The 141915-nt window shown below is 46.1% G+C and overlaps 3 protein-coding genes, 5 non-coding genes and 2 pseudogenes across 12 annotated transcripts; 8 read left to right on the top strand and 2 right to left on the bottom strand.

Annotated features, from left to right (window-relative positions):
- Window positions 1-6541: 6541 nt before the first annotated feature.
- LOC148120633 (golgin subfamily B member 1-like) lies at window positions 6542-28169 on the top strand (annotated as a pseudogene).
- Window positions 27877-32270, bottom strand: LOC148120632 (U3 small nucleolar RNA-associated protein 18 homolog pseudogene; annotated as a pseudogene).
- Window positions 32271-42729: 10459 nt separating this feature from the next.
- On the top strand, window positions 42730-47655 carry Nop56 (NOP56 ribonucleoprotein). The gene is made up of 12 exons (XM_048459544.3): window positions 42730-42857; window positions 43020-43109; window positions 43444-43558; window positions 43908-44069; window positions 44246-44444; window positions 44776-44963; window positions 45047-45198; window positions 45370-45470; window positions 45818-45966; window positions 46184-46305; window positions 46485-46619; window positions 47221-47655. The coding sequence occupies exons 1-12, from the start codon at window positions 42855-42857 to the stop codon at window positions 47569-47571; spliced, it is 1767 nt and encodes a 588-aa protein (XP_048315501.2). The 5' UTR covers window positions 42730-42854; the 3' UTR covers window positions 47572-47655.
- LOC125416939 (small nucleolar RNA SNORD110) lies at window positions 43728-43795 on the top strand. Its single transcript, XR_007237016.2, has one exon. It is a non-coding gene; the product is annotated as a small nucleolar RNA SNORD110 (small nucleolar RNA).
- Window positions 44570-44702, top strand: LOC125416935 (small nucleolar RNA SNORA51). Its single transcript, XR_007237013.1, has one exon. It is a non-coding gene; the product is annotated as a small nucleolar RNA SNORA51 (small nucleolar RNA).
- LOC125416937 (small nucleolar RNA SNORD86) lies at window positions 45533-45618 on the top strand. The gene has a single exon (XR_007237014.1). It is a non-coding gene; the product is annotated as a small nucleolar RNA SNORD86 (small nucleolar RNA).
- Window positions 46033-46102, top strand: LOC125416934 (small nucleolar RNA SNORD56). The gene has a single exon (XR_007237012.1). It is a non-coding gene; the product is annotated as a small nucleolar RNA SNORD56 (small nucleolar RNA).
- On the top strand, window positions 46348-46417 carry LOC125416932 (small nucleolar RNA SNORD57). The gene has a single exon (XR_007237011.1). It is a non-coding gene; the product is annotated as a small nucleolar RNA SNORD57 (small nucleolar RNA).
- On the bottom strand, window positions 47654-52521 carry Idh3b (isocitrate dehydrogenase (NAD(+)) 3 non-catalytic subunit beta). Of its 2 annotated transcripts, none has more exons than XM_048459545.3 (12): window positions 52441-52521; window positions 52223-52303; window positions 51993-52091; window positions 51762-51882; window positions 50139-50199; window positions 49935-50067; window positions 49692-49825; window positions 49499-49601; window positions 49273-49419; window positions 48774-48868; window positions 48599-48659; window positions 47654-48074 (listed from the first exon to the last, which is right to left on the bottom strand). In XM_048459545.3, exons 1-12 carry the CDS (start codon window positions 52474-52476, stop codon window positions 47988-47990), a joined length of 1158 nt encoding a protein of 385 aa, XP_048315502.1. In that variant the 5' UTR covers window positions 52477-52521; the 3' UTR covers window positions 47654-47987. The 2 variants fall into 2 exon arrangements, with proteins under 2 accessions (XP_048315502.1, XP_048315503.1); XM_048459546.3 differs by having other exon boundaries at window positions 47654-47779.
- A 16596-nt stretch (window positions 52522-69117) lies between these two features.
- Ebf4 (EBF transcription factor 4) lies at window positions 69118-141310 on the top strand. 4 transcript variants are annotated; one of them, XM_087911201.1, is made up of 18 exons: window positions 69123-69531; window positions 69988-70109; window positions 80949-81105; window positions 81410-81473; window positions 81608-81663; window positions 83200-83273; window positions 85238-85306; window positions 129628-129709; window positions 130419-130536; window positions 130621-130754; window positions 130854-130980; window positions 132356-132444; window positions 132569-132634; window positions 132730-132901; window positions 132987-133172; window positions 136086-136283; window positions 140228-140303; window positions 140505-141310. In XM_087911201.1, the coding sequence occupies exons 1-17, from the start codon at window positions 69226-69228 to the stop codon at window positions 140296-140298; spliced, it is 2091 nt and encodes a 696-aa protein (XP_087767327.1). In that variant the 5' UTR covers window positions 69123-69225; the 3' UTR covers window positions 140299-140303; window positions 140505-141310. The 4 variants fall into 4 exon arrangements, 3 of the variants coding, with proteins under 3 accessions (XP_087767328.1, XP_087767326.1, XP_087767327.1); XR_015739074.1 differs by having other exon boundaries at window positions 69118-69531; window positions 130419-130754; window positions 136202-136283; XM_087911200.1 differs by having other exon boundaries at window positions 69120-69531; window positions 130419-130754.
- The last annotated feature ends 605 nt before the right edge of the window (window positions 141311-141915 follow it).

Below are 141915 nucleotides of genomic sequence, written 5' to 3'. Positions count from 1 at the left end.
TGGGAAGATGAGGAGGGAGAGTTGATCCAGGAGTCAGAGGGATTCGCAGGAAAAGGAATCTGGAAGGGAGTTCTGGAGGAAAAAACCTGGGGTTGGCTGGGTGGGGATGTGTTTGTCGCTGGGTCGCAGGAATGCAAACAGGAAGGTGAGCCCCTGGGAACTGGAGGAAGTATTTTGCAGGTTTATTCAAAGCGCTGCAGTTGCTCTGTGGAGAGAGGACCGTTTTAAGGGTGGGATAGATATTTAGAATCATGGATAATAAAGTCGTTCACTTTGGGAGATAGTTGGAATTCTCCAAGCACACAAAGGATGGCTTTCCAGATTTGAGCACGGTGACAGCGGAAGAGTTTCTAAAAGTGTAGAGTCCTTCCCAGAACATGAGTTAATAAGGTTTGGATAATCGGAATGGCTGTAAAGGGTCACGTTCCGGAAATGTTCTGTTAGAAAAAGTGAGACGGTTTGGAATAGGTGGGGGGCGGGGGGGAGAATGGAAAATAGCTCAAAAGTTTCAGGAGCTGAAAAGTATACCCAAATGGTAGAACTCTTGCATCCAAGAGGCCCCGGTTTGAAGCAATGTGTATTCATAACACTGCTTTTACTTCCTTGATCCTGGAAAGACTGTTTGATGCTTCCTTCTTAGCTCCAGTTACATTTGACTACGCTGTTCCTGAATGATTTTAATTGCATATGCTATAGGTAAAACACTTTGAGCCTATCTTTGAGCCTATTTCTCCTAAGTATATTTATAATATGTTTATTGAGTGTATCTTATGTTTATTGTAGATAGTGTGAATACCTCTGTAAATATGCCACATATGTTTATAAAAATATAAAATGCAAATTAAGAGAATTAAAAAATATGGCTCAACTCAACAGAATTTGAAGATCACATACAAGAGGCTTCCTTGGTTTCTCAAGATGATTATCTGAATTTCTGAGGATTCCCACGCTTTTGGGGTGTGGACTTTTCATTCTACTGTAATATGGCCAGCCCGTCCTAAAAATAATGATCTTTAGAAGGTTTCCTTTTGAACTTTCTCACTGGCTTTTAAAGTTCACCTCTCTTTCCCTGCTGCCCCCACCCATTTGGATTAAAGAGATGTTGATACTACCCTTGTTTATAAAATATCATTAACTTTTCTTGGTTACCTATTAGGAATAAGTTATCTGTGAGACTTCTGATTATTACATACCATCTGTTAGTAACAACCCTGTGGAACGCAGACTGGGCTGCCTAAGACCCTCTCCCCCTTTAAGGGCTGGGAATCAAACCCAGAGTCGAATGCTTGCTAGGCAACTCCTCTGTTGCTAAGGTACACCTTCCCCTCCTCCCATAATAGTCCTTCTCATTTTAGTTGTTTTAGGGTCAGCTATATGCACTTTTGGTCAAAGGAAATTCAAAACCAAAGGGTGTAATAGTGTAAAGCCCAGTTCTACCTTCCTACCTCTCACCTTTCCCCACTCCAGAAATCAGCAAAGCAAATAATTTGCTCCTAAGAGACATTCTGATGCTAAGGCTCATATGTAATACATACTTCGCCTCAAGTGAGTCGTGATACATCTTTTTGCCACTTAATATTATACAGCATCTCTGATCTTAATGTCTGAAACATGAAGGGCTCAAAACTAAAGCTTGGTGAGTCTTCCTATGCTAACAGTAGGGAATTCATTGCGGTAAAACTTCACCTCATGCACAAATGGTTAAAAACACTGTATAAAATTGCCTTCAGTCTCTCTGTGTTAAATATATATGGACTATAAATCATTTTGTGTTTAAACTTAGGTCCTGCTCCCAAGATGGCTCTTTATATGTGTACAAATATCCCAGAGTCCAAAATATTTCAAAATACGAAGAATTTTAATACAGCACTTCAATCTATATAAAAACCATTTTCAGTAAACACGAGCTTTGAACACACCACCCTACTCTTCCAGGCAACTATACAGCATTCCCGTGGAGAAATACAGAAAGTACAGTTAGCAGTCCTCCCTGGAGGACACGTAGATTGTTCCCAGTCACGAGCAACGAAACACTCTTTGTGTCTGTGTGCTCTCACGTCTGTGTGAGCCTAGATGTGGAAAAATAATAAACTATTTAAGAGCTCACGCCTGAGTCACCTGTTTGACTTATGGACTTACTACTCAAAGAAATAGGGTTGCTACATCGCTATTAACATGGTGCTTTCACCTGCATCCCTGTTTTCATCCTGGATGAAGAATGCAAGGTGAGAGCATTACTCGGGAAACTGGATGCTTTTGTGTGTCTCCACCAACCAAGAAGTTTGGAGAGTTGTGTTACCAGACAAGATACTTAAGTTCCCTGTGTCTTGGTTTACTCATTTGCATTTCTTTCTATTTCTCTTGCAGAGATACTGAGCCGATTTTCAGAAATAGCCAATGTTCTTTTGCTTGAACTATCTGGCTATTATGCTGATCAGGACATGAAAGCTCTCTTAGAAGCTGTGAGTAACTTTGTCCAATCCAGAGTAACAAGACCTCCATTGTGTGTTCTTCTGAGGAGAGCACCTTAAGCTAGAGGGAGGTGAGCAGCCTCCCTCATGCAAAGTAGAAGCGATGTTTAAGAAAACCACTGCCACTCTGTAAATGATCCTGTGCTAAGGACTGTTAGTCCGAGAGCTGTGGGGACAGGAACCAAGTGTGGATGAGCCGGGAAAGATGGGTCTCTGTTGTCTGCTTAGACGATTTAGTATCAAACTGTCTTAAGAAGTTACTGTTAACATCTTCCTCCTCCCCTTCCTCCTCCCTCTCCTCACCTTCCTCCTCCTTAGGAACATAGCTCTTGTTCCATGGGAAAAGTGTAAAGAGTAAATGGGACTGGAACACTATTTTTGTTTGAAAATCTCTGTTTATTTTCTTAAATTTGTCTGCCTTTCTTGTAGTTTGCATTATATTTTCCAACCCTTAAGGATTCAAAAGATGTCCGCTAACTTTTTCAAAGACAAGTGGCAAGCCAAATAGTTGAGGACTTTTGTTTTGTTTTAATTTTCAAATAACTTATTTTAATTTAATTTATTTTGTTTGAGACAGGGTCTCGTGTATGCCAGGCTGGTCTCCAACTTGCTCTGTAGCTAGCCAAAGATGACCTTGGACTCCTGATCTCTCAGCCTCTACCTTCTGAGTGTTGGGTCCTAACCACTCTTGGGTACCTCTGTAGAGAACAGGAACCGTCAGGTATTGGGGGTGTGTGCAGATTACCCTGATGCTGCTGTGCCACTGTGGCTCACAGCGGTTGTAAGTCAGCCTCGACTCCCCCTGCTCCCTGTATTATATTATCACAAAGCCAGCCTCGACTCCCCCTGCTCCCTGTATTATATTATCACAAGTGTTCCTTCTGAGGGGAATTTTTCAAGTTCTGAGCCACAGCCCTTGAGAGCACTTGTTACCTCCCAGTGTCCTGCTTAGCCTTGCCTTTCAGGGACATTGCTTTGCTTGTCTGCCCTGGGGATGTGGCTCAGTAGAAGAGCGCCTATGCAGTGTGTATGAGGCCCCTAGTCCTTTGTACTGCAGGGGCACGAGAAGGAGGGGACTAGAATAGGGTTGTTTAACATCTCAAAGTTGGTTTTAAAAGCAAGTAATTTCTTTGTTTGAATTCTTTTCCTCCTCTATGGTTCCTATGGCAACTCTCTTCCCCTGGCTGTGGTGGCAGGCACTAACCTCTGCCTTTTCATGTTAATTCTTTCAGACTTCCCTTGAGTCATGTTGATAGATTTTTTTATTTATCCATTTTATACTCTGCATTTCACTCTAGCTTACTACTTAGCCCTCAGGCCTTAAACGTGCCAGCATCTTATACATCATTTCCTTTCCGTGTTCAATAAATGATATCCAGCAGTCCCAGTCCACTCCAGCTGTCAGTCACAGCAGCCCTGTAACCATGGTGTGCCATGGTGTGCTTCGCGCTGCGTGCATGTGTGCATGTGTGTGGCAGGGGGCATAGACGGACAGCAGCAGACAGAGAAGGGTATCAGAGACAAGAAGAAGGTGTGTCAGATCCCTTGAAGCTGGAGTAGCAGGTGTTTGTGGGCTCTAGGATCCAAAACCTAGTCGCCGTGGTTGTAGAACAAGCGTTCTTAAACTCAGCTATCTTCCCAGCCCAAAATTTATCCTTTGTGTTAATTTTTTTTCTTGATTCTGTTGTTGTTGTTTGATTTTGTTGTGGTGGTTGATTGGTTTTATTGTTCTTTGTTTGTTTGTTTGATACAGGGTCTTTCTATGTAGTTCTGACTGTTCTGGGACTCTAAACCAGGATGGCTTCTAAGAGAGATTCTCCTGCTCTCGCTCCTGAGTGTTTCCATCGCTTTAATGAAGCTGTAATTAAATGTCTCTAAAAGGCAAATAGTGTAAAAGATAAAATATATATTAATTATAACTCTTAAGTGACTTCAATCTATTGCAATTTTCAGCGTTATAAGAATTCTACAAAAGAAGAGATGAAAGAGAGAAAACGTGAACTCCAGGTGAAGGAGAAATTAATTAGCCATTTGCAAGCCCAGCTTCACAGGGCACAATCAGAACAAGCCGTGAAGGTAGGAGCGAGTCACCTCGTTATTATTAGCTTAAGAAATCATTACCAGCCAATGGATATCCATGGCAAATGCCTCTTTCTAGACAATCAGTAGTGATCTCCTGTCAGTCGGTCCCTCCCTGCCTGCCCCTCCCTCTCTCCCTTATTTCCACGTCTACTCATTTACTAGAGTTTGCGTGTGTGTGTGTGTGTGTGTGTGTGTGTGTGTGTGTGTGTGTGTGGAGGAGAGGCGTTCTCGGTTGGTATTTGCACATACTCAGTGTATTCTTTCATATATGAATCATGTGTTTTCAGAAACTCGTAAATTACATGATTCATAGCATTCAGTCAGCTCCGATGCTTTCATTTTTTTCCTTGCAGGTTTCTGTTAACCTTTATTTTTGGTTGTGTATTATTTTTTTTTACCAATTTTGATTAATATTTTTTAGATTTATCTTTTTTCTTTAACTCGAGGCATTCTGTTTTGTGTTTGGCTTTCTCTTCTGAAATGAGTTTTCTTTTATATCAATTTCATGAATTTTATTACTTTTTTAAACTTCTCTAATTCTAATTTTCCTTTCATGTTCTGTTCATTTTTCTTAAACAGTATAACTCTGAAATAAGTTATGTCTTTCAGCATATTGTTCTGCTCCTTATTCTTCATGATTTTTGTTGTTTTTTGGGTAAGGTCTCACAATCTAGCCCAGTTTTACCTTGAACTTGTGGCAGTCCTCCTATCTCAGCCTCTTGAGTGCTGGAATTATAGGCATGAGCCACCATGCCTGACTTTTGAATGATATTATGTAATTGTTCACTCATTTTTTTGTGTGAATGTTTTTGCTTACATGTATGTATATGCACTACATACCCCAGAGGTCAGACGAGGACATCAGATCCCCTGGAATTGAAGTTACCGATAGCGTGGGCGCTGGGACCGAACCTGGGTCTTTTCACAAGAGCAGCAAGTGCTAGTTGCCACCGAACCTTGCTAAGCCTCTATCTATACAGATCGCATATGGGAATCTTTCCTGTGGATGACCTGCATTTACCCATCATCAAAGAATAGGAAGTGTTGCTTCTTTTCTAATTCTGGCTGCCATCTATTCCTACAAATACTTCTTGGTTACCTTGGATTTTTTTTTCCCTATTCCACAGGATCATCAGATGTAGCTCTATTGCTGTCTTTTTTATTATTATTATTTTACAGTCTCTAATGTCAAGAAAATCCTAATTTTCATGGTTTGCCCTTAACTTGTTTAGTCCAAGCTTTCTAGGATAGCTTCCTACATTTTGTTACTGTTGTCCATGTTTTTCTGCTCACTGTCTAATTGGTCTGTCTCTTTGCTATGTTAGCTTTCAAAGAAATCGAAAAACATATTGCTATTGCTTCTGTCTTCTTCTGAAAAGTTTTGACAATTCAATGATACTTTATAATTAGCAAATGATTTTTTTTGCATTAAAGTGGAAATTAGAAGGAAATATGGTAGGTATTCAAGGTAAATGAGAAAGTCAAAAAGAACTAAGAATGCCAATCCCATTGCTTAAGGAAATATTTTCCCCCTTCAGTTGGATAAGAGTCGGCAGAGATGGAGGAGTTTGTCCCTGATGAAGCAACAGCTTCAAGAAAAGGAAGAAGTCATTAGCACTTTACGACTCAGCTCAGCCAGACACAGGTAGAGCAAGCTGCACAGGTAGGATGATGGTGCCTCCATTAGGATAAAACCCATGGGGTCCAGAATGGTGCAGGTGGCAAGTCAATCCCAGCAGTCATTTGAAAAGCTTGGTGGATGAAAGTATGGTAGCTCGGGTATTAAAGCCAAGCTAGGAAAGTGTGGTGGAAGAAGCTAGAAGTATGGTAAGTGGTTTATATCTTAGTAGGAAACACCAGAACTCCTCAAAAAAATGCCACTTACGTTGGTGAACTTGTCATAGCTTTATGATGACTGTTTTTATTCCTTAGGTCCAGGTACTCGATTTTAATAGCACACAGAGATTCTGTATCTCAGGAACGGGCTCATGGCTGAACTCAAAGGTAATGGATAGATAAAACAGGAGAAATCAAATTATTATCTCCATTCTTTTCTGATTAAGATCTTGTTAGAAAGATATATCTTAACCTTAAAGTTACTTAATGAACATAGACTAAAGAAGTGGAGAGGGTATGAGGCTCCTTGCTAATGACTCTAGTATGCAGCGTTCTTCTTCATGGTCATTCTGAAGCCAGAGCCAGCCTGTTTGCGCCGGCACCCTCAACTCTGTTTTTCTCAGTTTCCCATAGTTATCCTTCGAGGATGCTTTTGTATCATGCCACATTTTCATTTCTGGAGGTCTTTGCACATAACACGCAGCTGATCTTAGCCATCAGACATATTGATAACAGAGGTGTCTTCCATGTAGGCATGGCTGATGGTTGGGCACAGAGTTATATACCCAGAAATTGATAATCTTATCCTATTAGCTTCTGTTGGAGTTTTTATGCTTCATATATAGTGTAGGAGAGGAAAATGTTACACATTTTTTATTCTTTTAATTTACTTAAAACAAAGGCAATGAAGACATATGAATATGGTAACAGGTCCATTGTGGAACAAGCCACTCCAAACAAAATACCAAAGGCCAAGTGTGGTAACACAAGCCACTGCCCTAGCATGCAGGAGACTGAGGTGTACAGATCATGGGTTTAACACCAGTGTTGGCTGCATGGCAAGTTCCAGGCTAGCCCTGGATACACAGGGAGAGCTATCCCAAAAAATAAAATTGATAAAGGTAATCTCAGCTTTAAAGTATTTAGTGAACATGGTAGTTATAGAAACTTATACAGACAAAAAAGATGGGATTTAAACAGAACCCTGAGAGCTAGGAAACACTCTAGAGAAAACATGTTCTTGTTGGGGAGACAGAGAGGAACCCTGAGAGCTAGGTAACACTCTAGAGAAAACATGTTCTTGTTGGGGAGACAGAGAGGAACCCTGAGAGCTAGGTAACACTCTAGAGAAAACATGTTCTTGTTGGGGAGACAGAGAGGAACCCTGAGAGCTAGGTAACACTCTAGAGAAAACATGTTCTTGTTGGGGAGACAGAGAGGAACCCTGAGAGCTAGGAAACACTCTAGACAAGCCACATTCTTATGGGGAAGACAGAGAAGATCCCTGAGAGCTAGGTAACACTCTAGACAAGCCACGTTCTTGTGGGGGAAGACAGAGAAGATCCCCGAGAGCTAGGAAACACTCTAGACAAGCCACGTTCTTGTGGGGGAGACAGAGAGGAACCCTGAGAGCTAGGAAACACTCTAGACAAGCCACGTTCTTGTGGGGAAGAGCTGGGAAAGACAGAGAAGAATGCATTAAAGAGAACAGCCTGCAGGAATGACAGCTGGACTTGGCTTTCTGGGGAGGTGGTGCCCCTGAAAACACAAACAGATAACCATACAAGATAAAATAAACTTGTATTTCCATTTGTAGAGCATTTTGAATAATATTCAAGGCTTGAACTGATAATTTTCAGGAGTGAGGTTCCAGGACCATTTTTGAGCATGAGTCTGATACTGAAGGAGTTAACAGAAATTTAACTTCACTTGTATGTTTAATTTTCTAATCTTTTCAGAATTAAAAAGTATCTTCTCCCATATTTATAACATTTTTAGTATCTGTGAAGAATCTTTTTTTAAATTAAAGTGATATATGAGTTGATTTGGAGTTTGATAGTAGCTTTCTCTCTTGTCTAGAAGTTACTGCTGGGCCTCTTGCTCTTCTGACATTCTCACCCTTGCCCCTCAGAGCTGAGGTTTAGAGAAGCGCTGTCCGTCAGTGCTGTGTGCCCATCTTTGGAGGTCAGGCTGAAAGACTTGTCTGTGAGCTACTCTGGAGCGTACCTGGTCTGGTTTCTCTGGCTGTGTCTTCAGTTGAGTTCCATGCAGCAGGTGGTCCGGGAGAAAGACGCCCACTTTGAAACCCAGGTCCGTCTCCATGAAGATGAGCTGCTTCCGTTAGTGACCCAGGCAGATGTGCAGACAGAGATGCAGCAGGTGTGCTGCTCACCCTCCGTGGAATGACTCTCGCTTTGGTAGACGTTTAATCGAGACCTCACAGCCCTTCCCCGCTGTGCTCCACACATCCTCCATGCATTCCTTGGCTTCTTATTGGTGTCCTGTCTTTCATTGCACATCAGTTTTTGTCTTGTCCACTTTCCTTTTCTCCTTATCTCATCAGGTCGGAACTTCTTGGGGACTCATGTGGGAGTCAGCAATGGGCTGGTTTCTTTTTCATTTGTGGATTTACTGCGACCATTCATGCTCTACCCCTGATCCAAAACTTCAAATAGATGAAGTTTTTTTTAAAAAAACTTTTTAAAAAAGTTTTTAAAAAACTTTAAAAAAAAAGAGGTTAAAAAATTATTTGGAAGGCATATTCTTTTATTAAATCAGTATTTTTTAAGGTGCATTGAAAACTGACTTCATTGTATTTGAGCTTACCCTGTACTAACTCACATTGTGTGTACTTAGAATATAGAACCCTGTAAGGAAAGGCATTTTAGGGACACTTTGATTGATCTGTGTTTGTATATGTGTGTTCATGTATGTGCAAGTACATGTTTATGCACACAGGTATGCATGCACACATGCACATGTGTGTTGTGGCCAGAGGACAACTTTGGATGTCATTCCTTCCTCTGGAGCCATTCGCCTTGATACTTTCGCCCTCAGGGGTGGGGCCTCTCATTGGCCTAGGTCACCACTTAGGCTAGGCTAGCTGGCTGGCCAAGAAGCCTCCGGAATCCTGTTTCTACCACCTCAGTCTGGGATTCACCTGGCCTGGCTTTTTCTTATGTGGATTCTGGAGATTGAACCCAAGTCCTCACGAGTACTTTGCCAATTGTGCCAGTCTTTCCAGCCGCTCATTTCTTTGTTCTTGAGTGCAAACCTGTTCCAAGCTCTCAGCAGTCTTTCAGAATGTACTACTAAGTGGAATTTCAGAGTGTACTACTTTGAAAACTAGACTATAAATTGTATATATTGATTGATTGATTCAATAGGTATTTTTCAAGTGCCTGCCCTGTGATTGAAAACAGAAGAGAAATGGTTTTGCCTATAAAGATTGCTCTCTTTTGTAGGTAAGATATGTTTGCTCCCTCTGCTACTTAGGGACAGGACAGGAACTATGTAATTCTGAACGTGAGTATGTGTCATTTTACCTTAAGTATATTAGGCTCTGTGATTCAAGGCCTTGCTTGCATTTGGGTTTGGTTATCACGCTCTGGAGAAGGCATTTTGGATAGTCTCTTCCGGCTGGATGGGCCATGGCGTGTGGTGTCCTACTTAGCCGTTTTCTTCCACACTCGAAAGCGTAGCCTTACAGGTGCACATGGCACTTTGGAAGGTAGGCAAATAATTGTAGTTATTTATCTGTAATTTCTTTCCAGAAATTGAGGGTGACGCAAAAGAAACCTGAGGATCATGAAGAAGCCTTGTTGGGCCGTGCTCAGGCTGTAGACTTGCTGCAGCAGGAGCTGAATCTGGCCGAATAGAGAAACCAGGTACTGTCTGTGGTCCCAACTCCCTACCGGGGAGGGCTGGTTTCTACTTTAGGTTGTTGGGCAGCAGGCATAAAAACATTGAAGCGGCCAGAGGATTGGTGTCATCTGTTCATTCTTTTCGGCAAACGCTCAGTGCTCCCCTGGTGGTGACAGGGTGGTAAAGGTGGTAAAGCAGGCGTGCTCCCTCCCCGGGCTTTCATTTTCTGTCTTTAGTGCACTTTTCCTTCGTGGCTGTAGGCTAGAGTCTTTCTGCAGTTTCCTCTTTGCCTCTGGCGAATTTCTTTCTCGTCCCTCCCCCCTCTTGTTTGTCTTGAGTGGTTCTTTTGCTTCCTGCATGATCTCTGCTTGGTTTTCCTTGGTCAGCTTCCTTCTGGGTTGAAGTAATCGGATAAGGCCATAATTCTTCCTTTGTCTTGCTGTACTGTGTGGACCCACGCTGCCGATCTGGGCTTCTTCCCTGCCTTTGGTCTCTCTGTGCCCTTGTCCTCTGGTCATATCCAGTCTACTTGACTGGAATCCTGAGAGGGTTGAAAGCAGCTTCCCCACAAGAAGTAGCGAGGGAGTGATGCTAACACACATAACTGAGGAGCCTTCCGACTCCAGTACCTTAGATCTGTATCCTGGGTGAACCATTGCTCCTGTTTCACATTCGTTTTCCCAGCGTGGGATCAGCTTTGTTTTTTCCTAAGATTTGTTCAGGTTTAGGGTACACAAGTCAGCCTAAACAAACTTACAAGTCTATTAGGGAAACCATAATACTTCCAGTAAATACATTAACAATAAACAAGTGTGTTTGCCAAATGGCTGGATAGCCGGTATATTCCTTTCTCCTTCTCCAGCTGTCTCTGTGGAAAACTAGATTATAATCACCCCAAGGCTCTTAGTGAGTATAAGTGTCAGAACAAAGGGAGTCTGGATCTTAATGGACCAGGCTGGTACACAACTGCAGTGAGGGTGTTCATCCACCTCTGTTGTGAGATGATGCCCTCCTACACTGACAGAGCTGTTAAGACAAGGTCCCTGGACACTACTGTGAGCCATGAGAAAGTGTTTACTGAGACCTTTCCCAGCTGGTCGCATAGGCAGGAGCTGTGCTATACTCTAGATTGTATCGTAACACTGTATTGTCCGTATCTGCTTCAGTAACTACCCTTCGGTCTGCCTCTGTCCACCAGATCATCTTAATGTTTTATGTATTCCCAAATGTTTCAGAACTAAATATTTGTTAGTAGCTGAGGTACACTAGTTGAACAATCCTTTTTCTCTTGAGATAAAATTTATAAAGCATTAAATGTATAAATCACAAGTATAACGTGAGAATGTTATACCATTTCTGTTGCCCAGATTAAGGCCCAGCTGAAAGAAATGGAGGTTGAGAAAGAAGTGCTGAGAATGAAAATTAGTTCTACAGCAAGTGAGCTGATCCAAAAATCAGAAGTATTTCTGTTACAAGAACAGACACGTAAATAGGGTTTAGAAATCCAGAAGTCGAAGGCAGCCTCTTGTGAAGCCGAGGCCCACGCGGAAAGCCTGCAGCAGGAATTGGAAAGCAGCCAACTCAGACTTGCTGGCCTGGAACATCTGCAAGCATTGCAGCCTGAACTAGATGAACTGCAAAAGCACCTGCAGCAGAAGGAAGAAGAGGTCAGCTACCTGTCTGGACAGCTTAGTGAGAGAGAACAGACCCTCATCAAAGTCCAGGCAGAGATGATGGAGCAGGAGCATTCAATCAGGGCCCTGCACACACAGCTAGAAATGCAGGCTAAGGAGCACGAGGAGAGGCTGAAGCAGGTACAGGTGGAATTTTGTGAGCTGAAGCAGAGGTCAGAAGAGGGCTAAGGCAAAGCAGCAGATACGGAAGACACTGCAGGCGGCTCTCATCTCCCGAAAGAATCTGCAAGAGGAATTGTCTTCAGCTACAGATGCTGTGGCACACCTGACCAAGTCTCTCGCAGATGTGAAAAGCCTGGCTTCTGTTCAAAATAAAGAGAAAGATGCAGTCCTGGGAAAGTTAGCCCTTCTTCAAGAAGAAAGAGACAACCTTTCTTCATGGACAAGTCTTTACTGGAAAACCAGAGCCTCCGTGCCTCTTGTGAAAGCCTGAAGCTAGCTGTGGAGGAACTTACCGAAGAAAAGGAAAAACTGATGCAGGAACTTGAATCTCTGAGGTGCTCTAACATTGCAGAGAGCGCCGAATGGCAAGAGAAGCACAGGGAGCTGCAGAAGGAGTATGATGTTCTTCTGCAGTCCTACGAGAACACGAGCAGCGAAGTGGAGAGGATCCAGCACGTGGTGGCAGGCGTGAGGCAAGAGAAGCAAGAACTGCACGGGAAGTTACGGAGCACAGAGATGGACAAAGGGGAGATGGAAAAGCAGCTGCAGGATGCGGAAGAGAAAATGGAAGAGATGAAAGAAAAGATGAGAATGTTTGCTAAATCTAAACAACAGAAGATCCTCGAGCTGGAGGAAGAAAATGACCAGCTTAGAGCAGAGGCTCAGCCTCTAGGAGGAGCCCAGGAAAGCATGGATGCTCTTCTTTCTTCGAATCCCAGCTTGAGGAAGAACTGGAAAGGATAAAATTAGAGTATAGAACCCTTTCTAAGGAGTTTGCGGCTTTGATGGCAGAGAAAAACCTTCTGAGTGAAGATCTGAAGCTTCAAGCAGAAGAGAGTATACTGAAACTGTCGAGGCCACTGAGAAATTCCATGAACAAAAGGATGCCATCACTGAAGAAGAAACACAAGCTCTGGCAGGCAAATTGCAAGAGCAAGATATTCAGAGTGTGAGCGTTAAACTTGAAGGTTCGGACGGTCTTCTTTCAGCAAACAGCACCAAGCCCAGCACTAGTGAGACTCTCGGCTCCCACGATGGCATCAGTAACCACCTCCAGCAGCTTGAGCAACTCAGGGAAAGAATCACTGAGTTGGAGATGGAGAAACAGAGTGACAGTGAGCCAGACACTAGAAAATGAGAAAAATGCCCTCCTGAGTCAAATATCGGCAAAGGATGACGAACTAAAACTACGTGAGGAAGAAGTTACCAAGACAAACACCTTAAACCAGCAGATTCAACAAGAACTTTCCCGAGTTTCCAAGCTGAAGAGATGGCAGAAGAAGAAAAAGACCGAGAGCTCAGCTTGCAGCCTTTACTAAGAGCGCGTCGTCCCTCCAGGATGACCGTGGCAGGGTGATCGAGGAAGCCAAGAAATGGGAACTCAAGTTTGCTGATGCCATTCAAACCAAAGAAGAGATCAGAGTAAAAGAGGAGAACTGCATGGCTCTAAAGGATCAGCTGCAGCAAGTGACCACCTGTGCAGAAGAATTGAAGATCAGGATCGCCAAGTGAGCATACGCCTTTTTTCCCTCCAGAGATAATTGTGAAGGCAAAGTCTTTAAGCTGTTTTTATTTCATTAGAATTACAGAAGCAATTTATGTTTTAAATTCCCTTAGAATGTATATCCTCTTTCCCTTCTGACATTTTTGTCAATTTTGTGATTTGTTGTAATTTGTATTAACATAAAATCATTAATATAAAACCACTGATATATCCCCTCTCTCCATATCTCTGTTGAGATGACCTAAGTTTCTCTTCATTTTTATATCTGGATTCTTGACAACCTGCCGACTGTCGAGATTTGCACCAGCTTACTCCCAAAGGATTGCTCTGCTGTCCTAAGTGGTCTGGTCCTCTCCACCACAGTTGGCATCAGCTCCGCTCTGTATGCCAGTTAGAAATACCATCCTCACACTCTTAAAGATCGCCTTTCGAGTTCGGGAACTGACAGTGCCCCGCCCTCAGGACTCCTCCCCTTTTGTTTCCTCACTGCTGCTTTTGCCAGGCTTGCAGCTGTACAGAAGCCCACCACTGACTTGTCTGGAGCAAGGCAGAACAAAACAGTGGGGCTGGGGCTGAGTTCCTTCTCAGTGTCTCAAACTGATCGTAGTTTCATGATTCAAATCTCTGCCACGTAGCTGTATGCTATTTTTCTGTGTGGGGGATCATGTTAACATACGTGTATAGCTGCAGAGAACTAAGATCTCTATTAAAACCTTCAATAATGAATGTTGACTGATTTGTAGATCAGTTAGCTGTATGTCATATAGTTAGCTCTCTCCTCCTCTTTCTCCCTCCTTCTCTCCCCCAACCCCTTCTCATGGACTTGACCATGACAAGGAAATCTGGGACAGACAGAGCTCCAACATCAACAGGAAGTTTGTGATACCCTGCAGGGGGAAAACAAAGAGCTTATGTCCCAATTAGAAGAGACTCGGCAACTGTATCACAATTCTATGAATGAATTAGCTAAATTGGAGTCATAACTTAAGAGTCTCAAAGACCAGTCAACTGACTTAAATGAATCGTTAGAAAAATGTAAAGAAAATAAGGAAAATTTGGAAGGAATTATAAAACAGCAAAAAGCTGATATTCAGAATTGGAAATTCAATTACGAATAATTCGAGACTGATGCAGGACAAAATCAGTGTGAACGAGCAGCAGGTTTCTGGCAAGGAGGAGGCTGCAGCAGCAACACAATAAAGAGATCCAAACACTAGAAAATCTCTTGTCCCAGAAGGAAGAGGAGAATGTCGCCTTAGAAGAGGAAAACAAGAAGGCTGTTGAGAAAACCAGTCAGCTCATGGAAACACTGGGAAGCATCAAGAAAGAGAGCCTTGAGCAGAAGGCGCAGCTGCAGTCCTTTGTGAAGTCCATGTCCTCGCCCCAGGGTGACCGAGACCACATCCTGAGTGACTCCCAGCGGCTGGAAGAGCGACATCTCTCTCTAATCGTTGAAAAAGACCAGCTCATCCAAGAAGCTGCTGCTGAGAATAATAAATTCGAGGGCTGAGAAATCATATGGATGACCTCAGTTCCGAGAATGCCAAACTGGATGCCGAACTGATCCAGTACAGGCAAGACCTGAACGAAGTGATACCCATAAAGGACTGTCAGCAAAAGCGACTCCTTGAGGCTCAGCTGCAGCAAACTAAGGAGCTGGAGCTGGAAAACGAACGTGCAAAACTAGAGGAGAAGCTGAAGGGGTCGGAAGAAGCTAGGCAAAGCCTACAACGGTCCTCAGATGCCCTCCAAGGGGAAAAACGAGGCTTGTCTACAGAGCTTGAGAGTCTGAAGAGACAGGTGGCAGCCTTGCAGGAAGAAGGAACCCTAGGCGCCTTTCCCCTGGCCACCACTGCGAGCTTGAAAAAAGTCATGTCTTCACTCCAGAATGACAGAGATCGACTAGTAAGTGTGTATTTCAGATCTGTGTTTGAGAAGTTTGGAGCCGTTCTTAAAATTGATTTTTATTCCCATAGAAAAGGATGACTGTTCTTCTTTGTAGCATCTGTGTGTAAAAATCACCATCGTTGCTGCACATGCCCCAGATGGTTTTGGTTTTAAGAGAAACCGACACACTGTCGCTGTTTTCAAACTTGGCTTTTCTTTGCACAGACTCTGCATTGGTTGTATAGGTGCAAGCAGATTTGTACTGCCTGTACATGGTTCCAGAACTGCAGGCAGGTTCCCTGGAAGGAAGCACCGGGCCGCTCGGTATCTGTTCACGGTGGCAGCTGAGCCCTTGGCCATCTGCTAGGTCAGAGGAGTAAGAACCTACCTTGTCTTAGAAGTGTTGTTCAAAGCTAAAGGGATTTCTTAAATAAGTGTTGCTAGGCATGAAAGCAACAATGCCTGTAACTGCGGCACTCAGGAGACCGGTGTGAGTTCAAGGCAAGGCCGGGCTGTGTAGTGAGACTCTCAAAATCACTTATTTAAAATCACTATTCAATTAATGATTGTTTGCAAATGAACTATTGTCCATTTCTTCCTTCCTTCCTTCTTCCTATCTTTCCTTTCTATTACTGGAATTGATCCCAAGGCAAACTGAATTTGCATATCCTTTACCACTGAGCTATATCCCTAACTCAGGTTTACTGTTATCTTTTTATTATTGTCATTTATTATGCTAAACTACCCATGTTGATGTTGGAACTCAGGATCCTCCTTCCTCAGCTGCCTAAGTAGATATGACTGCAGATACACAACGCCATGCCTGTTCTGTTCTGTTTCTTCTGACTTTTAATTAATTTTTTCCAGAAGTGGAGAAAGGAGGTTGGAGAGGTAGCCTGTCTTGTACCTGAGTCTGATTCACAGACCCCTTATTAAAAGGCCATACATGGTGGACTTTGAGGCTTCCTGGCCAGCCAGCCGAGCCTGTGCAGACAAGCGCCAGGCCAGTGAGGGACTTTCTCAAAAACAAACAAACAAACAAGGAAGTGCTTGCTACCCAAGCATATGTTTGGATGCTCAGCACACACCATAAAAAAAGCCAAGTGTAGTCAACCTATCTGTGATCCCGTGCTTCAGAGAGAGAGGCAGGTCCCTAAAGCCCACTGGTCAGCGAGCCAAGCCACATTGGTGACCTCCAGGTTCAGTGAAGAAGTAACAGACTCTGCCTCAAATATAAAGTGAAGAGAAACAGAAGAAAGCACCTGATGCCAGTCTTTGGTCTGCATGTGCCTGGACCACCTGCTCCACTGCTCCCCAACCCTCCTAATGATGCATCTCTTTAATACAGCTCCCCAGCTCCTCATGTTGTGGTGACCCCCAACCATAAAATTATTTCACTGCTATTTTATAGCTGTAATTTGCTAAAGTTATGAATCATAATGTAAATATCTGATATGCAGGATATTCGACATGTGACCCTCAGTTGAAAACTGATGTCCTACAACATGTATACACACTCACTTGAACATACACACAATTGGAGGGAAAGCTGGATGGCACCAGAGGAATAGACCCAAAGTTGTCCCCTGGCCCCCAGGCTGACACAGGCCCTTATACACATATGCCTGCACCCACATGAATATGCATGTGCTTATACATGTTTATGCCTGAAAGCAGAAGCGTATGCCATGCTGGGATTCACTCTGTTCTAAGTCAGAATCCTTGTCCTGGGTGGTTCCAGCCGATTCCAAGTCAGCTCTGCTTCATCTGGGGACCGTGCACCCTGAGTTTATGCATTGGAAACCCTGGGCACTGTCTTGTTCTTTCGGCCTTACTTGCACACTTTCTGTCCCCTGAATATTAATGAGACAAGTCTCTTAAGAAGCCATTCCTCTGCTTCTGTAACGTGCAGTGATAGTGTTTCTTGAAGCTGTCACTCTGGTTTTTTATCACCTAACCAGCAAGGTATTTTATTCTGTTCTGAATATGCCTCAAATGTCCATCCTCTCACCTTCCACACCCACGAGAAGCTTCTTTACCTTCAGCAGCTCTGACAACAGTGCATCCATCACGTAACCTCTCCAGTAGACGATAAACGTGCTTGTGTCCAAGTCATTCTCAAACTCTTCCATTCGTATAAGTGCCGGCTCGGGAAACTTTAAAAGGTACACGATTGTCTGGAAGAAGCTTAGGGTCCCTCCCTTGACCGGCCACTCAAGACCTGATGATTTGTCCTCATTTTTTCAGCCCTTTACTTGATCTTTAGCCTGCAGGCCATCAGACCCAGCTCTTCAGCACACAGTGATGGCCGCGAGGACCTTCTACCCACATCACCATCTTGTTGGCGAGAATGTATTCTTTGTTGCTTCCTTTTGGGGGCCACGCCAGATCTCAGATTCTCCTGCCACACTTCCCAGTTGCTTGCTTCTGTTTTGCCTTCTTATTTCCAAAGTGCTTTTCATCCCGTTTGTCTCGCGTTGCCTGCACACAAGTACCCATGCCATGAGGCCTCTCACCAGCTCTCGGCGTTATCTTTTGACCCCATTTGATAATTTTGTTTTCTCACCTTGTTGTTGGTGTTCTTTGTTCTTGTTGTTGTTAGTTATTTTGTCTGCATATGTGTCTGTGTACCACATGCATACCTGGTGGTCTTGGATGTCCTCAGACTGTGGTTAACAATTGTTACCATCATGTGGGTGCTAGAATTGAACCCAGCCGAGTTCCTCTGAAAGAACAGACAGTACTCTTAACCACTGAGCCATCTCTCCAGCCCTGCTTCTTAATTTGAAAGAAATTTTTTTTTCTCATTTTTTGTGTATTTTTTTTTCTTGTTTCATGGGTAAATTTTCTAACTTCCCTTTCCAAGGATGGTGGTGTTTTGCTTTGTTGTTGTTTAATTCATCTGAGTGTATGACATGTGCAGGTGCCTGGGGAGGCCAGGAGAGGGCGCTGGAATTGCAGGCAATTTTGAAATGCCCACCATGGGAATTGAACTAGGGTCCTCTGGAAGAGCAGTGAGGGCTCTTAACTGCTGAACTTGCTCTCCATTCACTGTCTTGTGATTGAGACGGGGTCTTATTATATAGCTGAAGCTTGCCTAGAGGGTTCAGTGTGGTCCAGGCTGCTCACAAATTCACATCTTCCTGCACCAGTCTCGCAAAGGCCAGGGTTACAGGTGTGTGCCTCCACACCTGACTGGCTGCTTCTTTTGGTGAGTTTCTCTTGGCAATTCTTTATTGTTGCTATGACGTTCTGGTTGCCAGCATTCTCGCCTGTCTCTCAGCCTGTGTCTCTCATTCCCCTGCTAATGTGTCATCTGCTTCTCGGTCTCAAGGGTGGGCTGCTTTTGTCCTTTGTTGTCTCCCGCTCTTGTGTTTGGTGCTTTCTAATCTAAACAGCTACTGGTACGACAGCATTAACGTTTGTGAGTGGTGAAAGGTGTGGTTGAAGGCTGTTGTCTTCCCCAGGTGTCCTGACGTCATTTCTGGATCAAGCTCTTAGTGGGTATTGGGAAAGAGTTTTAAAATAGATCGCAGTTTTGCTAAAGGCGAGTCCATCCTAATATTCAGAAACCTTGTGTGTGAGACACATTGTTTACTTATTTAATTCTCATGTTTGTATGAGGAAAATTGCTGAATTATCTTCATTTAATAGGTGAGGGAAACAAAGACTTAGATTAACTCTCATCCAAGAAACAGGGTATCCAATTCTAGAGTCAAAGTGTCCTTAACCATAGGGTGTGCACCTTCTTTATAATAGTGGGCATCGGCTCAGCTTGAGTTAAGGCTGGAGTCCAGCTGGGATGTGGCTTGGTGGTAGAGCACTTGCCTGTGTGCCTGAGTCCTGCCCGAGAAGTGAGAAACAAGGACAAGATAAACAAGTAAACAGCAGCAACAAAGAAAATGGCTGGTGTTCATGTATGAATACAGGAGCTCATGGCGGGCACATGTGTAAGCGGGAAGCCACTCTTTACATTCCCCGGCCATAATAACCTGTAGGTCCTTTAAGTCTGTCTCAGGTCAAAGTCGGAGCTTCGGACCTTAGAGGTGGGGCTATGGGGTGGAAGTGGAAGAGATGGTTAGGCAGCTCCTTGGCTGTCTGTGGACTGTGGGAAGGTGCTCACGGTCTGGTGCCTGTGTGGTAAGAGCGACTGGTCAGTAAGGAATGGGAAGTCACCCTGTGCTCCCTCTGGTTAAAGCAGAATGAACTGAAGACCCTGCAGCAGGTACTTACTGAGGAATCAGGAGGTCACTGAGCTACGGCCACTGAAGGCTCAGCTCCAGGAGTATCGAGAGCAGACAAGATCCGTGCAGATGATGGAGGAGGAACTTAGGCGGGAAAGCCTGGCCTGGCAACATGAGCTACATCAGCTCAGGTAAAACTATTTCTGCATCTGCATTTTGACCCTTTATTATCATTGTCTTTCAACATTTTATTTTGAAATAGTTGCTGCTTTATAGAATACTGTGGAAGCAGTGAGAGAGCATGTATGTACACTTCATTTAGTTTCCTCCAGAGAAAGCATCCTATGTGACATGATACATGTCACACCCAGCTGCTTTTATGCATAACAAAAAAATAGCTGGTGTTCATGAGAAGCTCCACTCTTTACCAAATTCAGGAAAATAAGGAAATAAAATAACAACTAATGCTTATCATTTGATATTTAACATGTGCCAGGCTTTGTATTTGATGAATGATGTGTGGTGTCTCATTTAATCTTACAATAGTCCTAAGGAATAACTAGCTTATTCCTAGTTTATTGAAGGAACTTGGCAAGACTGACATTTGCTCAGTTCTCATACCTAATATATGCAATAATGTGTTGTTGTATACACTGACTACATGGTCTCGCCATCCACATTCCGTACATACTGTTGTACACACCGACTCCTGCCGTTCTGGACATCACTCTGCATTCATTCTGGTGAGTTTTCCTGCCAATTTTGAATTGCATTTCCCATTTGGAAACCTAGCTCTTTGTTCAGGATCCAAATCGAATGGTGACTTTTCTATGAAGGTCCTCCAGTCCTGCCAATACGAGTTCCTCCTCCAGTCCAGTCACAGCCTGCTCTCACCACCTTACTGGGTGCTTCCACTTGTAAAATAAATTTTACTCTGATATGTATTAGTTTTGCTACATAGATAACATTGCATAAGAATGTTTGGAATATGGGATTTTTCTTCTTTGCACCAAGAGTATTTGAGCCATTTTTTTCATGCCGTAGACTGGAAAAGAACACCTGGGAACTTCGTGAGAAGCAGATGAAGGAGCAGTACATTATGGCCATCGCAGACAAAGATCAGCAGCTCAGGCATCTGCAGAGTCTTCTGAGGTCTTCCTCCCAAACCCAGATTCTCTCCGCACAGTACCAGAGACAGGTGAGGAGATCCATGTAGTTTGCTCAGGGGGCCACAATCCACAACAGCATCCTCCTCCTATAACCAACTGCCCGTCGGCAACTATAAGGCAAGACTCCTCTGACTTCTTCTACAGTGGGCATGAGTTCTTCTAGGGGGAGGAGCTGAGTATGAACAGTCTTAGGAGACAATGCCAGGGATGTTTGTTTCCTGGCAGGCATCCCCAGAAACAACAGTCTCCATCGATGGGTCACAAAACCTTGTTTATGAGACACAATTTCTCAGGGCTCAGCTTAGTAACAGCTTAAAGGAAATTCACCAGAAGGAATTAAGAATTGAGCAGTTGAACAGCAAGGAACTTGTTTTGTGCTAGACTGAAATTCAGTTTCTTTTTTTCTCCTCCTGGAGGTAAGATTCAGCACAGGCACCAGCTCCAGCAGAACTTAGAAGTTATAAGAGCAAGTGTTTATTCCAGAGCAGAGGACACGGGCCACGTTCCCCTCGCCCTTGGCCGGTCTTTGAGAGAGACTTGGGGAAAATCCATGCAGAAACTTCACCCCATCTTATCACGTGTTGTAATGTTTCAGCATCTCCACGAGTCACTGTCTTCCTGCTGCTCTGACCGGTCCAGGTGTTCTCAATGGCTCCTCCCAGTCCTGCCCTCTTCAGAGAAACCTAGATAGGTAGTGTCTGCCAAACTTAAACGTCATTCATGAGGTTAGTGGTTAGTGAGTCCAGGGGTCTGTGAGAAGAGTTGTGAACGCCCTCGGATATCTGCAAAGTGTGGGGTCGGTGCGTGCATCTTCTCACAGGAAGTCACGGAACACGGGCTGTTGAGGCTGCTGGGGTGGGGGGAGTGCTCACCTCGCAATCCGATGACTTCCGTTTCATCTCTGGATCCCACAGTGGAAAGATGGAATCAGCTCCTAAGCGCTCTTCTCTGTTCTCTACATGTATGCTGTAGAATGAACATGTATTACACACATGCACACACACACACACACACACAAATACTAATAACATTGTGATTCAAAATCATAAAAATCAGGAGACAGTTTTCCCAGCTGAGGAGAAAAGCCCACTTGCTCAAGATTGCAGTCATTCTAAAGTCAGTGGTCATGTGTGTGACTCATGTGTTTACCACACATAGAAGGTACTCATTAGATGATAAATTCAACCATCACTAGAATGTCAGAGACTCCGTTCGCTTTGGATCCAAATGAACTGATGAACTAAATGGCTTAGTTTTGTTTGGTGGGGAGGGGTCTCCTCTCACCTACCTATTACAGAAGTTCTGACCTTTGTAGCTCTGTGGCTGTGAAGACCCAGTGACTCCTCCTGGTCACACCTCAGCTCTTGTTCCTCTCTAAATGCTGGTCCGGGGCTCTGCTGAGGTTTCTCCTCCTATGACAGCATTTTAAACAGAAACAGCTGTTTATAGATGATGAAGTAAATTATTTTGGTAGATGATAACAGCTGAAAATTTTAAATGTTTTATCGAAGTAAAATGTAATTGGTTGTCTTTTACTCTTTTTATGCTTAGCTCTTTTGGGGGCCCACCATCCAGCTCCCAAATAAATACGCACATGGAGGCTTATTATTACTTATAAAAGCCCAACCTTATCTTGACTTGTTTCTATCCAGCTTTTCTTTAACTGAAATTATTCTGACTACCTTTGCCTCTGGACTTTTTCCTGTTCTTACTTCTGTCTACCTTACATTCACTCTTACTCCGTGTCTTGCTGTGTAGCTGGGGGGCATGGCCTCTGCCGTCCTCCTCTCCTTATTCTCTCTTGCTCCTCCCTCCAGATTTCTCCTTCTATGTATTCTCTCTGCCTGCCAGCCCTGCCTGTCCTTTCTTCTGCCTTGCTATTGGCCATTCAGCTCTTTATTAGACCATCAGGTGTTTTAGACAGGCCAAGAATCACAGTTTCCCGGAGTTAAACAAATGCAACATAAACAAAAGTCACACACCTTAAAGTAATATTCTACAACAGTTAACACATAAAGGTAACAGATCATTGACACAGCAGGCTACATGTTCACAAAGAGATGTGTAACAAGCAGTCAAGATAGAGTACCAGGATGTCCCACACCCCCACAAGTTCGTCATTCCTCTTCCAATCACAGGTACCTACCTTAGAACTAAGTGGAGCCGTTTGCAGTATGAACATATTGCTGTAGGCCACTGTCACTCTAGATAAGAAATAGTTCTCTTTAGAATCTGACTATGAGAAAGGCACCTCCCTAGCCTTGCTCATCCACTAGTTAACAAGTAATTGTCATTTGCCTGTTGAGAATCTGGCCATATGGAAGGCACCGAGGACACACATAAAACCTCAAGTCTTGTGAGCTTAGTCTCACTCCCCATAGGTCCCAGCTTCTCACCTGAGTGAGACAAAACTGAGGGGCCGTCACACGTGTTTCTTTCTAACCCTGTCTGCCCTCGCTCCTTTGCTGAATGCTAAGGTGTTCTACACAGTTCTGCTGGCTTAGCTAAATGTCTCTGTGCAGTGTAGGAATGTGTTAGAAACCTTAAAACATGACTAATGGTATAGTGTTAGTCTAGCCTTAGAGGACTGAATTCAGTTAGCCTGTGAGTGGAGGGAGAACCTGAGGAGCCTAAGTAGTCTGTGCGCTGCACCCTCTGTAGTGGCAGCTCCACAGCAGCGGCTCCCGTGAGCAGTGGGTGCTCCAGTGAGACTCCATGGACACTGGGAGGGCCGTGCCCCTGGGTCCTAGGCCTGCTCCTAACCCCAGAAACCTAGACAGAATGCAGACACCCAAGACGGGTTACGAGTGGCTGGTGAGTGATCGACTATTTGTCTTTGTAGTTCATAAGCCTTCGCTTCCAGCAAGTTTATGGGTCTGCCCTCTGTTTCTAGATTTACTAGGGACAAAATGAGAAGATAATTTTAAATACTGGGGAGATTTGTTTTGCTTGTGTTTACTTGTGTTTGGTGTGCCCTGGGCTGTTCATTCTAGCTAGGAACGCTTTTCCTGTGGTGGGAGAGCATGGTGTTAGTCCTCATCCTGGAGTTCCTATTGTACTCGGCCTGCCACCCTCAAATAAGCTTAGCTTCCCCAAAATTCACACCCTTTTCTTCAGTAACAGCCTTTCCTAGAGGAAAGGTTGGAGTACTGTTTCCACTCGATGAGCATCTAGGCTCCCACTTCTGCTTCTCAAGTACACATAGACACATTTGACTTCTGTCTGCTCTCTTGGAAAAATGTCCACCCAGTAATACTATTACACACATTTTTAAGTGTGGACTTGCGCTCTGCCTATACTGAGTTCTAGGACTTGTTATTCATCAGTAATTTAAGCATGGACACAACCTTACATTCCTCAGCCCTCTGCTTAAATTCCTGGAATAGCCTGTCCTACTGGAATTTTTGTTAGGGGTTCTCTTTAATCGTTGTTCAGTTCATAGACCTTGGAACCAGTAAAAATAAACCAGTTTCCTGCTATTCTTCCAGAATTAGTTTCCTTTCGTGGCTGAAACACTTAGGTATTTTTCCCTTTGAAGAAGCAGACCGCGGAGGGGGGTGCTGGAGAGAAGGCTCAGAGGTTAAGAGCACTGACTGCTCTTCCGGAGGTCCTGAGTTCAATTCCCAGCAACCACATGGTGGCTCACAACCATCTGTAATGAGATCTGGTGCCCTCTTCTGGCCTGCAGGGACACATGGAGGCTGAACACTGTGTACCTAATAAATAAATAAATCTTTAAAAAAAAAAAAAAAGAAGAAGCAGAAGCAGAAGACGAAGACCGCGGTAGGACTCTAAGGTAGGTCCGGCAAGTTCAGGCCCGGTGCCTCAGGCCAGCTCAGCGATGCCAGCCAGAGTCTCTGCGAGAGCCAGCACCACTCCAGCGACCTCTTCAAGCACTGTGCTGTCCTGGAGAAGCAGGTGCAGGAGCTGCAGGCAGTAAGGCAGTGGCGGGAAGTGCTCAGAGTGATAGCTAGGGGCTGACGCTTCCCTACACAGTGGAAGGCTCTCAGTTTGCACGCACATGGTGTCTGAAGAGCTTCCATCACAGCTGCTCCACTGTTGTTTTTTTCTAGGGGCCACCAAATGTAGCTATTCCAGGAGCACCCCAGGAGATGAATCCAAAGAGATAGAGGAATCCGGAGACCACAGGGGAGCCACAGCCAAGGTACAGGAGCAGGATTCACCCTCCATCATACACTGTGTGCAAAGAAATTGGGGGTAGACAAGAGAGGGTGATGCTTGAATATGACAAAATATATTATCTACGTGTGTGAAAACATCGTAATGAAGCCTATTGTTGTGTGTGACCAGTGTATGCTATTTTAAGGAAATTGGGTTGTAATCTTGGTGGAGTAGAGGTCACCATATGCTCTTAGTGTGTGCTAATCTGACTACCGTCAAAGAGTGATGTAAAGATTGAATGCAACAGCTCCTAACAGATGTTGTGCAAGAAGTGCACCGTGCTTGTAACACAAGTGCACACACGCAGCCCTACAGATGCTGGAATTGCAGCTGCACTGATGGGCTCGCATCTCCCCATGGGTATTTTCTGCTTTAATTGTTCTGCAGCTGGACTTCTATGTTAGTTTAGCTTTCCCGTTTGGGGAAATGCCTCCAGCCTTGTGACGATGTATTCGAGATTGTGCCCTACGTCCAGTGATGCCCTTTGCCTGCCTTTTCCCCTCCAGATCGGCTGAAGCCCAGCAGCAGCTCTGCAGCATGAACCAAGTGAGTGAGTTAAAGAAGCTGCTGAAAGAAGAGCGAGAGAGAGCAAAGACTGGCCATTGAGATCGCACTCTCCTTGGCCGAGGAGCAGATCAGAAGGTAAGGTGTGGGGGGAGCTTTCTGCTCACTTCTTCCCTGACCTTGCTCCTGGCATCTGCGACCAGGCTCAGGGTGAGTTAAGATCTTCATCTCCCCTTGATTTGACGCGGTCCTAGTGCAACTTGAGAGTCATCACCAAGAAGCAGGGTACTTGTGGGGTTTCGGAAACCTGTGCTTTCCAGGGCAGTAGCTCGTAGGGGTTAGAAATATGTTTCCCATCCATGTTACACAAGGAAGCTTATATATGGTGTCTTACTTCATCCCAGCAGTAATTATGTGAGGTCCATGTTGGGTTCTTGTGTGTGTGCCATGTTGGGGGCAGGGGGCAAGGTCAGAGGACAATGTTAGGTGTCTTGTTGTATCCCTTTCTAACATAGTCCCCTGAGAGAGAGTCTCTCTGCCAGTGACCAGCGGGTCGTTAGCCATTCTCCTGCCTCTGTCTTCTCCCTAGCCCTGGGGATCGCAGGTGTACACACGCAGGCCAGCTCTCACATGGCTGCCGGGGGTGGGACTGCAGATTCTCATGCTTGCAAAGCAAGCGCTCTTCCCCACTGAGCCATCTCCACGACCCCAGTGTCAGAGTCTTTAGAGGGCCAAATAAACGCATTCTCATCACCTGTCTGATTTCCAGATTTTGTTTGTTTTTGAGACAAGGTCTTTCTGAGTAGCTCTGGCTGGCCTGAAACTTGCTTTGTAGACCAGGCTGACCTTGAAGTCACAGAAATCCACCTGCCTCTGCCTCCCAAGTGCTGTGATTAAAAGTGTATGTCACCGCACCTAGCTAGGTCAATTGAAATTTTAAAGATTGTAACCTAAGGGAAAATAGAAGACCACTTAAGAAGGAGTGTGGCTTGATTTATTGGCAAATGCACTACCTAACCCTGAACTTCTCTTTGCCAGTCACCGGCTTTTGCCCAGCTAGGAGGGCATGGATGTGTGTGATATTGTGAGCACTCTACTCCAAGTGTGATTGGAAGGACACAACTGTCTCCTGCTCATTACTTATTCCACATCAAGAAAACAAGAAATCACTGTGTGTGAGAAGGTAGTGTGGCCACAAGCGTTCTGTTGCTGGGATCCCCTTTACGTGGAAAGAAACACAGCAGGTGCCTTATTTTATGTGTAAGGGCAAGTCCCTGTGTCTGCCGCCTCTTCCCTCAGAATAAATGGCACTGGGGGTGTTTCTGCCTTCTTGCAATGCCTTCCCCAGGAAGCAGGTCGTAGTTGAGATTTCCTTCTTTCCCATCCAGCATATATACAGCTTTTTTCCTCAACACCGTCTAGGTAGCCTTGAGGGTAGGCTCTATGGGAACACAGTGCAGCTTGTGTAGTGGCCTTGCAGAGACTTTCAGACCTATTTGTTCATGGCCGTTTCTCTGCCACTTATGAGAAACCTGGTCCGTGGGGAGGCTTGGGACCACTTGAGACAGCTTAGTCAGGATGACTCTGGAGCCAGTGTCTGGACCACAGTAACCTAAGGTTAGCCCCTCCCCACTTTCCTTCTGACTGAGAGCAGAATGGAGGCCAGGTATTGGTGATGCACACCTTTAATCCCAGCACCTGGGAGACAGAGACAGGTGGATCTCTGTGAGTTCGAGGCCAGCCTGGTCTACTGAGCAAGTTCTAGGACAGACTTCTAGGTACATAGAGAAACCCTGTCTCAAAAAACAAAACAACAACAATAACAACAACAAAAAAATACGGCCCACCTCAACCAGGTTCAGATTAAGGTATTTCCTCTCCGCTGAGGAAAAGAGCTGCCCACAGAGAAGTGTTCATTTGATGGAGATTCCCTGTGTCGGGAAGAAACATGAAGAGGAAAGGGGCTTCACATGCTCCCCGCTCCAATTAAAACGTCTGTCCTGTAGGCAAATGTGTGACGAGACACGCCTTGCCCTGTTGTTCACAGAGGTCATTGAGTAATGGCAGCTTCTCCTTAAATGGAGAATTTCCAAAATTAAGTAATGAGCACATCAGCAGAAATCAGAGCAGAAAGCTGCAGTGGCTGCAGTGGCTGCAGAAGTTGCAGTGGCTGCAGCTCAGCCTCATGCTAAGAGTCCAACAGAATTTCTTGAGTTCTTTGCCTATTATAAATTGAAAAAAAAATGCCGAGTGTGATGGTGCAGGCCTATAATCCCAGCCTTGGGAAGTAGAGCCAGGAGAATCGTAAGTTCAAATCCAGTCTGGGCTACATAGTAAGCCCCGTTCTCAAAAACAAACAAAAAACTAGGGTGGTGTGGAGAAGGAAGGGGAAAGAAATGAGTTGAGTTTCTGAATGAAATGTGGTACAGAGGGGGGGAACATGAGGCATAAAGACAAACGGGCACTGGGTTCTAGTTCTGTTGACTGTTAGTCGTGCTTCCATGGGTGAGACACGAACCAGCTGCCCAGCCGAAGCACCTAAGCCAGCATCCTGACTGAATAGGCAGTTCCTTTACTACTGTGTGGGCCTGGCCTATGGGAGAAATCTTTGCTGCCAGTCCCCTAGGCCACCTTCCCAGGATGGCTGGGAAGATTCTCATGCAGGGGACATGTGTTGTATCTTTCTCTCAACACAGGCTGGAGCAGAGTCAACGGGATCCGGTCCGGACTCCTACCACTGGTGCCTGTGGCTCTCAGGAGACGTCAGTGTGGATAGACATCTCGGCCAGCAGCTGCCCAAGGGTAAGAGGGAAGGACGCAGGGAGAGCTCTGCAGTGGGAATGGGCTGAGGTACGGAGATGGGCAGTGTTATTGGTGTTCAGCCACTGAGGAAACTTTCTCCCGGGCTGCCCCTCTGCTGTGAGGATGGGATCAGTTGACTGAGATGCAGAATTACTGGTGAAGAGAAAGAGCCTTCAGGTGGAGCTGACTTCCTTGTTTTATTGTTGTTGTTTTGTTTGTTTCAGACCCCGAGTGGCGCTGGATGGAAGCGGGTTCTGCGTTCACCCTGCCATTCCCAGTCCCGAGAGCCACTACTGGCAACCATATACTTCCTGACGGTTCATGTCCTCCTCATCCTGTGTTTCACAGGTCATATATAAAGCTCTCCTTCAACCACAGCTCTCAGAACTTGTCATTCCTTCATCTCTAATGTCAGAATTGTTTTTAGAACAGCCTTCCCACCTCCAACCCTTCCGTATCTCCTTGGAAAGTTCCCATTACAACAGAGGTGGCTGTGAGGACAGGTTAGAAGGCAAGGCCTGGTGCATCCTGTTTTCTGGATGTCCCTCCATTGGGGTGGTGGATCCTGAAGCCACTCGGGAGCCGGAGCATCACAACTTCTAGCCTCAAGAACCCTGAGCTATGGCTCGTGGTTGTGAGTTATTCTGTCTTCAATGCCATTGTCACCCGGCTCTGCGAACAGGGCTCAGGCAATGGGAAGAGAAGACAAAACACCTGATCCAGACCTGAGAGCGGTGGTCACGAGTGATACCACTGTGCCCGTGTCCCCCATTGCTAGCCGCCGGCTTTTTCATTGCCGACATCATGTCTTCCCTTCTGTGCTCATCACCTGAAGAGAAAGGACTGATGGGCTCACCAATCAGCTCTATGTTCTATAGTGATTCCATTTTAGTCACAACCTCCCAAGGACTTTCCTGAACTATTGTAAAATAATGTGTTATTTTCGGAATGAAGATTTGTGTGAGGCTGTCTGTCGGCACAGTTGTTACGTACCTGTGTCTGCACTCTGGAGAGTGGAGGAGGGATGGTTCCCGGAACAATAAAGTCCTGAAAATCCTTCCTTCTCACTGACCAGCCTCAGAAGACTGTGAGCATCCTTCTAGCCTCAACTGCTTGAGCCAAAGGAGACAAGGTGGGGGGAAGAAATCCATCCCGAGACTGAGTTAAAGGAGCAGAGTTGCCGGCGTGAAGTCCCCGAAGCCTTGTGTATTGTTCTGAGAGCGTACTGGAAAATGTTAGGCACTTGCCTATAACTCCAGCACTCAGAAGGCTGAGACAGGAGATCATAAGTCCGGGGTCAGTCTTGTTCGTATAGTTAAGTTCAAGACAGCCTGTGCTACATAGCGAGACTCTGTCTCGGGAGAAAACAGCACAACAGCAAAGTCTGTTTCCTAGGACACGCAGTGCAGGAGTTTCGTAGCTCATGCAGGTCAGGTGGGTATAATTACGTTTTTGTATGAAGGTGCTGCTTGGAAAAAGCTGGCTGGCTATTTCATTGTATAGTGGATTTCGAGCCCGATCCCTTTGGTTTCAAACCTATTCCTGCATGTTACACTCCACTCAAGCGACGGATGTGGGATATCTGTAAAGGGGAAATGAGTTTTCTCAGTGTCATCTCTAAAGTCCTATGGTTTCTCCAGAGAACTGCATTGCCATATGATGTGTTCTAATGTCTGCTCTGATACTTCTAATTCTGCTGTTGGGTTAGAATTCCAGGTTAGCTAGAAGATTTCCCCTGTCTACATTATCTCTACTTTAAAACAGCCTTAACAGAACAAATAAAATGTCCCAAGTCTAGCATCCATTCGGAAGTGACCTTAGAAGCTTTCTGTTCTTCTGTAGAAACGCTCTGTTCTCCTGCAGAAACTCTCTGTTCTTCTGTAGAAACTCTCTGTTCTTCTGTAGAAACACTCTGTTCTCCTGCAGAAACTCTCTGTTCTTCTGTAGAAACTCTCTGTTCTCCTGCAGAAACGCTCTGTTCTACTGTAGAAATGCTCTCTTCAATCCAAGACTAGAGAAACCAGTCTGGGACCCTTTCTGAGTTTATTATCTCTAGGGCAATCAGGTCACAATTCCACAGCCCACCAAGGTCAGAAGAGCCTGAGTCAGATTCCATAACAAATTCTTAGGATTATCTTGGGACTTCTTTGCAGCCTCTTTGTCACTGAGGGCCCCAGGCTGCCAGAGGAGTCCCTCTAGGGAATTTTTTTGTAAAGCAGCCACAGTAAAGGCCTCCAAACTCTCAGTGGCCTTCCCCTCAGAAAGGGTCTGTTTCATTGGCCCAAACAAGTCACCTGAGCATGTCTGACTTGAGGATAGAAGGGAGGGGCCACAGATCTTTTTTCTTCCTTTCAAATAAAATTTATATATTAAGACATTGCTACTAACTTTAAGCATGGATCCCACAAGTCATTATCCATATATCATCACACACTGGGAAATTTCTGGGAAGATGGACTGAGGTGGGTTCAACTGGATTTCAGAAAAACATCTTTTGAAATCTGAGTAATGGGGCAACCTGTACAACATGGCCTTGCCTCGCTCATTCTCCAAGGCAAAGTATCCACCTCTGGGAGAAAAATCCATGGTTTGAACATGAGAAATAGCACTCCTTTTAAAAACCGGAAAGTTAGAAAATGCTGTACAGGAAGGAAGATGAACCAATCTGACAGCTTCTTTCATTTTTCTTGAAGTTTTCTGTAGTGGGGTTGAAGGTCAAGGAAGTGATTCCCATGACCTGGTTTATTATGGCCTTTATTGGCTTTGGGTTGGTTTGTTGAAGGCAAGACTCTTGACTATGTTTTCCACTCCACTCTCAGAGCCACAAGCCACATACAGCCCACTCTGATGCAGCAATGATAATCCATTGAAACTGCCTTCATCAAGGAATCTGTTAACGCACTTCCTCGAATTCACATCCCACACATAAACTCTCCATTCCCAGGAGTACATACCCTCTTACTATCAGAAGAGAATGTGGATGCTGCCATTCTCCCATTGATCTTCATGCTACCGATTAATTCTTTAGTCTTTATTGACAGCAAATGGGAAAACCCAGCAGTGCCGCTTCTGAGCAGGAATTGGAGAGACTTCAGATCGCTTCACTATTCTCTCTTTCAAACCTCTCACTTGATGTACAGGAACTAACTTTCCAGCTAGCATATCATTGACATAAAGGACTTTGCTGTGCACACTTGTGGCTAAAAGCTCCTCTCCATTAGCACTGAAACAAGCCTTAAAGATTGGAAACTTTCCCAAATAGATGCTCTGGATTTTCGGGTTTGTTTTGCCATCTCCCTGACATAGTAAGATAGCATTGTCTACTCCAGAGAGCATCACCACCTGTGCGCCAGGATGGAGCCTCACTGATGAGATCTGAGCGGTGGTAGTCCGTTCAGCACTGGCAGGACGGCAGTTCTTCATCTTCAGAATTCCTCCAGGAAGAGAAGTGGATGCGGATATGAAATTCCCAGCCCTTTGCAACAAATCATCTTCATCCTCTTTACTTTCCTCATCTGCAGATTTTCTCCGCTTGTGCCCAATCAGGTACTCCTCCCGTGGCATGCAGGAATAGCTCTCTAAGTCTCTTTTGAAGCTTTTGAGAGTTTACTTTCGCTGGTATTTTTCATTATATCTCTCCGAAACCAATTGTTCATCATGTCAACTATTTCCTCATCTTCATATCTTCATCCACCCAAACTGGCTTCTTCTGAGGAGGAAGATTATCTTTGCTTCATCTTCCTCTTCAGAGTCATCCGAGCTTCCTTGTCGTTGACCCCGCGAGCTCCACAGCCGCCGCAGCAGTAGCAACAGCGCAACCTCGTAGTCCTTGATGTCCCCTAAGACCAGCTGTTCTTCCTTGAGCACCAGGAGGTTCCGCTGCCAAAGCTGGCTCCGCCGCCGCCGCCGCCACCACCACCACCAAGGCGGCGGGGACCGCACTAGGGGCTGCCCTCTGCTGCCAGGCCTGCGGTGCCCGTTGGGAGGAACCGGCGGCTTTGGGGGAGCGTGCCACAGCTCCTGGATCTGGCTTGCCTCCCACGCTTCTTACTGGCTCTCCGCTCCGATTTCTTCAGGCTCCAGCGTTCTAGCCTCATCCCCAGGTTTGAGGAGAAATGCAGTCGTTGACCAGGAGCACCATTGCGCATGTCAGGGCCACAGAGCTTAACAGCATGGAGTATGTCAGAGTTCACAGCTCCTGCTTCTTGGAGAAATTCATGTGAAGTCAGACTTCTATCAGTGAGCCCAGGCTCCACACAGTTTCCCAACAAGCTAGGAAATTTTCTCCCTCCTCTCTCAGGAGTTATCCTTTTGACATTCTGTGTGAGCCTCATTGTAAGTGCTATAGGGAATGAAGAGGTGTTTTTAAGGCTTACCCTTCAAGATTCGCATACAGATCAATCTCCCAGTAAGCCTCTCTTGATTGCTCCAGCCCACATCAAATGTTGTTTTTGTTTTCCTCCCTCAGATCAGACCTTTACAACAGTGTTGTAGCCCAGGCTACACCTGAGTGCTGGGGTCACAGATGTTTGCTACCACACCCCCCTGGCTTGGTCTGAATTCTTTTACTATCGTAGATGCAACTGTCCTAGGCAGGACACAGAGTGGTCCTACAGCATTCCTGTAGTCTTACAGTGTCTTAACTGTTAGGGATGTGGCTCGGCGGTCATTGGTCATTTTTATAACGATCCCACGACCTGAAAAAACTTTTCAAAATACTAGACACAGAAACACTTTACCCTTTAAGTACCTAAAGCTTAAGGAACTGACTCAGACTTCAGGAAGTGGCTGTGAGGACAGTGTGGCAGAAAATGACAGAAAACCTGAAAACAGCTGAAGCCGCTGCTCAGTTTCTTGCCCTGAAGCGGCAGCAGCTGGTGGGGGCACCAGGTATGGATTTGAAGAGCTGGAGCCAGGAGCTCAAACAAGCAGTGGTAAAAGTGGGTACTCAGAGCTCCGGGAGACTTGGGGAGCATAGAAAAGTGTGGAAGAGAAATCCACATAGCACTTTGTTCTTGTTGAGGGAAGAACTTGCTAATTGGAGCTGAACTTTGAAGGCCATCAGGTCTGCCAGCAGTGGTTGACAATGAGCATGGGAAGACAGGAACAAGGAAATGGCCTGCACTCAGGGACGTGATTGGTTGGCCACCTAGGACTGCGGGCCCAGCTGAGTATGCCCTGGCTTTTATTGATGATCTACACATCCCACTCTAAGGGCAGGCTGGCCCTGGGCACTAAGCTAAAGGAGTCCCACAGAAGATGAAGACTTTGGTATGGTCTATCAGGGACACAAAATTCACATGGGGAATGTAAGGGGACAGGAATTAACCCAAGTGAACACTGGTGCTGAGCCAAGTACTCCCAAAAGACTACAATACTATTTTGTTTCAATTTGTACTGTATTGAAGTTCAAAAATTTAAAAAAGCAGAGCAATTTTTATGATAAAATTGTTCCTGTTAATTGAAAATATAATTTGAGGGGGCTGGAGAGATGGCTCAGAGGTTAAGAGTACTGACTGCTTTTCCAGAGGCCCTGAGTTCAATTCCCAGCAACCACATGGTGGCTCACAACCATCTGTAATGAGATCTGATGCCCTCTTCTGGTGTGCAGGAAAACATGTTGTATATAACCAATAAATAAACCTTTTTTAAAAAAAAAAAGAAAATATAATTTGATGGAACACAAACACAAAAATATCAAAATGAACATGTTTTCTCCCCTGCTTAAAACTGTAGCAGCTACCTAGTTATTTTGGAACACTATTGTGTGTAAAATGATTGACTTTATAGTTCCCAGAGGATATTAAAAAGCTAGGCTAAGGTTTAGTCATCATACTTGGCTATTTACTATTAACATGATGTACTAAAAATAGAGCCCTTTGAGAAGACGACTAGACATTATGTATAAATGTAACATCGATAGGCTAATGAAGGTGATTGAATCTGCTGGTGGGAATGCAAGCTGGAACAACCCCTTTAGATGTCAGTGTGGCGATTTCTCAGAAAATTAGAAAACAACCTTCCTCAAGACCCAGTAATACCACTTTTGGGTATATATCCAAAGAATGCTCGATCGTACTACAAGAACATGTGCTCAACTATATTCATGGCAGCTTTGTTTGTTATAGCCAGAACCTGGAAACAACCTAAATGCCTCTTGATTGAAGAATCGATAAGGAAAATGTGGTGCATTTACACAATGGAGTACTACTCAGCAGAAAAAAAAGACAGCTTGAATTTGGCAGGAAAATGGATGGAGCTAGAAAACATTATTTTGAGTGAGGTAACCCAGACACAGAAAGACAATTATCACATGTACTCATTCATAGGTGGTTTTTTTTTAAGGTTTATTTATTATGTATACAACATTCCTTCCATGTATGCTTGCATACCAGAAGAGGGCACCAGATCTCATTATAGATGACTGTGAGCCACCATGTGGTTGCTGGGAATTGAACTCAAGACCTCTGGAAGAGCAGTCAGTGCTCTTAACCTCTGAGCTATCTCTCCAGCCTCCTCATAGGTGGTTTTTAAACATAAAGAAAGCCAGCCTACAAACCACAATCCCAGAGAACTTAGACAACAATGTGGACATTAAGAGAGACTTGCATAGATCTAATCTACATGGGAAGTAGAAAGTAGAAGTCAAGATCTCCTGAGTAAATTGGGAGCATGGGGACCTTGGGGAAGGATTGAAGGGAGAAGAGGAGATGCAGGGAGGGGAGCAGGAAAAAATGTAGAGCTCTACAAATATCAATAAAATAAAAAAAGAATATATATGTCTATATATGTTTATATAAATAATGTTTGAGTTTTCCACAATGAATTTTCTTTCAGTAATCTTTGAAGTTTCCAGGAAGAAGAGGGGCCCCACAACAACTCCACCTGGTTGATATGACATCATGATGCTGATAGTGCTACTATAAGGCCTGTTTTGGGTACCAGCTGCTCAAGATGGTTCCTACTTGGTTAGCTGAAATGGTGCACTTTTTTTTACAATGTTCTGGCCAGACCTCCAAATAGGAACCTCAGAAAAACCCTACCAAATGCTCAGAGACTATTTGCAATTTATCAGACAGTAATCTTGGAACTTAGCCATTATTTTACTTTCACAGGATCCCAAAGAAAAAAACATCACCCCCATGACAGCTGGAAGTAATTCTAGAAGACGATGTCCCATTTCCCAACAAAGTTTGTCCTTAGGGTTAGGGACATCATTTAGGGGTTGATTATAATTGGTATAGGGTTGGGGAAATTTATTATTTATTTAAAGGTTTATTTATTTATTATGTATACAATGTTCTGCCTGCAGGCCAGAAGAGGGCACCAGGTCTTATTACAGATGGTTATGAGCCACCATACTGTTGCTGGGAATGGAACTCAGAACCTTGGGAAGAAAGAGCAGTGCTCTTAACTGTGAGCCATCTCTCCAGCCCAGGGGTGGGAGAATTTTATAGGCTCAGGGATCTCTTTGAAAAAAAAGGTGGGGGGGAATTGGATGGGATAATAGATTAGTGTGAGCTTACACCACTAATAATAGTAAGAGTGAATACTTGTGAGTTATTATTTATAGGCAATTACATTGGTATAGATTCTTGTATATTGATGCAAAGTTAAATTATATTGAATATTGCATGCATGCATGCTTCTACTTCTGCTTAAAACATTTTTTATATATTGATATATATTTATCATGTTACTATGTACATTTCTAGCTCTGGCCAAGATACTTATATAATGTTTACATTCTGAGGTCACTGTCCTTACTTGTTGCACAGTTGTTTATTATATAATATTCTAATATGAAGTTTTAGTCTTTAAGTTATATAGGTATTAAGAATTATGGATTAATAGTCATCTATGTTTGTCATGCTTATAGTTAGACTAATAAAGTTCTTTAGATACATAGAGATTGTATTCTACATAGACAAGTAATCTTCAACCACTTCAAAGAGCTGTAGAATATGTCATTTTAATAACTTAGGGTTCTGTTGAAGTGAGACACGATTGCTTCTGGCAGCACCAATCTATTTCCATTTCCAAGAGAATGTTGAGCACTGAAGACACTCCACTTGGAGCTTCTTCTTGGCAAAACTGACCTTTGGGCAAAGAACTGTCCATGCGTCAACCACTGACAAGGTACATAGTATTTGGAAATGGATAAGCAGGACTGTCAAGGGTAAGGCAGTTTTGAAAACTTTCCTCCCTCTGAAAATGATCTTTCGCTGGGCAGTGGTGGCACATGCCTTTAATTCCAGCACTCGGGAGGCAGAGGCAGGTGGATCTCTGTGAGTTCAAGGCCAGCCTGGATAACAAGAGCTAGTTCCAGGACAGGCTCCAAAGCTACAGAGAAACTCTGTCTTGAAAAACAAAACAAAACAAAAAAAGAAAGAGTCTGTCAGTTACTCTAGGCCTTAGCCAAAGTTGACTGCTTCAACATTGCAAATGAGACTTTGGGTGATTGCCCAGGTAGCCAGTTGTCTCTGTCATTTGTTGCACATTTTGGAAGTTGCTTGATTGCACTTCCTCCTTACTCAAGTAATCTATTTCCCTTCTCGGATCTTCCATGAGATTGACGACTAGATAGTTGTAGTTACTTTCCTCTTATCACTTGGCCAAGTTATTTATTATACAAGATTTAAACTAGTTAGGATAGGATATTTATTGAATATATTTGTTCTTATCGTATACAATTTTGTATTGGGTTTAGAACTCTCTTATTTAAACAAAAGGGGGTGGTGCTGTAGGAAGTCCTACAGCCAGTAGTTACCCACCCACCAGGGCATGGCCTCTTATACTATCTATGCTGATGTAGAACATGCATCTGGCCTCTCTTTCCCGGCTGCGGGATTTGGTTTTGTTTGGATTTGTTTTATCTTAATTTCCTTTTTGGACTGGTGAAATTGCTCAGCAGGGAAAGACACCCTCTGCCAAGAGTTAAATCCCCTGAGCCCAGCCTGGTGATGGTGGCACACGCCTTTAATCCCAGCACTAGGGAGGCAGAGGCAAGTGGATCTCGGTGAGTTTGAGGCCAGCCTGGTCTACAGAGCTAGTTCCAGGACAGCAACAGCCAGGGCTACACAGAGAAACCCTGTCTTGGAAAAAGAAACCCTATATATTTGGAGATTTACTAGGTTGTCTTACGAGATGCAGTCCGTGTAGTCCAGTCTCACACTGGGGAGGCTGGGAATCTGGTAGTTGCTCCGTCCACCCACAAGGATGGATATCTCCAAAGTCCTAGTCTGGCCCTGAAAGGCCTGGAGGAGTCCTACAGAGCCACTTTTCTTCAGTCTACATTAGAAACCAGAATAATCTTGTTCTAACAGTGTCCCCAGAAACAGGATAGATGAACTTACCAGCAAAGTGAAGGCAAGCTGGTAAAAAACAAAGCTTCCTTCTTTCATGTCCTTTCACCTGGGCTGCCACCAGGCATAGCCAACTTTAGGACGGGTCTTCCTGCTTCAGATAATCTACCAACAAAATCTCTCATAGGAATACTCAGTGACTTATGTTACTTGATTCCAGATGCATTCAAATTGACAACCAAGATTAGCCATGGCAGTGAGTGAGATTAATTAAAGGACATCTTAAAACTCACATGTTGTTCCCTAAAGGTAACTTTAAATTGTAAAGACAAGGCACAAAGTAACTTGCTCTTTTATTTTCTAGGTCAAAGGGAAAATCACCAAATCTGTGCTACCTAACATAACCTGGGCTTTTTTGAGTGCCGAGCATTACTGTTAGAGATACCCATCTGCTTTGTTATGCCTCCCAATGGCTCCTTCAATACAATATTCCTTTGGAAAATGTAAAGAAAGTCCCAAAGTCATAGTTGGAGTAAATGTATTATACAGAACATGGAAGGGTCCAGAGAGATATCTCAGGAAAGTGCTTACTATGTAAGCATGAGGATCTGAATTCCAATCGCTGGTACCCACATAGAAAGCTGAGAAATATGGTACATTGTATAATTTTAGTGCTGGGGAGGCAGAGGCAGGAAGATCCCTGGAGCTTCAAGGCACAGCCAGCCAAGCCAAACCAATGAGCTCCAGGTTTCCTGAGAGACACTGTCAAAAACTAAGGTAGGCAGCCAGGTATGATGGCACACACCTTTAATCCCAGCACTCAGAGGGCAGAGGCAGACAGATCTCTGTGAGTTGAGGACAGCTTTGTCTACATAGTGAGTTCCAGGACAGCCAGGAGTAAAGAGACCCTATTCCAAAAAAACCTAAATAATAAATAAATAGGGTAGTGCTGGGTGTGGTGGCACGTGCCTTTAATCACAGCACTCAGGAGTCAGAGGAAGGTAGATTTCTAAATTCTAGGCCATCCTGATCTACAAAGCAAGTTCCAAGACTGCCAGGGGCACACACACACAAGCCTTGTCTTTAAAAAAAAAACTATAAATAACTAAAATTGAAAAAAATGAAATTTATGCCCTGGCAATGCTGAAGCATGCATGGGCAGTTGTATATGGTGGTTCTGTTAAACTTGTCCATACTGGGTTTCATGGTCTAAGCTGATTAGGATGACTGACCAGGTCTCTTCCTCAAGAGGGCACCAGATCTCATTACAGAGGGTTGTGAATCACCAAGTGGTTGCTGGGACTTGAACTCAGGACCTTTGGAGGAGCAGGCAGTGCTCTTAACCACTGAGTCATCTCTCCAGCCCCCATAAACAAACAATCAAACAAATAAACAAGGTGGGGGACAAGGCACAATGTGGGCCCCGGCCCCCTCTCAGGAGACAGAGGCAGGTCCATCTCTCTTAAGTTTGAGGCCAGCCTAGTCAACATATTGCATTCCAGGCCAGCCAGGGCTACACAGTGAGATTCTCAAATAGATGATAGACAGATAGGCCTATAGGCATATAGGTAATAAATCAGATGGGGAACCATAAAAGAAGCCATTCAATATCAATGTCTGGCTTCTATATGCGTGTATATCTTTACACACATGCACACATATGTGCAAACATGCACATTCATCCACTATACACACACACACACACACACACACACACACAATGTAGGGTAACACGAGGGGGCCGGCTTGTTGGGGTTTCCGTCCCACCTGGTACCCCACAACCAGCATGCCCCAAGGAAAATCACACACAGGACTCCATAAGGTTATAAACTGATTGGCCCATTAGGTCAGGCTTCTTGTTAACTCTTATAACTTATGTTATCCCATTATCCTTATCTATGTTAGCCACACAGCTCAGTACCTTTTTCAGCTGGGCAGGTTACATGCTGCCTCTTCGGTGGTCTGCACAGGAGTGGCAGAGGGACCTTCCTCCTCCGTAGCCTTATTCTATTCTCATTTTGCCCTGCCTCCACTTCCTGTCTGGTTGACCCACCTAGACTTCCTGCCTGGCCAATCAGCGTTTTATTAAAATACATGATTGACAGAATACAGACAATTCTCCTACACCAATGTAGAATTTTAAAAATTGAGATAATTGAACCATGTCTAGGAAATGGGCCATATAAGGCCAACTTTCTTTCTTTTTCTTTTTTTAATTTATTATGTATATAGTGTTCTGGGCACCAGATCTCATTATAGATGGGTGTGAGCCATCATGTGGTTGCTGGGAATTGAACTCAGGACCTCTGGAAGAGCAGCCAGTTCTCTTAACCTCTGAGCCATCTCTCCAGTCCAAGGCCAACTTTCAAAGTTGTGTTATGGAGTTCAACAAATTGATGCATGTAAGACTACAACATGCCAGGTACCCAACAATAACACAGCACCAGGTCTGGATGAGATCAGTCATCTGGCCTGGGTGGTGAACACCAGAGCATCAAGTGAATGAAACATTTGTCTCATAATTATCTGAGACTGTAAGACTGATACTGACAAGGTCCACTGGGCTAAATGATCTTCCTATAAGGTTGCCCTTATTCCCCGAGTCTATGTGAAGAGCTGCCAAAGAATTTGGGGGGCTTCTTTCCACGTTTGAGAAAAGGGTCCAGAACTGCTCGAAGCCTTTTCAAATGGGATGTGATTTTTCTCACTGACAAGACGTGTGAAGTACCACCACCTTGTGGGACTTTCCTGCAGTTTCCTTCCCTGGAATTCTCACAGATGGAGTTTAAAATGTTCCTTCTATTGCCACAGGCTGTCACCGGTGTTGACAGAAAGTAAAACTTCGGGCTAACAAAGACGACACAGTTACTGTCTGATCCAGAGGACAGTCACATCCACACAGAAGTGGGGAGGCCTAGGTGCCTACGGCTAAACGCTCAAAGTGGAAACCCACCCTGAAAGCCCATAGCCCCACTCAGAAATGCTGCTCATTTAGGACATAGTCTCGGCAGAAACTCCTCAGTAAACTCTTTTCGGAAAAACAACTGCCTGAATAAGAATTTTTTGTTAAATATCTATAAATTCTTCAGCTAACCCTCTCAAGAGGTGAAGCCCAATTCACCTTCCCTTTGACTGCAAATTGAACCTAATGGATGTAAAATACCTCTGGTCCCAAGCATTTTGGAAAGAACATACTTAACCTAAAGCTTCAAAGTGAAGGAGATGCACTTGGTAGTAAGCCCTGTAGTAAGGAGATTGGTTCTCAAGCGCAGGCCTCAGAAGGGAACAGACACCCTACAGCATGGAACCAGGCCTGAAGGAGGCCCAGAGCTCAGAGGCGCTATGCATCTGGCTGCCACCAGCACATCTAAGAGGACAGACTGGCTGCATAAGCCACGTTACAGTAGAGCTAATGGCCCAAGACACAACCTTCAAACCTGACTGAGCACAAAGACCTGACATATCACTGTCTGTCCCTAGCAATAAATTGTGAAAAGTGCCATTTTTTTAAGAGCCAAGTAAAAGAAATTATTTTTTTTCAAAATAGAATGGATTCTTAACATGGCTGTTTAAAGTAGAAAGGATGAAGATACTAACAATTACAAATTTACCATCTGAATGGATTTTCCAGTCCCTATCACTTAATCAGTGAAAGTAAATATTTATCTACTGCCATTGGAAGCTGAATGGTATTGGTAACTGTTTCACCATGAGAAACTTAATTATATTCATTTAGAGACTATGTGTTTACACACGTACGTGAATTACTGAAGTAATTTTAAAACGAGTTTAGGAGGATGTGTAAAAATGATGTTAGCAAATTCTCTCATAAAATGTTCTTTTATTAGCAAATGAACCAAAAAGTGAACTGGAAAGACGGCTCAGTGATGGAGCACTCACCTAGCATCCTTGAGGCCCTGAGTTCAATCACCAAAACCACAAAAAGCCAAAAGAAAAACTATTATAAAGATCTTGCACATTTTGTTAAAGCACTCAGTAATTTAACAAAATTAACCGGGCGTGGCGGTGCACACCTTTAATCCCAGCATTGGGAGGAAGATGCAGGGGGACTTCTGTGATTTCCAGTCCAACTTGGTCTATAAAGTGAGTTCTAGAACAGTCAGGGCTGTTACACAGAAGCCCTGCCTTGAAAAACCAAATTAAATAAATTAAATTAAATTAAAAAAAACAACAACAACAAAAAAAAAAACCCCAGACCTTTCTTACAAATGTGCCTCATAGTCATGAGACTTTTCACAATCCCCCAAAGAGTTGTAGTAGAGCTCAGTCGGTGAGTGAGTACATTCGGGGCCTGCACTGATGGCTTAGGACTGGGAGATAGCCCAGAGGATCAGAAGTTCAAAGATCATTCTCTGTTACAGAGCCGACTGGAAGTCAGTCCTGGAAAGAAGAGAGATAAAGAGGGAAGGAGGTACAGAGAAACCCTGTCTCAAGAGAAAAAAAAAAAAGGAAGGAAGGAGGAAGGGAGAAGAAGGGGGGGAAGGGGGACGGAAAGAAAAGAGGGAGAAATAAGAAAAGGAAAGAGTGATGAGAGTGATGAGAGGTGAAGAAGAGGAAGGGGCCGAAAGAAAAGAAAATAGTGAACAGGAAGGAGAAATTCCCTTAGCATTATTATTTTTAATTCATTAAGGCACAGACTATTTAATAGATAACTATGTTTGGGCCTTATAATTCTAGCATTATTTAAAGTAATTTTTTTTAATCTAAAGAAAAAGTAATTTTAAATTAGCCGCTTCGGTGTGCCTATAAGCAGCCCTGGAGAAGAGCAAAGCTATGGGGCCTACCCGGCGATGAGCAACACGTGGCTCCGAGCAGCGCCGGGTTCAATGAAGCAGCGCAGGGAACAGACCTAGGAAGGAGTAAACCGCCCTTCCTGTCTACGCTACTGCTCGCACCATCACTTTTTGAGCAATAAAAGAGGAAGAGGTAGGTGGAGAGGAGCCGCCATTTCTGCAGCGTCTGTGACGGAAGCCCAGGCGACAGGCGGGGACACGGAGTGTCTGTCACCAGAGGCCGCAGGCCAGCGGAAAACCTGCGACGCTCGTCAGGGAGCCTCTCCTCCGCTCATTGAGTTCCGCCGCTCGGGCCACGGGGGACAAAAGCACGAGAGATGGACAAGGGCGGCCCCCAGAGCACTCTATGGCCTCAGGGCGCCATGCGTACCGGATCACCGCACCGGCTCGCTCGCGCAGCCGCAGAGGCTCGGCTGGGCCGGCCCGCTCGCGCCCGCTCCAGTCCAGCCCGCCCGACGGGCGATACCACCCCCGCGGACCCCTCCGGAGGCAGAAAAATGGTTCCGTCCCCAGCCTCTGATTGGCCAGGCGGGAGAAGGCGTGGCCTCCGCAGTCTGGTTCCGCGCTCCAGAGCGCGCAAGCCGCATTGCGAGCTGGGCACGGAGCAGGCGCCATGGTGAGGAGTGGTTCTGGGTTTTTAGCGACGTGAAGGCCTGGGTGCGGGTCTAGGTGTGCTGCTTTTGGGTTCGGGTCGGAGTCTGGGCCGGGACCTGCTCAAGGAGCGGCCCAGCGGACCCGGAGATTTGACTGATGGCCCGCGCGCCGGCTCCCGTTTCAGGTTCTGCTGCACGTGCTGTTCGAGCATGCGGTCGGCTACGCGCTGTTGGCGCTGAAGGAAGTGGAGGAAATCAGCCTGCTGCTGCCGCAGGTGGGTGGGATCGGTGGGCTTACGGTGCTGCATTGCAGCCCCTAAGGCCGCCGAACCCCATCATGCACCGCGTGTTCCCACGTGGCCGACCGCACCGGCGCGGCGGGGGGGGGCGAGTGAAAGCCTTGGAACGAGATCTTTAATTAATGCGCATCCACGTAATCTCCTTAGAGATTGGAGCTAAACTTCTCAGATTCCATTTCCTGAGAATTAAAGTAGAATCGGGATGTGGGGCTTATCACCAGTGTTTCAATTACTATTACAGCTGGTGTTCCTGGTTTACTGCGCTTAGAGGCCAAATTAAAAGAAAACCCATTCATCCTTCTCTCCACAGGTAGAGGAGTGTGTACTTAACCTTGGCAAATTTCACAATGTCGTTCGTTTGGTGGCCTTTTGTCCGTTTTCTTCATCCCAGGTTGCCTTGGAAAATGCCAATGCCGTGTCTGAGGGTGAGTTAAATCCCTGAGCGCCATGTGATCCCTGATTGTGTTCTTCGATGATTTTGTTCAAAGCATGATATGTACTAGGCATTGAGACTTACAAAATAACACACCTTAAAAAATCTGACTTCACCGAGTTGGATGCTTCCCAGTCGTGCTGCTGTGGTAAAGCCAGGCTTTGCAATGATGACTTGAGAATCTGTCAATCCACTGAGTATTCACTGATGTCTCCATGTTTCTGAGCAATGCCTGGAGGGGGGTTGGATGCTCCTGCATGATCCGATGTGGAGGCCAGGTCCTCTTTTACAGGTAAAGTGTTCTTCAGCGTGTTAGTGGGAGCTGTGTTCTTTGTTCCAAGGTGTTGTTCATGAGGACCTCCGCCTGCTTCTGGAAACATACCTGCCATCTAAAAAGAAGAAAGTACTGCTGGGGGTTGGAGACCCCAAGATTGGTGCTGCAATACAGGAAGAATTGGGATATAACTGCCAGACTGGGGGTGTGATAGCTGAGGTCCTTCGAGGTAAGATAACCCTACTTACTGTAAAGATTTTTATATGTAGGAGTGTTTGCATGTATTGTGGGTGCAATACCCATAGAGGCCAGTAGAGGGGACTAGAGATAGATGGTTATCAACTGTAAGTGGCCACGTGGATTCTAGAAGAGACTTTCTTATGCACAGCCCTACCTTCCTTTCAGGAGTTCGTCTGCACTTCCATAATCTGGTAAAGGGTCTGACAGACCTGTCTGCTTGTAAAGCCCAGCTAGGGCTGGGGCACAGCTATTCTCGTGCCAAAGTAAAATTTAATGTGAATCGGGTGGACAACATGATCATCCAGTCCATAAGTCTTCTGGACCAACTGGATAAAGATATCAATACCTTCTCGATGCGTGTCAGGTAAGATGCAGTGCAGAGGCTACCAAACCCTGGGTGGTTCTTTGGCCTGAAGTTTAGCTATTACAAACTTAACCAGGTCAAGCAGGGCAGATACTTTGTATGGGTAGAATAATGGACTGAAGCCAGGCCTCCTTGTGCTTACCACAGGCTGTGTTCTTACACTGGCTGTATAGAAAGAGGAGGCATAATAAAGCCACCCCATGTACACCTCAGCCCAGGCCACTGTGCCTGGTCTGTATTGTGAATGGGGAGACACGGATTTGAGAGAGTCTGGGATCTGATTTGTTTGAGGTTTGGCAAACTGGGTCAAGGAATGATTGTTCCTCTGCAGGGAGTGGTATGGGTACCATTTTCCAGAGCTGGTGAAGATCATCAATGACAATGCCACATACTGTCGCCTGGCTCAGTTCATTGGGAACCGCAGGGAGCTGAATGAGGAAAAGCTGGAGAAACTGGAAGAGTTGACGATGGATGGGGCCAAGGCTAAGGCCATTTTGGATGCCTCTCGGTCCTCCATGGGTCAGTGCAGAGCCCGGCCACCTGCGTAAGGTACGAGACTCCTTGAGTATGTGGTCCCCCTGTTCACACTAGGTGTTTCCTAGGCATGGACATATCTGCTATCGACTTGATAAACATCGAGAGCTTCTCCAGTCGTGTGGTGTCTTTGTCAGAGTATCGCCAGAGCCTACACACTTACCTTCGCTCCAAGATGAGCCAAGTAGCCCCCAGCCTGTCAGCCTTAATTGGGGAAGCGGTGCGTCATGGGGAACACAAATGGGGGAATAAAAGTGTTAACATCTGTACCGCTATACTTCTGGCTACCATGTTGTCCCTAGTTGTTGCATGGTGGGGAGGAGAATAGGGTGTGAAACCACAGGTCAGTTCCCCCTTACTCACCTTGCTTCTTCCTTGGATCTTTCTCCAGGTAGGTGCACGTCTCATTGCTCATGCTGGCAGCCTCACCAACCTGGCCAAGTACCCAGCATCCACAGTACAGATCCTTGGGGCTGAAAAGGCCCTGTTCAGGTACCAGTGAGGGCGCCTGCCCATGTCAGGTGCCGCTTCTGGTGCCCACTGCTTTGTTTGGGGATTACAATGATGGCTGACCAGGACTCCCTGACCTATACAGGCCTCTGCTATGGGGGTGATGGCCAGTCCTGGTGTCTGAGTGATTCCCAGGGCCCAGCAAAAAGGGACCAAGTTTCCAGGTCAGCGACATTGGATGCCTTCCCTCTCTGCCTTTGGGAACTGGGTTGGCATGTGTCGAGGTAGAAAGTCCAGCCAAGCCTGGTGTGAGAGTGTGGGGAGAGAGGGAACTTGGACAGTTGGGCCAGGTCTTCTGACCCTAAACTGTTGACTGAATATTCTAACAGAGCCCTGAAGACAAGAGGTAATACACCAAAATATGGACTCATTTTCCATTCTACCTTCATTGGTCGAGCAGCTGCAAAGAACAAAGGCCGCATCTCCCGATATCTAGCGAACAAGTGCAGTATTGCATCAAGAATTGACTGCTTCTCTGGTATGGGTAGAGAAGTTGACATTTGAGGGGGAAGGGTTTACGGGAAGGGGGGAGTGAACCCAGCTTCTACAATGATGGTAATATTTTTCGTCAACAGAGATCACCTAGTGAGTGTTGACACTTTGGGTCTGAGAGAAGCTGAGGGTAGAGGGACTGGTGGTTACTTTGTTATTGCAAGGGTATAATGGGCTTTGTTTACACATACACACTCATCTAGAGGTACCCACAAGTGTGTTTGGGGAGAAACTCCGAGAACAAGTTGAGGAGCGGTTGTCTTTCTATGAGACTGGAGAGATTCCACGGAAGAACCTGGATGTCATGAAGGAAGCCATGGTTCAGGTCAGTATGTACTTTGGGAATAACTGAATGCTGTAATTTTGTTGGAAGTGATGAACTGTCTTGGCCTGATTAAGAAATGGAGGCAAGAAAACTGATTTAATGAGCCTGATCCAGCAGAGCTGGAAGTGCTGTGGGAAGCCAGGGGTCTTTCGGGGTTTCAGTGCTTTCCTTTTTGCCAGGCAGAGGAAGCGGCTGCTGAAATTACCAGAAAACTGGAAAAACAGGAGAAGAAACGCTTGAAGAAGGAAAAGAAGCGACTGGCTGCGCTGGCCCAGGCATCTTCTGAAAACAGTAGCACTCCAGAGGAGTGTGAGGTCAGTCCTCTACTCAGGTCCTAGGTTGTGGACTTTCAACAGTAGAACAAAGGACATCAAACCATGGCCTGGAGCTTGGGCTTTTTGGACTAAAACTACCTCTTGATTCTATAGGGAGGAGATAGGTGCTGAGAGAACTTAACTAAGAGCCAAGAATGCTGGTTGTAGTACATGGCCCATTCCACGGGCAGGGCAAGTGTGCTCTGTCCTCAGCTGCCTCCCAGGAGTCCTCAACCAAGGATAGTGTGATTTCCTGCCCTCCCTGTTCTGTTTGGAGGTGATAGTGTCTCATGATAGGGTGTGGAGGCAGGGAGGTCACCAGTCTAGAATTGTCCACCAAGCTATTAGCATTTCCTTTTCAGGGTCCCCTGGGAGCCCTGCATGATGTCTGTTGTGACCAGCATACAGGGGTTTTTCTCTGGGGTTTAAGAGGGTCAATCCACTATATTTTTCTCTACCTGGGAGTAGCTTTGAGACTGGATTACCAAAGTGCCCATGCAACTAAGTCATCAGGAGGTTTGCTCTTCTGCCTAGATTCTAATAGGAACTGCAGCTGTAAACAAATAGAAGCAACATGTTCATTGTCTTATTTTCCCTTCAGGAGACACTCGAAAAACCTAAGAAGAAGAAAAAATTAAAACCCCAGGAGACTCCACAGGAAAATGGAATGGAAGACCCACCTGTCACTTTGTCTAAAAGTAAGAAAAAGAAAGCTTTTCCCAAGGAGGAGTTGGCCAGTGACACTGAAGAGGTGGCTACTAGCAGCTTAAGTCCTCCCAAGAGGAAGAAATCCTCACCTAAGGAGGAGGTGGCCAGTGAACCAGAAGAGGCAGCAAGCCCCATTGTCCCCAAGAAGAAAAGGAAATTTTCTGACGAACCTGAAGCCGCTGCTAGCTCTACAAAGAGTACAAAGAAAAAGAAAAAGTCCCAAAAAGCATCCCAAGAGGATTAAAATGGACATGCTTGGTGGGAGGGGCATACCTTGAAGGTGACAGTTCCTACCCATGATTAACCCCAATAAAAACACAAAAAAGTAGCTTGTATGTTTATTTATTGATTTTTTTTTACATGTACATGTGTAGGATTTATGACAGGGCAGCAATGACAGCTTCAGTGAAGTCGTGACATGTGGCATAACCACCCATGTCTGAGGTTCGAACCTGTAGAAAAAAGCTGTCATCATCCTGTGTTTTTGGACAGTCCCAACACCCACCCTGTACTGGTACCCTTAGTGCCAGCCCCCAGGACAGCCTAGCCTGAGAAAAGCAATTATGGTCTACTGTCTATAGATGGTCTCTTCCCTGGTCCATTGTACTGAAGGGATGTGTAGGTAGCATGGTCCTTTTGAAGTTGGAGGGAGTGAGGGCTCTAGCCCCCATGGGGGTGCAGATGGCCGATGACAGACTTGATGAAGTCAGTTGTGGTGCTGTAGCCGCCCATGTCTCGAGTCCGAACCTACAGCCGCCACCAGCAATAGCCGTGGGGAAGAAAAGAGAGCCCATGAAGAAGATGGGGCAATATGACATGGAGGCCAAGAAAAAAGAATGTAGCAAGAATGGAAGGTGAAGAATGGAACAAGGACCTGCTCACTTCTGAGCAGACAGGCAGTACAGGAGGATGAACAGGAACAGGCACTGGGATGGGGAGATCAAAGGATGAGGTTACCTTGCAGGAGCAGGTAAAGAGACCAGGTGGGAGGAAAGACAGGCAGGACCTACTCCTGCCTGCCTGCTACCTCCACCCCCAGACAAAGCTGCAAGGTCTGCATTCAGATGGCCCCAGAAAGGCTCAATGGATGGTGCAGGAAAAGGAACAGCAGATGGAACTAAGGTAAAGAAGACCAAGAGGATGAAACAGCCAGAAAAGGGAGGTGAGTAACCCTGAAATCACAGCAGGTAGTATGGGGACCTGGAGGGAAAGTGCCCCTCTCAAGTGCCCCAGCAGATGGTGCTGAGCCCTTTAGACCCTTCTGAACTTACCTTGCCAACTTTGATCACCTTCTTTACAGCATCTGCAATCATGTTGGAGTGATACTCAAGGCTGTCAACACAGGAGAATCTCAGAATCCAACCAGAACACCCCACCCAGATTTTCCCACTGTGCTTCCCCTTCCAACACCCACCCTCCACCCCACTTCAGCTTCCCATAACTTACTTGAGATGCCGCAGCATGTTGGAAGCGGACAGCAGCATGGCAGTGGGATTGGCTATATTCCTGCCCACTGCCTGGGCAAAGGGGTGCCGAGCACCCTGTGGAAAAAACAAGCCAGAATCACTGGAAGGAGACAGGCACATGCAGAGGAGAAGGTCTACAAAAGGCATTATAGCACAGGAGGGCAGGCCAAGGTGACTAGGAGGTGTAGGGGGTGGGAGAGGAAGCAGCACTGGGATGGAGGAGGAACACAGCACACCTACCCAAGGTCAGAGAAGGCTGGGTACAGATAACCAGATAATCAACAGAAAATAATTTCTTTTTTTTTTTTTTCTTAGTTTGGGTTTTGGGGACAGGGTCTCACTATGTAGCTCTGGCTATCCTGGAGCTATATTGGCCAGGCTGGTCTTGAACTCAGATATCCACCTGCATCTGCCTCCCAAGTGCTGGGATTAAAGACACGTGCCACCACTATGCCCAGGGGAAAAATAATCATGCTCACCGTCTCAAAAACTGCATACTCTGCACTGTAGCTCTCACCAGGGACCACACCAGCTCCCCCAACAAGGCCAGCAGCCAGATTGTCAATAATGTTTCCGTAAAGATTAGGCATCACAAGTACATCAAACTGGTAAGGATTCTGCACCAGCTAGGGGTAAGATTATGAGAATGAAAAAGAGTTCCAAAAAAAGAGATTTCCACTCCCTGCTCTCACTCTGTGAACTCACCTGCATGCAGCAATTGTCTATGATCATTGTCTCAAATTTGATTTTGGGGTACAGTTCAGCGACTTCCTCACAGCACTGCAAGAACAACCCATCCCCAAGTTTCCTGTTCATGGACCAAAGAGACAAAAATCAGTCGAGAGAGCTAAAGGGATACCTCTCCAGGAACCCAGACACACAAAAAGCCCTGTCTCACATGATGTTGGCCTTATGGACAGCTGTGACCTTGTTCCGCCCTTTCTTGGTGGCATAGTCAAATGCAAACTTTGCAATCCTTTGAGACTTGGTTCGAGTGACAATCTTCAGGCACTCGATGACACCCTTTGCGCTCTAGGCAAGAGAAGTGACTGATGACAAACACTCGGAAAGGCAGGGAAGGGGCCTCTACCTCTTGCCTGCCTCTCTCCGTGCCCCCCCACCCCCTAGTTTCTGCCCTTACCTCATGTTCCAGAGAGCTATATTCCCCTTCTGTCTGCTCTCGAATGATTACCAGGTCTAGATTGTTATGCCGAGTCATGTACCCAGGGAGTGACTTCACATGGACCACATTGGCAAACAAGTCCAACTTACGCCTGAGGGCAAACAGTCATCAGTTCTGTGCTGGTGCCCAGCACCCCCTGACCAAGCCTACCCATCCACCTACCTCAGCTGCATATCATAGGAAGCTAATTCGCCCTTATACTCCATCGGGGTATAGATCTTCCCTGTGGAAACAAAGTGTGGGGGGAAGTAGGGTTAGACAGAGGTCGAGCAGAAACTGGGGTCCAATCTCCTACGAAAGTCATATAACCTAGACTCCCAGCTCCCACTCACGAATCCCTCACCCTTTATTGCCCCTGGCAAGAGGTAAAGAACAGATAATGTAGCTAAAACACAAAGCAATAAATGTAATGCTTTAGTTGTATCTATGTTTGAATTTCTTTCTTTTCTTTTTTTTTTTTTTGCTTTTTGGTTTTTCGAGATAGGGTTTCTCTGTAGCTTTAGAACTTGTCTCGGAACTAGCTCTTGTAGACCAGGCTGGACTCAAACTCACAGAGATCCGCCTGCTTCTGCCTCCCGAGTGCAGGATTAAAAGTGTGCACCACAAAATGACCTAAGGGCTATTTGTTTTTAATCAAATAACAAACTGGGTTTAATAACAAACTGAAAAGCAGCCCTAGGGGATCAGTGGCTTTCCTTATGCTCCTGGGTCTGACTTTCTATTTTCTCAGCTACTACTTACTGAAAATCGACTGCAATCAAAACCACACCAAGTCCTGCCCTCGACAAGCAAACAATGCATTGGGGAAGACAAGGAATGGGATTAACAATAAACAGAGGCGAGCAGAGGAGGAATCCTCTCTGATAATATTAGGGAATGTTATAAAGCTGGCACTTTTAATCAGTTCCTTGGTTAACTGAGTATAGTGGGCTGAACAATGATCCCCAAAATGACAGGCCCATGCCCTTATGCCAAGAAACCATAAACAAAATTTATTGGGATGGGGTGGGGAGCTGTAAATGTGACCTTACTAGGAAAAACCCTTTTTTCAGATAGAATTAGGAATCTTGAGATAAAATTGCCCTGGATGAGGGTGGGCCCTAAAATCCAGTGGTAAATGAAAAAGAAGAGATAAAGGTGATCGTAAAAAGAGAATAATGTCTACAAACCAAAGAACACCGGGAAAAGGATTCTCATTCTAGGCCTTCAGAGGGACTGTAACCTCAGAACTGAGAGTACACTTAGATTATTTTCAGCCACCCACAAAACCGTAGCATCCAATGGCAACCATAGAAAATGAACATGAGCGAGTGAGGATTCTGAGAGGTGACATCAGAGAGGGACCAGTGTCAGGAGAGGGAAGAGCACAAGTCAAGACAACTCGCACAGCTGTTGGTGAGCAAAGCACAGAACAAGCTGTGGAAAGGAAAACAGAAAAGTCAGGGGCCAGATTATAAAGAAAACGGATTTAGAAAACGGCCTATAGGGGAAAACCAAGAAGTCAAAAGAATCCAATAAGGGGAATAAAAGAACACAGCAGAAGAAATGGAACGGTTAGAATGGGCACTGCTGACACGGGCTAACAGGGTCTGACCACGGAGACAACAGACTCAGCAGGCAACAAACCCATGCAGCTTCGCTGACCCCCTAAGTTTCCCACTAAGAAACAAACTCCCAAGTATCAGTAGAGGGCAGTCTGAGAAGCCGACATATACATGCCACAGAGAGAGACTTATGAACACTTGCTCATTTGACTTTAAATGACAGAGTCAGTGGCATACAAACCGATGATAGCAACTTTGTTCTCCTTCATGGAACTCAGCAGCTGCTCCAGCTTCTCCTCAGAAGCCATATTCTGCACCTCGCTCAGGTGATGTTCCTTGAATTCCACGGGGACAGCAGCGGCCTTCAGGGATCAGTCCAAGCACAGGACTGGGTCAGAAATGAACCTTCCATCTCAAACCACCCATTCCCGCATGCAGCTCGACCACTCATGCCCTGCCACAGGCTACTCACCTTGAACACCTCCTTAACAGCGTGCATGAGCTCTGGACCCACGCCGTCTCCAGGCAACATGGTCACAGGAAAGGCACCCTCAACAGTCACATCTTCTGCCTGTGAGTGGGGCCCGCGGAGATGGAGCAGGGGCAGAAGCAGGAGTCAGAGAGAGAGAGAGAGAGAGATGGGGAGGGGAAACCCAGGGGAGCGACAAGGATGGACGGGAGCGAAACCGGGCTCGAGCGTACCTGGCTCTGTGAAGCGGCATGAGCCGTAGCCGATGTTCGGAGACCTCTCCAAGCGCCGGGGTTCCGAGCGGCGACCACCGCCTGCGACAGACACAAGGTCAGATCTGGGACACCCAGACCCCTTACACCGCGCTGACCTTGCCTTCTTTTGGAAATTCCGGACAAACCCTCCGCTCTTCCACCCACCCACCCTCTGCCCAACACGTCCCCGGCCTCACTCGGGTCAGCCAGCGGACACTGCTCAGCGCTGCCATCTTCTGCGGAAGGAGTCGCGCAGGAAGTGACGCAGGAAGCGATCGCGACCATGGGATCTGAACTTCCTGTCGGCCCTGGCGAGTTTGGCTGTTCTTTCTCTATTACCAATCGGGAGGGTATATCGATTAAGTTACCTCTGGCCTTCTGTTTAGTAATATAGAATCATGGGACACATAGCCTGTTTGTTTGTTTGCTTTGTTTTCAGTCGTCAGGCTTAATTTTTTTTGAAACTTCAATACTATTAAATATTAAAGAACATGTGGCTATTTGTCCAACGAGGACGTGAGTTTAACAGTAAGTTGAGAATTCTAGGGAGTCTGTGAATGTTTCTGCTATGTTATGGGAGATGTGTTTGTTTTCGCCTTTTATCCTGCTACCGGGTATTTATCAGGTCTCTGTTTTGGGGATTTGTTTTGTTTTTACTATAGGATCTTATTCTTTGCTCTAAACAGTTGTTCACAGGCTTGAACTTCATCACGAATATATTTTCACGACACATTTCATTTGTGGTGTATATCTTAAAATATCATTTATTCTTAGCTGGCCATGGTGGCACACACCTTTAATCCCAGCACTCAGAAGGCAGAGGCAGCGGAGCTCTGTGTGTTCGAGGCCAACTTTGTCTACAAAGCGAGTTCCAGGACAGCCAGGGCTGTTACACTGTCTGGAAAAACAAAATGTGTGTGTGTGTGTGTGTGTGTGTGTGTGTGTGTGTGTGTGTGTAACTCATACCTACTTTGACATTTTTGACCCAATGTTAGATTATAGTTATTCAATGAATTGAAAAGCAATAAAAATTATTCAATGAATTGAAAAACAATAAAAATGCAAATCTATTGCAAATTAGCTTTCTGTTTTAGAATGGAAGTCTAAGATCAGAGGCCCACTCAGAAAGCTGGTACTCTCCTGCATCGGGTAGTTTTCAAGGGTTGAGCTCAAGCCATAAGACTTGGTAGCAGGCACCTTTTCCCAGTGAGCCATCTCATCAGCTCCAAGTTAGTTTTCTTATTATCACACCAACATGGTGAGTTTTTTTTGTAATCCAAATTACTTTATCTGTTTAAAAGACCTCTAAGACATGATTCATGAGTTTCCAAAGAAGTCCTGGGTACACAAGGGGTTCAGAATGTCTTCTCTGTTAGGACCTGTTTTGTCTTTTCCCCCTACAACCATGAGCAAACAGAGGACTGAAATAATGATGACGATTCCTTGAAGATGGAGTTTGGGAGAACTTTGGAGGGCGTACAGCGCCTGTGATTGCGGGATCCGCTGGATTTTACAGAAGCAACTCTACTCCATCCAGAGTAAAGCGGGTTTTAAGCAAAAGTGGGATGGAAAGGGGTCGTTCCAGTGACTGACTGGAGCGTGTTCTCAGGAGACGTATCAACCCGAAGAAAAGGGCAGGAGTTCTGCAAGAGGCAGCCTTAGCTCCCTGGAGAACTCTGAAGTGTGAATGTCTCAAGAGTCTTTTGATTGGAGGCAAGGCTTCCTAGCCTGCTTTGCTCCAGCATGACATAGGCCAAGGACAGCTCTCAGAGAAAGAGGGAGTGATCAGCAGTTAATGGTGAGGGACTGGGTAGCCCCTCTGGGCCAAGAGGATCTCAACGGGCAGCTGCAGTGCTCCGCAGGTAGGAATGTGTGCCGTGGCTGGAAATCAGGAGAGCAGACTCGTGTGGAGGCGAGGCACACAGAGTGGGTAATGAGGAGCAAGGTTGGTGTATGTTCCAAACCTGAGTGAAAAGACAGATACTTAGGAGCATACTATTGAGCCTGGCGACCTTTACTTTGTTGTAAGTGGCTTCATCAAGAAAGCAAACATTTGAGTTCATTTAAAAGTGCCATCTTCAGGAGGATTTCTGAGTTTGGGGCCATCCTGGTCTACATAGTGAGGTCCAGGACAGCCAGGACTACATAGACCCTGTCTTGAAAAAGCCAAAACACTTTTTTTTTTCCAGGCAAGGTTTCTCTGTTAGCCAGGCCATGGTGGCGCACGCCTTTAATCTGAGCACTTGAGAGGCAGAGGCAGGCTGATCTCTGTGAGTTCGAGGTCAGCCTGGTCTACAAGAGTGAGTTCCAGGACAGGCACCAAAGCTACAGAGAAACCTTGTCTCGAAGAAAAAACAAACAAACAAACAAAAAAAACAAACAAGCTTTCTCTGTGTAACAGCTCTTGCTGTCCTGAAACTCACTTTGTAGACCAGCAGCTTGGCCTCAGACTCACAGAGATCCACCTTCCTCTGCTTCCAGAGTGTTGGATTTAAAAGCATTCACCACCTTACTCAGCTGGAAGGAGGAATTTTTTTAAAGCACCTTCTTGCCAGAAAGGTACATGAAGTTAAGGCTCAGGAGATCAGTGAGAAACAATCAAAAAGTTCTAATTGATAGTCAGGTAAGAAAAGAATCAAAGGTCACAAGTGAGTCCAAATGTAGCAATTACAGGAGCTGTTGAATGTGTGAGATGGAAGAGGGGGGCATGCTCCCACAAGGCAGCAAGTCAGACAGACAGCAGTGACAGGGAAATTGGATACCTTCAGATGAGAACGCTGATCCACAGTGCCAATGGTCATCTTTGCGGCAGTGTGCTAGCAGTGCGCAGGACTGAAAAGGCCTCCTGGAAAGAACTCACGTGCCATTCCAGGAAGTCAGATAGGGCAAAGAATGAAAGAGTATATCGAGGAAGAGCTCCTCAAAGCAGGAATTTTTCTGTGAATTAGTATTTTACACAGGGTCTAACTATACAACCATGGCTGAACTGGAGCTCACTATGAAGACCAGGCTGACCTCAAACTCACTGAGACTTGCCTTTTTCACTCTAATTAAATTTAACTAGCATGAGTATCTTTAATTAATAACTAAATGATACCAATTCTCTTCAAAAATAGACATAGTAAATAAGGACAAAGCTCCTTGTCACTCAAACCACAGGCAACGTGTCCTTCCAAGGCTTTTTCATGTGTATACGCATCAGAATATAGTATTGGGTTTAGCACATGTTTTAGAATAGTTTCATACTCTGTGTGCTTACCATTACATAATTTACCTTTTATTTGTTTTCGTTTTTTGAGACAGGGTTTCTCTGTAGCCCTGGCTGTCCTATGACTGACCTTGTAGACCAGCCTGACCTCTAATTCAGAGATCTGCCTGAGATTAAAAGTATGCACCACCATGCCCTCCAAAAAAACCCATTCTGCTCCCCTGCATAGTATGCTATAATGCAAATTTACTAAATTAACTAATCCTTTCTTTAATAGGCAGATACTTAGTATGAACTATGCTTTGGGCTGTTATCAGCAACACTGCTGTGTATATCTGTAGGTACACAGGTCTTTTTCCCTTCTTCCTGGCTATTCGCAGGGCCGTTTGACCTCTGGCTCCCTGGAGATTCTGCACTAGCACTGACTTGAGGGTATAGCTTAGAAAGAACTTGGCTCTCCTTTGTTATGGTAATTCCACCTGTAAACAAGGTTCCAGCTTTGGGCCCTATACCCTGCCACGCCTGGCTCCCCCAGCTGATTCTGCCTGAGGCGCCAGGCACCTGTAATCTTCTTCCACTGCTCCTGATAGGAGGGGGCCGTGCCCTTTTGCCCCCGTTGCCCACTGGTATAAATACGCGACTTGAGTTTAATAAAGTGACCATTTACTCTTTGGTAAGTGAGCAGGTCTCTTTGTGTGTCTGTTTAAACCCTTAGGACAATCGTCCATTCTCGTGGACTCGAGTTCAGGAAAGCGCGCGCCTGAATCGGGCCTGGGTATCCACAGAAAAGTGCGGAGGCTTACATATATCCTTGTACATTTCCCTTTATACATATGATGAAGGTTACAGCCAGCCCACAAAGCCCCCTCTAGCCATGTCTGTACTTCAGATGAAATGGTGTGTTCATAATACTTTGGTATATGTATTTTACTTACAAATGTGTTCTGATGTAGTAAACAGAAAATCCATTAAACATGACGGCAATTAGTTTTTCTCCTATTACTTCCGAAAGGAAAGAGTTTCTGACATTGATTTAGCCCCTCAGTAATGATCCAGGCTCTCCGTCATCCCCTCTCAGAGATCCAGTGGGTTGTGTGATGTTTCATTGCTGCAGTATAGCAACCAATGCTCTGGCTGTCATTTTTTCAATCACAGGTAGAAAGTGAATAAGAGAACAGTTCCCACCATCTATATTCTTTCTTACCCAAAATATCAAGGCCTGGGACTAGGGAGATGGCTCAGTGGGTAAAAATATTTTCTGTGAAATCATAATGACCTGAGTTCAGATCCCTGGAACCCACATAAGAAGAAGGCATTAGCATACATCTGTTATCCCAGGACACAGGCAGAAGAATATCTGGAAGCTTGTGGACTAGTTAACCTGGAGTGTGCAGCAGAAGCCATGAGAGACCCTGCCTCAGAACAAAGCAAAAGGTGAGAACCAACTATGGGAATTGTCTACTGACCTTCACACATGCCATTGCATGTACATACCTTTGCATGTACACACACACCACAGCAGGAAAAAAAATACCAAAGTTTTCTCTGAAACTTTCTCATCAAATTTCTTGGGTCTCATAGGCCAGAACCAGACCTATTACTATTCTCACTGTGAAGAAAACTAATAGGGAAAGATGTTCATCAGGTCAGCTTAAATCAGTCCATATTCTGACTGCACATTAGGAGGCTTTTTAAAAATTCTTAACCTAGGGGCTGGAGAGATGGCTTAGCAGCAGTTAAGAGCACTGGCTGCTCTTCCAGAGGTCCTAAATTCAATTCCCAGCAACCACATGGTGGCTCACAACCACCTGTAATGAGATCTGACACCCTCTTCTGGCCTGCAGGTATACATGCAGACAGAGCACTGTATACATAATAAATTAATATTTTTTTAAAAAATTCTTAACCTAAACTGCACCTCCAGAGATTTTTATATACTTGGCTTGGGCTAGAACCAAGACATTTTAGGCTTTTGTTTTGTTTGTTTCTTTTAATTTTTTGTTTTGTTTTTCGAGACAGGGTTTCTCTGTAGCTTTGGAACCTGCCTGGAACTAGCTCTTGTAGCCCAGGCTGGCCTCAAGCTCACAGAGATCTGCCTGCCTTTGCCTTCCAAGTGCTGGGATTAAAGGTGTGCACCACCACTGCCTGGCTTGTTTGTTTCTTTAAAGTCCTCTGGACGCCTCTGAAAGTCAGAGTGGAAACCAGTGGCTTACACCAGTTATCCTTTATTCAGGGCTGGACTGGTGAACTATGACTAGTTTCAGCTTCCACGATACATACTCACAAGTAAACAAAAGAGAGTTTAAATCCTCACACATAAATTCAGTGATGTGTTAGGGATGTGGCTCAGTCGTAGAATATTTGTTAAGTATGCACAAAGTCTTGAGTCCAATTCCTAGAACTGAAAACAAAAACAAAAAAAAAAACACACAGAGTTTCATGATAGGTGATCCACCGCTGGAACGGCCCTCTCTCCTGTCACATGATAGGTCATCCACAGCTGGAATGGCCCTCTGTCCTGTCAAAGACACTCTTTATTTTACTGGACCACTTTTTGTGACCTCCATTCCAAGGTCAAGATTCAAACAATTATTCCAGTTCCAAAATTACAGCTGGTATGTCGGGGGGGGGACAAACTGGAAAAGAAGAGCAGACACCTGCTGGCCCTCTAGTAACACTCCCTGGAGCTGCCTGAGTGCTGTGCCCATCTCACACATACCCAGAAAGCCTTTCTTTCAAAATCTTTCCTATGATGCAGGCATATGCTCAGCATCTTTTCTCATGCTGTCACAGTTTTGTATTTACTGTAATTTATCTGAAATTTGGTTTCATAAAATATAAAACATAATAACTTTATAATTAAAAATTCTTTTAATTTTATGTACATTGGTGTTTTGCCTGCATGTATGTCTGTGTGAGGGAGTTACTGACAGTTGTGAGCTGCCATGTGGGTCCTGGAATTGAACCTGGGTTCTCTGGAAATGCAGCCAGTGCTCTTAACCACAAAGCCATCTCTCTGTCTCCCAGTGATAACTTTGCTTCATTCCTCAAAAGTTTAGCTTAAGCCAGGCGGTGGTGGCGCACACCTTTAATCCCAGCACTTGGGAGGCAGAGGCAGGCGGATCTCTGTGAGTTCGAGGCCAGCCTGGTCTACAAGAGCTAGTTCCAGGATAGGCTCCAAAGCTACAGAGAAACCCTGTCTCAAAAATCAAAAAATCAAAAAAAAAAAAGTTTAGCTTATTCCCTCAGCATCACTTACATATACCTTTTTCTTCAAGCAGGAAATTCCACCTTAATCAAACATAGATGTCCCTTGATTTATGACAGGATTACAATGGACAGATTGTAAATTGAAAACACTGTTAGGCATGGAGAAATGGCTCAGAGGTTAGGATCACTGACTGTTCTTCCAGAGGTCCTGAGTTCAAGTTTCAGCAACCACATGATGGCTCATAATCATCTATAATGAGATCTGGTGGCATACATGGAGGCAGACTGTTGTATACACAATAAATAAAAATTTTAAAAAGCCCACTATCAAGTGTTTTTTAAATAATTTATTCACCAAATACCATAAGCTAGCCTAACCTACTGATTTGTTCAGACATATTAACTTACAGTCAATCATTAAACCCAGCGTCTAGTTTAGAATAAAATGTTGAATATCTTATATACTTTCCAAACGCTACATTAAAAGTGAAATCAGAACAGGCATGTATGTTTCGTTGAGACAGGATCTATTCTTGTAGCCCTGGCTGTCCTATAACTTGCTATGTAGACCGGGGTGGCCTGAAACTCACAGAGATCCACCTGCCTCTCAGTTTCCCAAGTGTTAGCCACCATGCCTGGCTAACAGACGTATTAATTACTTCTATATTTGCTGTCACAAGATACACGACAGGCAAACAGATTGCTTTTGGCTCCCAGGGGGCACAGTTCATCCCGGCAGGGAGAACAGGCAGTGGGGGCAGGAATGGCTCCCAGGGGGCACAGTTTATCCCGGCAGGGAGAACGGGCAGCGGGGGCAGGAAGCAGGGGCAGCGCATGCTGCTGTTCATCTCGCCCTTCCATTTTTTTCACCCTGGGATCCGAGCCCACGAAACGGCACCGCGCACATTTAGTGTGGGTCTTCTCACCTCAGTTAACAGAGATAACTTCCAGAGCGTGTCCAGAGTCTTGTCTCTTCAGTGATTTTAGATCCTGTTGACAAACAACATTAACCATCACAAGTCCCCTCCTTGTCAGCTTGACACCTAAACATATCACTTCTAAGCTGTAACCCCTCCTCCACTGCTTGTCCCCATAGGCTCATGGCCATCTCAGTGCAAAAGACATTGAGTTCAGCTTCAAAGATTGCCATAGACTTTGAAAGTCCTGACACTATTTAAAAGTCCACGTCTTATGAGACTCAAAGTAATCTCTTAACTGTGAGTTCCTACAAAACAAAAGTTAGTCACATGCTTTCAATATACAATGACACAGAATTCCCATCACAGAGGGGAAAGTGTTTTTAACTTCGTTTCAATTCCTGTTCCCAAAGCACAGCCCAGAGATGACAACACTCTTCTGGACAATGTGCCCTAGTCATAGGGAGCGCAGGCGCTGCGGGTCCAGCCAGTGGCCACTGAACTCCAATGTGAGTCTTCCATCCAGTGTAAACTTCAGTTTGATAGAGGAGCAAAAGCCTTCGTATTTACATTAAACTGTCATATGCTGTTTGAGCTCACTGAGAAGCTAGTTCTGGAGATGGGGTATGACCCTTCCACATCAGACCCATGCATGTTTGTCTCAAAGTGTCTAGAGTCATGTTGGCCCTCCAATTCTGTGATAGGAAGAAAAGAGAATAAAACAGCCAAAGTAAAGGAGTTGTGACCACTGTTTATCTTGTAATATAGAGCTCTGTCTGCTGCTTATACTCACTCAAAACTAAAAGCAATTATGGTAGGTCACTCTATGAAGTTAAAGACTGCTGTGTTTTCTATAACATTAACCTGGGAACTAACCAAGCCCCATAGTTTAATAGCCTGAACACAGGTAATAATCATTTATCGTATGCAATTTGGAATCAGTTTTCTTTTATTAAATTGGTATCACATAGCACTATCTATCTTCCAAGCTAGAGCTGACATGACATCAGCTAAGCCTGATTTTTTAAAAGATTTATTTATTTATTATGTATGCAGTGTTCTGCCTGTATGTATGCCTGCACACCAGAAGAGGGCACCTATCTCATTACAGATGGTTGTGAGCCACCATGTGGTTGCTGGGAATTGGAACTCAGGGCCTCTGGAAAAGCAGCCGGTGCTGAGTCATCTCTCCAGCCTCAATTTGTTAATAATTTTATGTCACAGAAGATGATGTTTGAGTGTTTTTTCAGAATGAAAAAGAAAACTGATTTTTTTTTCGAGACATGATTTCTCTGTATAGCTTTGATTGTCCTGGAACCCATTTTGTAGACCAGGCTCCTATTTTCTCCCTTGACCTCCAAGGTCAGCTAGTTCCCAAGAGATCTAGCTTTTCAGTTATTTTACATACCAACAAGTTTCCCCTCCCTTCTTTATGTTCCTCTCCCCCATCTCCCATCTATTTCCCCCATCCACTCCTCCTCCATCCAGAAAGGGGCAGGCCTCCCATGGGAGTCAACAAAGCATGTCATATCACGGTGAGGCAGGACCAAGCTCCTCCCCCTGCATCAAGGCTGGGTGAGGCATCCCTGTATGGGGAACAGGAACCTAAGTCTTTTCAAACTCAAAAAGGTCTTTCCACTTCAACACAATACTTTATTTTACTTGCTTTTTGTTTTGTTTTATGGTGCTGGGGTTGAAACCCAGGGCCTCACACATTCTGAGTGAGTATTCTGCAACCCAACTATAATAAAAACAGACTCAGGAGTAGAGTGCTTGCCTAACATCCAGGAAGTCCTGGGTTTGATCCCCAACAACGCACACTGACATGATAGGGCATGTGTGTAATTTCAGCACATGGAAGACCTGCAGGAGGCTCAGGAATCAAAGGTCATTACTGGCTACATACCAAGTTTGAGGTTTGCCAAGGTTACACGAGACCCTGGCTCATAAAGTTGGTTACACCATATAATTTTTAAAACTTTGTTTAGTGTGTCTGTGTGTGTGTGCACACATGCATTCACCCCTAGGTGCATGTGTGAGGAGAGACAGCATGCAGGAGTCATGTCCCCTTCTACTATATGAGTCCCGGAGATTGAACTCAGGTAGTTGGTCTTGGCAGCAAGCATCTACATAGCCACCCCACAGCCCCACCACCACCTTTTGGGGGTTATACCATAATTTAAAACAAAATATTTTAAGCTCTAACAGTATGAACATAAGACCAAATTACAAGTTGATCATGCACTGATAATAGGCTCCAGACCTTAGCACAACTGACTCCATGAAGGAAGTGCCATCCAGGCCACAAAACTCAGCATGTAGACAGAACCACTTGCCAAAATGAAAACAAAGACCTAATTCATCCAAGTCCACAGTTCTGGAAAAGTCTATAAATGTGCTAACCTTGTTTTTTTGGCTTCTGTAGTTCTGCTTCTGGCTAACCGTTCTTGTTAACTGAAGTCTGTTAACCCAGGACATGTTTGCTTGTGCTCAGTTCACCCTGAGAAAGGCTGGGTGCTACACTAGGACCCAAAACAGACAGTGCAGTCACCAGCCCGCTAACAAAGGCTCTCTATTAGTTTAAACCCGTGTCCAAGTAGCCCTCTCTGGTGGACATCCCACAACACTTAACCACCCACATGTCAGCAGAAAAAGAACTGCCCATCTAGCCAGGTGGCGGACACCTTTAATCCCAGCACTTGAGAGCAGAAGCAGGTGGGTCTCTATGAGTCGGAGGCCAGCCTGGTCTACAGAGCCAGTTCCAAGACAGCCAGGGCTACACAGAGAAACCCTGTTTAAAAAAAAGAAAAGAAAAGAAAAGAAAAGCGAAACAAAAAAGAATTGCCTACACATAGCTTAACACAGAACGTGGGGCCCCACTATCCATCTGTCTGCTCAAATAAGAGTTATCTTCTCAAATCAGTTATCAAGCCTCAGACAAGACTGTGCGGCAGGCAAATCACACAGGCTCCGGAAACCTCTCCCCATCCCATTCAGCAACACCACACTGGTCATCTGATGTGGCCATGGTAGGAACCTAGACATCACTCAAATCCCTGCAAACTGGACTTAAGTTTTGAGAAACAACACTGAATACTTAGCATGACACGACAGGCCCCCCCAGCATCCTAGGAGTAATGAACTGAAGCTACCTCCCTATTCACGTCAGATCTCCAGACCCCAAGTCCACTCTGTGGTGCTTTTCAAAGGCTTCAGCAGGTCGAGTGGTCGTAAAGCTTATGGTGGTGGAGACCTCGCTTCCCTTCTAGGGATGGGATGGAACAGCAAGGTGAAGTGGGACCAGGTGACTGGTGGTAGCTGAATGAGCTGACCTCTCTGGGATAACCTATGTGACCTCACATATCCATCTGGTCATGAGTTCCTAACCTCTGCACCCTAGACAAATCTGAATTCCACAAATACTTACTTTCCAGGCCCTTTTCTGTGTACTATGGATGCAGAAGAGAAGAGGGGGTGGGAGGGAAGAAGGAAAGAGAACGGGAAAAAAGGTCAAAAATCCTTGTCTTCAAAAGCTACAGACCAGTAAGTGGCATCTCTTACTCCCATTAATTTTGGGGGTCACAGAGATCCTTGCACACACAGAGAAGCACTAAGAGAACTAGGAATGTTAATCGCACAGGAGTGTCTCCTCTGGAGGAGATACCAATCAAATACCTACATTCCATCCAGGAAGCTGAGAGTGGAGGTTGTTAACGACCTGGTGACTGTTTTGCTATCTGAAGGGACAGGCCTCACCCCAAATGTCCCTGAATGACTATCCCAGACTCTTCCCTCCCTAAACCATTACCCACCCTTAGGGGAAACGTCAGAAGAACTTTACGTCTTGCTGACCTCTATGCTATCAATCAGAGACCACACTAGATTCTAGGTCTTTAGCTCTAGACCCACCCTCATGGTCACATGTACTTTGCAAAGGGGTCGCTATGCAGTCACACCTTAAACTTTATTGGGCACCTGGAACTGGACTGAAAACCTTTCTCCAAATTGTGCTGTGTTTTAAATATGTTGACAGTGAACCATCTGGCATTAGACTCCCCAAAGTGGTTGACAAAATCAATCTGCACCAGGTTTTCCTGCTTTCTTCCCCAGGGTCTGCTCCCCTGTTTGATACATGCAGGGACCCTCTCACTTCATTTAGGTTTGGTTGTTGTTGTTTGTTTTGCTTTGTTATGTTTTTTTGAGACAGGGTCTCTCTATGTAGTTCTGGCTCTCCTGTAACTCACAATGTAAACCATGCTGGCCTCGAACTCACAGAGGTCCGCCTGCTTCTGCCTCCCTGAAGCTGAGATCAAAGACATGAGTCACCATGCCTGGCTAATGTAGGTTTTTATTCTCTCACATAAACTGTTCCTATCTAACTCCAGGTTCCATCAGAATAGTTAGTATGGGGTGGAGCTGAGTTTACAAATCAGAGGGATTGGGTCCTTTAAAAGAACATGCAATTATGAATATATATCTATATATATTCAGGTGAATATAGCACAGTGAATTCTCAAAGGGCTTTGGAGAGAGTCTATGAAAAACCTCATGAAGAATCAGTCTCTGCTACACACTCTCTCTGCTTCACCCAGACAAGAAGAGCAGCCTTTCCTGCCCACCCTATAGTCTATACTGTCCGCCCCAGCCCACTTCTAGGGAAGAGGAACTTCCTTTCCTGTTGCCCCTCCCCAGCAATATACAAAAGAGCGTGCACACACGCACGCATACACACACACACACACACACACACACACACACACACACACAAACACTTTTTTTCCTCCAAAAGGCAAGGAAATAACCAGGTGTGATGGTGCACACCTTTGATCCCAGCCCTCTAGAGACAGAGGCAGAAAGATCTCGGTGAGTTTGAGACCAGCCTGGTCTACATAGTGAGTTCTAGGACAGTTCTAGGGCTACATGGTGAGGGAGCCTAACTCAACAAAAGTTCAAAACAAAGAAACGAACAAGATAAGGACATGAGCCGGGCGGTGGTGGCGCACGCCTTTAATCCCAGCACTTGGGAGGCAGAGGCAGGAGGATCTCTGTGAGTTCGAGGCCAGCCTGGTCTACAAGAGCTAGTTCCAGGACAGGCACCCAAAACTACAGAGAAACCCTGTCTCAAAAATCAAGAAAAAAAAAAAAAAGATAAGGACATGAGTAGTTTGATGTCTGCATCCTGAATTAACCGATTTGTAAGTACTACTACACACATCTTAAAATGTAAACACATATACATTTGTTATATTTGTTACTGAGTCATTTAAGTTAAACCTGATCACAGCGAGTAAGCAACTAGTTTGCAATCAGAATATAAATAAAACAATTCATGGATTTGCTTCTATTCTTCCTTTTGGGATAAACCCTACTAGTGCACATACACAGATATCCCTACAAAAGGAGAATCTGACCTCCTCATCAGCCTAAACAATAGTCATGGCCACTGAAAGAAAAAAAAAGCCAGCAGCCTTGTGGAGCTTTTCAACCTCAAGGAGTGTTTGACACTGCCTGTAGACTGCTGGGAAGCAGCCACCCAGACACAGTGCTAGCCTTCCTTCCAGCGTTAGGTTAGAGGTTACAGACTCTGGCCTCTCCAAACCAGAGGATAAACCAAAGGGGCAGCATGGCTCTGCAAACGGCATGGAGTGAATATTCCTTGAAACAAGAGGGAAAGCAGTCACTTCCTATTTCACAGTGAGGGCAGGACTGGTTGTCTCTGAGATTCATGATGACTGACAGGTATGCGGACAGCCTAGAATAACGAGGGCACACATCTTGTTTCTCCCCAAAGATTGGAAATGGGAACTCAGCCCAAGGGCCCATTGTTTTTAGGACTGAATGATTCAGCCTAGATGCCAGCCCAGTCAAGGAATGGAATAGATCCCCAGGCAAGACAAGTTTTTATAATGTGTTTGCTGTTTGTTTTTCCTGAAGCAACTGAGGAGACTTCAGGAGTCAATAGCAAGAAAGACCGAGACTGAAATATAACCTCCAGATGGCTTTCCGAAATGACCCGTTTCTTCACTGCATGGGAGTATGTGAGAAGCCACAACTAGCACATGCTTTAACTTTGGTATTATTTTCTAATTATCAGGTGACTTAGGAAGTGGATCCAAACAGCAACCCAACGCTGGGGACTCTAGAGGGCACTATAGTACAAGACACAGACTACGCGAGCCCTGGGCTTAGGCTTGGAGGAAATAGCTCTTCTGTTTAAAAATTATTATCTCAAGACCAGACTGAAGGGAAAGAAAATGAACCCTAACTCCTAGGCATGATATCTGAACATGATACCAGGTGCTGGCATCTTCCACCTCTGAAGCAAGTGTAGCCAGGCATCCGGCTCCACAGGTTCACCCTTCTGGCTGGTAAGCCTATCTCTTCTCCCAGGCCTGAGCCCTTTTGTGTTGTCCCGTTACCCACCCCTGCTTCTACGATAGTCCGGCGTACTCTGGAATAACTTTGAATGTCCATACATCTACCGCTGTGAGCTTCAGGAGGGCACGGCTAGGCTCTATTTTCCCACTTACTCTCTAGCACTGGGCACACGACGAGAATCTTTCTGAACATGAACATTAATGTCCAAGAAGCAAAAAGGCAAGCTGAGAGGTTTTGGCCTAACGGTTCCAAAAGTGAGACTTGGCCTGGGCCAAAGGAGACTATGGCATTTTCTACAGACTCAGGCCACGCCCCCTCTGCCTGCTACTATGCCTTAGAACCCTTAGATTCTTGTCTGTGGAGCAATCCACAGTGTGCAGAAAGGAGAAAATCTTCCCCTCCAAACAAGACAAATCATGGAATATAAAATGTCATTTCAAGAAGCAGAGTTGTGGCTGGATCTTAAGAAGAGACACTCAACTCTGATGCCAAGGACAGCTCTAACATTTGCCCAGGAGATTCCCTGAATCCCCCTAAACCCTTGCTTCTTGGTTCAGCAGCTCTAACCCAGAAACCTTTCACAGAGGCTGCAGGGTCTGCTAAGTTTCAAGCATCCTCCTGGCTGGTTTCTGTCTATTCCACGGGGTTAGCTAGGGTAGAGTTGAAAGCATACAAGTCAGAAGGCCTCCCACGTACGACAGCGCTCTCTCTCTCAATGCCACTTTCCCACCGATTCCTCTACTTCCCTGGATTATTTCTGAGCACCTGTCCCTCAAGTCTATTCTTCAAAGTTATAATGCAACACCATAAACAGGCACAGGGACTCCACTGTGCCTCGGAAAGAAGAGCAATGCTCAAGCGTTCCTGCTGGAGGTGACAGCAGAGTAAAGGGACAGCCCAGAGTAGGTTAAATGGATCGTGGTGTCGGGCAAGCAGGGAGCTGACACAGCAAGACTGTCTGGTGAGAGAAACTGGATCAGCCAGGAATGTTCCTGAAATGGTCCCTAAGTGTGAGGAGTCATAAGAGACACTGAACTCTTCCTAAGAAGGTTATACACAGCGACACTTAAAACCTGCAGGTGAAGGATGGAGACAGACGAAGCTGACAGCAGAACAGGGAACGGATCTCCTCCAAGCAGGGAGGAATCTAGTGTTGAATGTGTTCCTGTTAGAGATATTCCTCTGTTGGGACAGAGGGAAGGGCGTGGAAGCTAACTAAGTGGTAGCTGTAGGTGGAAGAGAAAGATGTCAGAGATGACTACCCCTTACCCCTTACCCCCACCCCCACTCCAAAACCTGTGGGCAGCAGAAGAGGTGATGTGGACACACACAGGGGGTGCACAGCTTGTGAGGGTGGGCATGTGGGAACTGAACTGTGCCACTGTGGCCTAGGAGCAGAGTCTCTTGTGCTGGGGATTCTTCCTGGGGCAGGTTCCTTTCCTGCCCCATGGTCCAACCCAGCTCTAGTCTTCCCAGCTGATGGCCAGCACAGCCAGAAGGGAGACAGAAGCCCAGGCTGGGATGTGGTCTTCCCAATGACAGCCTCAGAGAAGGAGCCTTGGAGAACAGACGAACTCTTGAAGAAAAAAAAAAAAAAAGGAGGGTGAGGAGACGTGGTGTGTAGATACCGCAAGGAGATCAGAGGGCCCGAAACCCCAAGAGACCAGGCAGTCAAAGCAGAGCCAGCGCAGGGAGGAGTCAGACTGGGAGCTTCCCGGAGAAGCGGTGGAGATTGGCAAAGCATCCTCAGGGGAGTACTTCTGTGAACTTCCACAAAATCAGGAGGAGGTGGGGAGAAGGGGAGGGGTTTTTAAGAATGGGAAGTTTTAGGCAGCGGTAGTGGCTGGCATGTGTGATCCCAGCACGCAAGCTTTCTGAGACAGGCTCTGAGACAGGTCTGGGAGGGCCTTCAAGTCTGCATTTCTAACAAGCTGTCGATGCCAGCGCTGCTGGTCCAGGAGCCATACTACGAGGGGCAAGGATTAGAGTCAGCTAAAGGGGTGCGGAGGAAAATAATTCATTTTCAGAGCCCCGTTTTTGATAATTCTACCTGGGGTAAAAACTGAGACCTTGAGAAGTCTGGGTGGGACTGGCAGTGTCCCTTCCTCCTCTTGCAAAGGTGACAGGTGATGAAAAATTGGACATAAAGGAGAAGGGATAGTGAAGAACAGAGAGGCCAGGAGAAGAGGCAGACAGAAGACCCAAAAGTGTCCCTGGGATCCTTTCTCTGGGTCAGCATTAGGCCGGATATTAAGAATTGACTTGGGGCATGCCCCATCCCACTCCGAGGAGGATGGAGATCTGAGTGTGCAAGCAACAGCAAGGGCAAGGCCGGTCCCCTATTCCCTCTTTGCTGTTCTGAGGGAAACTGCTGGATCCGATCCCAGGTTTGTTGATAGCCCGCAGGGCACACAGAAAGGCTATGCCACAAGGTCAAAGGCCAGATGATTTCTGTACAGAAATAAAATGGAATCAGAGAGAAAGCTAGGGGGAAAGAAGGTGAGTTGGGTTCTTAATCCCAAACTTGAGTCCCACGTGTCCAACTTGCCATCAGAAGTCAGGAGGTTTCTGAAAGGCGCAGTTGAGAATATAAACTTGAGTGTGGGTAATCCAAGGACAGGAATAAGGATAGGAGGTGCAGGACTAATGTAGCTCTGCTGGCCTGGGGCCCGTCACCTACCACACACTGAGACCCTTGAGCAATAAGCCGCAGAGGTTAAACCGAGGTCAGTTCACAGAGGGTGCGGGGAGGGTCAGTGAAAAGTCAGAAGGTACCAAATGAGCAGCAACTCCCAGACTCAAGCCTTGACAGAGGAGAGGGCGGCGCATACTAGAGGGAAGGAGATAGAATCAAAAAGATGCTGGAGCTTCGTCTGGTGGCGACCCAGAGGCCGTGGTGGTTCCCAAGCGCGGTGTGATGAGCTGAACTGCTTAGACCAGGCTTCCAAGCCGCGCAGCCCCCAGCCCTCCCTGTCTTCGCCTTCCCCGGCCCGGGCTAGCTTCCCAGCGCTCTCCTGCCGCCTCTCCCTGGCCGTGGCCCCCAGACCGGCTACCGACTCTCCAGGGTCCGCCCCGCCGCCGCGGCCCCAGCCCGGCCGCTCCTCCCCCGATGATGTCACGTCCCTGGCCGCCCCTCGGCCGGCCTCGCGCCCCGCCCCCGCCTCCCCTGGCCCCGAGTCCCCTGGGCCCACCCGCTTGCGACAACCCTCCTCCTGCCGGTGCTCCCTCCCTTCGGCTCCCGCTCCCCAGGGAGCGGCGGCGGCGGCGGGATGGCCAGGGCCCGCGGCCAGGCCCCGGGGAGCGGCGGGCGGCGGCGACCGCGGCGGGGAAGCCCGGGGACCGGGCCCCGGGGGGAGTCGGCCGGTCTGCTGCTGCTCCTGCTGCAGGTGCTGCCGCCCGGGGCAGCGGCAGGCTCGGGGCGCCGGGGCACTCGGGGGCCTGGCGGCGGCTGCGTCTGCTGGCCCGGCGCCGGCCCGGCTCTTCCCCGGGACGCGCGACTGCTGCTGTTGCTGCCGCCCCGGCCGCCACCGTCGCCGCCGCCGAGCTCTACGGCCGCAGTCTCCCCCTCTCGGATGGTAATCAGCTCCCCGCGCGGGCGCCGCGGGCGGGCGGGGGGAGGCCGGGGGGGAAGGGCGGGCAGCTCGCGGGGCGCTCGGCCCCCCCCACCTCCGACGACCGCGGCGCTGGGCAGCCGCCAGAGCGCGCCTCTGGGGCGCCTCCGTGCGAGGGTGCGGGCTCCGCTCTCAGTCTGCTCACCGGCTCTCAGGCCGCGGGGGAATCCCTCCATCTCCCCGCCCCGCGCCCCGGGAGGGGAGGGGACAGCGTCGGCGCCCGGGGACCCGCTTTCACTGAGAGAGCACCCGAGAGGCGAGCGTGCACTGAGGCTCCGGAACTCCGTGTAGCGCTGCGCTCCTGGAGGCTCCTGGTGCCGTCGGGTCGGGCTGAGCTGCGACGTCCACAGCCTCGGCGGGAAGCGATCCTTGGCAGTGGGGGGCGCCCACGAACTGCGGGTCCTTATGTTCCCCGCACAGGACACTCTGCCCCGCGGTGGGCTCCACCTGAAAGAGGAGCCGCTGCTGCCTTCCAGCCTGGGCTCTGTGCGCTCCTGGATGCAGAGCACTGGCATCCTGGACTCCAGCACCGCGGCGCAGAGGTAAGAGCCCCATCCGACCTAGCACTCTGGCTGGACCGCTTCGTGTCGCTTTCTTCGAACATGCCTTAGCTATTGGAGCAAGGGATGAAGGGAATCCTAACACTTGAGCGTCCCGACGAAGTCTCCTGTTCACCCTGAGTCTAACTGACTTTTTTCCTGATAATATGAGGCGAGGTTGCTTACTACTGTTCAGGGCTCTGAAGGAGGTGTCACATCCGCCTGCGCACCTTGAGCCTTGACCCATAGTTACTAGCCATCTAGAGATGTCCAGTCCCTTCTTCCTGGGCAGTCTCTACTGTTCTACTTGTCCAGTTCCGCGGCTACCCGACAAGAAAGGCAAGAAACTCTTCCTCCTCTTTTCCTTGCTCCTCAGAGTTGGGGCATGGTGGTCTGTAGATCCAGAGATGTAGGTGGGGCTGAAGAGTGGCTAAGCCAGAGGGGCAGCTGGCTGGTCTTGCAGAATTGCTTGGGGTTGAGAATGGGGCCTGGACTCCTCTGTCGGGGTGTGTGTGTGTGTGTGTGTGTGTGTGTGTGTGTGTGTGTGTATGTGTGTGTGTGTAGATCCTGAGGGAGTCAGGGAGCTCTTGGGAATTAGCAGAATTCACTCTGGTTATTTTTCATGGGGAGGCATAGGGGTTTAGGCAGGAGACCTCGGTAAGAAATGGACTCCAGGATTTGGATGGAGACTTTGAAGGCTTGTTAACTCAGTCGCGCAGCCATTGGAACTCGGTCTCTGTAACACTCCCTGCAATCATTTTCAACATGGACTGGAGGCTATACATCGGTTTGGGAGTTCATAGTGCCTAGCACTAGGTCGGGACTGTCCCTGCAGACAGCCAGGGCAGGGTGGGCATTGGGTCTCCGGGAAGTTTAAATAGCTGCTACCCATCTTCTGAAAGACCTCAACCTGAGGTTGTCACAGCAGACCGGGTTGGCACACCACTCTGGTCCACATATCCAAACTTGTTCAGGTATCACTTGGGGTGCACCGCACCCTCACCCAACAGTAGACTCAAGAGTGTTTTGTGGACCAAGGGATGCAGTGTTTTTGCAAAGCTGTCTCACAACTTTCAGGGAGAACACTGGGCTTCTTGTCGAGTGATCCCTCCAGGACAGGAAACGATATTGCCGATGAGCCAGTAAGTTTTAAGAGTGGTCTAACTAGAGATTATAGAAACACAAATCACAGCCGTTTAACACGACTGCCGTGGGCGTGATAATCTATTTCCCCCCCATTTCCCCCTTTAACGTCTTGTGCTAATGCTTATAACTCTGTGTGCCTCCTTTTCCGTTGGGTTTGGTTTTTCTTGAAGTTGAGGTGGTTGTGGGAAGTTACAGCGTCGAGTGTATTAGAGTGGAAGTTCCTGTTTCTTCTAGACTTCGCTCTCTGCCTCTGCCTGCCCAGGGCCAGCAGGTTAGATGAGAGGGAAGCAGAAGATGATATCCTGAAGGTGGGTGATGGGGCAAGAAATCTGAGGAGAAAACTTCCATCACCACCACCCCTGCTCACCAACAGCGTGGTCCACACAGAGAAGGTTCTTGAGTGGTGTTTATTCTGGGTCCCCAAGGCCACATAACTGAAGCCCAAAGCCTTCTGAAGTTTGAACAGGACGTTCTTCAGGCCTGAACTTGCTTCTCCCCAAGTCTGGAAATCTCCATTCTAGGACATAGATTGAGGGTTTTTAAACACGTGTGTGATTCTCTTCCCAGCCCCAGAGGGGAAGCTAATTCTTGGTTCTCATTTCTTTCCACAGTGTTTGTTGTTTCTCCTGTGTGTGTCTCTTCTCCCTCAGTCAGGCCACTCAGCTCAGGTCTTCCCATTCTAAAACATAACCAGAAACATCTCTCTCCCATCCTCCTCTTCATCTCCATTCCCTGCCTGGCTTCATTCACCTGCAAGGTTGCTCTGTGGGGATGACCTGCGCCTTCCTCACCTTCACCTACAACCACCTGATTTCCAAAGCTTTTGGACGCTTGGTCTCAATCCCACTGTCCCCAGAGACCACTGTTAACAATTAAGCTCCCATGCTCCATTCTCCCTGGCTTGAAGGATAACTTAAGACTCTTGGTCCTGGCCTCTGACTCACCAAACTAGCTTCCTTGCTCTACTCACCAAAGCTACATTTCCAAGGTACTTTGAGGGAGGGGGAAGGTCTCACTGTATAGCCCAGGCTATCCTCCAACTCTGCCTTAGCCTCCCAAGTGCTGGAATTACAAGTACACAGCACCACACCAGACTTCAAAGCATGTTTCTCTGATCATGTCCTTGCCCCAATTAAAGAAAAAAAAAAGTGACCCACCGTGTCACAGCACTTGTGTGTCTGTGCCCTGTGCCCTCTCACCCTGCCCAGACTGTCTTTAGTGCTAAGGATGTTGTCACCGGCACATCCCCATCTCCCTGATAGTTGGCATTCAGGGCTCATCACCATCTACCCAGCTTTCATTCTTAGCTTCTGTGTGATAATGGCCTGTGGTGTTGGAGAGTGAGCAAGGCTGCCTGACCTGCTTTCTCTTAAAACTGTCCTCAGCCCTTAGAATCCCACCCACCAAACAGAGCCTTGAGGACCCAGCCCCACCTGACTGGTTATGCCCTGCCTCCCTGCCCAGGAGAGCCATTCCTAATGTTAACCTAACCATGCTTTCTAGAGGCGGGGCTCTGCTGGCCTCTGCCTATCCCTGTTTTGCTGGCCCTGCCAGCTGAGGTTTTCTTGTAGGGCAAAGATGGCAGCCCATCCGTCCTTCTTTCCACAGCACCCACAGGCTTAAGTAGTCCGCCTCGCTGGTCCAAAAACCTTCCCTATCAGGCGCTCTCTTTCTCTTTACCTCAGTATGTTCCAGCAATTGCCCTACATCCTTCTGCTACCCTCTGCAATTTTACAACTTAGACGCTCCAAAAAGGCCAAGATTTTAAAGAAAGTAAGTGGATGAGGAGGAAAAGGTCTGGAAGGCTCGCCAAGATCAGTGAGGGAGGCCCTGCTAATGTGAAGATTCTGAGCATGGGATGTAGGGAAAGAACTGGAACTGAATACCCAGCTCACAGGAAGGGGAGGGAAGGCTGTGGAGAAGGCTTCCTCTCCCTGCAGGGGGCTCCCTAACCGGGACCTCTGCTCAAAGACCCCTAGCCTTTGCTGGTACTGCCCCTGACCTGACCAGTAGGAATTCCTCTCTGAGACCTAGCCCCAGCCCATTCCTCATCCTCCTCTTCAGACATCCCCTGCCTGTGGGCTTAGCACAGGGGCAGCACTTCCATCCTTCTGGTGTGTTTCCTGGACTGGGGAGTATAGAAAGGCCGGGGCTACTCCTGCAATAGTCCCGGGAAACGCGGGACAGCCCATTCTACCCAGCAGTCACTGCACAGGAGCAAGGCCTTAGAGAAGAAGGGCAGCTGGGGATGTCTTTCCTGTAAGCAGCTGTAGGCTAGTCTCCCTGCTAGGAAATGCTTTTGTTTGCTTTAATAATTAATAGCTGCTCCTCATCCTGGAACCTGGCTGGCAGGCAGGCCTGTGGGTGGATGGTAAGAGGGTAGGGAGAAGAAAAACCGGGGCGAGTAGTCAGTGGAACTAAAAGCGTCTGGGGAACGCTAGAGCACATGTGTGAGCCCCCCTCCCTGTACCCCTTTCGCCTGCCTGCCATTTAGACATGGGCCACTAAGTAGAATTGTGCTGAGCAGTAGAAAGGGGGACCCCGAAGCCTCCACTGACCCAAAGCTCCTCTTCAGCAGATTCATCCACACACAGGTTCTGGGAAGCTGCCATTAGCCACCAGGCCTTCCCTCTGTGGGTACCACTGAGGTGGGTGTGCTCCTCTGTGTCATTGCTTTTATGTTTGTTATACATCATGGCTAGGTTCTGAGCATATCAGGGCCTGGGCAGGGCTAGGCCAAGGGGTCTTGGCCGGAGGCAGGCACAGCATGATGGTCACTATCCGCCCTTGGGCACAGAGAATGCCTAAGAGAGAGCTTGGGCACCAACGGGATGCTTAAAGGAAGGGAGGCTGTGGAAGAAAGGAACGTGGGACTTGTGTAGCTGTGGCCGAATAGGGAAGAGAAGGCTGGATTGAGCAGAAGAACTTGAGGCAGATCGGAGACCAGCGATGAGATAATGAGAGGCGTACGTTTTTGTTTCTTTCTCCTTCTGATGGAGCTAGAGGGTGGTCAGCAGAGCCTGCTTCCGATGCTGATGACTTCAGGCCGTGTCCCCTTAACTCAGCATCTCAGACCTGAAGATGGCTCAGGCTCAAGCCAAAGCGCTACTGCTCAGAACCGTGGGGCTGTCAGGTAGGCCAGACTTCACATTTGGCAGAAACCGGAAGGCAGAAGCCCCCAGGGGTGCCTTGTAAGGGATGCACGTGGCTATTGTTAAATTGCTATTTATAGTAAGTATAAGATCAGGCGTGAGTGGTTTGTGAGTGGAGACGGAGACTGCAACAGGGGCTTTGTCTGTTAGAGAGTTCTGGATGCCAGGAGAAGAGCCCTGGGCCATCTTGCTTAGCCTTGCAGGGGAACGTCTCCAGGGACCTGCTGGGTGGGCTCAATCATAGTAACCAGATGCTCTGTTGCCTGACTATGCCAGCTAGAGTCCCTGTGTGCTCTGGAGTACTGCTCACCTTAGTGGCCCAGTCTATGAAGGTCACGTTGTCCTTGTTGATTTGACCAAAGCTTACTGCGAGGCAGGACTCTTCAGTCCAAGATATCTGGGCAAACTAAGTTCTTTCTGGTGTTCCAGAAAGTTTCCTTTAATCCTGGGCCTGTGTGAGAACAGAAGATGGGACATGGTGGGAAACCCTGGTATGAAGGCTTCCAAGTCTGGGTTCTCTAGAATAGAAGTGAGTTCTCTATCACCTCAACACCCTGCAGAGCCAAGAGGACAGGGTTTTGACATTGTGTTTGCAACAGCCTTTCTGAGAAACTGAGGGAATGTGTTGTTTATATTGGTTTTTCGTTTGTTTGGTTTTTTTTTTTTTGAGATAAGGTTTCTCTGTGTAACAGTCCTAGCTGTCTGGGAACTAGCTCTTGTAGACCAGGCTGTCCTCGAACTCACAGAGATCTGTTTGCCTCTGCCTCCTGAGTGCTGGGATTAAAGGTGTCCAACAACACCTGGCTATTTTGGATTCTTACAAAAATGGCTGCCACTCAACAGCATTTATCTGAAAAGGTACGTGCTGTTTCCTATGATACTAAGAGAGTGAAATCTCACTCCAGCATTACACATCCTAAATAGGCCAGTGTTCACCCATATTTATCATAAACCCAGAGCTGCCCTTGGGCTCCAGGGGCTAAAGTTCTGCTGACTTGCTTCATACCCAGTGCTTCTGGGTGGCTGGCCGTTGGAACCCATGCTTACCTTCTAAGAACCCTTGGTTGGCAAAAGTCTACCTCAGTTAGCGTCTATTTCCTAATGCTTGAAAACTTGAAAAGGCCAGAGCTTGTTCTGCCCACAAGTACACACGGCAGCCAGGAGAACAGAAAAACAGCAGCAACAACAACAACAATAACAACAACAAAACCCAGCAGCGGGAGCTGGAAAGATGGCTCAGTAGTTAAGAGTATTTGCTTCTCAATGTTGAAGACTAGAGGTTGGGTCCCAGCCCCCACATCAGGCAGCTTACAAATGCCTGTAATTCCAGCTCTGAGAGAATTGATGCCTTCTTCTGGCCTCTTTGGGCACACCTACACATATGTACATGCAAATACACATAAAATAATCTGGATGAGGGGTGGCAGCTTAGATGGTGGCAGTGCCTAACACATGGCGTCCCTGACTCGGGTGGGGTAAGTCTGAAGTACTCCTCCTGTGTGTTTTCATAGTTCCCCACAGGCTCAAGCTTGGCTGCCTACAGTGGTAGCTCTCTCTGGGTCGCCCTCTACCCCTGCAGTTCCTTGAATCAGTCCAATAAGCTGTTGATAGTTGGGTTTTTATCACAGGAAATTCTCTGCTTCTAGGAGAACATAAACGAACCCCTTGCCTCTCCAGGATTGAGGAGCTCTATCCTCCTATCCCTCCATCTTTCTTTCTTTTAGATAAGAGTATGTACCAGTAGGCGTCTCCAAGTTTCTCCCCACCCTCCAGGAGTTGTCTTGGACAGCTCCACTTTGGAGAGCACAAAGCCAGAGACACCGGCCTTCGTTTGTGTTTTTTGTTCTGAGCAGAGGGCACTCAGTGCTACCTGTAGCTCCCATGCGTATGCCCAGATTGTGGCCATGGGGATTTTCAGATCACTGGGTACTTTGTGCATTGTTCAGTACATCTCTTTGTTTCTGTTCTTTAACTGTGGTTTGTTTTCTCATTACAAGAGCAGCAGCTTCTCCCAAGGGGAGAAAAGGAAAAAACATTCCCTTCCTCCTCCCCAGGTTTCTCCCTTTGTAGCTTGCAGTCCTGTGTAACAGGTGTTGATCCTCTACTGCGGCTACAGGTACAGGAGCAAAGAGGACAGCCAGGGAAGGGAGACACGGTCCAGCCCGCTTCCATTTTCTTTTGCTTTCGGTTCCTCTGTACAGCGCAATCCTTGTGTTATTCTGTGTCCTGAACATACAACATGCCAGACTCTTTTCAGAAAGTCTTTTCCCATTGTATCTCAGTCTCCTCACTTAAGTGGACAAGGCACGACTGAAATATACTGGAGACTTCCCAGGCAAGGAGTGGGGATGCACCTATCAGGAGTTCTCCCATTTTGTTGTCCAGCTTTGGTCTGATGGGGGCTAAGGCTGTCATTAATATTGTTCATGATAATGGAAATGCCCCATGGAAGCCTGTGCACCTAAGCAGGGTGGAGGGTTGGGTGCTACTCTAGGCTGCCTTGGGAAGAATAGAGCTGGGCGAAGTGAGATGCTGCTGTGGGTGAGGTGGCTGGCTTAGTTTCTCTATGCCTCATCCCCTAGCACCAGATACTGACCCACATCCCATAGAGGAACCTGCGTTCCCCTTCCTCAATCCCTGTGCTCTCTCTCCCGAGTAATCCTGTTCATAGGGAGGGCAGGCCCAGCATAGGGAGTGTGGCCTGGTTTTTAGGAAGACTTCCGGGTTTGATTCTCAGGAGACCATCAGGAGCAGGGGATAGGCAGGACTCTGGATTGATTGACATTTGTCTAGGGAAGTTCAGGTCACCATCAGTTTCCTCTAGACCAAATTAGAAGCCCTGAGCCAGTGAGGGCTTTTGCACAGGAAAGGCCTATTGAGTGGCCTGGGGTTCCTGTACTTTCTCAACACCCACTTCTCCTCTACCAAGGCCTTCCTGTCTACTTTCTCCCCACTGTCTGAGAGCCTCCCAGACTCAGCATAGACATAAAGGGCAGCAGAGATGGGGTTGCTCTACAAGGCCACCCCTTTCTGTCATCTGTTCTCCTCGATGGTTCTTGAAACCATCCCTGGCCCTGGGAGCAGGAGGGTGGAATTCAGAGTTGATGTCTCATTAGCATATTCATCCATAGTAATCAGAGACCTGCTGTGATCTAAAGCTCTCCTCGGGCTTCCCCCGCCTCTCAGCCAGGTTGAGAAGCCCACAGAGGGTGGTCAAGTCCCCACTTGAAAGGCAAGCTAGCCAGGAGGAAATGGGGAGGAATGGAAAGAGGACGATACCCCTGGAGAAGGGTCTTCTGGTTGGGAAGAGTGTTGGGCACCTTCCTGTCGTCTTGCTCTGGAGACAAGAGGATTCATCACATCTTCCTCCTAGATCACCCATTCCCATGGCTACTGTGGCTCCCAAGATGGATCCAGGAGAAAGAACAGTTCTTTTCTTTAATTTACTATACTCTGTATGAGTGAAAACATACATTTTGCATTTGCCCCGTTTCCTGAAAGCCTAGATACTATGGCCTAGTGTGAAGTCAAAGAAAACAGTAAGTTGATTTTTTAAGACTTTCTTGCATCTATTTGTTTGTGTGGGGGGAGGGGGTCACTCACATGTGCTGTGTGCACTTAGAGTGGTGGGAAGACAAGCGGTGGAGTTGGTCCTCTCCTTCCACCATGTAGCTTCTAGTATCAAACTCAGGTTGGCAACAAGAGCCTTCTGCCCATGGAGTTAGCTCACCGGCTCCTGATTAGATTATGTAGAAGAAAATATTAAACAGCAATGAATTTAGTAGTCATTGTCAAGGAAGCATGCCTATGTGCATCTGGGATGCTGGTGTGTGTGTGTGTGTGTGTGTGTGTGTGTGTGTATGCACACACACACATGAGTGTGTGTTCATGTATGGGTGTATATGTGTGGAAGTCAGTGTACAACCTCTGCTTGTCACTCCTCATGCACTTTTTACCTTCTGTTGAAGAGAGGGTCTCCCACTGGCCTGGGACTTCACCAAGTGACCAGCAAGCCCCAGGATTCCCCTATCTCTGCTCCCCATTTTGCCATCTCTGGGATTACAAGCATACAACATCACGCTTGGCTTTTTGTGTTGGTTCTAGGGGTTCAAACTCAGGTCCTCATGCTTATAAAGCACACAGTTTACCAACTGAGCTACATCCAAGTCCTGGGCACTGGGTTTTACTAGCAGCTGGCTTCCCCTATGTAATGAGTCAAGGAAAAGAATACAGCAGAGGCTACAATGTTTTCATGACCTGAAATGTGGAAGGCATGTGCTGTTATTTTTGTTATATTCTATTGGCCACATGGGCCAGCAGAGACACATTCTGAGAGGAACCAGCTCAGGCACATGGGTATCAAGAGGCAGAATCCTTGGGAACCATCATCTTGAAGTCTAGGTACCTAACGCATGTGGAACACTAGTCTGAGCAAACTGAAGCAGACTCCATTTTTTAGGGTGTCCTAAAGCCTTTAAAGGCTCCCATGTGGGCTGTGAATCACATTTCCCAGCAGTGTGGCCGCAGCACTCTTTGCTAGGGAGAAGATAAGGAAACCTGTAAGAGCATTGCTTTGGAATGCCCGACCTGGAGAAAAAAGTCTGGATTTTTCCTAGTGTTCGTATTCCTACACAGTCTGGCAGGAACTTCCAATGCAAACATTCTTCTCTTTGCTCTACATCCCCATGAATATGTATATGTGATGTATGTACATGGGTGCACATGCATATGTGTGCATGTGGCGGCCCATGATTTACACCTTCCTTCATCATTCTCCAGCTTACTCACTGAGGCAGGGTCTCTCAATTGAGCCCAGGGCTCATCCGTATGGCTAGGCTAGCTAACCAGCTTGTGATGTGTACCCCCTGTCCCTGCCTTTGTAGCAGTACCATATCCACCCAGCATCTTTGTGGGTTCTGGGGCTCTGAAGTCCTCACACTTATGTGACAAGCGCTTTAAGCACTGAGCCATCTCCCCAGCCCCCCCCCTTCCCATTATTCCCACTGCCTTTCATTTTCCTCCTTTCTCTCTTTTGAGACAGAGTCTCCTGTATCTCATGCTCACCTCCAACTCACTATGTAGCCAAGGATGTGCTTCCAGTCCTCCTGTCTCCACCTCCAGAGTCCTGGGATTATAGGTGTGCACCACCAGTCCTGGTTGTTTATGGCACTGGGTATTGAACCCAGGGCTTCCTTCATGCTAGGCAGTCACTTTCCCACCTGAGCGACATCCCTCACCCAGTGTTGATCCACTGGGACTTGCCCTTACAGCTATTTCTGGGGCTGTTTGTTCTGCTCTTTTGTCTCTTCCGGTTTCTGAGTTTATACTCCCTGGGGGTGTTGGAAAAGCCACAGTACCTGTAAGTCTCTCCCATATCCCACAAAAGAATTATCCTTTGTTTTTTTGTTTTTTTGTTTGTTTGTTTATTTTTGCCAGGTGTGGTGGCTATTACCATAATCCCAGCACTTGGGAAGCTGAGGCAGGAAGATCACAGCAAGTTTGAGGCCAGCCTGAACTACATAGTGAGTTCCTGGCCAGCCTAAACTACAGAGACCCTATCTCAAAAACAAGACCAAACCAAAACACCAAATAAAAAGCCAAAAACAACAACAAAACCTCAAACAGTATTTTCTGCCTTTGTTTTTTTTTGTTTTTTTTTTTTTTTTTTTTTACACGATGACGTATTTGGACCCTTGTTCCAACTCTCTGCCTGTGAATTCCCTCCTCTTCCAGGCCTTTAATTCCAGTGCTACAAGCTGTGTGTGACCGAGTTTAGTGCCTCACTAGAGTTTAGGGGCAATCTGGTAAACACGGTCTCGTTCTTCTCTTCCTCCTTGCTTCTGAGCAAGGTTTCGTGAGCCAGGAGAAAACCTTTGGTAAGGTCAAACTAGGAGATTTCTCCTGTCTGGAGGCCTTGTTGTCTTGAAGCTGGAATCATACCTTCTGCACCCAGAGAGTGTATTCCCCATCTGTAGCCATTGCCCAAGGTCTGGAATGGGCAGACAGAGAGCCTGGAACCAGTTCAGTGTCCCTGGTAGTCTGGTGGGCATCGTGTCCTAGGCAATGCCATAGAAGCTGTCCCTGGTAGTCTGGTGGGCATCGTGTCCTAGGCAATGCCATAGAAGCCGTAGCTGAAAGTTGAGCTTCAATGAGAAATTCATTCCAGAACCTCCTAGGTCCTCTCTGATGCCCCGAATGCCTCTGGACAGTACAATGAATTGGTTTACCATTTATACACTTGATTTTAGAGATAAGACTTCCTGAATATGGGTCCCAGGGAGAAGCCTGGCAGGATGCCTTCATGCAGCACCTGTGGTATTTCTTCTCAAAGAAGCACACTGGGGTATCCTCAGCATTGGAGGCCTCCTTATGGAACGGATATGGTCCTGTCCAGGATGGAAGGACCCATCTGATTTGATCTCTTGTCCAAACTCTTGGCATGTCAGAGCCTACTCCTGGCCAGCCACCTGCCTGGCCAGAACCCCTGGGGTCTTCCTCACGGGAGGACCCTTCCAGTGGTTTTCCAGTTCCTTTCCTCCCACAGTGGCGTGGGCCTGGCAAGAGCACATTTTGAAAAGCAGCCCCCCTCCAACCTCAGGAAGTCCAACTTCTTCCACTTCGTGCTGGCCATGTACGACCGGCAGGGGCAGCCCGTGGAGGTGGAGCGCACAGCCTTCATCGACTTCGTGGAAAAGGAACGAGTGAGAGGCTCATGGGCTGGCCTGGGGCTAGCACTGGGAGTGATGGGTGGCCTTCAGGGACCTTGACGCTTACACACACACACACACACACACACACACACACACACACACACACATGTGCACACACATGTGCACGCACACACACACACGCACCCTGGGGAAGATGAGTGGGAAACCGTGGGTGAATGGCTGGAAGGCAAAGAAGGACAGTGGGATTCGATGGCGGGCACGGGTGAAGGAGGGTATGGGTGACAGAGGTTGAAGACCCTGAGCACTTGAACATCCTCCTGTCTTGTCCTTGCAGGAGCCTGGGACAGAAAAAACAAATAACGGGATCCATTACCGCCTTCGGCTGGTGTATAACAATGGTAAGCAGAGTCTGGGTACTAGAGCACCTTGAGACACAAGCACCCTCATCAGGGCTGGAGACGGTGTGGGTATAGTCATCTGGGGCCTCCTCATGCCCCCCAGACAGCAAGTTCTTTCTACTTTCCCATCCTAGGACTTCGGACAGAGCAAGACCTCTATGTGCGTCTCATTGACTCCATGTCGAAGCAGGTGAGCCAGCCTGGGGGCTGTTCAGGCCCATCCTAGACTTGGTTTGAGTAAACATTCTTAACCCCTCTGTCTTTCTTGTGGCTTCACTCTCACTGCTCTCCCAGTTCCCTGCCTGTGGCAAGAAGGTTGTGCTTTTTCTCTCCAGTCTGGAAAAGAAAGTATTTACAAAAAAGACCCTGGCTTAAGTCATATCCCTTAGCAACCCAATCTTAGACACAAAATCAGGGGCATGCAGTTTATTGTTGAAGAGGAAAAGCCCTGCTCAGGAGGAGAGGAAAGGAATCAGGACAGGAAGATACCCAGGAAACAGGTGGTCTCAAGTAGAATTCAGCTTTAGCCCAGTCCACAGGGATTGGTAGAATAGAAAGAGCACTGGAAGTTTTGCTTTCTGATCAGTCAGCCATTGTTTGGGGACCATGCCTAAGGCAAGAGCACACAGTAGTGGAGGCAACTCCACTGAGAGCAGTTCTCAAGAGGAACTATTGTCATCACCAACTGCAAAGGGGGTGGGGGTGGGTCAGAAAAGAAACCTACCTGTGTGCGGTCCCAGAGCTCATCCTGCAGACACTCAGCATGGTGATGATACACTGGTCCCAGGAAGGAGGCTTGGGACTGACCAAAGCAGCTCAGGGAAACCAACCCGATGCACTCTGAGAGGCAGCCCAAGTCTCGGGCCTTTCAGAAACATGCTGGGAGAAGGAGCTCGCATCGTAAATGGGCCAGATTAGTGGATCTGGAATGAAGCACGCAACTTGCATGCTGTTGTATGGACAGGCGCTTCTAGAGGCCTCCACCAGAGCAAAGCAGAATGGCTTATATCCAGAAAACTCTCAGTCACTTTGACAGGGGAAGTGGGCCAAGCAATGGCAGTGGTACTGGGTGGCATGTGGGAGCCTACAGAGAAAAAAACCTATAGACAGAGGAAGGCTGGAAGGCCCAGAGGCTAGAGCAGGGAGCCAGATTTACAGTTTGAGAAGCTCACTTCTTGTTCAGGACAGAGGCTGCTGGGAAACTTGAAAGAGGGGCTCCGACAGTCCAAGGACATCGTGCTGGTCTGAGCTGGAGAAGTGATAGGGAGGGGGAAGAGGCAGCTCAGTGGTCTGTTTTGTTAGTTGGCAGGAATTGCAAAGGGACAATACGCATGAACAGAGGCAGAGGCAGAAGCCCACTGTAGCATGGAGCAGCCTGCACCAAAGGAGATGCTAGGAGTGGGTGAGGGTAGGAGCATATGCAGGGTGGGACTGCCTGTCCACCAGCAGGGAATCTGCAGACCTGGTGCCATTCTTGTTACCTAGGTGACAGTCCAATTTGAGGGTAGAAGGCTGTCCTCCACCTGAGCAGCCAGGCTTCAGATTTCTGCTTTCCACCCCTGGACTCTTCAGATCAGGGCAAAAGACACGAGCTTTCCTGGGGTGGGGCCTCTCCTGGGCCTGGGTTTGGGAGTCACCAGGGTAGACCCATAGGCTCACTGTGCTTGCCACGGGGACTTGAGAGGAACCTCCCTCCCCGCCAGCCTGCACGCTTCCTCCTCCCCAGGCTATCATCTATGAGGGACAGGACAAGAATCCTGAAATGTGCCGAGTGCTGCTCACTCACGAGATCATGTGCAGGTAAGGTGGTACCTCCAGATGTGCCTTGACATTGACAAGACAGCGTACCTCCTTGAGCTACAGCCCAGGTCCCCTGTCAAGTCTTCTTCTATTTCACAACAACTGCCAGGTCCCTGGGGAAGCATGGGCAGGGGAGAGGCTCCTTGAGGCCCCATTAGCCTGGCCTGTTTATGTGACTTCTCTAAGTGTTTTTGCAAGAGAGGCCTCCTACTGCTACTGGAAGCTCAACTAATAAAGCTCCAGGGAGTAGCTCTCTGGGAAGATGGGGACAGGGCTGGGTTGGGCAACACAGAGGGCTCTGGGATTTGCTTAGGGGCCTGGTGGAGGAAAGCAAACTGCCTAGAAGTGAGAAATGCCGGGCAGATCTTTGGTAGATAAGTTGGGGGTAGGGAGAAGGAAAGAGCCCTTAGCTCCTCCTTTTCTTTTTTCTTTTTTTTTAAAATATTTATTTATTTATTATGTATACACTATTCTGTCTGTGTGTCTGTCTGCAGGCCAGAAGAGGGCATCAGATCTCATTTCAGATGGTTGTGAGCCACCATGTGGTTGCTGGGAATTGAACTCAGGACCTGTGGAAGAGCAGGCAGTGCTCTTAACCGCTGAGCCATCTCTCCAGCCCTCTTTTTTCTTTTTTTAAAAGGCTCTCCAAATTTTTCTGTTTTGTTTTGCTTATTTATTTATTTATTTATTTAGAATTTCCACCTCCTCCCCACCTCCCATTTCCCTCCCCCTCCCCCCTTCCCTCTTCCTCTACAGTCCTAAGAACAGTCAGGGTTCTCTGCCCCGTGGGAAGTCCAAGGTCCTCCCCGCTCCCCCCAGGTCTATAAAGGTGAGCATCCAAACAAACAAGGCTCCCACAAAGCCAGTAAATGCAGTAGAATCAAAACTCAGTGTCATTGTTCTTGGCTTCTCAGTCAGCCCTCATTGTCAGCCACATTCAGAGTCCGGTTTGATCACATGCTCCATCAGTCCAGTCCAGCTGGCCTTGGTGAGCTCCCATTAGATCAGACCCACCGACTCAGTGGGTGGGCGCACCCCTCGCGGTCCTGACTTCCTTGCTCATATTCTCCCTCCTTCTGCTCCTCATTTGGACCTTGGGAGCTCAGTCCAGTGCTCCAGTGTGGGAGTCTGCCTCTATCTCCATCCATCACCAGATGAAGGTTCTATGGTGATATGCAAGATATTCATCAATGTGGCTATGGGACAAGGCCAGTTCAGGCACCCTCTCCTCTGCTGTTCAAGGAACAAGCTGGGGACCTCTCCTTGGACCTGGGAACCCCTCTAGAGTCAGTCTCTTGCCAACCCTAAAATGGCTCCCTTAATTAAGATATCTACTTCCCTGCTCCCATATCTACCCTTCCTCTATCTCACCCATCTCATTCCCCCAAGCTCTTCCCAATCCTCCCTTAAGGGGAGATGGGGAGAGAGAAGGGAGAAGGGGAGGATAGGGGAGAGCTCACCCTTTTCTTTACGCTAGAGCCTGGCATTTCCTGAAGGGCTTTCCTGGATGTGTCCATCCTTCAGTGCCTCAGAGACTGCTTCTAATATGTGGAAAAGAAAATGTGTTTAGAAACATGTTGTTGAGACAGTGATTGCCCTTGGAAGAAAAATGACTAAAATAATAATTATTTTAAAAAGCTAGAGAAGGCCCCTGGAGTGCCGGGCACAGGACACATCTGGGTCAGGACGCCTCTTACAGGGGCAAGTTCACTTTGTGGTCATCAAAGAGACACTGTAGATGATCCACTGCTAATGGATTTCACAGCTAACCCCAAGGTTTCACAGCTAACCCCATTCCTAGAACTAAGCTGCCAAGGGTCCTGCTAAGACCCTTCCTGGCTTTCTCTTGCAAGAGATCCCCTGCATGCAGGAATTCTGCACCCAGAACAGGACATCTGATCCCTCACTGGGCCTGGCCCCTCACACTCTTTCATCATTTCTTCCTGTCTTCGTCTTTTCTTCAGCCGGTGCTGTGACCGCAAGAGCTGTGGCAACCGGAATGAGACGCCTTCAGATCCGGTCATTATTGACAGGTACAGGCTTGGGGAGGGGACCTGGACTGAGCCACTGAGCATTCAACAGAGGGGTGGAAGCCGAGAGATTTCCTAAGGTGCTATGTGGGTGGCTCTGAGGTCAGAGAGACTTCCCCCAAGGAAATGCCAGTCGTGGCCTGCCGAGAGAAGTCCCTAGGACAAGTTTTCTGGAGCTGCAGCCCCCAATTCCTTTAGCAAAGGAACCAGAGAAGAATCAGGACATGGCAGAATGGTGAAGAACATCTAAGGAGAGACACAGAGTGGGGCTGCTGAGGGCCAGGTGCTGGTGCTCTGTGCTGTTGGCTCTGAGTGCTGGGATCACATATGCACACTGCCACGCCTGTCTTTGTGTCTGGATTTGGTTATATAAGGGGAGAAGCAAGAGAGCCAAAGACACACAGAGAGAGGTGACATTTCAAAGGTGTCTTCAGTGTTTCAGATCCGATCAACTTGGAAAAGGAAGTTTATTAAAAAGGAGATTTGGGGGAGAGCAAGTTGGCAGGGTGAAATACTAGGAGTTTGGTTGTAGCCATACCGTGCTTGGAAGGCTAACTAAACACCCAGGTGGGAGGTTTAAAAAGAAGCTGGAAACACAATTGGGGAAGGGAAGGATGCAGGCTGTGGACACAAAGTGAATAAATGAGATTGGGGAATGAGGGTTGGTAGAAAACAGGAGAGTTCTGAGGGCTGCACCAGGGCTGTCCAGTGTTTAGATGCTGTAGAACCAGCAAAGGAGAGTGCAGAGAAGCTGCCAGTGAGGTAAGAGTCAAATCAAGGCAGTGCCGTGTCCTGGAAGTTACATCAGAAGATGCCCCAAGGTGGAGGCAGCAGGCGACTGTGACCAGTACTGCTCAGCACTGATGGTTGGCTTTAGCAGTGTCGAAGATACCGATGACCTCAGCAGGAATATGTCAGTGGAGCAGAGGTGCATTGCCAAGCCCTTGCACAACACCAGGCATTGACCTAACTGGGCAGCCAGTGAAGGAACGACAAACACATGGACACACAGAAAAGCTTGGATTGGGTGTTCTGTGCTCAGTCTCATAGAGGAGCCTCAGCATCCCAGGAGCTCAGTGTGTTTAACATAGACAGTTGAGCGGTATTTAGATGTCATGGAGATGTAGACTGTTGCACACAGCTGAACAAGGAGGTGAGGTTATTACATACAGATAAACGAACAGTCGGGGTTGTTACATACAGCTGAACAAGGAGGTAGGTTTAGCTACCCTCAGTAGGAGCAATCTCTGCAGGGAGCTGTCTTCAGGATGTGAACACTGGGTGGTGGGTGTAGTGGCGGTGGGTCCGCGCATACTGTCAACACTCAAACCCAGACCCAAGGAAGGCCTTCCCTTCCCTCTCCGCCTGACCTGGGGAAGGCTTTGCCCCTCCTATGGGACTGAGCTACTGGAGTTGCGGATGCCCATGTCAACATTACAGTCAGGACTCAACCCGCTCCCTAGAGAGTACAAAGAATGGGGTTGTGGAGTTCAGAAACAGCTGCAGAGCAACCTTGAAGGGGTCAGAGAAGCAGTTTGGAGGTGGGGGCATTGCAAGGAAGGGCAAGGAAAACTGCAGTGTGATACCTGGAGAGGCATCCAGTATGCAAGAAAGAGAAGGGAGGGTTTCTGTGCTAATGTCCTGCAGCTAGTGAAAGGGGTAGGCTCTGGTACTTGGGTGGATGCTCTGGTTTGTCTGGGAATCCAAACCATTGGTCCAGGGAGGCGTTGGAAAACAGAGAACATGGCCTCTCGAATGGGTTAGCATGGGAGCTTGTCGATACTCTCTTCTGATTGCCTTCTGGTTTTGTTTTATGATTGCTTTGTTTTCTCAGTGAAGAAGGAAGGTCAACAGCTGAGGATGAAGATGGAGAGGGAGACACTAGGGGGGTGAAATGTTTTTCTAGGAGGGTGAGCGGTCTGGGGGAATCCCATGTCATTGCCACGCAGCGCTAGGGCCTGCCCGAGTTCTGTGGCCATAAATTTAGTTCTTTGGCCATCTCGGGCCATAAAGGTAGAGTGGTTGTGTGAGCCCCAGGGGAGGGGTTGCCAGTTCAGCACAGTAAAAGCTGGGGTGGTAAAACGGTGAAAGGCCTGGTCAAGATGGCCTTCCAGAGCTGAAATGGGACTCAGGCGCACTAAGGGAGAAGTGCAGAAGAGGGAACGTAGGTTCAGAAGGGACTGAAGAATTGCTGGAGATGAGTGACAGGCAGGAAATCAGAATCGGGTTGGAGAGGAGACTGCCTGTGGGTGGGAGGATTTTGTGTTGAATTTCTTAGTAACACTTGGCCAGCAAAAGAGGGGAGCAATGTCAACAGGGGAAAACATGCCCAAGGAATGGGGTGGAGAGAGTATCGGAAGAAAAAAGCCTGAGTTGACATTGCAGTCATCAAGACTGTATACAGGAGCAGCATTGGGATTGGGATTTAGGAGCGAAAGCTCCAAGGCCTGATGGAACGTGGGGTGACAGATGGTTTCAGCAAACAATGGCTCCCCCTGCTCCCCCTGTCTCCGTCAGTAAACCGAGCAGTCGCATCCCAGCAACTTCCGTTTCTCGTTCTCTGAATGGCTGAGCCTACCCTCTTGTTCCTTTTTCACGGTCTGTTCATGTTTTGTGCTAAGTTTTCTCTAAGAGTTGGTGTTTCTTGGTGGTTTATCTGAAAGAACTCAGTTCTTTGCTATGAGCTGTTCGTGTTTGTTCTATTTGGCTGTTTTTGGCTGTTGTCTTTGAACGGTGTTGTGATGAAGTTTGTCTGGTCTTTTATTTTTTTAAAAAAATAGTCAAGATTTTCGCTGTGTTTAGAAAGACTTTTAAATAAACATCATTTTATTTTATTCTGGAGATGCTAAGGGTGAAACCCAGGGCCTCTGCGGTACTCTCCTGCTGAGCTACATCCTCACCTCTAAGATTACTTTTGAAGTTTATCCTGTGGGACTAGAGGGATGGCTCAGTGGTTGAGTACTTGTTGCTCTTGCAAGGACCTGAGTTCTGTTCCCAGCACCCACATGATGGTTACTACTAACAGTAACTCCAGTTTTAAAGGACCCAGCTCCTTCTTCTGGCATCCGAGGGTACCAGACACACATGTGGTATATGTCCACATACTCAGGCAAATGCTCATATAAGGGATTTATTTTTTAAAGCAAAAATGTTATATTCTATATGATAAATACCAAAGAAAAATAAAAATCATGAAACATTCCACAGGATGGATAGATTTGAGACCAGCCTAGGATACGCAGGGCAACCCTGCCCCACAAAACAATAAACAAAAATTAAAAATTAAAAATCTTACTGAAACCAATTTTTTCTTGTTTGTACCATTGCCTAGCCCTCTCGTGGAGATGAGTGTGATTTATTTCTAAATTGAGTTATCATGGATTATATATTCTCTAAATAATATGTTGTGTAGTTGGAGTTGTGTTTGTGGTTATTTGTTCGTTTTACTGTTGTTTTGAGACAAGGTCTGACTGTGTAGCTCTGGCTGGCCCAGAACTAGATATATAGGCCGGATTGGCCTTGAACTCATAGAGATCTGCCTGCCTGTGCCTTCCAAATACTGGTATTAAAGGCATGTACCACCGTGCCTTGCCTTCATTTTTCTTTTTCAATTATTGGGTTTTTTCTTGTTTATGTATTTATTTGCTTATTTACCTACTTGTTATTTATTGTTTTTGAGACACCGAGTAGCCCAAGCTGCCAATGGACTTATGATTCTCTTGTCCTCCCTAGTACAGTACTGGGGCAGTAGATGTTTGATACCACAGCTCCCTGTTGATTTTAGTGACCTCTTAGGAGCTAGAGATGAGGTAACCAAAGAAAACTGCAACTGCATTGTGGTGACTGCGTCTCTTTGTGGCTAGACACCCTTGACAATGTAGCTGGGTCATTTTGATCACATAGATTGATGATGATGATGTAGGAAGAGTGTATAGGACAAGTCACTCACTTTCCCTAAATGTTTTTTCAAGAGAATACTGGACGTTTGGGCCTTTAGTGTTTTCATGCAAATTTTAGAAACTACTTGTATGGATTCTCACATCAATCTACACTTGTACACACACACACTAAGTGTGTAGTAATATTCTTTGAGTAATATTGCAATGAATATTTATACATTTATACAGCCATTTATATAGTCCATTTATACAGCCACTTTTAAAGACTTTCGGTAAAGTTGTATAATTTTCCAAGGCCACATGTACTTACTGTTTTCACTCATTCACTTGCTCAATAACTTGTTGTTGAACAGTACTGTGTACCAGGCACTGTGTGAATAGTGCATATACCAGATTCTGATACCACATAGATAAGGAGCTAGAGATGAGACTGTGTCTCTTTGTGGTTAAACACCCCTGAAAATGTAGTTGAGTTGTTGAAACTAAGGCACTAGATGGCATCTTCCCACACATGTGTAGTTCTCAAGGCACCAGAGGGCATCTTCCCACATACATGTAGTTCTCAAGGCACCAGAGGGCATCTTCCCACACACACGCATTCACAGAGGGTCTATGTTCTCAAAAGTCCTGACATCATTATAATATTACTTGCATTGTGGCTTTTTGTTTTTAATGTGTATGGATATTTTACTTGTGTGTACGTATGTTTGTGCATAACATGCTTGCCTGGTGCCAGAGGAGGTCGGAAGAGGGCTTTGGATTCCCTGGAATTGGGGTTACAGATGGTTGTGAGCTGTCATGTGGGTGCTTGGAACAAAGCCTGGGTCCTCTGCAAGAGCAACAAGAGCTCTTCCCCTCTGAGTCCTCTCTCCAGCCCTGTCCTGTCCTTTTGACACCCTCCGTGTGTGTGGTTTTCTAGAGGAGCATGGGAACCAGTACTCTAGAAGGGAGATCTGGTCCACCAAGGTTTGGGAGGGAAAGGGTTACCTTCTGTCATCAGTCTGACTCTTAATTTCATACATATGCATGAAAACTTTTTTAAAAATCCAAATGCAGAACCCGCAGAACCTCCTGGACTGCTCCCTGCCCGAGGCAGTCCACTAGTCCACTACAGCCTCTTTTGGAGTGTTTACTTTGCGTACTTTATTAAATAAACTTCTGCTTAAATTGTCTATGTCTCTTGACTGAGTTCTTTTCCTCAAGAAGACAAGAACCAAGAGATCCCAGGAACAGTTTTAGGTTTCATATATATAAATATAAAAGAATACATCAATCAAGCAAAAATACCTGTCCTCATGACAGAAAGAAGTGCAGGGAGTTAGGTAATAATTTTTTCAAGAAAACGTTGGCTGTTTTGGCCTGCTGTGTTCTCATGTAAATTTTAGAATCTGCTTATGTAAAGTTTGAGTCTTTTAGAAGGAAATGGGGGAAATAGGGACAAGTGAAAATGATTGTGATGGAGAAGTGCAGTTTTATGTGGAATGGTCACGGTTGATGTCGCTGGGAATGTGGCAGGAATGAGCTGCTCAGACATGCACATCTTCTCATGACCATTTACATATTTTGTTCTTATTTTAAATTATAACTTTATTTTTTATTATTGAGAAATTTATACACATGCACAATAAATATGATAGTATCTGCCCCTGATTTCCCTATCCCAACTCATCAACCCACCCATATTCCCATTAATTTCCCCCAACTTCATGGTTTTTGTTTTATATTTGAGACAGGATTTCTCTGCGTTGTTCTGGTTGTACTAGAACTCACTCTGTAGACCAGGCTGGCCTCAGACTACAGAGATCTGCCAATCTCTGCCTCCTGAGTACTGAGATTAAAATTGTGCACTACCACCACCACCCCGATCATGTCTTTTTTTTTTTTTTAAACAGCTCACTAACAGCACATGTACACCAGTGTGGGAGTGTGGGGGTCACACACTGGGGCTTGAGAATCATGGGAATCACACCAATCTTTGAAAAAATAATTTTCCTTCTCTCAGCAACTGTCAACAACAGTAGCTCCTCAGTAAGGAGTGGGGGCCTGGAGATCGTTTACCCCATCTCTGCTAGAATTTTGGGTGGCTTGATCTTGTGCAGCTAACCATAGCTGCTGTGGGTTCATGATTACAGTGGCCACATCCAGTCCAAAGACAGCATTGACAGCGTTAACCCATCTTCTGGCCCAGTCGTTCTCAGCCTTCCTGGTGCCGGAACCCTTCAGTACAGTTCCACATGTTGTGGTGACCCCAGCCATAGAATTAGTGTCCTTGCTGCTTCATGGCTGTAATTTTGCTACTGTTACAAATTGTAATGTAAATATCTGTGTTTTCCAATTGTCTTTGAGGGGTCACAACCCTTGGGTTGAGAACCACCACTCTGGCTTTGACACTCTACTCTTTCTTGGTGGTAGGGTTGATACATTGAGAACTGAGAATTCAGTCTCTTATTCTCAGCTCTCTGACCAGTTTTGCTCCACTGACTAGAACCCATTGTATGAAGTAGCTTCCAGACCAAGGTTGAGATCAGCCCAGGTCTATGGGTGTAAACATAAATATGAGGAGGCATCTTGACAGTCTGACCACTTAGCAAAACCATAGCAAGTTCAACCCTAGAGCCTGTGCCTACCCAGCAATGGACTTTTACAGGTTTTTAAAACTTTTTATGTGTATAGATGTTTTGCCTGCATCATAAACATGCACACACACACACACGGTGTGTGGAGGCCAGAAGAGGACATCAAATCTTCTGGAACTGGAGTTACAAATGACTGTAAGCCACCTTGCGGGTGCCAAGAACCAAACCTAGGTCTCCTGGAAGAGCAGCCAGTGCTCTTAACTGATGAATCCTTCTCTTCAGCCTCACCCACGGACTCTTAACTAAGCATGAAATTCCCTCCTGTTGAGCCATGATGCCCACATATTATTTGTTGGTATGCAACTGATTTTCATATGTGATCTTTTGCTTTACTTTGATTTGGTTTTCTGTCTGTGTCATTTTATTCAAATAGCTGCTTTTGTGTATGACTTTTCCCAGGCCTTTTGTGTGTGACTTTTCTTGCTTTATTGCATTAATTAGGACTGCAAGTACAGCCTTGAGTACCATAAACATTGTAAACTGGGTATATTGGCACACACCTTTAATCTCAGCACTCAGGAAGCAGAGGCAGGCAGAATTCTGTGAGTTTGGGGTCAGACTGGTCTGTATAATAGTTCTAAGCCAACCTGTCAAAAAAAAAAAAAGCAACCAAGTTTTTTTTTGTTTTGTTTTGTTTTTTTTTTTTTAAGACAGCATCTCCCTATATAACCCAGGCTAGCCTCAAACTTCAAAGTGCTGGAGTAAGCCACCGTGCCTGGCATGTAATGGGCATTCTTGTTATTTTGTTTTGAAATAGTGCCTTCCTGTGTAGTCCTGACTACTTGACATGTAGACAGTATATTTATTTATTTATTTGGTTGGTTCTCTTTTGTTTGGTGGGTTGGTTCTCCCTCCCTCCCCTCCTCACTGCCCTCCCTTCTTCCTCCCATGACTCATTCCTCCTATATTTCCTACTCATTCCTCATTCCTCTTTCTACTCTTTATTTTGGAACAGGGTCTCACTAAGTTTCTCAGGCTGGCCTCGATCTCATTCTGTGTCTCATCAGGCACTGAACTTGTGATCTTCCTGCCTCCACCTTCCGAGTTCCTGGGATTACAGGCCTGGGCCACTAGATCCAGCTCCGTTCTTGATTTGAAAGAAAACATTTGCAATGTATCACTGCCACAGTACCGTGGCACACAGTTGGGAGGAGGCTCAGAAGTTCAGGGTTATCTTTGGCTACATTGCAAGTTCAAGGTTACCCTGTACCACTTAATACCCTTTCTCAAAACAGCAACATAAAAGAATGCTCACTCCAGCTACCTGTCTGCTGATTGAATTCCATTGGGTTAAGAAAGGTGGTTTTCCATTTAAATCATGAACGGATGTTGAATTTAAAATGTTGCTTTTCTCTGCACGTCTTGAGTTGATCATATAGCTTTTCTCCTTTAATCTGTTTAACCATTACTGTGCTGAATTACGTTAATGGGATTGTGTGAGTTTTTTACTTGTGTGCACACATGTGGAGGTAAGAGGTCGAAGCTGATGTCTTGCTCCATCTCCTCCACCTTACCTTTTGAGATAGTATCTCACTGAAGCTACTGTGCGTGGATTGATTAGACAGACTGGCCAGTGAGCTCCGGGAATCTGCCTGTCTCCATCCCCTCCACTAGGGTTGCAGAAGTCTGTGACCTCTAGCCTTTTTACGTGAATGCCGGGGATCCAACCCAGGTCTCATGCTTATGCCATGAGCATCCCCATTAATGTCAACGAGGTTTAATACCACGTGGCTCATGGTGTAGGAGAGCCTGTGAGGATTTGCTCTCTTCATCTGCCATGCTAGCTGCTCTGATAATCATACGCTTAAGCTTGCTTTCTGTGTTCATCTGTGATTTGTAATTTTTTTATAATTTGCCTTTTATTGTGTGGTTTTAACCCATGATTTTCCAGCATTAAATTGTTAAGTGGGCTCTGATTTCCTTTTTATTGTCTGTTGAATGAGTTTGGATTTGTTCTGTGAAAATTTGCTATAATTTGTCTCCAGTTTGTGTGTTTTCACCGGTCAGAAAACTCTGGCCTTCTGTTCCTTTGTCTTCGAGCCCCGGGCCTCCTGCATAGCAGGCGAGTGCTCTGTCACTGAGCTGTTCTCCAGACCTCCTTCACTGTTTCAGTGAGCTGAAATTTGTTTCTATAAGGTTGTTCATCATGTTATTTTTATAATTTCTCTGCCTGGATGTGGTGACACACACCTCTAACCCAAGTACTCAGGAAACAGAGGCAGGTGGATCTCTGTGAGTTCAAGGCCAGTCTGGTCTACATAGGTAGTTCCAGGACAGCCAGGGCTACATAATAGAGAAACCCTGTCTCTAAATAAATTTCTGAGTTTTTGATTGTGAACTTTTTTTTTCTCTTTCTGTTTGTGTCATATCTGTGTCCTTAGGTTTTGCTGGCAAATCAACATTTTCATTATGTGCTTATTCTATGTGCTTATTCTTTCTTTCCTTCTCTTTTGGAGTTTCTTTTTCTTTTCTTTTCTTTTTTTCTTTCAAGACAGGGTTTCTCTGTAGCTTTGGAGCCTGTCCTGGAACTAGCTCTTGTAGACCAGGCTGGCCTCGAACTCACAGAGATCTGCCTGCCTCTGCCTCCCGAGTGCTGGGATTAAAGGCATGCACCACCACTGCCCAGCCTGCTTATTATTTCTTGTTTATTAGTTTGAGGAGGGTCTTGCTATGCAGTTCTGACTCTCTTGACCCTCACTGTGTAGTCCAGGCTGGTCTAAACTTGTAGCTATCTTTCTGCCTCGCCTCATGACTGCTGGGTCTATGGAAGTACATTGCCCCCTCCCTGTACTTCTGCTTAATTTTTCTTTTTATTTATTAATTCTGTGGGCTGTGTTCTAGTCTTCTTGACCCCTCTGAGTCCTATAATCATCCCCCTTTTCTGCTGGGTTCTCACGAACTCTGCCCAATGTTTGGTTGTGGGTCTCAGGGCTCATAGGGGCTCACAGAGACTGAAGTGGCAACCACAGAGCCTGCGTGGGTCTGCACTAGGTTCACAGCATACAAACTGTGTTTTACCCCACTTCTGGGGTGTTGTCGGACTCCTAATAGTGGAAGTTGGGTTGTCTCTGACTCTTTTTGCTTGTTCGTGGGACCTTTTTTCCTCCTATTAGGTTACCTTGTCCAGCGTTGATATGAGAGTTTGTGCCTAATCTTATTGTGTCTTGTTAGGCCATGGTTAGTTGATATCACTGGGAGGCCGAGAAACAAGAGCAGTGGATCTGAGGGAGAAGAGTGGGGTGGGCCTGGGTGGGAGAGGAGGCTGCAGTTGGGTGTATTGCATGAGAGAAGAATAAGGAAGAAAATATTTTTAAATTATTTAATTTTTTTTCGTTTTTGGAGTATTTTGCCTGCATTGTGTGTCTGTGCATCATGTGTGTGCCTGCTTCCTGTGGAGGCCAGAAGAGAGCCTCGGAGCCCCTGAAACTGCCATGTGGTGCTGGGAACTGAACCTGGATCCTCTGCAAGAGCAGCCAGTGCTCTTAGCCACTGACCCATTTCTCCAGCACTATTTTTATTAAAAACAACAACAACAACAAAAAAACTGTTAGCCTTGTCAATCTTTTCCCAGTGTCTGTTGTTTTTGCAGTACATTAATGTCTGCTTCATTGGGTTTATATTATTCCTTTCTAGCTTTTAATTTTAATTTTAATCTTATTTATTTATTTATTTATTTATTTGACTTTTTAAGTCAGGGTTTCTCTGTGAAACAATTCTGGCTGTCCTGGAACTCACTCTGTAGACCATGTAGACCGAGCTGACTTCAAATTCACAGAGATCCACCTGCCTCTGCCTCCTGAGTGCTGGGATTAAAGGTGTGCACCACCACTGCCCGGCTAGCCTCTTAAGCTGGATGTTTGTTAGTTTTTACCATTTTCTTTATTTATACAATCATCATTTACCATCTATTTAAAACACTTTTCCAGGGGCTGGGGAAATAGAGCACTCTGACTGGCTCAGTGCTAAGTATCATTCATTTTTGTTATGATTTACCTTTTGTTATAAGGACACTAGAAGTATGTTTCCTTATTCTTCCTCTTAAAAATAGTTTTACTTAGAAATAATGCTAAACAATAAAATGTATTTGTAGTAGGCAATTCATCAAGTAACTCTGTAATCCCAGCACTTGGGAGGCTAAGGCAGGAGGATTGCCTCAAGTTCAAAGCCAGTCTAGGAGTACAGTTTGTGATCTTTTTTGTCTAGTTTATTTTACTTGCCTCAAGTCTTTGAGGTTTGTCCACACTGTGGCATGAGTTGGTAGTTCCTTTCTTTATATTGTTGAGTCATACTCCATTGTATGAATTTCATCATATTTGAGATCCTTTGGTGGACTTTTGAGTTGTTTCTAGTTTGGGGGTACTGCAAATAAAATTTCGTAAACCTTCACATGCACTCACCATATGGACGATGTTTTTGTTTCTCTGGGGTCGGTGCCTAGAAGGGGAGTTCCGTGGCGTGTGCATTTGGTGTCGTAGGCAGCAGTCTGTTTCTGAAGTGTGTGTACCGTTTGGCATTCCTATCAGTGTTTGAACATCATGGCTCCTCTGCATTGCCATTGACGCTTAGAAAGACCTAGTTTTAATTTCAGCTGTTCTGATAGGGTGTAGCAGACTCTCACTGCGCCTTCAATCCGTGTGTGTCTAAGTGCTAATGACGCCCATCCCTTCATGTGCTTCTCTGCCCTCCCCGCAGTGTCCTGGTAAGTTGCTGTTCAAATCCTCATCACCACCCTCTTTTTTTTTTTTTTTAATTTTGCTTACTAAGACATTTTATTGAAAATGGAATTTAAAAATTTTTTTAACTTAAATAACATTTTCTCATTTATTTTACATACCAACCAGTTTCCCCTCCCTCCTCTCCTCTTGTCTCCTCCCCTTCCCCATCTTCCCCCTCCCCATCCACTCCTCCTCCATCTCCATTCAGAAAAGGGCAGGCCTCCATGGGCATGCACAAGCATGGCACATCAAAGTGAGGCAGGACTGAGCTCCTTTGCGTTGAAACTGGGCAAAGTAATCCAGCATGGGCCAACTAAGTGCCAGGGAGAGGTCCTGCTCCCACTCTTAGAAGCCTTACACAATTGTCACCCACATGCAGAGGGCCTAGTTCAGTCCCATGCAGGCTCCCTAACTCTTGGTCCAGCCACTGTGAACTCTCCCCAGCTAAGGTGCACTGTCTCTGTGGTTCCCCCATCATGACTGCCTCTGGCTGGTACTATCCTCCCTTTCTTGTGCAAGACTCTCTGAGCTGAGCACAGTGTCTGTGGATCTCTGCCTCAGCTTCCATCAGTTCCTGGATAGAGTATCTCTGATGCAGTTAGGGAAGTCACCAATCTGCTTACATTAGATGACCAAAGTTCAGGCACCCTCTCCACCATTGCTAGGAGTCTTAATTGGGGTTATCCTTGTGGGCTCCTGGGGTTTTCCTTGGCACTAGGTTTCTCACTAACCCCAAAATAGCCCCCCCATCAGGACATCTCTTTAGTTACTCTCCACCTCCATCCTGCCTCAAACCCACCTCCCACACCCAGCCCACCCAGCCCACTCCTCCTAGTTCCCATCCCTCCATCTCCTCAACCCCTGCCCTCAGTTTACCCAGGAGATCTTTTCTACTTCCCCTTCCCAGGGAAATCCATGCATCCCTCTTTAGGCCTTCCTTATTATCTAGACTCTGGGGCTGTGGATTGTAGGTTAGTTATCCTGTACTTTTTTCCTAATAACCACCTAGAGTGAGTTCATACCATGTTTGTCTTTCTGGGTCTGGGTTACTTCACGCAGAATGGTTTCTTTCTAGTTCCATCCATTTACCTACAAATTTCATGAGGTCATCATTTTTTACAGCTGAGTAGCACTCCATGTAAACGTACCACATTTTCTTTATCCATTCTTCAGTTATCTCTAGGTTCTGGCTTTTACAGATAATGCTGCTATGAACATAGTTGAGCAACATGTCCTGATGGTATGATTTTGCATCCTTTGGGTATATGCCCAAAATTGGTATAGCTGGTAAATGGGCTGAGAAAGAAATCAGAGAAGCAACACCGCCTTTCTTTTTAACTGGGTAGATTGTCTTCCTGGTATTGAGTCAGGGCGGTTCTCCATCTGCTATAGAAGTGGGTGCTTCATCAGATAGACACAAAGCAAATGTTTTATCCCAGTCTGTGTTTATATCTTTAATCTCATAGCAATGCCTTTTGAAGAACAGACGTTTTACTCATTCAAAGAAAGTTGAATGCATGTTTATTCTTTCTTTTGTGGCTTGTGTGTTTGTTGTCCTAGCTGAGATCCTCTATATTTTATGGGTCTGTGTAAGAGGGAGTGAGCTGCTTGTTCTTTCTGGCTGCCCGGCTAGCTTACACCCAAAGTAACCACACAGAAACTGTATTAATTAAATCACTGCCTGGACCATTAGCTCTAACTTCTTATTGGCTAATTTTTACATATTAATTTAACTCATCTCCATTAATCTGTATATCACCACAAGATCGTGGCCTACCAGCAAGTTTCAGCACATCTATCTCCGGCAGCAGGTCCATGGTATCTCTCTGACTCTGCCTTTCTTTTTCCCAGCATTCCGGTTAGTTTTCCCTGACTCCCTAAATTCTGCCCTATCAACAGGTCAAGGCAGTTTCTCCATTCATTAATGGTAATCACAGCACACAGAGGGAAATCCCACATCAGGTCTGGGCTTTATATTTAACTTTGTGATCCATTTAAGTTAATTTTTAAAAGATTTACTTATTTATATTGTATGCATATAAGTGTTTTTACTGCATGTATGTAAGTATACCACATCTCTGGTGCCCAAGGAGGCCAGAAAAGGGCATCAGATCCCCTGAAACTGGAGTTACAGATGGTTGTGAGCTGCCACATGGATGCTGGGAACTAAGCCTGGGTCCAGAGCAGTAGCAGCCAATGCTCTCACACTGAGCGATCTCTCCGGTCCCAACCTAATTTTTACAGTGGCAGGTATAGAACCCAGAACCTTGTGCTCCCACTGAGCTACATCCCCAGCCCCTAAGTAAATGTTTATAGATGATGAGAGGTCTTAGTTCAAAATGTTTTGAATTGATTGGGTGGGTTAAGTGTTTTGGCTTTTTTCTTTTCTTAATTTTTCTTTTTGTTATTGTATTCTCCACCTAGGAGATATTCAGTTATTACAGCACTATTTATTTAAGACTCTCCTTGCTCAGGCACACTGCCTTTATTCTTTGCTGTACACACACACACACATGCACACACTCATGCACGTACTTATTTATTTTTGAGATAGATTCCTGGATTCCAGGTTAGCTTTGAATTTTCTGTGAACCCAGAGATGACTCCTAATCCTTCTTCCTCCACCTCCCAAGTGCTGGGATCACAGGTGTATACCACTACCCCTGTTGTATACATGTTGAGGATCAAATCCAGGATACCATGCATGCCAGGCAAGCACTGTGCTGACCGAGCTCCATCTCCAGCCCATAACCCTTGCAGCTGGAGAATGTAAGCCCTACATTTGTCCTTCATATATTTTTTCTTTTCTTTTTAAAATCTCGTTATGGAAGCTGTAGTGTGATATAGCGAGTAATGCAGTAAAACCTTTTATCCATATATGTTTACTTGCAAGTGTTCATTGAAAAGAGTCATTGACTCAAGGCCTCTGGTTTTTCTTTCTTTAAAGTTTTATTTTATTTATTATATATTCAATGTTCTGTATGCATGTGTGCCTACAGACTAGAAGAGGGCACCAGATCTCATTACAGATGGTTATGAGCCACTATGTGGTTGCTGGGAACTGAACTCAGGTCCTCTGGAAGAGCAGCCAGTGCTCTTAGCCTCTAAACCATCTCTCCAGCACATCCTTCATATATTTTAAAATAATTTTATTACTTTATGTGTGTGCATATACACATGCAAACCATTGTGTACTTGTGGAAGTCACACAACTTGTGGGAATCAGTTCTCTTTCCACTAAGTGGGTCCCAGGGATTCAAATCAGGTCATTAGACCTGGTAGCAAGCCCCTTTACTCACTGAGCGATCTTGCCTGCTCTTGTCCTTCATGGTTCCATTTCTATGGCTATTCTCCATTCTTTGCATTTCCATATGAACTTGTGACTCAGTTTACCAATTAAAACATTTTTACTGCTAGTGTGTGTGTGCCTTTTGGTGGGCTCTAGGGCAACAAGCACTTTTACCCACGAGCCAGCTTCACAGTCGTGGTTTATTTTTTTTTTCTCCAAGAGAAAAAGGCCCAGTGGTTTGATTAGAATTACACTGGATTTCTGGATTAATTTGGGAAGTTATTATCTTGACAATGAAGAGTTTTCTAGTGTGCCTACAGGTATATTTTTTCATTTATTTAGCTCTTCCTTACTCTCACTAATAGTTTCAGTTTTGAGTATAGATATTTTACGTCTGTTTAGATTTGTTTCTATTTTATTATTTTAATTTACTGTAAATACTACTTTAAGCTTGTTTCCAGTTCTAAACACAAATGATTTTGTCTATTGATTTAATAATCTACAGCTTTACCAAAGGCATTCATTTAGTTCTAGTAGCCTTTGGAGAAGCCCATCTGACTTCTACCTAGACAATTCTGCCATTTGAAAATAATGTTAATGTATTATTTCTAATTTAGACACCTTTGTTTTTTCTTTCTTGTCTGAATATTCTGACTGTATTTTCCAAAATATAAATTTCTAAAATAAAGTTGATTAGTAGTGGTGAGAATGAGTGTGTATTGATCTTGGGTGGAGAACATTTAGACTTTGTTGTAAGCTTTTCATAAATGTCCTTTATCAAGTTGAAGAAGTCCCCACTGCTTTAGTGACTGAGCATTTTTATGAAGAATGGGTGTTGGGTCAACGAGATGGCTCAGCAGGTAAAAGTGACTGCCACCAAACCCAACGCCCTAAGCTTGATCTCTGGAGCCTGTATGGTGGGAGGAGAGAGCTAACTGACTTCTACAAGAGATCCTCTGACCTCCACATGTGCCCTGTGACACGCACACATGCCCATCTAAAAATGTAATAAAAAATGAAAAGGAAAAAGAAGGTGTGTTAGGGCTGGTGAGGTGGCTCAGAGGTTAAGAGCACTGGCTGCTCTTCCAAAGGTCCTGAGTTCAATTCCCAGCAACCACATGGTGGCTCACAACCAACTATACTGAAATCTGGTGCCCTCTTCTGGTAGGGCAGGCATACATGCAGACAGAACACTATATACAAAATAAATAAATAATCTTAAAAAAAAAAAGAAGGTGTGTTAGCATTGGGAATGGTAGCACACACCTGTAATCCTACCTACCACTCAGGGGACAGAGGTAGGAGGGTCCCCGGAAGTTTAAGGCCAGTATAGTTCTACATAGTGATCCAGGCCAGCAAGGGCTTAGTGAGGCTCTCTTTCAAAAAGACCAGAAAATACAAATGGATATTAGATTTTGCCAAATACGTTTTCTGCATCTATTAAAGATAATCATACTTTTTCTGATTCAAAAATTACATTTGTGTATGTGCCTGGTTGAATTTATATGTACCACATCTGTGTGGGTACCCAAGGAGGCCAAAGGGCACCAGGTCACCTGAAACTGGAGTTATAAGCAGTTAGTTATTAACCACCTGATGTTGATGCTAGGATCTGAGTCCTCTGAAAGAGCAATACATGCTTTTAAATTATTGAGTCATCATCGATCTAAAATTTTTGCTTTAGTATTCTAAACTACATTAGATGGTTTTCTAATATTAAACTAATACCACATTTTGTCCAATAAACTCTACTTGTATGTATGAAAATATGTATCATTTTAATATGCTGTTGAATTCAATGTAATAAAATTTGTTTAGAATATTTAACTTAATTTAAAAATTTTAAGCATTTATTTTTATTTATGTGTATGTGTGTCTGCATACATGTGTATGCCACATGTTGGTGGGTGCCCATGGAGAATAGAAGAAGACATTAGATAATTTGGAGCAAAGCTACCTGAGCAGCAGACGTGGGTTCTAGGAACTGAACTCAAATCCTCTGAAAGAGCAGCAAGTACTCTTTACAGCTGAGCCATCTCTAAAGCCCCAGCCATTTGTTTGCTTGTTTCTTTGTTTTGAGATGGTCTCTTGTAGCCCAGGCTGGCCCTGGACTCTGTGTAACCAAGGATGGACTTGAACTCCAGATCATCCGCCCTCACCTCCCCTGTGCTGGGTTTATAGGTGTGTGCCACCAAGCCCAGACAGTGTGGTGTTTGGGATTGAAGCCAGGGCTTCATGTTCGAAAGGAAACACTCTGCCAACTGAGCTGCATTCCCAGCCCTGCTTCTATTTTTTTTACAGCTGTCTTTATAATCAATACTTACATTTTTTCTTGTAATTTATTTGTTTGTTTTTAGTATCAGGGTAATATTTGAATATCATTTGAATATTTGATATCTCTTAGGTTCATTGGGAAGTATTTATTCTCTCTGGTTTTTAAAAACAAATTTTATACTTACTAATTTGTGTATGTGTGTGCATGTGTGCACACATGAGTGCATGTGTGTGGACAAGTGGAAGCCAGAGGATAACTTGTGGGAGTCAGTTCTTTCCATCTACTGTGTGGGTTCTGGGGAGCAAACTCTGGTTGTTAGATTTGACAACAAGTTTCTTTACTTGTTGAGCTATCTTGCATGCCCATCCTTGTAACATGAAGGCCGGGCTTGTTGGGGTTTCTGTCCCACCCAATCCCTCAAGAGGTTAGTTGTCCTGCCCAGTTCTCCATAGCCTGCAAGCCCTAAAGAAAATCGTACAGAGATCTCCATAAGTTATAAAACTGATTAGCCCATTAGCTCAGTCTTCTTATTAGCTCTTGTAGTTTATATTAACCCATTGTTCTTATCTATGCTAGCCACATGACTCGGTACCTTTTGCAGCAGGGCAGGTCACATGTTACTTCTTCGGTGATCTGGGCTGAACTAGAAGGAATGGGCTTCCTCCTTCCCAGAATTCTCCTGTTCTCATCGCCCTATCTCTACTTCCTGTCTGGTTGACCCACCTATTCTTCCTGCCTGACCAATCAGCATTTACTTAAACCGTGATTGACAGAATACAGACAAATCTCCCGCACCACATCCTCTTTGATTTTTTTTGAAAGAATTAGTGTAGAATTGTGATTACTTCTTCTGTAAGTATTTGATAAAACTCACCAGTGTAACCACCTGATGTCTTCTTTAACTGATGTAAGGATTACAATCTTTTTATTGGAGCCAAGGAGAGATAGCAGTTGATAAAGTACTTATTGCCAAAGCCTGGGGACCTGAGCTGAATCTGCACCATCTATGTAAAACAAACAACAACGCCAGGACTTGATGGCACAAGCATATACACCCGTCCATAGAGAAGCAAAGACAGGGATTCTGGGGCTCTCTGGCCAATTTAGCTAGCAGAATCAGTGAGCTCCAAATTCCCATAAGAGACCCTGTCTCAAAAAGTAAGGTGGCAGACACCTGACGTCAGTTGGTTTCTATCACTGTGACAAAATTCCATAAGCAATGTGACTTATGAAAGAAAGTGTTCGTTGGGTTTGCAGCTTCAGGGGGTTAGAGTTCATGATGGCAGAGCCAAGGCTTGGTGACAGAAACAGCTTAGAACTCACATCTTAATCTGCAAGGGGAAGGGGAAGGGGAGGGGGGACTGGGAATGCTAGGAGTCTTGAAAACTCATAGCCTGTCCTAGTGACACACCTCCTCCAACAAGGCCACAAGCTGCTAGTCCTTCTGAAACAGTTCTGCCAACTGGGGACCAAGTATTCAAACATATAAGCCTATGGTGGCTCCATTCAAACCACCACATTTCACTCCCTGCCCCTACCCCAGGTTCGTGACAGTATCACAATCCAAAATGCATTTAGTCCAACTTCAGAAGTCCCCATTGTCTTTAAAATCCAAAATTCAAATCTCTTCAGAGACCGAAGGCAGTCTCTTAATTGTAATCCTCCGTAGAAATCAAAAAGCAATTTCATGCTTCCAAATACAATAGTGCAGAATTTACATGACTGTTCCACAAGGGAGAAATTGGCATAGTGAGGAAATACTGGACCAAAGCAAGACCAAAACCCAGCAAGGCAAACTCCACATCCTGTAGCTCCATGTCTGAAACCAAGGCTTAGATGGTTCCACCCTTGCAGCTTTGCTGACTACAGAGCACTTCTCTCTCTTGGGCTGGCTCTGCTTCCTGTCTGCAGCTTTCCTTGGCAGGGGTCTGACAGCTCTGGTAGCTCCAACATGTTAGGGTCTCCAATGCAACGCATGACTCGCTTGCCTGGCTTCACGCAATGGCTTCTTAGGGCATTCGTGCAGGGACTGCCCTGCCACCCTTTGCCTAGCCTCAGCAGCTCCCCTTAACTTCAGGAAGGTTCCACAACCCCTTTACTAGTGGATCCTCCATGACTGTGAGGTCACATGAATGACACTTCCAAGTTTGGCCGCCAGCTTGGGGTGGAACTTTGAATCCGCTTGCCACTGCTTTTTGTTTGTTTGTCTTGTTTTTAGCAGAAAATTGCTTAGGCCTTTTTTCTTGCAAAAATAGGAAGTTTAGCTGGGTGGGGTCTTGCACTAAGGACATCTCTCCCTTTATTCTGTTTTGGATCAGGCCACCCCTTAATCCCCTCATCCCCTTGTTGGAGGCCTTGTCTCCAACATTAAATTTCATGGTGCTCTTTTTTCTCCTCAAACCATATATTTTATGTCAGGTATGGTGGCACATACCTTTAATCCCAGCACTCAGGAGGCAAAGAAATGCAGTAGGAACAGTTGAGTGCTCATCTTGATCCACAGACAGGAGACAGAGAACACACTGGGAGAGGCACAAGTCTTCTGAAACCTCAAACCACACCTCTTCCAACAAGGCCGTCCCTCTTCATCCTTCCTAAATAGTTCCACCAACTGGAGACCAGGCATTCAAACGTATGAGCTATGGGAGGCATTTTTCAGGCAAATCACCATACCTGTGTGTGCACCTGCACATACATGCATATGCACCTGCAAACAAAACTATTTTTTAAAAAAGAATTTATCCATTTCTTCATGAGTTAATTTTGGTGATTGGTATCTTTTAACAGTTTTTTAAATTTCTTACAAATAGCTCATCTTGCTATAAAGCTGTTCATAATGTTCTCCTACTGTTCATAGTAACCGTGCTCATTTCTGATACTGACAACTTGTGGCTTCCCTCTTTTTCCATTAATCAGTTTGGCTAAGATATTACCTATATTATTGCTCTAAGAGAACCAACCCTGGGTGATTTTTCTCCACGGATTTTTTTTTTATTTCGGGTGTGTGTGTTTTGCAGCCAAGATGAGCTGAGCCGTATCCCCAGTTCATCTTACTGATTTCTACTTTGTATGCATTTCTTTACTTTTGTTTAACTTCCTGTACTTTTTCTGATTTCTATCTATCCTATTTGTCTGTCTGTCTGTCTGTCTATCTATTTATTTACCTACCTATCTATCTATCTGTTTTTTCAAGACAGGGTTTCCCTATATAGCTTTGCAGCTTGTCCTGGAACTCACTCTGTAGACCAGGCTGACCTTGAACTCAGTGATATCCACCTACCTCTGCTTCCTGAGTGCTGGGATTAAAGGTGTACACCACCATCACCCAGCTCTTTTTATTTTATGTGTGGGTGTTTTGCCTGCATGTGTGTCTGTACACCACATGTGTGCAATACCCACAACGGCCAGGAGAAGGTGTAGTTTCCCCTGGGACTGGAGTTACAGATGGTTATGAAATGCCATGGGGATCCTAGGAGTTTTACTAGTTCCTGTGGAAGAGCAACCAGCGCTCTTAACCACTGAGCCATCTCTCCAGCCTCATTTTTTCTGTCTCTTAAGGCATAAGCTAAATCATCTAAATCATTTTGATTTATCTAAAGTAGGTTTTCAGAGTGACACATTTCTCCTGAGATACTCCTTTAGTGACATACCAAACATTCTGGTAAGTTGTGTTTCTATTTTCATTCAGTTTTAAATTTTAATGTCATAGAGCTTGAGAGATGGCTCAGTGATAAGAGCACTGACCACTTTTCCAGAGGAGCCAAGTGTGTGGTTCTAGTACCCAGATGGCAGCTCACAACTGTCTGGGCTACAGATACATACATACATGCAGGCAAAACAGCCATACTCATAAAATAAATCTTTTAAAAATGTTTCTAATCTCCCTTTAGAGATTGTCTGACTCGTGTGTTGTCCATTATCTAAAAACATGGGATCTGGTGACATGACTCATAATGGGTAAAGGCTACTAAGCCTGACAATCTGAGTTCAATCCCTAAAATATACAGAATGTCCCCTGGCCTCCACAAATTCACTTTGGCATGTGCACGTGCACATGCACATGCACGAGCACGCACGCGCATACGCGCACACACACACACACACACACAAAATGTAATTTAAAGAGTAAAAAAATTAGAAAAATAAAGATGCTTCTAGGATCCCTGTTGGCAGAAGGTGCTTTTTTGTTTCCTAGCTACTCAGACCCAAAATAATCACACAAAACTATATTCATTGCAACACTGTTTGGCCAATAGCTTAAGCATATTTCTAGCTAACTCTTACATCTTAAATTAACCCATCTCTATTAATATGTGCATCACCATGAGGTTGTGGCCTACCAGCAAGGTTCCACCATCTGTCTCCTCAGGCAGCTACATGACGTCTCACTGACACTGCCTTCTTTCTCCCAGCATTCAGTTTAGTTTCCCTGCCTAGCTCTATTCTGCTAGCCACTGGCTGAAACAGCTTTATTCATTAACCAATACAAGCAACACATATACAGAAGGACTTCCCACACCTGATCCCTCTATTATTAGTTTCTAATTGAATTCTGTTGTCAGAGAACATATTTTGTATGCCTTGGATCCTTTTGAACTTGTTAAGCATTATTTTGTGATCCAGGATATAACATATCTTTAAAAATTTCTTGCTTGCCTATGCAAACAGTACGTATTATGTTATTGATGGATAAAGTTGAATAAACATTGGGCAGGTGAAAATAGATTCACAATGTTCGTATTTTGTCAATGATCTTCTACATGTCCTATAGTTAAAAGAAGGTTATGAAATCACTGGATAGGGCCTGCCAAGATGGCTTAATGGTTAACTGCTCTTTCAGAGCACATGGGTTCAATTCCCAGCCAACCATATTGTAGCTCATAACCATTTGTAACTCTAGTTCAGGGGATATGATGGCCTGGCTTCTAACCTCCACAGGTACCAGGCACTCATATTCTACACAGGCATACATGCAAGCCAAACAACCATATGCATAAAATAAGTAAGTAAATCTTTTTTTTTTTTAAATCACTGGCTAGTCTGGGGGCATAGCTCAGTTGGTAGAACTTGGCCTTGGGTTACTTCCTGTGCACTATGCTGGAACCAGGTATAGTGGTGCATACCTGTAATCTCTCAGCGATCAGGGAGTGGAGGCAGGAGGATCACAAGTTCAAGGTCATCCTCAGTAAGTTCCAAGCCTGGGCTACTTGAGGCCCTAACTCAATAAATAAATAAATAAAATAAAGTCTTACTGTGTGTTCTCTTTCTCTTGGGTTTCTGTCAGTTCTGTTTCATACAGGTTGAAAATTTATTAGGTACATAATTTGAGATTATTACGTCCTCTTGTTTCATTGGCTCATATCATGAAATTTGCTTTGACCCTAGATAGTCATACTATCTGTCTTTTATTACATTTCATTTATTTTGTTTGTGTGCCATGCTTACCTGCGGCAGTTGGAGAAAAATGATTGGAAGTTGGTTGTCTACTACCACCTTGTAGAGTCTGGGGATTGAACTCGGGTCTCGGACTGCACAGAAGAACCTCTACCCACTGAACAATTTTGCAAGCCCTCGTTTGCATTGCTTATAAAGAAACGTGGATGTTTTTAAATTTTCATTATGATAAAGCTTGCCTGTTGTGTATTTATTTATTTTGCCTTGGTTTAATTTGGGATTTTTTTTTATTTATTATGTATACAATATTCTGTCTGTATGTCTGCAGGCCAGAAGAGGGCACCAGACCTCATTACAGATGGTTGCGAGCCACCATGTGGCTCCATGTGATTGCTGGGAACTCAGGACTTTCGGAAGAGCAGGCAATGCTCTTAACCACTGAGCCATCTCTCCAGCCCCATGGGATTTTTTTTTAAACTGGTCTTCATTCTGTAGTCCAGACTAGCCTTGAGCTCAGGGCATCCTCCTGCCTCTGCCTTCAGAGTGCTAGGATTATAGGCATGACAAAACCATGCCAGCACCATCTTCCTCTTAGTTGGGATATTTGAGCTGTTTGCATTTTGTGTGATCGGCATGGTTAGCCTTGGGTCTGCCTGTCTTGCTCTTTGCTTCCCCTGTGTACTGGCTCTTCTGTTCTCCTCTGTGTATTTGTGTTTTGCCATGGGTGTCAGGTCCCCTGGGACTGAAATTATAGACAGTTGTGAGCTGCCACATGGGTGTTGGGAATTGAACCTGGGTCCTGTAGAAGAACAGTCAGTGCTCTTAACCACTGAGCCATCTCTGCAGCCCCCTTCTGTTTCCCTCTGTATTATTGACTTCCCTGTGGCTTTGACAGAACACCTGACAAAAGCGAGAACGGGAAGGAAGGGTTTGCTTAAGTTCCCAGTTCAAGGATACAGTCCCTTATGGCAGGAGCTGGAAGCAACTGGTGGTACTGAACGTGCAGCTGAGAGGCAGACATAAGTATCAATTCTCATCTCAATTTCTTTGAGAGATTCGATTTTTTAGAGAAAAATCTAGTCTGTGACCTCAGCGTACAGCCTGCATTTAGGGCGAAGCTTCCCCGTAGCAAGCCTAATCTAGACACTTCTTCACAGAAATTCCCAGAGGGTTGACTCCTCAGTGACTCTAGATCCTAAGTCAGAAGTGGAGATGAGCCTCCACCTCACCCTCTAGGGGAGGGCTTCCGTAGATAAGGCCCTGGGGCTAGACCAAAGAACCAGATCTACTCGCGTCTAGCTTGGTGGACCAGTGAGTTTACCTGGGTCATCCACGGCAGCACAGGTGACTCAAAGGCTGCTTCATCACCGAGATGCCCACCCAGTGCAGGTGATGACTCAAGAAAGCTGCGTGCTCGGAGCTCCGTGCAGGACTTGGAGGCTGCTGGGCAGGCGGCAGGCAGCGGCTCCTTCTCAGCAGTTCTTGCTGCTGTGTGACTTCGTGAGCTTCGGGTATCTGAGACGTGTACGTTTTATTTGCTGAGGCGCTCTCCTCCCTCCAGAAAGACTTATCAGGAAATTGCTTCACACCATCAGGTAGCTCAGGCATGAGCCTTCTTGCCTGGCTCATTGAGGCTTTTTCTTTCTTTTACCTAGCTCACCTTTATGTTTGTCACTGTCTTTTTAAATAGTATTCGTGTATATTTTATGTAAAAGTGTTCTGCGTGCCAGAAGAAGGCATCAAATCCTGTTATAGATGGTTGTGAGCCACCATGTGGGTGCTGGGAATTGAACTCAGGGCCTCTGGAAGAGCAGCCGGTGCATCTCTCCAGCCCTGTCATTTTGTTTGTCTGTTTGTTTGTTTTGGTTTGTTTTTTGAGACAGGGTTTCTCTGTGTAATAGTCCTGCTGTACTGTGTTTGTTTTGTTTTGGAGACAGGGTTTCTCTGTGTGTAGCTCTGGCTGTCCTGGAACTCACTCTGTAGACCAGGCTGGACTCAAACTTACAGAGATCCACCTGCCTCTCTCCCCTCCCCCATGCTGGGATCAAAGACTGAGCCACCACTGCCCAGAGCTCTTTCTGTTTCTTATGCTTGGAGTGTGTTGATCTTTTTGGATCTCAGTTTAAAGTTCTATGTATATTTAGATTTTTTTTAAAAGATAGGATCTCACTATGTAGTCTGGATGGCCTGTAACTGACAGTGTAGATCTGTTGGTCTGGAACTCAGAGCTCTTCCTATCTGCCTCCTAAGTACTGATATAAAGACATTTACCACCATGTCTGGCTATACTTAGAAAGTTTTGGGGTTTTTTTAAACCATTATTTGTTCAAATATATTTTTTTCTGTTCTTTCAGTTTCTTCTGGAATTCTGATTGCTGTACATAGGCATTTGTAGTTTTTCTTTGGTTCACTAATTCTTTTTTATTTTTGATATAAAGTCTTACAACCTCCCAAGTACTGGAATTATAGGCATACCTGTGCCTGCTTTCAACCCCTCATCTCTCTCTCTCTCATTCATATATATATATATATATGTATATATATATATAGTGAGAGAGAATGAAAGAGAGAAAATATGTATATGTATGTATGTATATATATGTGTGTAAATGTATGTGTTGATGTATATGTGTCTATATATGTATATATATTTTGTGTGGGTATAGTAAAGAGATACATATATGTATGTATAGTAAAGAGAGTCCTGTATCCAGCAATTGTTTATTGCTTATACAACAGAGGAGGACTTGTGATTTCTGTAACTTTCTGATCTTCCTAGTCTTACAAGGCTCTGCTTCTGGGGGAGGGGAATATTTATATTATTTGCATTACATTATAGCTGAGGAAGCAGCTATAAACCAAGGGTCTCATTTCCTCCCTTCAGTTCCACTCTCTAACACTTGTGGTTTAGAGTCCGCACCATGGTTGAGGTGGTAGAAAGCTGAAGATGTTGAGGACAGAAAAGCCGGTCCTATGGCGACAATGTGGCGTTCTTGTTTCTGGATATGATACCCAGCTCTGTCTTTCACTGTGGATAAACTTTTGTGGCCCTCTGAATTCTTCCCCCTCACACCCCAGAGAACTTTGCTCTTCCTGCTGTTAGTTCTTCACCCACTGAGGAATCCTTAGCCTGAATTCTACAAGAACCTCTATGGGTCCAGAGACAGAATTCTGAGAAAATTTGAATGAGAAAATTCTATCTGTATTTTATAGGGCTTCTAGCTTGGTAAGACTTTTGCTAAACTTCAGTGTTCCCTTCAATGAGTGGAATAAACAACGGACACTGGAGGGTTTGCACTATAGATAACTGTCTCCAGAATAGTCTCTCTCTCTCTCTCTCTCTCTCTCTCTCTCTCTCTCTCTCTCTCTGTGTGTGTGTGTGTGTGTGTGTGTGTGTGTGTATGTACAACCATCAGGGATTAGTGCTCTCCTTAAATCTTTTACCCACCAAGCCATCTTTTTGCTCCCAAAATAGTCAGTTTTCATGTTAAAGTATAGAGGGGCTGTGAATATTTTCAACTGTCATACTCAGTGTGCTCCAAAATTGGAGTCATTGTTATAGTCATATTATATCTTCAATTAGTAAAGTATAAGGCCACGTTACCACTCCAGGAACTGATAACTACATTTATAGTCCTGTGTATTTTGTCTTATACCAATAGAAACGCTAGTCTGAGAATAGACCTAATGGGGATCATGACACCAAAAATATTGAAAAGTTGAGGGATTTAAGACCTTCTGATTTAGAGCTATTCCTCCATTCCTTTAAAAACAACATTTTAGTCCCTCTCAAGTACATTTCCATGACATCTTACAGCTGGTCATCCTCAGGGAGGATATCTGGATGATGGGAAGGCTTCTCCTACTTTGACAAGCTCTGGAAGAGCACCCGGTCCCTGGAGGTCTCCAGCACCCAGCCCTGCTCAGGGCCTGGACAAGCTAGCCGTTCTCCAGTCTCCTGATAAACCCGACAGGTCTCAGTCCAGGAGCAGTGCCTTGCTCTTTACCTTAGGAGGACTCCTTACCACTTCCCCACAGTAGTTTTGTAGCTCAGCTGTGACACCTTGAACGTTCCCACTTTTCCTTATAAAAGCAAATGATGATCTCAGGATCAGGAGCCTATTTCGTTGTTCGTTGCCAGGTAACAGGTCCAGAAACTACTCTGTTGTACCTAAATTTCAGTCCTCAGTGGAAACTAAGACCCCTCCAACAAAGCCGTCTTCACCTCTTACCTTAGCAGTAGTTGCTCCTGTTCATGAACAACCAAGTCTCCCTAGAGGTCAAACCTGAGACGGAGGCGGTGAGCAAGGATGTGGGCTGAACTGGAGTCTGTCTCTACCTCATCCATCCAGGAGTTCTGGGGTGGTAGAGGCACTGGGCTAGCATTGGGTAACTTGTGAGATCAAGTGAGTCACAGGCTGCAAGCTAGACTTGTGGTTGGGGGAATTGCCCTTAGGCAGTATGATGGAGGTGACTTCTCAACCGAGGAGCCTCTTCCCAGGTAACTCTAGTTTGTGTGTGGCTGGCAGAAGCCAACCAGCATAGCTCCTAAAACAAATTTAACACCTTTAGCAGCCACTCCTCATTCTCCCAGCCCCAGCTCCTAGCCGTCACTAACTTACGTTCGGCGTCTGTGGGTTCCTTATTCTGGATACTTCGTATAAATGGGATTGCACAGTACATGGGTGTTGCTGTTGTGTTGTGTGTGTGGTGTGTATGTGTGAACTCGGACACCACAATGCCTGTGCAGAGGTCAGAGGGAAATTTGTGGAGTCAACTTCTCTGTCCCTTTATGTGGGTCCTTTTGGGCTCAAGCACAAGTCCTTAGGCTTGTGTGGCAACGCCTTTATACCCACCTGGCCCTCTCATTAGCTCCAGTGCATGGTGTTGTGTGACCAGTTTCTTTTATTTGGCAAAGTGTTTTCAAGGTTCATACAGATAATTTACATTACCACTGCATGCCATATTCTTGCCAAACCACCATCCCACTATAAAGTTCTACTTTTTATTTGCCTATTCATCAGTTGATAGAGAGCTAGGCTGTATCTACTTTGAACTTTTGTGAATTATATTAATACAAGGCTTCATGTACTACGTTTTATGAGTGAGATCAGTAGTTCATGTCGACTTGTGAGGCTAAGACCGGAGACCTTCAAGTTCCAGGTCAAGGTAGAGAGACCTTAGCTTCAAAATATAAACAAAAGTAAGAGGCTCTATGTACCCAACAAATATTTTTAACTCAAGTAAAAAATTGTAGATTAGCTGTTTTACTTTTTGAAACATTGTCAAATTGCTCTCCAAGGCAAGGGTCCTAACTTTTACCCCTTCACCAATATATGAGGACTCTACTTTATTGAACCCTCGTCAATACTTAGTATTGTCTATATGTTTTTTAGATTGATTTACTTCATGTGTCTGAGTGTTTTGCCTCCATGTATGTTTGTGTATCATATGCATGCCTGGTGCCAGAAAAGGCTAGAAGAGGAAGTTGAATTCCTTGGAGTTGGAATTACATACAGTTGTGAGCCATTCATTATGCGGGTCCTGGGAATTGAACCCGAGTTCTCTGCAAGAACAAATGTTCTTAACCGCTGAGCCATCTCACCAGTCTCTTGAGTTAATTTTTATCTAGGATGTGAAATAGGGGTCCAACTTCTAGTTTTCTTGAGAGTTTTAAGGGCTTGATATTTCTCTTTGGATATGTGGTGGAGCTTAGCACCTAAAGCCATCTGGGCCTGAGAGTTCTGTGAGGAGTGTTTAAAGGGCTAAAGCAATCTGAAGCCTTGCCGTGTCATCTGTGTGGTCCAGTGTGCAGCTGTCCCTGCTACCCTCCCACAGTTCCTCCTGCTGCAGACTGGTTATGACATTACCTGTCTTAATCGTGGTTTGGGCAGCATGGATCTTTCTTTTTTCTTTGTCGGTTGAGTGTTTGTCACTTCTGTTACTCTTTGAGTCTTTTAAATTTACTGTTGGTGTTGGGGTACACATGCCACCATGCAAGAGTAGAGGCCAGAAGACAACTTTGTGTAGCCTGGTCTTTTATTCCACTCTTGTTGCTGCTGCTGCTGTTAGCATGAGCCTATATATTTTATTCTCTCTGATTTTGATATCCAATAACCAAGTGCTACAGTACACAGAAAACAAATGACATGCCATGACAAAGTGGCTAAATAAAGCGTGGTAATGGTCTTCCACATTGCTAACCACCGTAATTAGACGTTTGACTGCAATTGTTTGATAAGCATTATCTGAACTCTGGGTTACTGAATGAGACCCTGCCTTTAGCTACACCACGGTTCCTGTTTTCTTGGTGGCCTGAACAGTGCCAACCCTTCCCCCAGGAGAGGGTAGCAGTCAGCTAGCCCCTGCTCGTGGTGACCATGTTCTGGCACGTACATTGGGAGGGCTGTGGTCAAACCTGAAACTGTGTCAGAATTGGGACTTGGTGGAGACGCTACTCAGGCACTAGAGAAACTAACAAAGAAAAGGATGCTATGGTCCACATCAGAGAGGAATTTGATAAAAAGCACAACCCCACATGGCACTGCAGCATGCTCCTTGGTTTATCGACTTCTCCCAGGGCCCAGTCATTCCTCTGTGTTCTGGGGCTGAAGTTCCAATCCTCAGGCTGGTCTGGCAAGTGCCTTTTCCTCATGAGCCATCACAACACCAGCTTTGTAGTTCTTAAAAAACAAAAACAAAAAAACAAATTAACCAACTTTTATTTAATTATCTCTACTTTCTGTTCTCTATGTAGTTCATTTCTGCTGTAATCTTTATTTCCTTTCTCTTGTTTACACTGGGTGTAGTTTTCTCTTTTTCCAGTTTTTAAAGATTATGTAAAAGATTTGAGATCTGTATTCTTCTTTTTTAAAAACTATAGCGCATGTAGACTACATAAATTACATGAAATTTTATCTAAGCATTCCTTTAGCAAAATCGCGTTTTAGTATGTTCCGTTTTCATTTTGTTAGCTAAAATATTTTCTAATTCTCTTGTGAGGTCTTCCTTGACTCTCTGGTGATTTACAAGTGTGTATTTCACGCCAATATTTGTGAACTTCTATTATTAATTTCTATATATAATTCCGTTGTGGACAATGGACAGAGAGCATACTTTGTAAACTTTGTAGGGTGTTGATCCCTAAAAGGGGGCTTTTAAAATGGCTTAAAAAAATTCAGTGTACTTGAGAAAAATGTCTGTTTATCGTATGTTCCATTGTGCACTTGGGAAGAATGTCTGTTTATTGTATGCCCTGTGTGCACTTGAGAAGTATGTCTGTTTATCATGTGTCCCGTGTGCATTGAGGAGAATGTCTGTTTGTCAGATGGCCTTTTTGGTTTAGGGGTTTACAGTGTTCTCTGCATCCCTGTTAGCTCACTGCCGGGGTCTTCTCTCTATTTCTGAAGCAGGCAACTGAAGTCACCAACTCTTATTGCTGGACTGTTCCCCCTGTGTGTACTTTGGAGCCGTGTATATTTGTGATTGTTATTTCCACTGACAGTTACACATTTATTACAAAATGGTCTTCTGTGTGTCTCACAACAATTTTTGTCTTACTTGGTATTAAATCTGTTTAGATGAGAACCACCAGTCTGGCTTTCTTTTGGCTGGAATTTGTATGATACAGCTTTCCCATCCTTTTATTTTCTGAAGTGTGTTTCACATATATAGCATACAGTTGAATCATTTTTTTTTAAATCCATTCTGCCAATCTCAGCCTTTAAAGTGGGGCATTTAATTGATTTATATTCAATGTGGTTACTGATAAGGCAGGGAATTTTTGCACATTTTGTATTTGATACTGAGGATTAAATCTAGGATTTTGTGATATGAGATAGATGGTCTTCCATTGATCTTAATCTCCAGCCCTTTTTACTGTTTGTATTGAGACTAACTCATACTACCTTGCCCTGGCTTCTATAGACTCTCTCTATAGCCTAAGTGGGTCTTTACCCTGTGGTCTTCCTGCTTCCAGCCTCACAAGTAGCTGGGATTAAAGACTTGCACCACCAGGCCTGGATATGTTTTCTATCTTCTTTGTTCCTTTAGTCCTCCATTTTTGCTTTTTTTGTATTAAATGTATATTTTCCAATGAACTGTTTCAATTCTGCTGTAGTTGTTATAGCAGTTGCTCTAAGAATGATAATTAAACATCTTAAATTTAGAATAATATAATTTAACCAAAATCAGCTTAATTTACGCACTAAACAACAATAATGTTTCAAGACCAGGGAAAATGACTTTTGTTTATGTACACCCACAAAACAAACAAATAAATAAAGTAAACCAGTTTATAATACTAACATCAATGTCCCAGTGTAGTCTCATGCTCTCTTTCCTCTTTCGGTCTCCTGTTGTCAGTAAGATAAAGTCTTAAGCAGGTCCTGGTTGTGCAGGCCTCTAGTAAGGTCATTTTAAAATGAACCTTATTTTAAGAATAGTTGTAGCAAAATATCACTGGAGAACTGATGGTGTGGTTGGTAGCATGCCCGAAGCCCTGGGTTTGATCCCCAGTCTCACATAAAACAGCTGTGGTAGAGCCTATAACCACTGCACTCAAGAGTTGGAGGCAGGAGGGAGCCTGGAGCTGAGATTCCCTGTTAAAAAATAAAGAAGAAGAAGAAAAAGAAGGGTGATGCTGAAGGGTGTTCCTATGTCCCAGTAACCCCTGCTTCTATTCAAGGGTAACCAGTGCATTCTTATAACCCCTGCTCCCACATGTGTGCACACCAGGGCTTTTCTGTAACCCCTACCTCCACGTGTGTGCACACCAGGGCGTTACTATAACCCCTGACCCCATACCAGTCTTTTAAACTAGATGAAAACCAAAATGGTTACATGTGTGCTGTCTTTTATATTTACCTGTCATTTTCTTCTTCATGTGAATTTAAATTACTGCTGTCTTGTAATTCAAAATTCTTATCATTCCAAACTGAAGGATTTATGTTACTATTTCCTGCATGACAGATTTGTTAATGATGAATCGTCAGTTCTTGTTTACCTGAAAGTGTCTCAATTTCTCCTCATATTTGAGGTAGAAATTTTGCCAGTATTTTTGGCGAACAGTTTTCCTTCAGCATAACACAACATCTCCGTGTCCCTGGGCTGCTAACTTGTCTGCTGAGAAGTCCGTTGCTGACTTTCCTGAGGACTCTATGCCCATAGGAGGTTATTTCTGTCTACTTACTTTCTCAGATTCTGTTTCCAGCTCTGCCCTGGAATGGTTTGAACCTGATGCATCTATGGGGTCTCTAAGTATTGCTTGGAATTTACTGAGCTTCCTGGATGTGCTCAATAAAGTTTGTCATCAATTTTGGGGTGTTTAGGCCGTTATTTCCTCAAACATTTTTTCTAAGTCTTTCCCCTTCTTTTCCCCTCTCAGAGAGAATACACAGTATATACTCCATGAGTCTCAAAGGCTTGGTTCATTTTTTCATTTTCCTTCATCCTTCCCCTGAACTAGACAATCTCAACTGGCCTACATTCAAGTTCACTGCTAGTTTCTCTTTCACCTGAGTGATTTTCTCATTTCAGTCATGTCCTTCTAACTCCACAATTAACATTGTAAAAACCTATTTGTTTATCTTTGTTGATGCAATTTTGGAATGAAAAATATCTTTCTCGTTCTTTTCTTGAATTCTTTATGCATGGCTTCCTTTAATTCTATAATCATAAATAATAATATTTTCAATTATTTGCCTAGGAAGTCTAGCATGGGCTTCCTGAGGGATAGTCTCATTTTCCTATCATTTTACACATATTACAATTATTCATTAAAAACCAAGTATTCTGGCCATGTAATGTAGACCCTCTGGAAATCATATCCCCTAATGATTTTGTCACTATTGCCTTTTTGGGTAGGGCTTTTGTTTTGTAACTTTTCAGGATCAGTTCTCCAGCTTGTATTTTCTATGGTGAGTAGTTACCATAGTTTTTCGTACCACCTTAGTGGTCAGCTGAACTAGACAAGTTTTCTGCTCTTTGTTGAACGACTCTGTGTGTGTCAGGGCACACTGTTGCTCTAGCATTTGACCGCTCTGCCTTAGACATCTCCTCTTGCTTGGACAGGAAGCCAGAGATGAGACCAGGACCCTCCCAGACCATCCCTGGGTGTGTGCCCTTCCCTGCAACAGGCATGGTTTTCTAAGACCTTCAGAATGTGCTGGAACTTTTCAGAATCACTTGCAGACATTTTATTTTCCCCATTCTTTCCCTTTAAAAACCATTTGGCCAAATTTGCTTTCCAAAGACAATGTTGCCGCCTCCAGCAGCTGATTGTGCAAATGTCCTGTGCATAGGACTTTTCCTCAGGACTTGAATCAAGTGAGATAAGGTCTGTGAATAGGGCTGTCAGGGGCCACCAGACTGGTCAAAGAGTGACAACTGCTGGGGAATTCAGCTTGTCAGAGGCTTGCCCACCCGCTCCTCACTTAAAGTTGTCATAGTTGTGAGATTTCTGAATAGGACTATTTAAAAACTGCCAAGCTTTTTGTTCTTATAAAATTCAGACAGTCTTCTTAAATAAATATTGCAAAAAATTATTACTTTTCTGAATTGTGAAAATGTTCACATGCAGGATGTTACACAACCTATTTTCTCAGCACTTAGGAGGAAGAGGTAAGAAGATCAGGAGTTCAGGTATATATGGCTATATAGTAAGTTCAAGGCTAGCCTGGACTATTTAAGAACCTATCTCAAAAAAAAAAGAAAAGCAAACAAAATAAAACAAACAAAAAAACAAAAAAACGACCACAAGAAAACAAGCAAACAAAACCCAGAGTTTTGAAAAAGTTGATTGTGATTATTTTTGTCATTGCTGTTATTGATTTGTGGGAACATTCTGTGGTTCTCATCGTCCTGTCCTTGCGATGGACATCTTTAACCTGAGAATACTTTACAGAGTTTCCTATTAAAAGTGACTGGGGACTTTGGACCAACGTTCATCCTATCAGGGTGGGGTGTGTGTGTGTGTGTGTGTGTATGTGTGAGATGAGCATGATATGTGTGATGTGTGTGTGCATGTGTGATACATGTGGTGTGTGTGTGTGTGTGTGTGTGTGTGTGTATGGTGTGTACATGGAGAAGACAAAGGACAACCTCAAGTGTCATTCCCCAAAAACAATTCACCTTGTTATCTTTTATATATTTATTTATTTTATGTGTATGACTTTTTTCCTGTATGTATGTATGTATGTGTATCCCATATGTGCCTGGTGCCTGCAGAGATCAGAAAAGACATTGGATCCCTTGGAACTAGAGTTACAGATAGTTGTGAGCCACCATGTAGGTGCTCGGCTCCTTATATTTGTTCTGGGAGGAAGAGAGATCTAAACAAATGATCCATGCCCCCTAGAAAGCCCCAACAGAGCAGCTGAAGAGACAAAATATAATTACTTAAACATTTCACAGTAATGAAGAAAATTAGCGAACTTAAAAACAAGTTAGTTGTATGTACTGTATAATGGTAAGAAGGAGAGAGGGACTGGAGAGACGGCTCATCAGTTAAGAGCTCTGGTTGCTCTTTTCAGAAGACTCAGGTTCGATTCCTAGCACCCATATGGCAGCTAGTAATCGTAACTCCCATCCAGAGGGTTCAATGCCCTTATCTGTCCTCCGTGAACATGATACACAGATATACATGCAAGCAAAACATCCATGCACCTTAAACAAACAAGCAAATAAATAATCAATCAAATAAATGAAATTTAAAAGAGGAAACAAAGCAAAATAGGATCTTAAGACTGCACTACCCAACATGGCAGCCAGTACCACACATAGACATTGAAATTAATTGCTGTGACTAGGCACCTGGATTTTAATTGTATTTAGTTATAGCTAATTCAGACTTAACTTTTAAATTTTATTTTATGTTTATGTGTGTATGTGAATGTATACCACAAACATGTGAGAATATGTGACGTTCAGAAGAGGGCATCATATCTCCTGAACTTTAATTAAAGGTGGATGTGAGCTATCATGTGGGTTTCTGGGGATTGATCCCGGGTCTTCTGCAAAAGAAGGAAGTGATTTTAGCTGCGAATCCATGTCTCTAGCCCCCCTCCGGTCAGGTTTAAGTAGCCACACAAGATACTGTATCCAATATCACAGCTCTAAGACTTCGAACAATTGCATGATTGGCCAGGATGCTCCTGGATTGGGGCTGGGGATAGAAGATTCCTTCCCACTGGAGGACAAAGCTTTCTTCTTCTCCCTGTTAGTTGTGATCACTCCTGCCGTATGGTTGTGCCTGCTACCCAGTGAGTGGTGTTCCAGTGACACTGTGAAAATAGGACATGTCTCATCCACCTGGCAGAGATCAGCTTTAGTCCCCTTATATCCTAACCCCTCAGTCAAGCACAGCCTAATGGGTATAAGTCAAGGGGAAAAGGCACCCCAAAGAGAATCAACCATATTTCTGATACAGCAGTAAATGCAACATTCCTTGCCCCACAGTCCCCAAATAAGCCCCCAGTAGCTTCCATCTTCTTCTGCCCTTCCAACCGAACCCCTTTGTTCACGTCATGCTGCAGATGTGGGTGTCTTGAACCATTCTGCCCATTCCTTTCGATGGCTTTTCCTCCTTTCCCCCCAATCCTTTTCACAACTCAGAGTATTTGAAGGACGTAAAAACAAAAGAAGGGACCCATGTTTTATCAATGATGTGAAGAAACTCTTCCCTCGGAAATTACAGGATGTCTAGGGATCGATCCTTGATAGGCATCTATAGTATTGGCTATCTACAACTTAAAATATTAAGTTTTGTTTTAAATAAAGGTGTCTTAGTTACTGTTCTATTGCTCTAAAGAGACACCATGGCCAAAGCAATTCATGAAAGAAAGTATTTAATTGGGAGCTTGCTTATAGTTTCAGAAAGTTGGTTCATGGTCATGGTGGTGGGGTTCGAGGCAGGGGGGTAGGCATGTATAGCACCAGAGCAGTGACTGAGGGCTCACACCTCATTCTCAACTGGAGTCTGAGAGACTGGGCCTCACATGGGCTTTTGAAACTGCAAAGCCCACCCCGGTGACACATTTCCTCCAAAAAGGCCATACTTCCTAATTCTTCCTTAACAGTCCATCAGCTGCAAACCAGACATTCAAATATGTGAGCCTCCGGGGGGCCGTTCTCATTCAGAACACCACAGAAGGGTTATTTGTAGTTGGGTCTCAAACTACCTTAGCTGTCTGGCCATGTGACTTGAGCCATGCTTCTCTTGTCTGGGCTTCAGTCTCTTACATGGTAAGATAGGTCTGACTGATTGCTCACTTGGTAGGGATATTTATTAAAGAAAAAGAGGCCAGGGGAGATAGCTCAGTTGGTGACATACTTGCTGTGCAAACACCAAGACCTAAATTTAATCTCCAGAACCCACACAAAAGAGCTAGGCTTGAAGGCACATGGTTGTACTCTCAATCCTAGGGAAGCAGAGGCGGGCAGGTCCCTGGAGCTCAGTGACTGGCCAGCCTAGCCCACTTTCTAAGCTTCAGGCCAGTGAGAGGTCCTTTCTTAATAAACAAGGTAGATGGCACGTGAGGATGGCTCTTTAGGTTGTCCTCTGCCTCTACACACACACACACACACACACACACACACACTCATTAAAGAGGAAGAGGAGGAAGAGAAATATTGGTGCTGTAGAGGAGAGGCCATGTGAAGTTAAGTGAGATTGTACGCATCCAGTGCCCAACACATGCCTGCCATCTTACCACTTCTTACCTATTGCTCCTCCCACCCAGACTCCAGTGATCATCTCAGATAGCAAAGGCTTCTGAGCCTGGATGGCAGCAGAACATTCAGCCAAGTGTGACTGTCCTGACTCTAACTAGAAGGATGGCAGCCATTAGTTTGTGATCTGACTCGGGGCTTTAGTGGTGTCTTGGGCTGGACAGTGGCTTTCTGTAGATAGAAAGGGGCTATACACAGCCTTCTTTCTGTCCCTTCTACCCTAAGTTACTTGGTGCATTGTAGAAGATCCCTGGACTTGCCAGCACCTCCCTCCCTCCCTCCCTCCCTCCCTCCCACTTAACTCATGTAGAAAAGTTGCCAAAGTCTTGTACCTCAAGAGCCCAGCTTCCCACTGTCAAGGTTGAGGGACATACCACTTAAGTCTGCCCTTCCCCTTCATAACTCCATCTTACCCATAAAGTCACCCTCCTTCTCTGAGAGGAGAAGTGAAGAGTCCAACATCTTGCATTCTTATAAGATTCTCCAGGCTAGGGGGACATGTAAGAGATACATGTATGTGCCGGTGTCCATATGAGCACAGATAAGTTTCATGTTCAGATCAGCCACTGTCAGTGCACCCAGTTGGTCCCCCAACTCCATGTGAAGAACCCAGAGGCCTTCAATTATCAACCTCTCAACTTCCCCTTCCCTCAGGCCCAATTCAGGAAAAGTGGGGTCCCCACAACTCTTCATGGACAGCTGGGGACCTCTTAGCATCTCTCTACCCCCTCTCCCCATCTCCTCAGGCCCCATGCCCAGCCCTGAGGTTTGGAGAGCCTAGTAAGTGCCCCATCAACATGTTAATCAAATTACTTAGGAGCTAAAATTGACGCTGTTCATTAATTATACAAGATTATGCTAATTGTGCATGCAAATGCATGCAGGGGAACAGAAGGTGTTCAGGCGCATGGTGGGCCATTAGCATAGAGGATGGGGTGCGGGTGCATTGGCATGCTAATGTATGCGCCCTGGCTATTTATAGTCCCCCAGCCCATCTGCACAGCAGCCATCTCTACTCTAGTTGGGGATCTTGGTGGGGAGACTAGGCCCAGGTCTGTCAGGTGGCTATGGCCTTGGAGCTACTCTGTCTTGACCGCTGTGGCACACCAAATTCAGGAAGGAGCCTGGGCCACCTCCATGGATGCCTCAACTACTTTCATCTACCTCCACATTCACTCTGGCCTCATCTCGGCAGGGTATGCTTCTCTCTGGAATCAAACCGGCCCTCCCAAGTATCACAGTCAGTAAGGCAGCCTCGGAGGATTTTCCATTGCCCACAGTGTTCTGATCACTTATGAAATGAAGCTAGTCCCACACTCTAACCTATGGCTGCCCTCGGGTGCCACTGGACAGATGTGCCGTTCCTGCCGCTGCTCTTTGGAAAGCTGTGTTCCCTTAGCCTCTTGCATCTCTCTCTGAGGTCGTCTGAGACCCAGTGCTCAAGAGCAAATAAGAACTGCAGAAACCCTTACCCTTGGCAGGCAAAACAAGTGGCTCTTGCGTGAAATACTTGGGAGATTGTTCTGCCGCACCCGCCACTGTGTTGTGCCAGCCTTTGCTCTTACTTTGAGTTTCTCTATCTTTCTTAATGTACCGTAAGTGGTTTAAAATATTGTTCAGAACCTAGACCTATTGGCACAGGCCTATGTTCTGTTCTATGTTCTCAGGAGACTGAGATGGGAAGATCGCAAATTCAAGGCCAGCCTAAGTAATAAAGTGAGGGGATGGAGCTGGAGCTCAGTGGTAAAACACTTGCGTAGTGTGCATGAGGCCCCAGATACAATCCCCAGCACGCTCAACAACAGCTGCAAAGGAAAAACACTTGCTGGCCTCTAGATCCCCTGTAACAGACGTGTAAAATATGATCAGTCATATTTTACTTTGGAGTGGATATCATATCTACTTCGGAGTAGATGTCATATCTACTTCAGAGTGGGTGAATAAATGGGGTTACGGGTGTTCAGCTTCTGTGGGTGAAGCAGACAAGGAAAGCATGGCTCTGGATGATGTTCTGTTTCTTCTGAGGTTCATGAGCTCAAACACAAGGCTTTTAGGATAAATATTAGCAGAGAACCCCTATCCCCACCCCAGGTCATAGTGCCACCTTGTACTTAGAAATACATCTGCAGTTTCATGCCGTCTTTTTCTCCAAATCTGCTCAAGACTTTCTTGAGTTCCACTGTTGTTCCGATTTGTGCATCATTTATTACACTCTCTTTCCAGATCTGCACCATCCAATGCGGCAGCCGTAAGCAGCATGTGAAAGCAACTTTAGTGAGAGTGAACTAAGGCTTCAAATATTAAGCCTCCAATCACAGTGCATCAAGGGTTCGGTAACTGCGTGTGACTAGTGGATGTCACTCTGGAGGAAAAGGGATGGCACTGAAATCTAGACATCCTCTTCTATGCTCCTGCCATCCTGTAGGTGAATTCTGCTTGGCTCTCAGGCCAGGTCTTTGAGTTAATTAGCAGCTTTCTCACTGAAAGTGGGTGCCATGATTTCAGCCCTCAGTGTCTCAGAACGGGACAGAGGAGGCAAGAAGAAAAGAGCCAAAAGAGCCTTAGTTCTGTGGGACCCGACTTCTTAGCTGTGTTTCTACAAGTAGACGGTGAGATGGGACTTTCGTGAAAGGGAGTTATTTGAAGAGATATCCAAGAAGAAAGGAGTAAAGGAGACGTGGTAGGGCAAGAGCAAGAGCGTGGCAAGGAAGTCAAACTTCCCAATGCCCTGGGGTGGTCTGAAGTATGAAGGCCTCAAGGCTTGATCTGTCTAGTGACTGTCAATCCACTTCATTGACCATGAGTTGCTGACAGGGAGGATAGGCTTCTGGCTGGGGAGTCACAAATAGTAGGGCAGCTGTGAGCCCTTTAACAACCAGCAGTCAGGACAGCTGTGGGTGAATCTCAAATGCAACAGTGCAGTCATTCGTGGCCCGTACATCTCCCTCTCTGTTGAGTGTCTCTTTGGACGAAGACTGCTGGGGCGGGGTTCCTCATCAATGCTGTCCTCCTAAGAGGCCATATGTGAGTCTAGTGTTTGTGATTGGTTCCTTCTCAACCCAGCCTTGCTTCTTTGGAATGTTCCACTGATGAAGAAGGGCCAGTTTAATCCCATTTTGAGCCGTGTTTATTCAAAGGAATAAAAAGTCTTCAGAGAAATGATTAGGAAGACCAGACTAAGTTCAGATGTAGGAAGGTAGGTATGCCTGAGATATTCTGCTGTTCGTTTTGCTTTGTTTTCTTTGAGACAAGGTCTCACTATGTAGTTCTGTATAGACCAGTCTGGCCTGGAAATCACAGAGATCTGCCTACCTCTGCCTCCCAAGTGCTGGGATTAAAGGTGTGACTGCCATGCCTGCTCTTGCCTTGTCATTTAAATCGCAGGCATCTGTGCCCTGATGCATAGCTACCTTAAACGCTTTATTAAGTGGATGAGTGCTGTTCGTAGCTCTTCTCTTCTCTGTTTTGTTTTGTTTTTTTAATTACATTTTCTTTCTTTCCGTTTTTTTGTTTTTCAAGACCAAGGTTTCTCTCCTGAAACTCACTCTGTAGACCAGGCTAGCCTCAAGCTCAGAGATCTGCCTGCCTCTGTCTCCTGAGTGCTGGGATTAAAGACGTGCGCCACCACCGCCCACCTTAATTACATTCTCTAGTATGGAGGGTTTTGAACATAGAAGCAAATAGATATTGAGCCTCAAAGAGCTTCAAAAATCATCCATCTTAGCTCATCTTATTCAGATGTGTTTAGTCTAGAACATTTGAAAGCCACAATCACAGTATCTAAAGGCCCACACTACAGGCAAATGGAGATCTTGAGGGAGTAGCATAGATCTACTGGTCCCTGCATAGGACACTTCTCAGGTCTGCAGAGCCCTGCCACACCACCCTGTGACTGGGTAACCCTGGATTCCCACATCCCCACCTACAGGGACTCTTGTCAGCAGCACAAGTTCAAAGAGACCGAAGACCACGTCCCAGCTTTAGACTTATTATTCTGGGTAATTTATTCTTGCTTAACCTTGATTCTTGTTTGTACAGTGGAACAGTCACTGATCTACACACTACCTCAGAGTTTTGAGAGAATGAAACAAGACAATAAAAAGTGATGGACCTACCAGAGTCCCAGGCGCTCACTTAATTACTGCTTAGGATGGATTTGCTTCAAGGGTTTTGTATTGTTGCCTCTATGAAAAGTTTTATTTTTACCTCATATTTTTAGTATTTTCTCCCATTAATTTCAAAGGCAGCTCCTGGGGTGTGGCCTTTCTCATTGTAATTTCTTGGAGATCAGATGAAATTGTGTCCCCAGAGATATCTGTAAGATAATGGCACTAGGTAGAGTCCCATGCTCTCTCTACTGGAGTCTATGGGCTTGGCCTTGTCTTCTTTTCCTCCATCCTGTGACCCATCTTAGTCAGAGAAAAGGGCTTCTGTGAGCTCCCTCCAGCCCTGTGGAGCCAGGACAAGGAGTGCTGCACAGTGGACACGGCTTCACGGGGGGGGGGGGGGGGGGGGGAGTGATGAGCAGGGATTTCAAATCCTCAATAATCCCCATGTATACATACCTACCTCAGTGCCCCGGGTCCCTGATGGTGTTTTAGATGCTCAGGTCCCTTGTCCTCATGTGTATTTGTCTCTCTGAAGCTGTCCTTCCCACCAGGTTCCTGAACCCTCTCTCCCCCAGCTCCCAGTCTCCACACCCAGTCTCTACAGGCATAGGTTAGAGAGCTCGCTGCCCTCTTCCCATCCCTTCTTCAGCATCCTCCTCCTCCCAACCAGCAGTCCTCCGGCTCCAGCCTTGGGAGGCAGGGACACTGGGTGGCACAGCCGCTGCTGCCAAAGCTCAGTCTTCAAGTGGGAAAAGACCGTGACTGTGAATCAATTGATGTTCTCTGTAACCAGTGGGGTAACAAACCGGCTCAGAAGAAATTTCTACATAACTGTGAGGAGGAGGGGGAGGAGGGGGAGGAAGGGGAGGAAGGGAAAGGCCGGGAGTGTGTGAAAAAGGCTGAGATATGCCAGGTTAGATACAAAGTTGATAACGTCCACAGGACACAAAGTTGCAAAATTTCCCTGCCAAACAAAAATTATTTTCCTTTTCCAACAAGTCTCATTTACATCTTACCAGTTTTTTTTTTTAATCAGTCAGTTCCTAACATCAGAGGGCAGCTGCCCCATTCACTGGAAAGAGTATTATCAGAGACTCTCGGACATTGTTATTGACTTAACACTATAGCAGCATTATCTATTATAAATACAGTGCAGGCCACATGTAAGATTTTCTAGTTACAACTTCTTAGAAAAAGAATAAGTACAATTAATGATGAATATATATATATTCTTTTTTTAAAGATTTATTTATTTATTATGTATGCAACATTCTGCCTCTGTGTATGCCTGCAGGCCAGAAGAGGGCACCAGATCTCATTGCAGATGGCTGTGAGCCATCATGTGGTTGCTGGGAATTGAACTCAGGATCTCTGAAAGAGCAGCCAGTGCTCTTAACCTCTGAGCTATCTCTCCAGCCATATATATATATTCTTTAATCCAATGTATCTGTGTATCTGAACTATTATTGTTCCAATGTGATCAAAAATTACTGAGGTTTTTTTCGGGGGAAGTGAAGTTCATGTAGCTCAGGCTAGCCTTAAACTCACTGTGTAGCTGAGGCTAGCCTTGAGCTCCTGATCTTCCTTCCTGTACCCACTGAGTGCTGAGATTACAGGTATGCACTGCCATACCCAGCTAACTCCTGAAGCAGCTTTTGGGGGGGGGTTGGTTTTTGGAGACAAGATTTCTCTGTGTAACCCTGACGGTCCTAGAACTCATTTTGTAGACCAGACTGGCCTCAAACTCACTGAGATCTACCTGCTCCTGCTGGGATTAAAGGTGTGCACCACCACCACCCAGAATTTTTTTTTTTGGATGAGTTATTTTATAATCTTTTTTTCCTAAGTGTTTGAAATTCAATATGCATTTCATACTTGCAGTACATCTCAGATGGAGACTGACCACATTCCAAGAGGCTCAGTGCTATAGAGAACTTCAGAGAACACAGACGGTGGGCCCCAGCAAAACTGTTTAGACTCAGCAGGTCTAGCTATGGCAGAGCTACGGAGAGCTTCTGCACTCCGACCAAGTTTCCTTGCAATGTTGTTGGTCTGGATGCTTTCTGAAAACCGTGGTTACATTAACACCCCTCCAGGTAACAGTGCACAGAGTAGCACTTGGTCGTGGTACCCACCTCTCATCCACATTCCATCCACATCGCAGGAACCCTTCCTCCCAGCCCTACAGGGTTGGGAGTTGGGTACCATGAGCAAGTGTGGATACTAAGAAAGTACCTTTTGGGTCATCCCATCGCCATCATGCTGGCCATATCATCCATGGTATTCAGGAGTTAACATGAATTCTCTCAGCACAGTGACTGTGTCCAGTCTGAGATGTTTCCCTCCTTCTAGCCCCTGCTAAAGCATGCTGTGTACTGAAAATTAATGAACCAGCCTGTACTCTGCCTAGGGAGCTGATACACTACCCATTCGAGTGTGGGACATGTATGAGGACTTTGTATGTATGAGGCTCTCGGGCATTTATTTCCTACAATGTCTTAATAGGTGAGAACTGTGTATAAACAGCATCTAGGTGGCTACAATATGTACTATTTCAGAATATCACCCTAATTTTAGAGCCTTATGTGCTGTTTATTGTAAGAAACAGCATAGTAAAAATGCCTTCCAAATAACTAAGTATATTGGGAACACTAACTAGAAGAGCCTACTAGATGCCTAGGAAGCCATGCTGCATGCCAAGAACCTTCATGGACCTAGCTCTTGCCCTCTACATGTAGAGCATGTCCAAAGATGCTCGCAGAGTCTCATAGGGCAAAGGAACACATTATAGTATTTGCATTTTCAGTGGCTAAAGTTTTGTCCATGCTTACTGATGTGTGGCTTCCTGCCAACTATTTGGAAGACTGGAAGATTAGCCTCTTCATGGCGTATGCTGTGGTGTTTGTTGTTGTTTCTTGCTTACCAATTATATGAGGGAAAAAAAGGGCTGGGTGGTGGTGGCGCACATCTTTAATCCCAGCATTTGGGAGGCAGAGGCAGGTGGCTCTCTAAAAGTTTGAGGCCAGCCTGGTCTACAAAAGAATCCCAGGACAGCCAGGATTACACAGAGAAACCCTGTCTCAAAACCAAACAAATAAACGAGCTAGTTTGCATATCTGCATGGTGTATGTGTATATGGTAAGTATGTGCTCCCTGTTACCAGGTTGTCTGTGTATAATAAATATAAAATCTGTAGAAGAGGAATCTGCTGAGGGGGATGTCATTCTCAATGACAGTTTTTAAAATCATATGCAACACAAGTAGGTGTATTATTTTCGATATTCGTGCTATTCATATACCCTGAGGGATGGATCCATGACACACATGATGGGCATAGGCTCATGCATGCATTGTTCTGCTCAGAATCTGGAGGGGGGGTTGTTTGTTTGGTTGTTGTTTGTTTTTGTTTTTGAGACAGAATTTCTCTGTGTAGCCCTGGCTGTCCTGGAACTCACTCTATAGACAAGGCTGGCCTCGAACTCACAGAGATCCACCAGACTCTGCCTCCCTGAGTGCTGGGATTAAAGGCATGCGCCTCCACTGCCTGGCTCTATGTAGTCTTGATTGGCCTAAACTCATTATGTAGATCAGGCTGGTTTCAAACTCACAGAGATCCACCTGCCTCTGCCCTCCAAATGCTGATATTAAAGGTGTGTGTCACCACCGCCCAGCCTCATGTTTGATGAGTGTAGGTCATATGTGAAATATATGCTTGTGTTATGACTATATCTTGTGAGTAATAATAAACAAAGCATATGCATTATCTGTAATGGCACAGTTTGTGTCGAATATATATTGTGTAGGTGACAGTCATCATCTGGGGAGGAGATGTGTTTTATTACAGATACATTGTGTATGGTGGGCACAGACTATGACAGATATACATGGTAAAAGGTTTTCATTCGGTATTGGGCATATGTAAGTATAACTACATGTGGAATATACATAGTATGTGTGGTAGGTACACAGACATACTGTAGACTTTATGATTGACACCTCCTGTGATGGATATACACTGTGCAGGTATATAAATACACACTTTATAGACAAATAAGCAGTGTGTGCGTCTGTGTAATAAGGTGGTCCTGGTGATGGATCTGTTTGGTCCATCTCAGGCACCCTGTGTGCACACAGCTTGAGATAGGAATATGGAGTGTGCACCTGTGTGTAAGCAAACAAGGGGTGTCACTGGGCTGGGAGGAGGCATGGCAGGGAGCCATGTTCTTCATCTGTTTACAGAACCCCCAGACCTCTGAGCCTCCAAACCTCACTGTTTCAGGTTCTTCCTCAAATTCTTTCTCAAATGCAACCAGAACTGCTTGAAGAATGCAGGGAATCCCCGAGACATGCGCCGCTTCCAGGTAGGCTTGGGAAAAGCCCTCTCACCCCACGCAAATCTACCCTTTCCTGATAGGTGAAGGGAAAGCTGTGACCCTGCCAGAGCAGATCTCTGCCTAGCCCTGAGCCTCAGGGTCTGGTGCCTGCTGGGGGTGGGGCAGCTCCATCTCAACTTATGCTGGCTGCCAAGGGAGGCTTCATTAGAGTCCCACTTAAGAAGATGCTAATTGTGACATTTTTACATGATTAACGACCCAGGTAATTTGCATAGTGTGAAGCTGAGAACAGCTGCCCTCAGCACCTCCCCAACCTGCACACCCCTCCCAAAGCAGGGGGTAGGGAGAAGGCAGCACCGATTTCCTGCCCAGAATAAAGTGGGGGCTTCTGTTGATGGGTTCTGTAACTGATTTGAGCCCCAACTTTAGGAAGGCATTCCTGTCTCCAAACTTGAATGATACTGAATAGCGTTCCCGGGTGTGCAAAAATCAACGGGCGGTTCTCGCTGCCTGTGGAGCTACAACTTTTTCAGGGCTTTTGATTTTTGTAGCTCCTGAGAGGTCAGTTCATCTGGGGGGGTGCCACCTGGTTCAGCTGGATTCAACTCTACCAGCACAGCCCCCACCCAACTGAACTTGCCCTCACCTAAGGACACTCTGAATTCCAGTCACCCACCTCCAGGTGCTAGTTTTCCCTAACAGGGCCCCAGCCAGACTGTCTTCTCTGTCCACACAGGTGGTGGTGTCCACGACTGTAAGTGTGGACGGACACGTGCTGGCCGTGTCTGACAACATGTTTGTGCACAACAACTCCAAACATGGCCGCAGGGCCCGGCGCCTGGATCCTTCTGAAGGTCAGGACTCCCGGCCCAGCCTTGGCCAACCTCAGTCTCCATCTTGGTGCAGCCCCCTGACCTGGGTCCTCTCCTACCTCCCAGCTGCTACCCCCTGCATCAAGGCCATCAGCCCCGGGGAGGGCTGGACCACGGGAGGCGCCACCGTCATTATCATCGGAGACAACTTCTTCGACGGGTTGCAGGTCGTGTTTGGCAGCGTGCTCCTGTGGAGCGAGGTGGGCCAACCCCTGCCGGGCTCCCTCCGGTCTCCCTGAGTCTCAGGGCTAGGCCCCCCCCACAGGACTAGACCTGCAGGCCTCCCCTTCCTCTCACAGCTCATCACGCCCCACGCTATCCGGGTGCAGACGCCACCGCGACACATCCCTGGGGTGGTAGAAGTGACCCTCTCCTACAAATCCAAGCAGTTTTGTAAAGGAGCCCCCGGCCGCTTTGTCTACACAGGTAAGGAATAAGGCAGCTGAGGCAGGGACTAAGATCCACAGAGAGAACCCTCTGAGCTCAGAACTCAAACGCAGTTGCAGGGGTTGACCGAAATCTACGGGTGCACTACATGCCCGAAGCAGCTGCTCCTCACCCCCCCCCCCCACCGTCTCCCACACCTACTAAGTGATCTCTCAAAGTTCTTTTTCCTCTTGGCCTATGTTTCTCTCCCTGAGTTTCTGGTACCTTGGAAGCAACTTCTGCCTCAAGTGTTCTCCCCAAGGGATGTCTCTCCTTCCTAGCCATGTCCAGAACCTCTTCGAGGGTTTTCTTTTTGTTTTCTTTTGTTTCGATTTTTTACCTCTAAGATGCTTCCAAATGGACTCACTACTCTCCAAATTTTTCCTGGGTATCTTAGGTCTTCCAGGCTGCACTCTACGTCCACACAGTGGTGTGTGAGCCCACAGATACATACACACCCTTGTACAGTGCCTCGGTGAACAGTTAGTACAAGGCTCAAGGGGATGTACTGAAAACTGGGTTCCATTTGACCCCTGGCGGAAATCCTCATTTACTGCCATTTTTGCATCTGACCCTCCCCCCCACCCCCAAGCCACTGGCTTCTCCCCATACTCACTGAGGCATGTGGGCTCAGGATACCCTCAGGTCGCAGGTATCCTGAACTGCGAACCCAGGATGGGTGGGAGGTGGAGTTACAGAGTAGAGGACTTGACAAAGGAAAACCCACCCCTGGGAGTCTGTGCTGAACGAGCTAAGCTCACGTTAACTACAGAGGAACAGAGAGGGAGACCGGCCAGAGCAAAGCCCAGGAAGTGTGCACGCCATTCTTTGGGGAAAGGAGAGGAAACTGACTAAGTCTAGCATTGGAAGTGAAGATAGAGCTTTGAGACCAGGGAGAAGTAAGGCGCTTAAGGGGGAAGAGGAGGGGGGAGTCGGGGGTGGAGCATTGTGTCCTCCTGAGAGCCCATGGTTTTGGCCCCTCCCTTTCCTGAGGTACATGCAAACCTTGATAATTGCATGCTGCGGAGAAGCTGCCTAATCCATGATAAATATTATTAAGTTTTTTAAAATGGCAAACTGATATGACCAAATGCAAAAATCCCAAGTCCTGCCACTAGAAATATAGAAGTGTGTGTGTGTGTGTGTGTGTGTGTGTGTGTGTGTGTGTGTGTTGATGCCAAGCTTGGCACACAGCCTGGCTCAGTAAATATTTGTTGCATTAATTCTGACCAAATAAATTGAAGGAACTGAGATGACTCCCCTGACGTTCGCTGATATTTGAGCAAGGATTTTTCTGGGCAACATGGGGCTGGACTTGGGGGAAGTAAGTTCTGTTCCGGGAGGGGTGTCTTCCAAATATTGCCTTTCTCCGCAGCTCTTAATGAGCCTACCATTGACTACGGATTCCAGAGGCTACAAAAAGTCATTCCCAGACACCCGGGGGACCCCGAGAGGCTGCCTAAGGTACTCAGAGGGGTGGGTCGGGAATAAGGATGTCCAGTGGGCAGGGGGATGAGGAAGCCCCTCCAGGGCCCCTCTGCGCCCCAGGGGCTGCCCCTCGGTCCTTCTGTCTCCTCCCCTGCCCTAGGAAGTGCTGCTGAAACGGGCGGCTGATTTGGCAGAGGCCCTGTACGGAGTGCCCAGCAGTAACCAGGTATGGTGCCTCGGCCCGCCTCCCAGCACTAGTGCCCGGGGCTCTGATCCCGCGCCTGCCGCTGCCCCGGCCGTGCCCCCTTCTTGTCTTCGCAGGAGCTCCTCCTGAAGCGTGCAGCGGACGTGGCCGAGGCTCTGTACAGCGCCCCGCGAGCACCTGCACCCCTCGGACCCCTGGCCCCCAGTCACCCACACCCCGCCGTCGTGGGCATCAACGCCTTCAGCAGCCCCCTGGCCATCGCCGTCGGGGACGCCACCCCGGAGCCGGGTGCGTGTTGCCACCCCTGCCCTCAGTTGCGGTGCACCAGAAGAGCCCCGCGCCACTAGCTGGGCTAACAGCCACTCTCCCGCAGGCTATGCCCGCAGCTGCGGCAGTGCGTCGCCCAGGTTCGCGCCCAGCCCTGGCTCTCAGCAGAGCAGCTATGGCAGTGGCCTTGGAGCTGGTCTCGGCAGCTACGGTGCGCCGAGTGTCACTGGTCTCGGCGTGCCCGGGTCCCCTAGCTTCCTCAATGGCTCCACCGCAACCTCACCTTTCGCCAGTGAGTGTCCCCAGCCCACAGGAAGGGGGTGGGGCCAGCCTGGGAATGCAGAGTAGACGCAGCCCTGCCTGCAGCCCATTCTAGGGTGAGGGCTTCCAGTTCCTGCCTTATGCGGGGGGGACCTTGACCTAACCATGGAGAGCCCTCAGTCCTCCTTCCATATGCCCACTCCCTGATTTGGGGCCTTGCCTCACTCCTCGGGGAGCCCCGGGATCGTGGGGCCAAACTTCTTTCACCTTAAGCCCTCTTTGCTGACCCCAGTTGTACACATCGCTTCTAGCCCTCCCATGATTGTGGAGCCGCCCTTAATTAGGGGGACCTGTGCTGAAACCTGGTGGACAGCAACCTTTTGGTCCTTCGCCGGGACTTCGGGAGGAGGCTGGCGGCCCCTGCTGGAAGCCTAAGGAAACTCTAGAGACTCGGGCTTCCAGCGCCCCGCAGCCCCGGGATGTGTGGCTCCGGGTTTCAGCAGCACTTCCTGGGGCAGGGGAGGAAACGGTGGACCGAGTGGCGGCCCCTAGGGGCTCGGCGGGGCCCTGGAGGAGCTTCCTCACCCCCTCACCCATAGGACACTGATTCCTGTCCCGTCCCTCTGAGTGCCTTGGGCAGTCTCAGGTTCTCCCAAATGGTTCAGGCATAATGAGAATTCCTTGTGATCAGGACTGAGTTCTGAATTCAGAATTGAGTGTTTTAGTCAGGAGCTGACAGACATTCAACAGGTTGCACCTTTCAGTAAAACAAGATTAGCAATACCTCCCCACCCCCCGGCCCCCACCTCAGATAGCTCTCTTATCTGAATGTGTCTCTAGAAAACCAGACAAAATTCAGAAAGAATGCTATGATTTTGTAGGCCCAGTCTGAACGGTAGTTGCTTGGCGTCTTGGGTTAAGGTAGCTCTCTGATAGATGGATCGACGGTGGATTTTTATGCCTTGTCATTTCACACTGCCTGCCAGTCTGTTGCAATATCGATGGCTTCTTGGCGGGTGCTTATAATCTACATGGTGAGAAAGCACCAAGCTTGGGGGTTCTCTGTGCACCCATTTTCACCAGCAAGAACCTCTTTACCAGTCACAAGAGAGGTTGTCCCTGGAGGCCTGGGGCACTACTGAATCTGAGAAATAGTGACATCTGCCAAAGAAGGAGCTTTTGTGGCTTTACCTGCCGTTCCCACGCTCCTGCCTCTCCATTCCCGTCTGTTTTTCATTACCTAAAATAACCGTCTAGCTACCTGCCTAGCTTTCTTTACCACGGGTGCTGCTCTCACTGGCTACAAATCCAGCCTGGCACTTTCCTTTGACCTTGACTTAATTTGTGGAACCCAACATCACCCCCCACCCAAGCCAGAGTCCACACAGGCTGTAGCCTTCCTGTGTGTCCCCCCAGGCCAATCTCTCCTGGCACTTAGTCAGCTTCCACTGCTCCACATCCCTTCCGTTCTAAGACAGTGGCCTCCCAGCCTTCTGGTTTCCGTTGTGTTTGACTCTCTCGCCCTTCCCCAGAGACACAGCAGTGAAAAGGAGTGAAAGGGGGCTGCCCCAGTGCACAGTCTCTCTGGGGTCACCCTAGTCAGCCAGACCAGGACTTCCAGAGCCACTCACCCTCTGCAGGGTCACTCGGGGCGCTACCTAGGCCTGGTCCCATTTCAGAAAGTGTTTACTCAGGTCCACATCCATTCTCCTGAGTGCTCTGTGACACACTTACATAGGGTGTCATCCTCACTGAGTTTGCCCGGATTTCCCTAAAATGTCATCAGAATTGTACTAGTCAGAGGATCTAGGGCTGTCTTTGTAGAACTCCTTAACTCTGAAAAATGTGGCTATTAGTACTCTGGGCCTTGGCAGATACCACAAATATTCTTTTTTATATAATAGGTGTTAAGCACTCCGTAATGCCCAGGTCTTTACCAGGAAGCACTGAGCATTTTTCTCAAGGAGATGGTGACCGCAGGCTAAGGATGTTGAGGATAGGATACTATTGCAGTCATTTTTATACCCACAGTCAGCAAATGAGTGTTCTGATGTCAACGTAGCCTTCTCAGCCACAGATTTCTTCCAGGAAGTCTGTACCTGCTGTCCCTTGCCTGCTGGTTGGAAAAGATTAAAAATCCTACCTGCTGGTCTTTAGAAGAGAGAAGCAGGGAATTGGTTCAGATGAAAACATAGAAGGTGGAACTGAGATGCGCTACACAGGAGCCCTAGCAGATACAAGAGGCTCCAGGGGTCCAGGCCGAAGATGGCAGGGCCTTGAATTAAAGTGGAAGAAAGAGTGCCCAGAGTTGGGGAGCAGAAAAACGAAGTACGGGGTACATTGCATAGGAGTGTTCAGTAGAGATGAACGTAGGTGCTTGTGTGAGCTGTTGTTCGTGGTAGAGCAGCTGTAGACAGGAGGGTGCATATAGGCTGCATCGACACCAAAACTTCATCCCTGTCTACTTACTCCGACTTTGATGTGGCCCTTGAACTTTGAGCGTAGCCTTGGCAGCGCAGCCCCATAAACATTTCCTAGCGTTTCAGAACTCCAGTGGCGTTCAGCAGGAACTCCACCTTTCCATCTCTTTCGATTGTCTCCCATCTTTGAGAGCACTGCCCACTACTTGTTTTTGTTTGTTTCGTTTTCCCTGTGCCTGATCCTGCCTTCTCCAGCCCTGAAAATGGTATTCAGAACACTGAAAAGGCTCGGGCTGGTCCAGCACCCAGCAGCCCCCTTCTTACCTCTAGACATCTTGTCCTGGTCTTCTCAGGACCCTCATAGCCCCCAGGGAGCTCTGAGCCTGCAGCCTGGTCCACAACCCACACGGGACTCACTGCCCACGTTGCACCCCAACCCTGCTGCTCACTCTGGTGCTGTCTTCCTGTTGTGTCTCCCACTGCCTCCCCTGCTGCACCTGCCCCTTCCTCGCCCCGTCCCGGAGTCATGCCCTCTAGCCCCCCGCTGGCGGCTGCCTCCTCCATGTCCCTCCCGGCCGCTGCCCCCACCACCAGCGTCTTCTCCTTCTCGCCTGTCAACATGATCTCCGCTGTCAAACAGAGGAGCGCCTTCGCCCCTGTGCTGCGCCCACCCAGCTCCCCATCGCAGGCCTGCCCCAGAGCCCACAGAGAAGGGCTTCCAGGTGAGCAATCAAGGCTGCCTCACAGTGGCCTGAGGGAAGGCCTGCCACATCAGGTCTTCACCAGTGTCCCATGCAGGACCCAGCAAGAGGTTCTGTGGGGGTCCAGGAAGGCCGTCTGAACTCCGCTTCCTTGAAACTTGAGCCTTAAAGTTAGATGTGCCCTGGCCTTTGTCTAGACCCATTCAGCTGGCCACTTGGCCAAGGAGATTGAAATTCCAATTGGAAAAAGTCTCAGTAGTCCAGCCCTGTTCAATAGAGCCTAGAACAAAGACCTAACCCTACGAGATGAAGGAACCCATATAGATTGCATGTCTTTCTCCTGTGTCCACCAGAGGGACTTACCACGTTGATGCTGGGTTACCTAATGAACAAGAGGGCACTGACCTTGAATAAGGGTTAGCCTCACTTCCCTTTTCCCGATGTACAGACTAGGAATTAAGAACGCGTCCCCCTCCTGTGTCCCAGTAGTGAAAGGGACATTCTCTCGTTTTACACACAGGCAGCAGATACTTTCAGCCCACAGAGCTTTCCCCACCCAAACAGTCACTGGAAGCTCGGTAGAGATGACTGTGGGGAAGGAGGTAAAAGTAACAGGATGTGGGCTAGAGCAAGTCCCAGTTGGGAGGGATAGCTGGGGGCGGAGCTAGATGAGACTGTCATGTTCAAGACTGGCAGGTGTTCATGATGAAGCTACAGGGATGTCTGGAAGGATCTCCTGGGACCCAAAGCAGAGCTTAGCCCCGAGCTCAGCGCCTGGCTTGGCACCTATCCCATCCATAGTTGGTGCTTAAAAATTAGAAGTTATGTAACATGAGGGCCAGCTTGTTGGGGTATCTATCCCGCCCAGCACCCCAACAAGTCGGCAAACCCCAAAGAAAACCAATCACACAGAGATCTCTATAAGTTATAAAGCTGATTGACCCATTAGGTCAGGCTTCTTGTTAACTCTTATAACTTACGTTACCCCATTATTCTTATCTACGTTAGCCACATGGGCTCAGTACCTTTCTCAGTGTGACAGCTTACATGTCGCCGCTTTGGTGGTCTGGACAGGAATGGCTGAGGGAGTTTCCTCCTCCCTAGCTTTATCCTATTCTCATTGCCCTGCCTCTACTTCCTGTCTGGTTGACCCGCCTCTACTTCCTGCCTGGCCAATCAGCGTTTTATTAAAATACATGATTGACAGAATACAGACAATTCTCTCGCACCAGAGTTAGATTCTTAGGTGAGTATGGGGTCAGAAGGCCCCTGTCAAGTGCAGAAACCTCTCGAAGTTGCAGTGTGATGGACAAGTGAGCCGACAGAGGCTGGGGTAGATCACGCCCTACAGGATTGTCTCCCAGATAGTAATGGTCATTCCTCAGGGAAGAATCCGTGTTCGTTAGTAAATGGTGATATTCATCCAGTTTTCAGTAAACTGAACTACACTGTGAATCTTCGAACAATCATATTTATTAGAGCACAGATTTTATTTATTTATTCATTCATTTATTTTTTTTTTGAGACAAGCCCTGGCTGGCCTCGAATTCACAAAGATCCACCTGTCTCTGCCTCCTGAGTGCTGGGATTAAAGGTGTGTGGCACCATGCCCGGCACAAAATTTATCTTAAAAAAGAACACCTTGGGCATCAGTTCCTGGGAATTATCTTTGGGGCTTAGGAGAGATACCCTTGTCGTCTTCTAAATATGATATGACTTGCTGAGGCCAACATAGTCATGGAAGCCAAGCCTCTGTGCTAACCCACAGTCGTCCTTCAACCCCAAGCAGGATGAACTTGGGGAACTGTAGACCGCACCCTAAAAGGCATCTGAGCCCTGCAATTCTCTTTATGAGACTCTGGGGACACTGGAAGGAGTGTGAAGCACTCTTGGGGCACAAGAAGACAGCTAAGGAAGCCAAATACACACAGTAGTTAGAGGATCTACCTGACCACCAGGAAAACTGACTATAGTGGAGGGTGGTCCAGAAACCCTCGGTAGTCCAGAAAAACTAGCTGTAGTGGAGGATGGTGCAGCAACCCACTGTGGTCTGGAAATTTTCTGCTGTGCTCTGCCCTACTCTGCAGATAGAATGAGTTTTCTTTCCCTCTGCAGACTGTTCCTCTGGACAATCCAGATAGCTCTGAGGTGGTGGTTCAACTAATTCCAAACTTATATACAGGGGAAGAGGGTTGGAAGACTAGTTGATGTGCCATCCACAGAATGAACTGCTGTCAAGAAAGGTCTTGCCCAAGCAGGGATTGAAGAATTAATACCTGCCGGGCAGTGGTGGCACATGCCTTTAATCCCAGCACTTGGGAGGCAGAGACAGGCAGATCTCTGAGTTCGAGACCAGCCTGGGCTACAAGAGCTAGTTCCAGGACAGGCTCCAAAGCTATAGAGAAACCCTGTCTCAAAAAAACAAAAAACAAAACAAAAAAAGAATTCCTTTTCTGGGGGAGGAGGCCCCAGCAAGGTGTGTAGAGAGGGAAGCTTCCAGGTGCACTGATATAGAAACCCATTTGCAAAGTAATAGAAGATAAGTTATATGGGTAAATGTAAAAAAAAACTTAACTCATGAATGAGCTAACAGGGTGACTAAGTGACTTAAAGAATACATGAGGGCTGGGCAGAGGTGGCGCACACCTTTAATCCCAGCACTCGAGAGGCAGAGGCAAGCGGATCTCTGTGAGTTCGAGGTCAGCCTGGTCTACAAGAGCTACTTCCAGGACAGGCTCCAAAACTACAGAGAAATCCTGTCTTGGAAACAAACAAACAACAGAAAAAAAAAAAAAAGAATACGTGAGGACTGGGGGAGATGGCTGGGAGGTTAAAGCTCTTAAACATGAAGACCACAGTTTTGATTCCCCAGAACACAGACAAACGCTGGGTGGGCCTGGCAGCCTGCCCGCCATGTCAGAAAGGTGGAGTTGGGGATCCCAGAACTTAAAAAGCCGAGAAAGATCTAAAGTTCAAAAACAGCCTGGGTCATATAGCAGGACCCTGTTCCCAACTCCCACCCCCTGAAGGCACAGCACCCGTTTTCTTGGTCTTATTTCCAACATTTGAATAATTTGTCCTAACGTGTGTGTGTGTGTGTGTGTGTGTGTGTGTGTGTGTGTGTGTGTGTGTGTAGCTTAAAATGTGAGAGATGGGGAAGACAGGACTCCAGAGTCCTGCCAGCTCAAAGAAAGGAACCAGTAGGGTGGGAACCAGTGAACTGGCGTATTTCCCACCTGTGGGTGACAGACAGGATGCTGCTGTGTATGTGGATCAGTGCACCTGGAAGCCGCCTTTCCTTACTGTCCTGGTCCTCATCCATTTGCTTCCTCACCTTGCCACAGGCCTTCTGAGGAAGGTGGGTCTGGGCTTGGGAGATGAGCTGAGCAAAGCCTTTACTGTCCAGGCATGAGCCACTGAGTTCAGATGCCTAACTTCCACATAAAAGCTGAGTGTGGTGGGACACACCTGTCACCTCAGCCCTGGGACAGACAAGCAGATACCCAAGTCTACCTGGAAAATAATGGCAAGTTCCAGTTTCAGTGAGGGACCCTGTCTCGAAAATTAAGTGGAGGGAGACCCCCAGAGCCAACCTCTGGCCTTCACCACACGCATGCACAGGTTGGCCCACTTACATGCACATATATACACCACAGACACAGGCACACAGTTATATGTTACATATGGGGGTGGGGGAAGAAGAGGAGGAAGAGGGCATCCTGGAAGAGAAGCCCAGAGGTCAGGGAAGTAAGGAAGGCAAGGGTGTAGGCTGTACATCCTGAAACACCAAAGTGGTACCCCTCACCTTTCCATCTATAGTGCTGGTCCCAAACAAGGGCCAGGTAGATTGACAGCCTGAAGAAAGTGTTATATACCTGCCTTCTGTCTTCCGTCCAGAGAAGAACTTGCAGGTAAGATCACCAGGTCACAGAAGGCTTATTTCCCTCTCTCCTTGGTGACCACAGACCAGCCTTTTGAAGATACTGACAAGTTCCACTCTGCAGCCCGGGGGCTCCAAGGCCTGGCATACTCTTAATTATGGTAGGTGTTCATCTCAGTTTCTCTCTCTCTCATTTAGCCCTGGAATAGGCTTGGCAGGGTTGGGGAATTGGGATCCAAGTCTTTCTTCCTTCTGCCTGTCTTCTATATAGCTGATTAAGGTACATGGAGAGAAGTGGTTTCATATCCCCCTTGCAGCCAACCTTCCTCCAAGATTTTCTTCTTTCCTTCTTGTCCCACCAGGTCTGCAGGTGCTGCCCCTAATGAGGCTGGACTGGAGGTCCTTCTGGATTCACGTTCATGGCTGGGATGGCAGCACAAACAGATATAGGGTCAAGACTTTGGGTAGACCTCAATCCCTGGGATGCACAGGGAGAGGCCTCTGTGCTCAAGGGCCCCACATACCCATAGACCCTCATACTTACCTCCCTTTCTTGGGGCACATTAGAAGCCCAGCACTGTGAGGATGCTCTTGGCAAGAGAGCATCATAGGGAGGTGTTGGGATGTCGGGCCTTACCCACTGGATTGGTTCCTCTGTAAGAGATGGGTTTTGTAAAGACCAGAGATGTTGGTAAGATGAGCAAGACTTGGGAACTACGGGAAAGAGGACAGCTCAGGGAGAGGTGATCTAGACGAGGTCCTATTTGCATCTGACTCACCTCACCTCGCCTTGCAGCCACCTTCTCTCATGAAAAGGTGGTATCTAGCCATCTCAGGAGGTCCATTCAAGCTCCCATGGAGCTGCCCACAAGCCACCAGACCCCAATGGCTGCCCCCACTTCGTTTGAGAGTCGCACATTCATGCAGATCCTGTCACGCTCCTTCCGGGGGTAGTGGGGGATTTAGGCATGGAAGATGCACAGAAGGATCTCCTGAATTTTGACTCTTACCCAATGGATGTTTCATGAATTTTGTCCCCTACCACCACACACCCAACTCTAGTTGGCCCCAAAGATCAGCTTGGCTGCCCCTTGGTGGCCTCACACTCTGCTGAGTTTGGACAAAATGGAACAATAAACCAGATGCAGGTGGCCACATGGCCTCTCTAGCCTGCTTCCTTGGTCTGCTTTTCTCAGCGGCTCTGTAGCTCTCCTAGGGTCACTTTGATCCATTCCTCTGGGCAACTTTGTGTCTCAGGCTTTTAAGGCGTCTCCAGTGATCAGCTGAGAAATCAGCCCCTGCTTTGTGTCTCCTAGATGAGCTCAGTCCCAACAGTGTTGTATGGGGGCAACATAGATCAGGAATGTAGAACTTGGTACATCTGGCCATCTGGCCAAGACCAAGATGAGGGTTTCCAGACATTGCTGGGAACTACAGCAGAACATGTTAAATACTATGTTAGATACTAACCTAGAGCCAGGTGGTGGCGGCACACGCCTTTAATTCCAGCAATTGGGGGAGAGGCAGGTGGGTCTCTGTGAGTTCAAGGCCAGCCTGGTTTACAGTGAGTTCCAGGACAGTCAGAGCTGTTACACAGAGAAACCCTGTCTCCCCAAACAAAACAAAACAAAAAATACTAACCTAGATGTTATTAGGGGTGCAGAAATGAAATCCGGTTTCAGAGACTGGAGGACCTACCTGGGCTTGGTGGGTGACTTGTGGGTCCCAGGAGGCCCCTTCAAATCGCACTTCAACCCCCTTTGCCTCTTCCCC

The sequence above is a fragment of the Myodes glareolus genome, chromosome 10 (genome assembly GCF_982192425.1).
Source record: "Myodes glareolus chromosome 10, mMyoGla1.1, whole genome shotgun sequence".
Lineage (NCBI taxonomy): Eukaryota > Metazoa > Chordata > Mammalia > Rodentia > Cricetidae > Myodes > Myodes glareolus.
Note: the sequence above shows the minus strand (reverse complement) of the source record. Positions and strands in the feature narration are given on the sequence as shown.

Excerpts from the sequence above, each read along its gene's own strand:
- Nop56 (XM_048459544.3), top strand. Across the intron at positions 44,445-44,775 it reads ACCTTCTCGATGCGTGTCAG|GGAGTGGTATGGGTACCATT; the intron begins GTAAGATGCAGT and ends GTTCCTCTGCAG. Across the intron at positions 44,964-45,046 it reads TGCCTCTCGGTCCTCCATGG|GCATGGACATATCTGCTATC; the intron begins GTCAGTGCAGAG and ends GGTGTTTCCTAG.
- Idh3b (XM_048459545.3), bottom strand. The coding sequence starts at position 52,476 with ATGGCAGCGCTGAGCAGTGTCCGCTGGCTGACCCGA. Across the intron at positions 52,304-52,440 it reads GTGTCCGCTGGCTGACCCGA|GCGGTGGTCGCCGCTCGGAA; the intron begins GTGAGGCCGGGG and ends TGTCTGTCGCAG. Across the intron at positions 50,200-51,761 it reads GAACAAAGTTGCTATCATCG|GGAAGATCTATACCCCGATG; the intron begins GTTTGTATGCCA and ends TTGTTTCCACAG.
- Ebf4 (XM_087911200.1), top strand. The coding sequence starts at position 69,226 with ATGGCCAGGGCCCGCGGCCAGGCCCCGGGGAGCGGCGGGCGGCGGCGA. Across the intron at positions 83,274-85,237 it reads ACTCACGAGATCATGTGCAG|CCGGTGCTGTGACCGCAAGA; the intron begins GTAAGGTGGTAC and ends TCTTTTCTTCAG. Across the intron at positions 130,981-132,355 it reads CGGCCGCTTTGTCTACACAG|CTCTTAATGAGCCTACCATT; the intron begins GTAAGGAATAAG and ends CTTTCTCCGCAG.